The sequence below is a fragment of the Salmo salar genome, chromosome ssa04 (genome assembly GCF_905237065.1).
Source record: "Salmo salar chromosome ssa04, Ssal_v3.1, whole genome shotgun sequence".
Taxonomy (NCBI): Eukaryota; Metazoa; Chordata; class Actinopteri; order Salmoniformes; family Salmonidae; genus Salmo; species Salmo salar.
Genome location: NC_059445.1, coordinates 67,021,724 through 67,147,712, shown reverse-complemented (window position 1 = coordinate 67,147,712; position 125,989 = coordinate 67,021,724). Strand labels below are relative to the sequence as shown.

General features: G+C 43.1%; 5 protein-coding genes and 1 long non-coding RNA gene across 10 annotated transcripts; 2 read left to right on the top strand and 4 right to left on the bottom strand.

The window, feature by feature from the left end:
- Nucleotides 1-6,472: 6,472 nt before the first annotated feature.
- Nucleotides 6,473-7,881, bottom strand: LOC106603695 (uncharacterized). The gene is made up of 2 exons (XR_001328472.2): nucleotides 7,649-7,881; nucleotides 6,473-6,599 (listed from the first exon to the last, which is right to left on the bottom strand). It is a non-coding gene; the product is annotated as an uncharacterized lncRNA (long non-coding RNA).
- A 2,468-nt stretch (nucleotides 7,882-10,349) lies between these two features.
- LOC106603694 (creatine kinase M-type-like) lies at nucleotides 10,350-11,005 on the bottom strand. Its single transcript, XM_014197685.2, has 2 exons — nucleotides 10,719-11,005; nucleotides 10,350-10,594 (listed from the first exon to the last, which is right to left on the bottom strand). Exons 1-2 carry the CDS (start codon nucleotides 10,909-10,911, stop codon nucleotides 10,365-10,367), a joined length of 423 nt encoding a protein of 140 aa, XP_014053160.2. The 5' UTR covers nucleotides 10,912-11,005; the 3' UTR covers nucleotides 10,350-10,364.
- A 7,783-nt stretch (nucleotides 11,006-18,788) lies between these two features.
- ckm2 (creatine kinase-2) lies at nucleotides 18,789-26,817 on the bottom strand. The gene is given in 8 exon segments (NM_001139716.1): nucleotides 18,789-19,307; nucleotides 19,602-19,791; nucleotides 20,350-20,473; nucleotides 20,600-20,771; nucleotides 21,476-21,608; nucleotides 21,800-21,954; nucleotides 25,137-25,345; nucleotides 26,749-26,817. Coding segments are annotated over 7 exon segments (1,146 nt in total). The 5' UTR covers nucleotides 25,330-25,345; nucleotides 26,749-26,817; the 3' UTR covers nucleotides 18,789-19,128.
- A 23,069-nt stretch (nucleotides 26,818-49,886) lies between these two features.
- On the bottom strand, nucleotides 49,887-54,347 carry LOC106603755 (uncharacterized). The gene is made up of 5 exons (XM_014197810.2): nucleotides 54,039-54,347; nucleotides 53,184-53,844; nucleotides 52,798-52,995; nucleotides 50,924-51,066; nucleotides 49,887-50,644 (listed from the first exon to the last, which is right to left on the bottom strand). Exons 1-5 carry the CDS (start codon nucleotides 54,123-54,125, stop codon nucleotides 50,528-50,530), a joined length of 1,206 nt encoding a protein of 401 aa, XP_014053285.2. The 5' UTR covers nucleotides 54,126-54,347; the 3' UTR covers nucleotides 49,887-50,527.
- A 1,511-nt stretch (nucleotides 54,348-55,858) lies between these two features.
- nccrp1 (P1, F-box associated domain containing) lies at nucleotides 55,859-58,526 on the top strand. The gene is given in 7 exon segments (NM_001166257.1): nucleotides 55,859-55,926; nucleotides 55,928-56,004; nucleotides 56,672-56,752; nucleotides 56,893-56,989; nucleotides 57,620-57,715; nucleotides 57,966-58,104; nucleotides 58,222-58,526. Coding segments are annotated over 7 exon segments (687 nt in total). The 5' UTR covers nucleotides 55,859-55,876; the 3' UTR covers nucleotides 58,369-58,526.
- Nucleotides 58,527-58,816: 290 nt separating this feature from the next.
- slc8a2a (solute carrier family 8 member 2a) lies at nucleotides 58,817-119,623 on the top strand. 5 transcript variants are annotated; one of them, XM_045717262.1, is made up of 15 exons: nucleotides 58,817-59,405; nucleotides 80,329-80,423; nucleotides 96,741-96,803; nucleotides 97,547-97,971; nucleotides 98,285-98,422; nucleotides 99,087-99,314; nucleotides 99,439-99,720; nucleotides 100,000-100,455; nucleotides 101,244-101,608; nucleotides 106,413-106,516; nucleotides 111,693-111,710; nucleotides 111,955-112,067; nucleotides 115,224-115,326; nucleotides 116,971-117,237; nucleotides 117,559-119,623. In XM_045717262.1, the coding sequence occupies exons 4-15, from the start codon at nucleotides 97,609-97,611 to the stop codon at nucleotides 117,933-117,935; spliced, it is 2,814 nt and encodes a 937-aa protein (XP_045573218.1). In that variant the 5' UTR covers nucleotides 58,817-59,405; nucleotides 80,329-80,423; nucleotides 96,741-96,803; nucleotides 97,547-97,608; the 3' UTR covers nucleotides 117,936-119,623. The 5 variants fall into 5 exon arrangements, with proteins under 5 accessions (XP_045573218.1, XP_014053149.1, XP_045573220.1 ...); XM_014197674.2 differs by lacking the exon at nucleotides 80,329-80,423; XM_045717264.1 differs by lacking the exon at nucleotides 80,329-80,423 and having other exon boundaries at nucleotides 96,741-96,983.
- The last annotated feature ends 6,366 nt before the right edge of the window (nucleotides 119,624-125,989 follow it).

The window sequence follows — 125,989 nt, the reverse complement described above, 5'->3', positions numbered from 1 at the left end:
CTCAACCTAACCACCCAAACCCCCCCTCCACACCAGTCTCAACCTAACCACCCAAACCCCCCCTCCACACCAGTCTCAACCTAACCACCCAAACCCCCCCTCCACACCAGTCTCAACCTAACCACCCAAACCCCCCCCTCCGCACCAGTCTCAACCTAACCACCCAAACCCCCCCTCCACACCAGTCTCAACCTAACCACCCAAACCCCCCCTCCACACCAGTCTCAACCTAACCACCCAAACCCCCCCCTCCACACCAGTCTCAACCTAACCACCCAAACTCCCCCCTCCACACCAGTCTCAACCTAACCACCCAAACCCCCCACGCCACACAGACTCAAGCATACCCTCCCCCCAACTTCATCCACTGGATCCGGACCAGAGAGAAATCCAGCTTCATATTTTTTATCGTTAACTCTAGCCATAATGACTATTATTTTTATGATTGGTATCATTGTGGTTTTTAACCATCACCACCTCCGAATCGACACTATCGAAAACATTCTCGAAAACATTTCTTGTGTCTCGCCGTCTTTGATCGTCTTATGCGTGTCACTGTATGTGTTTTTGGTCATTCTTCTCCCATTTGAACATTAATATGGATTAAGTGATTATCCAAGGACTTGTCGCCAGTGGACAACATGCACAAATAGGGAGACAGTTAACTCAATGATTTGACAAGTGGCCTGAAAAGTTGCTCTGTTTTTCATTGTGTGCATGGTATGGGCGGGATTAAATTATTGGCAATGACAGAAGAGTTGACAGACACTTTGAACCAGCCAATGGTAACCTTCACATCCATTTTCCACTTACAATATCATCAACTGAATAAAGTAGCAGATGGGGATGTTTTCTTGGACACACCATGAATCTTTCTCAGTAAGTCTTATTGCACATGACAAATATAAACTGGACGGATATAGGTTTCAGTTTTGTAGTATTGTACAACCCACACCGTAATAAGCTGTTTTGTTAATGTATAAGATCAGGTAGTATACACTTTGGTACACATCATGCTCCATCAGCGGCAATATGAAAACGTAATCTATGTAGATCAAAACTGTGGTTCACAGTGCTATTTTTTCACCTTCATACCTCTTTAGCTACCTGTACATTTGGTTTCCTGCACACACCCTTGCAAAGTAATTCCATTGGCACATTCCTTTTCCTGAGAAACTATTTTAACCCTCTGATTGGCTGGGATCAATGTCTGTGTTGGAACTGGTCATTACCAATAATCATATCAAGCTGTTTTTAAGCATTTCATCCCCTACTTCTCACGATATGATCTATCCCTTTTACCTTTCTTCAGCAAAGTTGAATTCAAGTCATGAAAGAGGTACACAGTTCCTCTGCATAAAATAGCCTAACTCAATGTATTATGGCTGAAAGGGTGGCTGGGAAGGAAAAAAATGCAACCGCGGTTCACTGCAGAACATTGCGCCCTTGAATGCCACATGGCTTTGCCAAAATGAAAAGCTGTCAGACATACTAGTGAACCAAATTTGGAACAGACAATGTTTGAAGTACATGATTATTTAAGTATTTATATTTCAAATACTTTATTTCTGTGTATTTGAGTAAGTCATATATATATATATATATATATATATATATATATATATATATATATATGACATATTGCTTTCAGTGCAATGCGATGCAATGCAATTTCGTTTGATTTCTATTCCGTGCCATGCCGATTTATCTTCAGCCATCTCACTACATTGAAGGTGAACATCAAAATCTGTTTTTTTCTGAGGCAACTGAAACCACCCAATCCCATTCCCACTGTTACACACACACTGGTGCCTCTACTCTGACACCCTTCAGCATTTTGACATTGGTGAACTTCAGATCAAACTAGTTTTGTCTACTGCTGATGACTGTCCCACATGACAAAATGCTACAGTTTACTATATAATACTATAGTACTTACTATAGAATTATGTAGTTAACTGCAGTATACTGTTGAATACTATAGTCCACACTGTAGTATCCCTCGATCGTGTAGTGCTTACTATAGAATTTTGTAGAATACTAAACTCCACATTGTAGTATCCATTGATCATGTGTAGTACGTACTATAGCATGTTGTAGTATACTGTAGAATACTATAGTAAATACTACAGTCATTTCCGCAAAAATACTACAGTATCCGCAAAAACACTACAGTGTTTTAACTATAGTAATTCTACAATATTCATTTGCATATACCTCACCCATTCCCATACCCCGTACCCCAATTTGTGCCACCCATGAATGAGAAACCTACATGCCAAGTATAGACCATATATATTGTGGTCCCTACAGGTTATATAAAAGAGCAGAAGCTCTAAAGTATCCGTTCAGACTCCATTCCTACGTACCTACAGGTTATGGAAAATTAGCTCTTTTAGTGTTTGTCCTGTTGGTTTCCTACAGGGTGGCAAGTAGCCTAGCAGTTAGAGCGTTGTGCCAGTAATCGAAAGGTTGCTGGTTCGAATGCATGACCTGACAAGGTGAAAAATCTGTCCAATGTGCCCTTGAGCAAGGTACTTAACCCTAATTTGCTAAAGGGGCCCCATACTACTATGGCTGACCCTGTAAAACAACACATTTCACTGCACCTATCCGGTGTATGTAACAATAGTAAACTCTATAGTAAATCATCTCCGCAAAAACACTACAGTACACTACAGTCATGTCTGCAAAAATACTACAGTATATACTACAGTACATTACACTGATGTCTGCAAAAACACTACAGTATATACTACAGTACATTACAGTCATGTCTGCAAAAACACTACAGTATATACTACAGTACATTACAGTCATGTCTGCAAAAACACTACAGTATATACTACAGTACATTACAGTCATGTCTGCAAAAACACTACAGTTGAATACTATAGTAAAGTCTGCAAAACACTACAGTGAATACTATAGTATATAAATATAGTAATACTACAGTATTTTTACCATAGTATATTAATGTATTTTTTCATGTGGGGTCGGCTACTGTGGGTTGTAGGGGAAGTGCATAAACACGCAGAGGAGTCATTTAGAGAGACAGAGGGAGAGAGACAGAGACAGAGAGAGAGAGAGAGAGAGAGACATAAAGACAATGTGACTGGGATGCTGTGTTTTCCCTGTTGCTCCTCTTACAGTATGCCTACATACAGTAAAAGTTCAATGTTGGAAAATAAGAAGCTCAAAAAGCTCACCCTCCTCCTGATTAGAATAAAGGATGTACTGTGATGTTCATGTAGGCTACAGAGACCAAGATGTCTGCCTGGTTATTTACTGTTAATGCTCTGTCTCAGTTGTGGCTTTTTGCTCATGGTGATTTAACCAGTCAGACCAAAGTGATCATGTAGGGTTTGATGTTCATCACAAGCGTTTTTGCTGTCTGTATGTCAGTTTGTTTTTGCAATCCTCCTCCTGTCGTATATATTTTTTAAAACACTCACAACTGTCATCTGCTTCACAGACACGTTGTTGAATCATCTCTTCTGAATCTCCTTGTGCTGTTTTGTCTGCCCCATGACAGGATCCCCTATATAGGAGAACAATACTAGTCCACTACATTTCACCGCCCTTTACAGTACAGACGACACACTTATTGACCTGAAGAGGGTCAGTCCTATAACATTGTGGTGTATATTAGCATTAGGTAATATAGACCTCAATGCACTTTGCTTTGACTTGAATCAGCTCCTTCCAGTGGACCCTAGGGCAATGTCCATAATGAGCCACTGGAGGGCGCCAATGTCTTAAATGTGAACACTTCAATTTGTGGATATTTGCACAGGTACTTTTATTTATTTTTTAGATGAATATCGTAATAAAAAAAACTGGATTTATATCAGCCAGTTAATGGCTGTATATAAAATATATGAATATAGTATATATCTTAGCGGTCAAGGTTTATTTATAGCTAGAACAAGGGAAGTGCTTCTAGTTTAAAGCAGTTTCTGTCAATGACAATAGGGAACAATACCATCCTGCATGACTTCAGAGTTTGGGTTTTGGGGGTAAAAAATGTAATGATTCACACCCATAGGTGGAAGCTTTATGAAATAAAGATGCAGTCAGTGTTTCGACATGATTATGGACACAGAGAAAATGTACTGGGTATTGTACCAGCTCTTCCCCCCCCCCTATCACAAGTACAGATGGCAGATTTGGGGTAAATTCCAATGATTTGACTTCTTCTATTACTTACAGGGAAATTGGTTCACTTGATATTCCAAAATGTAATTCACAAATCTCTGAATTTCTCTACTGTATAACAAAATGTAAAATAACAGAAACATTGTTTTAAATTCCAATGTGTTGTTACAAATTCTGCAATTTTACAAATGTTTAAATTGACGTTTGAATTCAGACCATCTCTGATGGTCAGGCACATCTGGGGTTGGGTTGGGTTGCGTTCAAGCCATAGAAACGTCCATTTATGTTTTTACAGGACGAAAGGGAAGCATCTGGTTGAACATATCCACAGTGGTTGCTAAGGTGACGGAAAAAAAATTTCCAGGTGGAATACAAACCTATGAAATGCATTTAGAAAAAGATAGTACAATGTGTGCTGGTATGCCTATAAGAGACTGTCAGTGGTACAGATGGTTGTTGGAAACAGTATTATGGCCCCAGGGGCTCAGTATTTAAGTAATGTGCATTGTCATGCTGGAACTGTTTATTTGTTTTAACCGTTGATGTAATATGCAATAGAGGCCAATGAGATGGATGAAGAGACACGTTTTGACCTGGACGCCTAATTCTGTTCACCCATTGACCCCTTCAGAAACAAACAATGTGAGGTTGTGTTGCCCAAAGGCCCTGGTGCTTTTGGTCTACAGCGAAAGTGAGAAACATGGAGCTGACGAGAAATAAAATTCACAAATGTTATCTTTTCCCTTTTAGTTTTTTCTTCCAATGGATCTCTCAGTTTGCTGCGTGAGTGATCATCACTTGATTCTTGCTATTGCTCTTACTGCTAATAATAACTTTGTTCCTCCTTCATTGTTGGACGGTTAGGCTTTGAATATTATCTTTACCTTACTACCCAGCAAACACACAAGCACCACACAATGTTGTCTCAGTGTTTACTCCAGGTTGTGAGCTTCAACTTGCCCTTGAAAAACATGTAAGTGCTGCCATGTCTTAACAGCACTTTTAATAACTGTTAGTCTATTCCATTATTGGAAAAAGTACCCAATTGTCATACTTGAGTAAAAGATACCTTAATAGACAATGACTCAAGTGAAAGTTACCCAGTAAAATATTACTTGAGTAAAAGTCAAAGTATTTGGATTTAAATATACTTAAGTGTGAAAAGTAAATGTAATTGCTTTAAGTATCAAAAGTAAAAGTATAAATCGTTTCAAATTCCTTTATATTAAGCAAACCAGATGGCATAATTTTCTTGTTTTTTAATTTATTTACTGATAGCCACAATCCAACACTGACATAATTTACAAACAAAGTATTTGTCCGTCAGATCAGAGGCAGTAGGGATGACCAGGGATGTTCTCTTGATAAGTTTGTGAATTTGACAATTTTCCTGTCCTGCTAAGGCCTCCCCGAGGACTGGAGTTGCCCACCCCTGTAAGCATTCCAAATGTAATGAGTACTTTTGGGTGTCAGGGAAATGTATGGAGTAAAAAGTACATTATTTTTTTTGGAATGTAGTGGAGTAAAAGTAAAAGTTGTAAAAAATATAAATAGTCAAATAAAGTACAGATACCCCCAAAAAACAACTTATGTAGTACTTTAAAGTATTTTTACTTCAACGTACTTACACCACTGGTCTAGTCTACACCTTACTGTGGTAAAAGGTAGTCAACTCTGTTAGTGGCCAAACATTTGCACAGAGCTGATTTTGTGTAACAATTCATGTTTACACTATACTGTTCAAATGTAGTCACTATTAAAGTTCAAATTTACTCTGATGGAGTTTAATTTTAACACTTGACACCAGTGAAGAGTAAATACAACAAGCAGTGTTACTATATGTTAAATTTCATCTATTCACAGAGTAACAAACTGTGAAATTGTTAGAAAGCTAGTGTAGTGTGGGACAATACAAGAACAGTGTTAACTTCAAGTTGATTTAACACTTGTTGTGCTCTTACCTTGAGTGCATGACCAAGAAAGACCAAACTACATCGACATCTGTATTGGTTCATGGTAATAGGTTTATTGGACCACAGTTTCAATGATAACTTTCAATGATAACTTCTTACAACCAATGTAATGTTCACGTCTGTCAGGTAAGCCCGACTTTGGTGGATGTTACCGACTGAACAGGAAAGAAGTGGAAAAGAATGGCAGGAGGAAAGAAGAAAAAGAGCTCCACTACACGCAGGTTGGTTGGCGTCATTGTACCGCTTGACAATAGAAAAACAAAAGACGACCAGTGACGTCAACAACTCTTTACCTCTGTGCAGGGATCATGCCGTCAATGGCCTCTCCCTTCTCCAGCTTCTTCTCCATCTCCACCATGAGCTTGACACCATCCACCACCATCTGGACCTGATCTACCTCAGAGGATCCCAGACGGTCAGCGTTGGAGATGTCGAATACTCCACCCACGGAGGCGGTGTCCACGCCACCTGTAGAGAGCAGGGAAAAGGGAGAGAGAAGTGCGTTTAAGTGTATGTCTCAGACAATCTCTGCAAAATTACTCATACTGTAAAATATCCAAATGTCCCCAAAAATCTGTGGTGTAAAGTACTTTTTAAGTAAATATACTTTAAAGTACTACCTAAGTAGTTTTTGGGGTTATCTGTACTTCACTATTTATATTTTTGCCAACATTTACCTTTACTTCACTACATTCCTAAAGAAAATAATGTACTTTTTACTCCATACATTTTCCCTGACACCCAAAATTACTCGTTAGTTTGACAGGAAAATGGTCCAATTCACACACTTATCAAGAGAACATCCCTGGTCATCCCTACTGACTCTGATCTGGCGGACTCACTAAACACAAATGCTTCATTTGTAAATGATGTCTGAGTGTTGGAGTGTGCCCCTGGCTATCTTTAAAAAATATATATAAAACATATTTGTGCCATCTGGTTTGCTTAATATAAGGAATATGAAATGGTTTATACTTTTACTTGTACTTTGATACTTAAGTATATTTAAAACCAAATACTTTGACTTTAACTCAAGTAATATTTTACTGGGTGACTTTTACTTGAGTCATTTTCTATTAAGGTATCTTCACTTTTTTTTATTTTAAGTATGACAATTGAATACTTTTTCCACCACTGCCAAAAATAACAGACTCAATGAACAATGTTTTACGATGATGTGTTTTCCATTATATGATGCATTTTTCTTCATCATGATGATGTGGCAAGTGACACTTTGCTTCTTAAAATTCCAATATCTTGAAAACTTGACTGCTGGCATGCAAAATATGTTGGGACTGTACCAACAGTGAGTTAATTAAAAAAAACACCAAAATATAGTTTTTTTGTGGATTTTTCCTTTAACCGCTGTGGTCATGGCTATTTCATAATAGCTTTTGCTCATTTTAATTTAATTTTTACTTGTTGTGTTGTAAAAGGGAAGACTCGTGATCTGTGACGATTTAGAGTTGAATATATCAGCAGCTGCTCTGGATGTTTTTTGTTGTGTGTGTGCGTACCTGTGCCACGCTTCTGCAGATGCAGCCTGGTGGTAGTAGTAGTGTTGATCTGTCATGATACAACGGGATGCGTGAGATAACAAGCAGCATTAGTTCCGGTGCTTTGAACAAATCACGATTTCGCGATTTGATTTTTGTTAGAGTCTTTCGAATTCCGAAAGGGGAGGGGACATTTGACACATAGAATTGCCTGTAACTTGAAAAGCACGAGGGGTGGAGCTCTTTGTTCTGTTTCCGATCCTTGTTCTATCGCTTCTTTAAGGATAGGCGTCCCGTCAATGGGACAGTTGTAAATCATACAGCGCCTTGTCACGATTGCAGATTTTAGAGAAACAACAAATGTCGGTACATATAAGTGTCTTATATCGGCTGAAAGCTTAAATTCTTGTTAATATAATTGCACTGTCCAATTTACAAGAGCTATTACGGCAAAAAAATGCCATACTATTATTTGAGGAGAGCTCCTAACAACAAAACACTTCTTTCACTGCGATAGGTTTGATAAATTCACCTCTGAAGGTGAAATGTGCACCTACATTTTGAAGTCTTGCTCTGATTTTTCATCCAAAGGGTCCCAGAGATAACATGAAGTGTCGTTTTGTTAGATAAAAATCATTTTTCATATCCTAAAATGGTCCACATAGCATGCACGATCGATTTTGTATTTCCACTCGTTCAATTTGCAAAGAAAGGAATCTGTGAAAATCTAACCCTAAACGTTGTTTCAACCAGTCAAATCACATTAGTATGTATTCCTCAGAGATCCTAGAACATAACCAGACTTCACTATATCACTAGGGGTGTAGTATATCCTATATGACACCATATTTGGTCAGAGAGCGATGCCTTCATGGCACACCGATGACGCGGACGCTCTTCACTTGAACGACTCTAACTTTGTCAAATAAGCACCGATCGGGGTCAAAGCCTGCTAGATAGCCAATGATCTGGGCTTTACGGGAGTATCCGGAAACCATGTATCTGTCGTAAAATGTAGCTACTAACCTTGTACGACAGCATGCCTTTTCCTTTTGGACAAAAATTATAAGAATATTCAGAGTTATGAAGTTATGAAAACTGGTTGTTTTGCAAATGTTGAACTTATAATATGGCTACTAATACTGGAAAAGCTAAATCAAAGTCCAAGTATACAGATTTGATGATATTCAGAAAAATGTAATATGAATGCAAATGTCTCCTTCACAATTTGTCCAAATGTACCTGGGTGACTTCACACTAAATGCCATGTAGTTCGCTCATACTTCAAGTTATCCATCTGAAACTTTGTACATACACTGCTGCCATCTTGTGGACATAATCGGAATTACAACCAGAGTGATGACTGGAACATTGACCTTTCTGTTGCATTTCAAAGACTCTGGCAGAAAAAAAAGTTCAGGGCCTGAGCTACAGGCAGTTAGATTTGGGTATGTCATTTAGGCGAAAATTTTAAAAAAGGGGAGCTATCCCTGGACTGAAATCTTAATTGAGCATCGGATCAGTTACGCAAGACTTTAGTTCTGGGTTAACATCAATTAATATTCTAGTAATTGTCTCCCTGCACTTCCATTGTGTTAGGGGTGTTTTTGTGCCATGTCAAAATGGTTTGAGTACCAGTACATACCCTTTTCAGACCAACGCAGAAGCGTCTGAAGAACTCCTTCATGTTGCCGCCCTTCTCCATGGAGATGACACGCAGGTGATCCTCCTCATTCACCCAAACCAAGAAGCTCTTGGCATCGTTATGCCTTCAGAAAGGAGGGATGAGGTTTCACATGATACATCACTATGATACATTGTGGGATATTCTGTACAGTACAATACAGTATTGTTTTGGTTTACTATTGGTATGGGTCTGTGTTCTGGGTACATACCAGATTCCTCTTGCATCGGGCCAGTCAGGGGCCATACCAGCGCCCAGCAGCAGGGGGGAGATGGGCTTGTCAAACAAGAAATGGTCAGCGATAAGCTGCTCCTGCTCGGCATCGGTCATCTTATTCAAGGGGTAGTACTTTCCCTTGAATTCACCGTCCAGGGTGTTCAGAGCTGGAGGGACAGAAAGCCCCTCAGTACTCGTAACATGGTATCTCCCTACCTGGAGTTATCTGACACCATGCACTAGTCATTGCAGCTAAGGATTCACTTTTGATCTCTATTTCCAATTAATCTGAGGAGTGGCTAAGAATTCAGATCTCCATTTCCCTTTTGTGTGTTTTACTGCCTAGCTTCATGCATAATCCTGTGTATGCATATGTCTTGTAGCTATTGATAGCTGGGAGGCTCTCCCTCGACGGACAGTTTCTCCATTGCTTTGCGCTCGCCACAGCTGAGGGGGGGCAGGGTGTATCCCTTGATGCTGCAGCCAGTACGCACACGGCTGGAGAGGAAATAGTTGGGGTTCAGGTCATTTTTTTATAAATGTTTTTATTTAACCAGGCATGTCAGTTAAGAACAAATTCTTATTTACAATGACAGAACAGTGGGTTGTTCAAGGGCAGAAGGACAGATTTTTACCTTGTCAGTACAGGGATTTGATCTTGCAACCTTTTGGTTACTGGCCCAATGCTCTAACCACTTGGCTACCTGCCATAATTACAACCCTACTCAGAGAGAAGGTCACAACAGAGTTTCAGACCAGAACATTTAAAGTGTCTCAAAGAAGTTTGTGATTCACAACCTCCTATGTAGAGATTATTCAAACATTTTCACACTGCTTTTACTCAGCAGTACTCTTTGGCATTTCATATAGGAAATGAAACCCATAAAACATGTCAGAAGAATTAGACTCTACCTTCAGGTTCTCAAAGTTCAGGTCAGTCTTGTGCTTGTTTGTGGGCTTGTATCCACTATGATGGTCTGAGATGATGGGGTCCAACAGGTCCTTGAAGATTTCGTAGGACTCCTCATCACCATCCACGCAGCCAACGGTCATGATGAAGGGGTGACCTGAGGAAAGGAGGGGGAGGACGGTAAAAAGGCAGCACATCTACATAGTAGGCTAACTGACATTAATATACCACTGTTGTTTGAAAAATACTCAGGGGGTGTTTGGGAGATATGTGGCACTCACCAGGGTTGTCGACACCGGTCTGGATGACGTCATCCAAAGTGAAGCCAGAGGGGGTCTGCTTGTCCCTCAGCTTGGCGTACATGTCCTTGGTCAGCACCTTGGCCATGTGGTTGTTGTGCTTGGTGAGGTCAGGGTACTCCTCCTCAACTTTGAAGTTGAGTTTGAAGTTGTTGTGGGTGTTACCGAAAGGCATGATTGCGTTTCTAACACTGCAGGGGGGTAAATTATAGAATAGCTTTGATCTTTAGAGTCCATAATTTGCATGGAAAACAGCACAGTATAGAGACATTAGGAACCCATGGAAAACGTTTAAACCACCAAACCTAATAGTAACCTATCAAGGACGTTCCCAGACACTGACAGTGGAAGATAGTCAAAAGAACAGCTGCAAACGTCAGTCAATGTCCCCATCCACTGGGTCAAGTTTCTGTTTGGAATAGATAAGGGGGAGGAGCACTTGTGCGTTGAATATTTTTAACATCCTTATCCCAAACCTCACACAACAAGATCGCATAGGTTCCCTTCGAAATTCGCCGTTTATGGATAAACGTCTATTTTTTTGTGTACGGGATGAATGTGGACAAAGGGAATAAACGGAAGGGCCATTCAAGAGAGGGGTTGAGTGTGAGATATGGGTAAGAGGGCTGAAGAGAGGATTATATATGGTGGCTGGAATGTTGATGAGGTTGTGAGGTCAGCCTGATCACTAGAAATTGCCCACTAGGTAGAAACTGGTTGCATCAATGTTGTTTCCACGTCATTTCAAAAACAAAAAATTACATCTGATGACTTTGAATGAACTTTGAAAACTGATTGGATTTGCAAAAAGTCATCAATGTAATGGAATTTTTTATTGTTTTCACCCAATTTATAACCTAAATCAAATTATGTGAAATCCTTTGTTGATTTCACGTTAATTCATGTTAGTTGACATCTCAACCAAAAATATATCAAAACTAAATGTTGAAATGACATCTGTGCCCAGTTGGAGACTTCGATTTAGGATGTTTGAAGATCCTGAGGACATCAATATATACTGCTCAAAAAAATAAAGGGAACACTTAAATAACACATCCTAGATCTGAATGAATGAAATAATCTTATTAAATACTTTCTTCTTTACATAGTTGAATGTGCTGACAACAAAATCACACAAAAATAATCAATGGAAATCCAATTTATTAACCCATGGAGGTCTGGATTTGGAGTCACACTCAAAATTAAAGTGGAAAAACACACTGGCGGGCCAGTCCATAGCATCAATGCCTTCCTCTTGCAGGAACTGCTGACACACTCCAGCCACATGAGGTCTAGCATTGTCTTGCATTAGGAGGAACCCAGGGCCAACCGCACCAGCATATGGTCTCACAAGGGGTCTGAGGATCTCATCTCGGTACCTAATGGCAGTCAGGCTACCTCTGGCGAGCACATGGAGGGCTGTGCGGGCCCCCAAAGAAATGCCACCCCACACCATGACTGACCCTCTGCCAAACCGGTCATGCTGGAGGATGTTGCAGGCAGTAGAACGTTCTCCACGGCGTCTCCAGACTCTGTCACGTCTGTCACATGTGCTCAGTGTGAACCTGCTTTCATCTGTGAAGAGCACAGGGCGCCAGTGGCGAATTTGCCAATCTTGGTGTTCTCTGGCAAATGCCAAACGTCCTGCACGGTGTTGGGCTGTAAGCACAACCCCCACCTGTGGACGTCGGGCCCTCATACCACTCTCATGGAGTCTGTTTCAGACCGTTTGAGCAGACACATGCACATTTGTGGCCTGCTGGAGGTCATTTTGCAGGGCTCTGTCAGTGCTTCTCCTGCTCCTCCTTGCACAAAGGCGGAGGTAGCGGTCCTGCTGCTGGGTTGTTGCCCTCCTACGGCCTCCTCCACATCTCCTGATGTACTGGCCTGTCTCCTGGTAGCGCCTCCATGCTCTGGACACTACGCTGACAGACACAGCAACCTTCTTGCCACAGCTCGCATTGATGTGCCATCCTGAATGAGCTGCACTACCTGAGCCACTTGTGTGGGTTGTAGACTCCGTCTCATGCTACCACTAGAGTGAAAGCACCGCCAGCATTCAAAAGTGACCAAAACATCAGCCAGGAAGCATAGGAACTGAGAAGTGGTCTGTGGTCTCCACCTGCAGAACCACTCCTTTATTGGGGGTGTCTTGCTAATTGCCTATAATTTCCACCTGTTGTCTATTCCATTTGCACAACAGCATGTGAAATTTATTGTCAATCAGTGTTGCTTCCTAAGTGGACAGTTTGATTTCACAGAAGTGTGATTTATTTTTTTGAGCAGTGTATAAACTCGGCAAAAAAAGAAACGTCCTCTCACTGTCAACTGCATTTATTTTCAGCAAACTTAACATGTGTAAATATTTGTATGAACATAACAAGATTCAACAACTGAGACATAAACTGAAGAAGTTCCACAGACATGTGACTAACAGAAATTGAATAATGTGTCCTTGAACAAAGGGGGGGTCAAAATCAAAAGTAACAGTCAGTATCTGGTACGGCTACCAGCTGCATTAAGTACTGCAGTGTATCTCCTCCTCATGGACTGCACCAGATTTGCCAGTTTTTTCTGTGAGATCTTACCCCACTCTTCCACCAAGGCACCTGCAAGTTCCCAGACATTTCTGGGGGGAATGGCCCTAGCCTTCACCCTCCGATCCAACAGGTCCCAGACGTGCTAAATGGGATTGAGATCCGGGCTCTTCGCTGGCCATGGCAGAACACTGACATTCCTGTCTTGCAGGAAATCGCGCACAGAACGAGCAGTATGGCTGGTGGCATTGTCATGCTGGAGGGTCATGTCAGGATGAGCCTGCAGGAAGGGTACCACATGAGGGAGGAGGATGTCTTCCCTGTAACGCACAGCGTTGAGATTGCCTGCAATGACAACAAGCTCAGTCCAATGATGCTGTGACACACCGCCGCAGACCATGATGGACCCTCCACCTCCAAATCGATCCCGCGTCAGAGTACAGGCCTCGGTGTAATGCTCATTCCTTCGACGATAAACGCAAATCCGACCATCACTCCTGGTGAGATAAAACTGCGACTCATCAGTGAAGAACACTTTTTGCCAGTCCTGTCTAGTCCAGCGATGGTGGGTTTGTGCCCATAGGCGTCATTGTTGCCGGTGATGTCTGGTGAGGACCTGCCAAACAACAGGCCTACAAGCCCTCAGTCCAGCCTCTCTCAGCCTTTTGCGGACATTCTGAGCACTGATGGAGGGATTGTGCGTTCCTGGTGTAACTCGAGCAGTTGTTGTTGCCATCCTGTACCTGTCCAGCAGGTGTGATGTTCAGATGTACCGATCCTGTGCAGGTGTTGTTACACATGGTCTGCCACTGCGAGGACGATCAGCTGTCCTTCCTGTCGCCCTGTAGCGCTGTCTATGTGTCTTACAGTACAGACATTGCAGTTTATTGCCCTGGCCACATCTACAGTCCTCATGCCTCCTTGCAGCATGCCCATGGCACGTCCACGCAGATGAGCAGGGACCCTGGGCATCTTTCTTTTGGTGCTTTTCAGAGTCAGTAGAAAGGCTTCTTTAGTGTCCTAAGTTTTCATAACTGTGACCTTAATTGCCTACCGTCTGTAAGCTGTTAGTGTCTTAACGACCGTTCCACAGGTGCATGTTCATTAATTGTTTATGGTTCATTGGACAAGCATGGGAAACAGTGTTTAAACCCTTTACAATGAAGATCTGTGAAGTTATTTGGATTTTTATGAATTATCTTTGAAAGACAGGGTCCTGAAAAAGGGCTGTTTATTTTTTTGCTGAGTTTATTTGCACCTTGATAAGCTAGCTAGTTAACGGCCGTGATGTCTGTAAAGTTAGCTAGTGGTGGGCAAGTTAGCAGTAAGTTAGCAGTGCATTTACTCGCCTCAGCGCTGTTTCTAACCTTTGTCATTTTGTGTACGTTTTATATTAACCGAAATAGCTATGTTACCAAAAAATGCATCGTCAGCAAACATTACAGTAGAACTGAACACATGGTGTCCCTGCAGTTTAATGTTTGACTGCTAGGCAAGCTAGCCAGGCATAGAGGAATGAACAATATGTAACTAGCTAGCTAACTAAACCTAGCTATCTAGCGACACCTGTCCTTGCCGAAACCTTTGTGTTGTTCACGTATTCACAACATGTTAGGCAGCACTGCAAATGTTGACCTTATGCAATAGTTATCTAACCAATAATCTAACAGCCAAACTAGCTAAATTAAATAACTGGGCTGGCTAGTAAGATAGATAACAAGCAGCTCTTCCAAGTCCGATAGGATTGCGATGTTTCCGTTTTATTTTCCTGACATTGTCATAGATTTTAATACAAGTCTTCTTTTAGGTATAGGTATTCAGAGGTTCCTGAGTACTGATACAGAGCTCATTCTTGAGGCAGCTAATGAAGCACACACGAAGAATGGAACACTACTCAACAATCTGTCTGTGAAATCAGACATCCTGGAAACTGTCTGAAAGGATCTTCCAGTTTACAGCCTATCCGCCAAGTCTACAAATTTGCTAAGTTGCAGTAGCTTTGGTAAAAAAGTAGCCATGCCTTAAAGAGTCTGGGTCCTTCTCAGGCCTGTACGGATGGCAAACCAGCCTGAAGTACAAGATGGGCAATTACAGATCGAAACTGAGAGGAATTGGATTGTCCAGAACTGAAAGTGAACACTGTCAAGAGAAAACAAAGAATGCAGAGGTAAATTACCTCCCACCCTGCTGGAGAAACCCTGGAGAGGGAGCGAGTGGAGCTACTGGGAGAAGTACAAGTACATGACAATGTTTGTATGCCCAATAATGTTTGTACCATGTTTTTGTGCTGCTACTATGTTGTTGTCATGTTGTCTTGCTACCATTGCTGTGTTGTCATGTTTTGCTGCCTTGTTATGTTGTTGTCTTAGCTCTCTTTATGTAGTGTTGTGTCTCTCTTGTTGTGATTGTCCTATATTTATATTGTATATATATTTTTTTATCACAGGCACCCGTCCCCGCAGGAGGCCTTTTGCCTTTTGGTAGGCCGTCATTGTAAATAAGAATTTGTTCTTAACTGACTTGCCTAGTTAAATAAAGGTTAAATAAAAATAAATAAATAAAAAACTACAACATTGTGAGTTCCAAAATATAATTCAGGCCCTTCCTGTGAAGGACTTCAAAGAAAGATGGCTAGCCCTGTTTGAGCCCACTCAGGTACAAAATACAGCTGAATTAAAATAGTCATTGTAGGTAAAAAGTGTATATTGATTTAAATATTTTGTGTTGTCTTGACCTAATATTCTAATCTACAATTAAATATACATTAAAGATTAGTCTGAACATTCTCACTTTGCACATGCTTTGGAAGGGGTTTCCCAATAGCATTATGGCTCTCAGATCATCTGTTCAGAAGATCTCTCTCATTAAGGAAGAGTTCAGAAGAATTACAACTGTTGCTCGAGTCCACCTTTATGCAGAATCTGGACGAATGTACACCAAAACTATTGGACTTGTTTAAGTCAAAAGGAGGTGCTGTGAAGGCGGACATGCAGAAAATCTTTGAAGTTCTGTACCGGGTACAGTATGCACAGTAACACCTTCACAATAGTATGTATATAGGTTATACTGTATGTATTCAGTTGCCAGTAGTAAAATGCAATTATTTGTATAACTTACTTACTTACTGACTTTATTGTCCCCATGGGGAAATTTTGTTGCAGTGTCATGTACACGTTAAAGTGGCGTTTAAATACAAAACAAAATTGACAATACAACTTTCATAACAGTTACATACCAATAAAAAAAAATTGTTTTTAAAGACTAGCCTGCTGGCCTTACTGAGTCGATAGGAATATTAGCCCGAGCTATTTAGGAGGGATATCACACCTGGCACAAATTACTGTTTAGTTCTGTTTTTCCTGCTGAGGGGTGCCCTATACCTGCACCCAGAGGGGAGTAGTTCAACGTCCGGGTACAGGGGGTGGCTTGGATCTAAAATGATTTTGTGAGCCTTGCGGAGGGCCCTGACCTTAAAGATCTCATCCAGGCCTGTCTGTTTGACTCCAAGTACATTGCTTGCTGTGGTGATAATCCTTCTCAGCATATTTCTCTGGCTGACATCATCTTACAGTGCAACACCATCCAGGAAAGAAGCGACAGTGTGGTCCGTGGCCTGATCATATCCCCCAGCGAGAGGGTTGAAGACCTTATCACAGAATAAAAGGTAGTTTTTATTTTTGTATCCTTATTTATCTCTAAATGAGCTATCTTCCTTTCTTTCCCCTTCTCTCCTCTCAAATTGCACAGTTAATCTAGTAGCCTAGTCTGTTATTTCTTCATTTTTTCACTCAGGATGCTGATGACACCGTGATCTGAGAGGACCTCGTTCAGCATGTGATGAATGTGTTCACTGTGAAGCATCTGCACCAAAATATAGAGCACGTGATCTGCATCAAAGGAGCAGAGGTCCTGACTGGTATTCCAGTGTTAGTCATGTACCTTGTTTATGGGCCTCATCTATGGCTGAAATCTAAGGAGATATCAGAGATATCTATGAGAACTCTCAAAGGGCCACTCACAAACTGTGGTCTAAACCCTACTCAGTAAGCTGAAAAGATAGTTGCTAGGTGATATAGGAGCTACAGTTTAGATTATGGTCTTTGTCGGGTGAAGTCATAAGAGACATTGTCAATTCCTGTTTAAAAAACATCTTTGTATGTGAAACTTGTATGTGAAAACTTTGGAATTACCTGGATTTCTGCATAAATTCGTCATAAAATTTGATCTGATCTTCATCTAAGTCACAACAATAGACAAACAGCTTAAACTAATAACACAAACAATTATACATTTTCATGTCTTATTGAACACACTGTGTAAACATTCACAGTGCAGGGTGGAAAAAGTATGTGAACCCTTGGATTTAATAACTGGTTGAACCTCCTTTGGCAGCAATAAACTCCTGTCGTTGCGGATTAGACCTGCACAATGGTCAGGAGGAATTTTGGACCAGTCATCTTTACAAAACTGTTTCAGTTCAGCAATATTCTTAGGATGTCTGGTGTGAACCGTTCTCGAGCTCATGCCACAACATTTTAAATCGGGTTGAGGTCAGGAATCTGACTGGACCACTCCAGAAGGCGTATTTTCTTCTGTTGAAGCCATTCTGGTGTTGATTTACTTCTGTGTTATGGGTCGTTGTCCTGTTGCATCACCCAACTTCTGTTGAGCTTCAATTGGCGGACAAATAGTCTTACATTCTCCTGCAAAATGTCATGATAAACTTGGGAATTCATTTTTATGTTGACGATAGAAAGCTTTCCAGGCCCTGAGGCAGCAAAGCAGCTCCAAACCATGATGCTCCCTCCACCATACTTTACAGTTGGGATGAGGTTTTGATGTTGGGTGCTGTGCTGTGCCTTTTCTTCTCCACACATAGTGTTGTGTGTTCCTTCCAAACAACTCAACTTCAGTTTCATCTGACCACAGAATATTTTGCAAGAAGCGCTGTGGAACATCCAGGTGCTCTTTTGCGAACTTTAGACGTGCAGCAATGTTTTTTTTGGACAGCAGTGGCTTCTTCCTTTGGTTGAAAACGAATTTCTATGGGGGTAAACATAGGAAAAACGGCACAGCACTGCATCCAGAAAAACTTTGCTTTCAAACTAGGGATTTTGTGTAATTGAGGTAAACAGTAATTCTGCTCATAGATTATGCATGTATGAACTACACATTGACACATCCAGACCAAAGTGGGAGGTTTAAAAATACTTAGTAGTTGCCAAAAGTTCAGGAGCATGTCTTTAAGAAGTTTCTCAGATGGATTATATATATATTTTTTACATTTTACACCAAAGTAGAGTAATTCCAACAAAAACCAGTGATGCCAGTGTTATCTTAATTTGCAACCATTTACTGAGTTACAGAATACATGTGAAATTTACACTTTTGAACCTGTACCATTAACTCTGTGTAGTGTGGGACCATATAGAGACTTTTCGGTTGAACACTATTAGACTTGATTTAACATTTGCAGTGACTTATCATGAGTGCATGACCAAGGAAGACCAATCTGTTTTGGTTCATGAAGCCAAGTTTATTTAATCACAGTTTCAAATATCATTTTTCTAAAACCAAATTTCAAATGTACGTGATGCCACATCTGTCAGGCAAGCTGACTTCAGTGGAAACTGATCCAGGATGTTGCAAACTGAACAAGAGAGAAGTGGAAAAAATGGCGCAAGGAAGAAAAGGAAAGGAAAAAAACAAAAGGCTGAAGGAAAGAAGAAAAATAGGTGAGCAGTGAAGAGTCTCTAGAGCGAGCATCAGTTTACTCTAAGCGCCGGTTGGTTGGCTCAATGGCACATAACTTGACAATAGAAAAACAAAATACGACCAGCGACGTCAACAACTCTTTACTTCTGGGCGGGGATCATGCCGTCAATGGCCTCTCCCTTCTCCAGCTTCTTCTCCATCTCCACCATGAGCTTGACACCATCCACCACCATCTGGACCTGATCTACCTCAGAGGATCCCAGACGGTCAGCGTTGGAGATGTCGAACACTCCACCCACGGAGGCGGTGTCCACGCCACCTGTAGAGAGCAGGGAAAAGGGAGAGAGAAGCGGGTTTAAGTGTATGACTCAGACAATCTCTGCAAAATTACTCATACAGTAAATTATCCAAATATCACCAAAAATAACAGACTCAATGAACAGACGTCCTAACCGCTGTGGACATGGCTATTTCAGAATAGCTTTTGCTCATCTTAATCTCTGTTCCTTTTTACATGTTTTATTGTAAAAGGGAAGACTGCCGTGATCTGTGACAATTTAGAGTTGAATATATCAGCAGCTGCTCTGGATGTTTTTGTTGTGCGTGTGTGTACCTGTGCCACGCTTCTGCAGACGCAGCCTGGTCAGGATCTCCTCAAACTTGGGGTGTGTGCTCAGCTTAGGCAGCTTGACGTGCACGCCACCACGCAGACCAGTTCCCAAGTTGGAGGGGCAGGTCAGCACGTAGCCAAGATGCTCGTTCCACATGAAGCCGTGGTTGTGCTTCTTGAAAGTCTCCTCAATCTGTCAGGTGAAATAAACAACCCTGTATCAACATTCTTGTAATTGTCTCTCTGCGTTTTTATGTCTTTTCATTGTGTTAGGGGTGTTTTTCTACCATGTCAAAATGGCAGCCAGGTTACCCGTGATACAAGTCAGTATTCAACGTCCATCCATGTCTGAGAACGTCAGGCGATGATGTGGAAACTGACCACTAGGGGGCAACAGTGAGCACACCTACTTGTTACCTTCAAGTAGGTGTCAGTTTTGCTAGGTTGTTGTGGACGGGGCTTGGGGATGGGCGTAAGCATCTGCCTCCGATTCCAAAGTTTTTGAGATTTTTGTTTTACGCCAATCCTTAATAAACTTAACCCTTACCTTAACCATTCAGAGTTAATGCCTAAATTTAAGATTTCGGAGCCAAAACTTAACCCTAACCTTGAAAATGTAACCTTAAACATTTCGAAATGTGATGTTTGCAACAACTTCAAAATTTGACGTTTGAGAAACATGGATGAATGTCTAATTCTGACGTGAGACTGTGAGAGCTAGTTGTAAAATGGTTTGAGTACCAGTACATACCCTTTTCAGACCAACGCAGAAGCGTCTGAAGACCTCCTTCATGTTGCCGCCCTTCTCCATGGAGATGACACGCAGGTGATCCTCCTCATTCACCCAAACCAAGAAGCTCTTGGCATCGTTATGCCTTCAGAAAGGAGGGATGAGGTTTCACATGATACATCACTATGATACATTGTGGGATATTCTGTACAGTACAATACAGTATTGTTTTGGTTTACTATTGGTATGGGTCTGTGTTCTGGGTACATACCAGATTCCTCTTGCATCGGGCCAGTCACGGGCCATACCAGCGCCCAGCAGCAGGGGGGAGACGGGCTTGTCAAACAAGAAATGGTCAGCGATAAGCTGCTCCTGCTCGGCATCGGTCATCTTATTCAGGGGGTAGTACTTTCCCTTGAATTCACCGTCCAGGGTGTTCAGAGCTGGAGGGACAGAAAACCCCTCAGTACTCTTAACATGGTATCTCCCTGCCTGGAGTTATCTGACACCATGCACTAGTCATTGCAGCTAAGGATACACTTTTGATCTCTATTTCCAATTAATCTAAGGGGTTCCTAAGAATTGGATCTCCGGCCTCCCGAGTGGCGGTATTGCGGCATCACTACTGCCTGGGGTTCGATCCCAAGCTGTGTCACAACCAGCCGTTACCGGGGGTCCCATAGGGCGGTGCACAATTGGCCCAGTGTCCTCTGGGTTAGGGGAGAGTTTGGCCGGGGGGGCTTTACTTGGCTCATTGCGCTCTAACGACTCCTTGTGGTGGGCCGAGCACCTGCAAGCTGACGTCGGTCGTCAGTTGAATAGTGTTTCCTCCGACACATTGGTGCAGCTGGCTTCCGGGATAAGCGAGCGGGTGTTAAGAAGCACGGCTTGGCACGTCATGTTTCTGAGTACACATGATTCGACCATCGGCTCTCCTGAGACCGTTGGGGAGTTGCAGCGATAAGACAAGATCATTATTGTATCGCAATTGGATCTCACGAAATTGGAAAGAAAAAGGGTGTAAATGTTTTTAAATAAATAAATACATTTGGATCTCCATTTCCCTTTTGTTTGTTTTATTGCCTAGCTTCATGCATAATCCTGTGTATGCATATGTCCTGTAGCTATTGATAGCTGGGAGGCTCACCCTCGACGGACAGTTTCTCCACTGCTCTGCGCTCGCCACGGCTGTTGTGGGGGGGCAGGGTGTATCCCTTGATGCTGCGGCCGGTACGCACACGGCTGGACAGGACGTAGTTGGGGTCCAGGTCATCACCTCCCTATACAGAGAGAAGGTCACAACAGAGTTTCAGACCAGAACATTTAAAGTGTCTCAAAGAAGGTTGTGATTCACAACCTCCTATGTAGAGATTATTCAAACATTTTTACACTGCTTTTACTCAGCAGTACTCTTTGGCATTTCATATAGGAAATGAAACCCATAAAACATGTCAGAAGAATTAGACTCTACCTTCAGGTTCTCAAAGTTCAGGTCGGTCTTGTGCTTGTCTGTGGGCTTGTATCCACTATGACGGTCTGAGATGATGGGGTCCAACAGATCCTTGAAGATCTCGTAGGACTCCTCATCACCAGCCACGCAGCCAACAGTCATGATGAAGGGGTGACCTGAGGACAGAGATAGAGGAGTGGAGGAGGAGGGTAAGAAGGCAGCACATTACATAGCACATCTACATTAGTAGAATAACTGACATTAATATACCACTCTGTGGTATGAAAAATATGCAATAAATATCTGCTGCATATTTAATAAGGTAACCTGCATTTCTATACTATAAATGGCACCGGAGAAGAAGGCTGACGATCTACGTGTCCCCAACCAATTGTGTTTTTTTGTTTGTTTATTTGTGTTGCTTGTAACTTATTTCGTACATAATGTTGCCCCTATCGTCTCTTATGACCGAAAACAACTTCGAATAAACCCCCACTTCCTTCCATTCTGCTAGCAAACGTGCAATCTTTGGAGAATAAAATTGATGACCTACAGAGAAGATTAAACTACCAACGGGACATTCAAAACTGTAATATCTTATGCTTCACGGAGTCGTGGCTGAACGACGACACTATCAACATACAGCTGGCTGGTTATACGCTGTACCGGCAGGACAGAACAGCGCCGTCTGGTAAGACAAGGGGTGGCGGACTATGTATTGTTGTAAATAACAGCTGGTGCACGATATCTAAGGAAGTCTTGAGCTATTGCTCGCCTGAGGTAGAGTATCTCATGATAAGTTGTAGACCACACTATCTACCTATAGAGTTTTCATCTGTATTTTTCGTAGCTGTTTACATACCACCACAGACTGAGGCTGGCACTAAGACAGCATTGAATGAGCTGTGTTCCACCATAAGCAAACAAGAAAATGCTCACCCAGAGGTGGTGCTCCTAGTAGCCGGGGACTTTAATGCAGGGAAACTTAAATCCGTTTTACCAAATTTTTTATCAGCATGTTAAATGTGCAACCAGAGGGAAAAATCTCTGGACCACCTATACTCCACACACAGAGATGCATACAAAGCTCTCCCTTGCCCTCCATTTGGCAAATCTGACCATAATTCTATCGTCCTGATTCCTGCGTACAAACAAAAATAAAGTAGGAAGCACCAGTGACAAGATCAATAAAAAAGTGGTCAGATGAAGCAGATGCTAAGCTACAGGACTGTTCTGCTAGCACAGACTGGAATATGTTCTGGGATTCCTCCGATGGCATTGAGGAGTACACCACATCAGTCAATGGCTTCATCTATAAGTGCATCGATGATGTCGCCCCCACAGTGACCGTACGTACATACCCCAACCAGAAGCCATGGATTACAGGCAATATCCGCACTGAGCTAAAGGCTAGAGCTGCCGCTTTCAAGGAGCAAGACTCTAACCCGGAAGCTTATAAGAAATCCTGCTATGCCCTCCGACGAACCATCAAACAGGCAAAGCGTCAATACAGGACTAAGATTGAATCGCACTACACCGTCGCTGACGCTCGTCGGATGTGGCAGGGCTTGCAAACCATTACAGACTACAAAGGGAAGCACAGCCGAGAGCTGCCCAGCAACACAAGCCTACTAGACAAGCTAAACTACTTCTACGCTCGCTCAAGGCAAATAACACTGAAACATGCATGAGAGCACCAGCTGTTCCGGACGACTGTGTGATCACGCTCTCCGCAGCCGATATGAGTAAGACCTTTAAACAGGTCAACATTCACAAGGCCGTAGGGCCAGACGGATTATCAGGACGTGTACTGCAAGCATGCGCTGACCAACTGGCAAGTGTCTTCCCTGACATTTTCAACCTCTCCCTGTCCGAGTCTGTAATACCAACATATTTTAAGCAGACCACCATAGTGTCTGTGTCCAAGAACACTAAGGTAACCTGCGTAAATGACTATCGACCCGTATCACTCACATCTGTGGCCATGAAGTGCTTTGAAAGGCTGGTCATGGCTCACATCAACACCATTATCCCAGAAACCCTAGACCCACTCCAATTTGCATACCGCCCCAACAGATCCACAGGTTACGATGAGACAGTCTATAGGGAAGATGTCAGAGACCTGGCCGTGTGGTTCCAGGACAACAATCTCTCTCTCAACGTGATCAAGACAAAGGAGACAATTGTGGACTACAGGAAAAAGAGGACTGAGCACGCCCCCATTCTCATCGACGGGGCTGCAGTGGAGCAGGTTGAGAGCTTCAAGTTCCTTGGTGTCCACATCACCAAGCACACCAAGACAGTCATGAAGAGGGCACGACAAAACCTTTTCCCCTCAGGAGACTGAAAAGATTTGGCATGGGTCCTCAGATCCTCAAAAGGTTCTACAGCTGCACCATCAAGAACATCCTGACTGGTTGCATCACTGCCTGTTATGGCAACTGCTTGGCCTCCGTTCGCAAGGCACTACAGAGGGCCATCTATGCATAGTCACTTTAATAACTCTACCTACATGTACATATTACCTCAACTAACCGGTGCCCCCGCACATTGACTCTGTACCGGTACACTCCTGTATATAGTCTCGCTATTATTATTTTACTGCTGCTCTTTAATTACTTGTTACTTTTATTTCTAATTCTTAGCTGTATTTTTTAACTGCATTGTTGGTTAGGGGCTCATAAGTAAGCATTTCACAGTAAGGTCTACACCTGCTGTATTTGGCGCGTGTGACTAATAAAATTTGATTTGATTTGAGTTATATGGTTGTGGTATTAGTATGTCTTGAGCTAGCTGAGGATTTAAAAACAATCTAAGTATGCATTTCAGCATCCCGGTGCTGAAATACACAACCATATAAATCAAATCATCCCGGTGCTGAAATACACAACCATATAAATCAAATCATCCCGGTGCTGAAATACACAACCATATAAATCAAATCATCCCGGTGCTGAAATACATACTGAGATTATTTTTTTTAATCCTCAGCTAGCTCAAGACATAGTAATACCACAACCATATAATATACTATACCACAACCATATAACATAACATTTCAGAATTGACATTATTAGAAGTAAGTTAACTGATGGTGACTCAGTGTTGTTGCTAGCAAGTAGCGTGAACAGGTCTTGAGCAATGTATGTACAGCTCTGTAAGTCACTTTGGATATAAGCGTCTGCTAAATGGCATATATTATTTTCATATGTAATTATTGCAATGGTATTAGGATCTATCAATCCCTAGAGCGCTAACTTGGTTGTGCAGACCGTCTCAGTTCTACTTTTGACAGTTGTGTGTTTGTGGTGGTTGGTGGCTATCCTCAGGGGGTGTTTTGGAGATATGTGGCACTCACCAGGGTTGTCGACACCGGTCTGGATGACGTCATCCAAAGTGAAACCAGAGGGGGTCTGCTTGTCCCTCAGCTTGGCGTACATGTCCTTGGTCAGCACCTTGGCCATGTGGTTGTTGTGCTTGGTGAGGTCAGGGTACTCCTCCTCAACTTTGAAGTTGAGTTTGAAGTTGTTGTGGGTGTTACCGAAAGGCATGATTGCGTTTCTAACACTGCAGGAGGGAAAGAAAATAAGAAATCTTCAGATATTTATTGTCTAGTTGCACAGAAAACAATCCACAAATCGTAATAGTAACCGATTTGAAAGGAAGTTCCCTGACACTGACAGCTGAGTAAAGTCTACAAGGAGTGCTCTATCTCAGGGCAAGAGAAACTTCCTTAGCCCAACATTTAAAAGATTACTGCGGGATACTCGATAGAACAGCTGCAAAAACTCCTAGTGGTGTGGATACCCCGTATCCTAGTTACAAATGTCAGTCAACGTCCCCGTCCATTGGGTCATGTTTCTGTTCGGAATAGATAAGGGGGAGGAGCACTTGTGTGTTGGGTATTTTTAACACCCTCAACCCAAACCTCACATCCTCTTCAACATTCCACCCTTATCCTATATTCCCTTTGCCCTCTTACATATGCAACATATTTCCAACCCCTCCTCTCCACTCATGCAAAAGCCCCCCTCTTCATGTCATTACCCTTTGAATTCAACTCATGAATTCAATTGTATTCATTATACTTGATAGACCATTCTCAAATTCATAAATTGTATTTAATTTATTTTCCTTAAATGCATTTGGTCGGCATGGAATTTACCTCAACTTTTCTTGAAATATTTATTTTAAAAATGATCACATGATCTCGACTTAACTATTGACGCACTTGTTGCATCACATGCCCATGTCCAAAAGCAATGAAAAGGGTGTGACTTACAGTAACTGTCCGAAAGCAATTGCTGGACATTCTAGACCAGCTATCTTTTTACACCTGTTCCACAGCTGTGTATAGCCCTCATACTGTACTGATTGTGAGACACTTACTTATTTATCTCAGTATCCGCACCAGAGAACCATTTGCTGACACAAAGCTTATGAAACTTTGCAACAGTTCACAACTTTACAATTCACATCTTCATTTCCAGAAAAAAAATTATCATCAAATGAGCCAAGAGAATCAGACTCCTATTAAGATATGCTGTTCATTATCCCACTGATCTGAAACCCTTCCAGATTGCCCACATATGTACATTTACTGACCCAGGACTTATTTTTGCATCATTAAGTATATGCCTCATTTAAGTATATTGTTATTTGAATTAATTATTTGCACAGAAGAAAAATACAAAATTATATGATTAAAACTGAAAAACTAAAGAAAAGTGTGTAGGAGAGGTAAGAAAAACCTGAGGAGCTTTAAAAGCACCTCTCCCTTTCAAATAGGGACACGCCAAAATAACAGAACTCAGCTAACTCAAAAATGTGCACCATTCAATTTTTCAAACCTTGTCTCCCAAAAATGATTTAGCTCAGAAGCCTTTCCGAGTCCAACTAATCCAAACCGCCACACTGCCCTTATCCCAAAGCGTTCGCTATTCATACAAAGCACAGCGTTGCATTTTTACCTGCACACCAGACAAGAAAAAAAGTAACAGTCCTTGGGATCAGATCCTGTTCACCAGAGCCAAAATATAGAGGTCACCCAACTCTGAAGATTCTTGAGCTCTTCTTATATACCGGGCAGACACGCAGCCATTGGCTGCCCATTTTACAGCATGCTGGTCTCTCATTGGCCCAATCCTGTCTCTGATACCCAGTTTAGTTTACGGAAGGACTGGATTTACATCTGTCATCCAAGGCGGGGCTGCAGCTGTACCCTCACCCCTCCCTGCTCTACCCTCCCTGTCCGCCGCCATAGTGCCTGTGGTAGGGGATCTAGTGTTTTTGTGGAGTCGATCCAGGATTTTTGCAGTCGACTCTTGACTCTAGCTATAATTGAGAGTGTGTGTATACGCACTCATGAACTGTGTGATTGACTAGCGATGCATCTGACAATCTACTAACCAAAATAATCAAGGCTAATCAATACATCAGCCTAGCTGCCTAAACCTTAATTCATTAATTCAAAACTCCATAAACAGACAGCTTCAAGCTGCTCTTTAGTCTAAGAACAAGCTATTGTATTGCAGATATGTGTTACTTACGTTATCCTAAAATAATCGATATTAGTAGCAATAAATTATTTTTGTAATAAAATGAGTGTAGACTCGCGGAGTCGATGGTCAAGGAGTTGAGGAATCGAGTATTTTGGAGTCGACTCTCCACGGGGTCATCAGGATGGTGGGAGGGGTTGTGCGATGGGGTGGGAGTAGTAAGTAGCACGCTCCAAAAAAGCTGAGCAATGCTTTTGCCAAACATGCCATGGATAGCAGGGGTCCTTATGTCAGTAGCACAGGTTGGGAAAAGCTGGAATTCTTTTCCCTTATACATGGATTCTTATTCCCCACGAACGCTACTCAGTTTAGCCTATAGTAGGTTTGTCTTTTAATGTGTTTTGTATATTACAGATTAATTAGTAATGCATGTGTAATGCATGTTATTTACATGTGAAGTGAATGATATGAACGTTATCTATAATGTCACCTTAGATCAATGCAGGCCATATTAGATCAACGATCTGGCATTAATGATCACATGTACTCTTAAATCTCTACCCGGTACAGCCAGAAGAGGACTGGCCAATCTTCTGAGCTTGGTTCCTCTCTAGGTTTCTTTCTTCCTAGGTTCCTGCCATCTAGGGAGTTTTTTCTATGCACTGTGCTTCTGCAATTGCATTGCTTTCTCTTTGGGGTTTTAGGCTTGGTAAAGCACTTTGTGACAACTGCAGATGTAAAAAGGGCTTTATAAAATGCATTTTATTGATTTATTGAACAGCAGGTCTAGTTTGCTCATCATTATGTTTTTATCCAGACAGAATATTTGCAAGAAGGACATTTTAGCAGCGTTGGAAGCCCATCATGTGGGGGGGGCCATGTATCTGTTGGCGGATGAGGACAGGCCCATTGCTGATGATCTACGTTTGACAGATTTACATTTACATTTACATTTAAGTCATTTAGCAGACGCTCTTATCCAGAGCGACTTACAAATTGAAAAGAAACGTCCCTTTTTCAGGACCCTGTCTTTCAAAGATGATTCATAACATTTCTACATTTTAGTCATTTAGCAGACACTCTTATCCAGAGTGACTTACAGCAGTGAATGCATACATTTCATAATTGTTTTTCTCTGTACTGGTCCCCTGTGGGAATCAAACCCACAACCCTGGCGTTGCAAACACCATGCTCTACCAACTGAGCCACACGGGACCAGATGCGTCCGTGATGGAGCATAATGTCATTTCTTCACCACGGCAGCCCCGGAATAAAGATGGAACATGCCACTGCAGTAGATCAACAACATCAACAACAAAGCAATGAAAAATAAAGCAAAGGAACAATTACAACTTCAAAAAAAGTATACTCCGACCAATCCTGTCTAGTGCAAATTCATCCATGCATCTGCCACTATCATTTTAATATAATCAAATGACCCCCAGTATTCAATCACATTACTTTGCACGCATAATGGACACTACAGACCCCTTCTCTAATTAAATTAATTCATTCATTCTTATGATGTCGTGCTGCTCTCAAATGCTCCTCTGTGTGTTATATTTCCTAGTTATTGAGGTCATAAATATGACATGATGGCGTTCAAGTGTTTTTTATTCAGAACAATTCTTCAACCAATTTAGCAGGCTAGATAAGCTAGCTAACGTTGCTGATAATAAAGTTGTCTAACTTGCTAATCTTGACAATATCGTCTTGGTTGAAAAGGTGAAAGGTCAGTGAAGAAACATCACAACTCATTAACTTGGGTACTAAAATGATCGTATTCCAGAATTTTCGGACAGCACTTGAAGGCAGCATCATTGTCATCCTCCTGTCAGAATGTACTGCTTGGTCTATTTGCAGCAGAGCCTGGACAAAGTGAGAGGAGACCAACACTGATGCAGAGAAAGTCCAATGAGCGAGCCATTGTGACGGGTGAAGTGCCTTGAGATAGCCCCAGGGGAGACGGGCATCCTGCCAATGCTGCAAGTCTATGGTGTGATCTGGCTAACAGGCAACGGCAACAGCTTGCACCCCTGGTTCGTCCCACCACAACACTTGCCTTACCCAATCACACCTGTCACCCACCACGCCACCTTGTTCCTAACCCTAACCGAACACACAGTCCCACACACTATGTCTTCACTCTTTCTTTCTTGACCCCTGATAACTCCCTCGGTCACTCTGCCTTCCCTCACCCCAATTGCAACCTTACCTAGTAAACCCCAACCCATTAGTCTACTCCCTCCCTCCTCTACCACTGTGAGGGGATACAGAGGGGTGGAGTGTGGGCTGTCACGCTGCCCTTGCCCTGAATTGACACTCTGTCTCTTGTTACACAGCTGTCTGCGGCATGTCCACCTTCAACAGGGGGCTGACCAAATTAGTCTCTCTCCCAGCTCCTGCCACCCACCCCTCTCCCTATGCCCAATCCCCCACACCTCAAGACTCATCAGCAATCTTAACTGTCAGACTTTAAAAAAATGAAAAAATATTTTACCTTTATTTAACTAGGCAAGTCAGGTAAGAACAAATTCTTATTTACAATGACGGCCTACCAAAAGGCAAAAGGCCTCCTGCGGGGACGGGGATTAAAAATATATAAATATAGGACATAACACACATCATGACAAGAGAGACAGCACTACATAAAGAGAGACCTAAGACAACAACACAGCAAGGCAGCAACACATGACAGCACAGCATGGTAGCAACACAACATGGTAGCAACACAAAACATGGTACAAACTTTATTGGGCACAGACAACAGCACAAAGGGCAAGAAGGTAGAGACAACAATACATCACGCAAAGCAGACACATCTGTCAGTAAGTGTCCATAATTGAGTATTTGAATGAAGAGATTGAGATAAAACTGTCCAGTTTAAGTGTTTGTTGCATCTTGTTCCAGTCGCTAGCTGCAGCCAACTGAAAAGAGGAGCGACCCAGCCCTGATTAAAGCTGACCATCCAACATTTTGCAATGGATACACGTTGTAAATTAAAGATTGCGTTGTTTTTGCATTATGAAATTGGAATGAGTCTACTGGGCTGGAATGGGTTGACAACACTGTTAACTCACAACTTGATAATGGTAACCTCAGCAGTGCAGTAATTGGCCTGTGTGTTTTGGGTGTGTTTCTTCCGTACCGATCATTAGTCGAGCTGTAGGTTGAGAGACAGTCAAGTAATAGCGTCTAAGAATGGCTCTCTCAGTCTCCTGATATAGCAGCTGCAAAGTGCAAACGTCACACACTACAGCCGCCCAGATCCGAGCTAGAACAGTTATGCAACGGAGGACCGTTATACGATGCGTGTGAACCAACAGACCACACTACAGAAGCTATGGAATCACTGCCACTTCACAAGATATGGAATCCTTTACTCCGACCTCAAAAATGAGCTCACAGTCTGTCCACCTCACTACATACAGATGTAGGATCTTAATTTGACCTGTATTGTCACAGCAAAATAATACTGCAGCAACAGGATTTGAACGTTTAGTCCATAATGTCGCTTGATCGGTGGTTAAGCTATTAGCTGGACAAAATGAGGCTACATGAAAAGTGGAATACTGTTAATATACAGGTGTGTTAATGCAGGTTTTCAGTGAATTTCTGTAAATCACAAAGCTCATCTGCATTTCCTGCGGCAGAGAAATTCTCAGCAACGAAAGAGTGATCGAATTAAGATCCTACATCTGTAGACTACAGATGTTTTTTATACTGTCTTGTTGTCAATGGTCAATATTTCCTAATGCAAAGAGTTGGTTAATCTTTTTTGGGTTATGCAGGGATGACGAGTTCAGGAACCACCGTCCAAGGCTATGGCTAGAAACCTAAATGCCAGTGCCTTCTCACCCCATAGACTACAGACTACAGACACATTTTTTGGGGCATACACTATCCTTTCAAACACACACTCTCCTAGCGCACTGCACACTGATCAACGGATGTTTGAGCCAAATTTGGTTAGAAATGTTGTTTCATGTAATGTTGTAGCTATAAATGATGAACTTAATGATGTATGGATTACTTATTTATCCGGCACTTTAATGACTTAAATACATTGGTCGATGTCTACATTGAGGTTTCATGATTTATATTGATTGAATTGATTTATTGATGGATTGATACATTTTTGGGGGGTAAATCAATTTGTACAGTTTAAAAACTAAAAGCCCAGAGGATGACACATGAACAGACCTGGGTTTACATACATGTGTATTAGAGTATTTATTATTTAAATACCTTTTTCTGTGAATTTTAGTATTTTCAAATGCACAGCCCAAAACAAGTACATTTGTTTGAGTATTTGAACGGTTATTTTTTTTAAACCAAATAGTGTAATTGAGTCAGTGTATTTGAATCAGTGTACTTGGGTATTTTCAAATACTTTCCAAGTGTATTTCCAAATACATCAACATTTTAAACTAAAAGATATCTGAATACTTACGTCGAATGTATGTGAAAGTAATTGACCACTTATGTCGATTATTCCCAGAGCTGGCCCTGCATTTCACTGCTGCTGGCATGTCATTCACATATATCAGGAACAGTAGACGCCCAAGTATGGACCTGAGTTCCATTGATGAGTTCCATCAATGTCACAGACCTGAATTCTCTCTGTAAGACCTGAACCATTTCACTGTCATCTCGTTAAGATAAATATATATTTAAATGTATTATATGATGAAATGCACGTTTATGTTTGATAAAAAAGTTTTTGACACCAACTCCATTCACCACACTCAACAGATGTAGGTAGAGTCTACTAAAGGGTGAAACAAAACATATCACCGAAGCTCTGATGAAGGCCGAGTGGCAGATACGTAAGCTTAGTAAACCAAAGTGATACTGGCAAAAGCAGTGTGTGACTTTTTGTAAAATGTTGGACTTTTGTTGTTGTAGAGCACTAATAGTACTGGATCAAAAAACAAAAGGATAATCACACTGTAAGGTTTCCTGAAGGTTACAAGGATGGCATTTTAAGGAAAGTGATATGTTGGGAACATAAAAACATTGTACATGGAGATATTGTCACTTGTAGCCTACTCTGGATACGTGTTGGTAGAGGTGAGAATTGAAGCCCCTGAGGGCGCCTTGCTTGGAATCCATACAACTTGACCCTTTGGAGGAGCTAGCCATGTCAACTGTACATCCCATGTCAGAATATCATGGTGGCAAGCTGCAGCTGCCCAAAATACTTGTAGCCTTTTGAAATCTGATTCTGAACACTACATACATAACATGTTCCTCTACAGGATCGCCCTGGACGAGGTACTGTTGCCGGACACTCTGGACGAGGTACTGTTGCCGGACACTCTGGACGGGGTACTGTTGCCGGACACTCTGGACGAGGTACTGTTGCCGGACACTCTGGACGAGGTACTGTTGCCGGACACTCTGGACGAGGTACTGTTGCCGGACACTCTGGACGAGGTACTGTTGCCGGACACTCTGGACGAGGTACTGTTGCCGGACACTCTGGACGAGGTACTGTTGCCGGACACTCTGGACGAGGTACTGTTGCCGGACACTCTGGACGTGGTACTGTTGCCGGACACTCTGGACGAGGTACTGTTGTCGGACACTCTGGACGAGGTACTGTTGCCGGACATTCTGGACGACGTACTGTTGCCGGACACTCTGGACTGGGCTGACGCACTGGAAGCCTAATGCGTGGAGCTGGTAGTGGAGGTACCAGACTGGGGACACGCACCTCAGGGCTAGTGCGGGGAGCAGGAACAGGATGAGTTGGACTGGGCTGACGCACTGGAAGCCTGGTGCGTGGTGCTGGTTTAGGAGAGGCCAGACTACACACCTCAGAGTCAGCACGAGAAGCAGGAACTGGATACACCGGGACATGGGTAAGCACTGGAGGTCTGGAGCGCACCTCTTGCACAACCCGTCCTGGCTGGATGGAAATAGCAGCCCTGCACAAGCGGAGTGCTGGTACAGGGCGAACTGGGCTGTGCAGAGGCCTGATGGTTGCCGTGCGTAGAGCAGGCGTAGGGTAGCCTGGGCCTAGGAGGCGCACTGGTGGCCAGATGCGTTGTGCAGGCATTCTCCTTCCAGGCTGGATGCCTACTCTAGCACGGCACTTGCGAGGGGCTGGGATCGCTCACACCGGACTGTGCGTGCACATAGGCAAGATCGTGCGCACTTCCGCATACTCCGGCGCTCTCCCCTCCAGTTGCTTCCCATAATAAGCACGGGGAGTTGGCTTGCGGCTCAATCCTGGCCTCGCCAAACTACCCGTGTGCCCCCCCCAAAAAAAAATTATTGGGGGTGCCTCTCGTGCTTCCCCGTCGGCGTGTACAAGGCTTCATACCAGCGCCTCTTCGCCTTGGCTGCCTCTATCTCCTCCGGTGGGCGACGATATTCCCCAGCCTGGTGCCAAGGTCCAGCCCCGTCCAGAATTTCCTCCCATGTCCATGATTCTACTGGGCACTGTTGCTGCTCCCTTCTCCGCTGCTTGGTCCGTGGTTGGTGGGAGATTCTGTCACGGGTGTAGTAGGGTAAAGACCAAGATTCAGCGGGAAAATGTACACTCATCTTCTTTTATTATGTGAAGAAGGAAAACCCAAAACAAACACGTATACGAAAACACAACAACGAATAAAAGGCCGGTAAGGCACAAAGCTATACACAGCACAATCTCCCACAAACTAACAGGTGAAAACAGGCGACCTAAGTATGACTCTCAATCAGCAACAACGATGTACAGCTGTTCCTGATTGAGAGCCACACCAGGCCAACACAGAAATACAACACTAGACCAGCCCCCTAGAAATACATTACAAGAACATACCCAACAACCCGGAACACCTAAATCAAACACCCCATCTTACATAAATACATATCTAATAAACCCCGAACCACTTAAATCAAATACCCTTTCTACATAGATACACCACTAAACCCAGAAACACTCTACACAAAATAACCCTCTATATAAACACATAACCAAAAACATGTACAACAAATAACCTCTGCCACGTCCTGACCAAACTACAATAACAAATAGGCCCTTTACTGGTCAGGACGTGACACTTTGTATTATCTTTTACCAGATCTAATGTCTTATATTCTCCTACATTCATTTCACATTTCCACAAACTTCAGTGTTTCCTTTCAAATGGTATCAAGAATATGCATATCCTTGCTTCTGGTCCTGAGCTACAGGCAGTTAGATTTGGGAATGTCATTTTAGGCGAAAATTGAAAAAAGGGTTGGATCTTTAAGAGGTTGGGGTTTCAACTGGTGGCTCAGTGCTTAAGGTGGGAGATGAAGGATCAAGGTTGTGGAGGGGGTTACTCATCCAAAGCAGGGGGCTCCATTAGAATTCCACATAGTCTTTCCTAGACCGTTATCTTACCCTGATCCATAGTCTTGTGGAATTACTTAAAAAACATGACATAGAAATAAGATTTCAAAATTGTTCTTCACCTCTTGTCCTGAACAGCAAATCAAGTTGTTTCAGCTTTTTAAAAGCCCCCAATAAATATAATCTTAATGGTGACAATTGTTTTCACCACCATGTTAGCTTTGTTCACCTGTCCAACTGCTATGACATTTTAGAGAAAATATGTGTAAATCCCACAAAGCGTTGTCCACCTGTCTTTTGAAGACAGACTAAGAAACATTAAGAAAGCTAGTGAACGCAGATTGTGTTTATTTAATTTTCTATTTGAAGATCAGTGCTGTTATATGGTTGTCAGTGAGAAGAGGAGTGCTTGTTTGCGTGGTACCGAGCCTGCAGGGTCACGTGTACTGAGGTCAAGAGGAGGCTATATTTATCACACCCCAAACACTGCCCCCCACCCCACCACCTACCGAAAGTGGTGATTACATTTCATTGAGTCAGTTGCTTGTCTGTCCACCATCCCAAAGATCTAGTCCAGGCAAACTGTTCCCAGAAAGCCTGTAGGTTCAGCAAAAATGTAATGCAATTGACCACAGTATACTGTATCATGTAGGTGCTAATGGGCATAAAAATGCATGCTACAAAGCCAACAGCCCAGCATATGTGGAACATATATGTACAGGATGTACTCTTTTATGTCATCATGTTTGTTTGAATGTGCAAAGGACATGTATTTATGTACAGTGTGTGACCATAGATGACACGTACTTATGTATATTATACCACTGGGTTGGCACATTTGTAGTTGCTGTGACAGAATATTTTTCTATCCCATCTGAGCACCAGACAGCCTGCGTCCTTACATACCCCGAAATCCCCCAGCACCGAGGATGCACGGTCGTGTGATGAGTAACATCCGGGTAAATCCGTTTGAATTCAATCACTTTTTCACAGCATCCCTTTGATTAAAAAATACACTTTCCATACATGTTTGCCGATGGAAGAAGTGGTCAGAAAGTTACTTTTTGTACCTGAATGCCAAGACATTCAGGAGATAAAGGTACTCAAAGTTGACCCATTTGCACAGGAACAGACACGTGGTGTTTGCCAGCTGTCCCGTGGGCATCACCTGGTGTGGGTGCACTGATCCCGGCATAAACAGCCTCTAGCACAGTCATTCCCAAAACTAAGCACAGGCTCAGACAGTACATAGGCCTTCACCCAGTGCAGTGGAAAACATCCTATGCCAGCACCACTCCCTTCTGTTGGGGCCTGCCTGACACATGCTGCTACATACTGTGCATATATGAACACACAAAATACACATACGCACTTGTTCATGTCATTGCAAAATATGTTATTGCGTAATTATTGCCAATCCCAACCCCACCGATCCCCACCCTTAAAACACATCAAGTACAAAGCAACAAAACATCAAGCAAATGCCGATCGTTTTCACTGATCTCAGTACAGTTCTGTTCAATAAGCACACAGTGTTTTCTTGTACCCCGTTTCACAGAGCGTTGAAATGTGTATTGTGAAATACAGTCTTGGCACTTCACTTTGAAACGTATTCAATTTGTTGGTTAATAAGTGTCTTGGCTCAACGAGAGAATTCGGGTACATTTCACTGTGTCATTCCCCAGTATGATGCCAGGCCCTGTGCTGCCCCCTGCCAGATTTTGCCAGCCCATATAGGGTGTGGTTGTCTCTCTATGTCACTAGCAGCTGAACCATAAATTAGCTTGTATAAAACTCTAGCCCTAGTTACACACACACACACACACACACACACACACACACACACACACACACACACACACACACACACATAGTGACAGACAAACACCCTTTCAATAATTCTTGCACTTAACATGCTCTACTAAAGGGCTTAGTACATTGCATGTCCATATAGCTCAGGGCCGACCAAACTGTGGCCCGACAATGTTTGGTTTAGACCGTCAAGGGAGGGGGAGGTGACAATTTAAGGCTCCATTCAAGCATTACAGATTCCGCATTAGAAGTTTAAAAGTAATGTCCGATTGAGCTGACTTAAGCATTGTTTTTGTGGAAGCAGTCTCCGTTAAGTAGAAGGTAGCCTAGTGGTTAAGTGCTTGGGCCATTAACCGAAAGGTCGCTGGTTTGAATCCCCTGAGCTGAGTAGGTGAAAAATCTGTCAGTGTGCCCTTGAGCAAGGCACTTAACCCTAGATGCACTGGATAAGAGTGTCTACTAAAATGTACAATGTCAATCATGCTGTAAAGCTGAACTTCTGCAATGCGGAACGAATATAGCCCTTAGTTGGGCTCTCAATTTACTGTTTGGAGTTAGAAAATTAGAATACACAGGTGCAAAATTGAAATTCAGTAGTGCATAAGCATCTTTTCACTTTTCAGCACTCCACTCACAGTGTGCACAGCCCCGTTGCTGTGCGAAGAATGTGAGGATGGATTTTACCCTCTGCAGCAGGGCTGTGCGTACTGTTAGTGAAGTACTGAAACTGAAATATTCCTTTTTAGAGCTGAAACTGAAATATTCCTTATTAGGAGCGCGCAGGGATAGAAGTTGTTCCTTGTGTTTCTTGGCTATTTACATCGTTTTGTTCACACGCAGGTTATATTTCAATGTTAGTTTGAGCTTTCTCAACTGCGAGCGATTGGAGAAGAGACATCGGGGTATCTCATCTCTGACATGCCAGTGCAACCAACTACCCGCCCTTAAAGGCGGCAGCTGAACCTTTTTGTCTCACCTAAGTGACTCAAATATTTGAGGGTACATTGTGCTTGATTGAGCATGGACATTTTCAATACCGTTTTGATGCATTTCAGTCACTTACTGATGCAAATACAAATTGTTACACCTTTCCCTCAAGTAATTTGACACATATCCTAGTTATTATTCTTAGGAACTGAGGCGTACAGCAGGTCAGCCACCAGAGGGAGACTTGTCGAGGCCTGGTGACAGACGGAGTATACATCACGAGGCGATGGCTCCCTCTCCTTTAGCCGGGTGGGCATCCCAAACGAGATCCTGACAGACCAAGGTACTGAGTTTGTCTCGTCAAATGAGAGATTTGTGTGCTCTCCTGCAGATCAAGCAGATCCGGACCTCCGTCTTTCATTTGCAAACGGATGGGCTCGTCGATCGGTTCAATAGAACGCTCAAACAAATGCTGCGGAAGGTCATCAAGCAGGATGGGAAGAACTGGGACCAGCTACTACCCCACCTAATGTTCTCAATCTGAGAAGTACCCCAGTCCTCCACTGGGTTTTCCCCTTTCGAACTCCTCTACGGGTACGGGAGGAGGCCATGCGGCCTACTGGACCTCGCCAAGGAGGTGTGGGAAGCCCAATTGACCCCCTTACGCAGCGTGGTAGTGCACGTGGAGACGATGAGGGAGCGGATGACAGCCATACAGCCAGTCGTGAGGGAACATATGGAGAAGGCCCAACGTGCCCAAGCCCAGGTCTACAATTGGGGAGCTCAGCCCCGAGAATTCCAGGTGGGAGACAGGGTGTTGGTCTTAATCCCCACGGCCGAAAGGAAGTTCCTGGCAACATGGCACGGGCCATACAAGGTGATCGAAAAGCTGGGACCTGTCAATTACCGCGTACGGCAACCGGGGAGACGGAAACCACAACCACCGGATTTACCACGTGAACCTGTTGAAGTGGCACGAGAGGACAGCCTTGGCTGTGTTATGGTCGGGACCCTGGACGCCAACGGTACCAGTGGTGGTCCCGAGCAATGAGGACCTCGACCCGGCCCAGAAGCAAGAGCTCAGGGAGCTCGTCGATCGGAACACAGCGTGTTCTCAGAGATGCCGGGCCACACGACCCTCATTGAACACCACAGCCGTGAAACAGGAACTGGAGGCTATGCTGAGGATGGGGGTCATTGAAGAGTCCCACAGTGCATGGTGCAGCCCCATCGTGTTGGTACCCAAACCGGACAGTAGCCTACGCTTCTGTAATGATTTCCAGGGTGTGAATGACATAAGCTTGTTCGACGCCTACTCTATGCCGAGGGTGGACGAGCTCATCGACCAATTGGGAAAGGCCCGGTACATCAGCACCCTTGACCTGACCAAAGTATATTGGCAGGTACCGTTGGCAGCCTCCTCCCGGGAGAAGACGATGTTTTCAACATGAGACGGATTGTATCAGTACCGGGTGCTCCCGTTCGGTCTCCAAGGAGCCCCACCCACATTCCAGCGACTGATGAACAAAGTACTTCGACCCCACCAGCAGTACGCAGTGGCCTATTTGGATGATATCATCATCCACAGCCAAGGTTGAGAAGAGCACCTGACGCGCCTGCAGGCGGTGCTGGATGCACTCAGACAAGCCGGGTTGACCGCGAACCCCAAGAAATGCAAACTAGCGTTCGAGGAGGTGGAGTACCTGGGATATTTGATCGGACGGGGGAACGTCAAGCCCCAGGAGAGGAAGGTTCACACGGTATCTGACTGGCCCGTTCCACGCACCAAGACACAGGTCAAGTCCTTCCTGGGACTGGCAGGATACTATAGCCGGTTTATCCCCAACTTCCCCAGCTTCCCTCCTCACCGATCTAACCAGGGCCCGCCTCCCGAAAACAGTGAAATGGACGGACGAGACAGAAGCGGCGTTCAGGCGAGCAGCACCCCATCATGTACATCAGCCGAAAGCTGATACCCAGAGAGAAAAAGTACTCTATTGTTGAGAAAGAGTGTCTGGCGGTGAAGTGGGCACTAGACACACAAGTATTACCTGTTAGGTACCCACTTCACCCTGGTCATGGACCATGCTCCCCTGGTCTTGATGGCCAGGGGAAGGGACACAAACGATCGGGTCACCAGGTGTTCTTGTCCCTTCGACGCTTTTCTTTTTCTGTTGTGCACAGGTCAGGGGCGAAGCATGGAAACGCGGATGCCTTATCAAGAAGGGCGACATACGTCGCACTGATGACAGTCCCCTCCCCGACAGAGCTAAGGGGGGATGTGTGGCGTACAGCAGGTCAGCCTGGGGGGAGACTCGTCGAGGCCTGGTGACAGATGGAGTATACATCACGAGGCGATGGCTCCCTCTGCTGGACGTGCCAGGTCTCAACGGGATCTCCGGCCAGAACTAATTGGGGTTGGTGAGTAATCAAGGGCTGATTGCTCACCAGCTGTACGAGTCCCATAAAGCTGCAAGAAGGGCAGCACACAGGGGAGAGACTGAGGGAAGAAAGGACTCCCGTATAGTTGGGGACGGTTCCAGATGTAACAGGAGGGAGATTCGTTTTTGATCCCCACAGGACACAGCAAAACCTGGAGAGGGTCTCATGGGGGAGACCTGTTCTTTTCTTTTGAACTATTATTTTAATAAACACCTTTGAAACTGAGCTAATCCTACTCTGTCCGTGTCTGATCTGTGTAAACGTTTTGACCCAACCCCCTGGTCTGCCACAGAACATAGACACTTGGTTGCAGTTTAAAAATATATATACCATGCTCAAAAAATAAAGGGAATACTTTAACAACACAATGTAACTCCAAGTCAATCACACTTCTGTGAAATCAAACTGTCCACTTAGGAAGCAACACTGATTGACAATAAATTTCACATGCTGTTGTGAAAATGGAATAGACAACAGGTGGAAATTATAGGCAATTAGCAAGACACCCCCAATAAAGGAGTGGTTCTTCAGGTGGGGACCACAGACCACTTCTCAGTTCCTATGCTTCCTGGCTGATGTTTTGGTCACGTTTGAATGCTGGCGGTGCTTTCACTCTAGTGGTAGCATGAGACGGAGTCTTCAACCCACACAAGTGGCTCAGGTAGTGCAGCTCATCCAGGATGGCACATCAATGCGAGCTGTGGCAAGAAGGTTTGCTGTGTCTGTCAGCGTAGTGTCCAGAGCATGGAGGTGCTACCAGAAGACAGGCCAGTACATCAGGAGACGTGGAGGAGGCCGTAGGAGGGCAACAACCCAGCAGCAGGACCGCTACCTCCGCCTTTGTGCAAGGAGGAGCAGGAGAAGCACTACCAGAGCCCTGCAAAATGACCTCCAGCAGGCCACAAATGTGCATGTGTCTGCTCAAACGGTCAGAAACAGACTCCATAAGGGTGGTATGAGGGCCCGACGTCCACAGGTGGGGGTTGTGCTTACAGCCCAACACCGTGCAGGACGTTTGGCATTTGCCAGAGAACACCAAGATTGGCAAATTCGCCACTGGCGCCCTGTGCTCTTCACAGATGAAAGCAGGTTCACACTGAGCACATGTGACAGACGTGACAGAGTCTGGAGACGCCGTGGAGAACGTTCTGCTGCCTGCAACATCCTCCAGCATGACCGGTTTGGCGGTGGGTCAGTCATGGTGTGGGGTGGCATTTCTTTGGGGGGCCGCACAGCCCTCCATGTGCTCGCCAGTGGTAGCCTGACTGCAATTAGGTACCGAGATGAGATCCTCAGACCCCTTGTGAGACCATATGCTGGTGCGGTTGGCCCTGGGTTCCTCCTAATGCAAGACAATGCTAGACCTCAAGTGGCTGGAGTGTGTCAGCAGTTCCTGCAAGAGGAAGGCATTGATGCTATGGACCGGCCCGCCCGTTCCCCAGCCCTGAATCCAATTGAGCACATCTGGGACATCATGTCTCGCTCCATCCACCAACGCCACGTTGCACCACAGACTGTCCAGGAGTTGGCGGATGCTTTAGTCCAGATCTGGGAGGAGATCCCTCAGGAGACCATCCGCCACCTCATCAGGAGCATGCCCAGGCGTTGTAGGGAGGTCATACAGGCACGTGGAGGTCACACACACTACTGAGCCTCATTTTGACTTGTTTTAAGGACATTACATCAAAGTTGGATCAGCCTGTAGTGTGGTTTTCCACTTTAATTTTGAGTGTGACTCCAAATCCAGACCTCCGTGGGTTGATAAATTGGATTTCCATTGATTATTTTTGTGTGATTTTGTTGTCAGCACATTCAACTATGTAAAGAAAAAAGAATTTAATAAGATTATTTCTTTCATTCAGATCTAGGATGTGTTGTTTAAGTGTTCCCTTTATTTTTTGAGCAGTATATATATATATCTTTAATACAGGTAATCAGAATGTGTTAGGTGTCAAGTTATATGGCTACAATTGTATTAATGATTGAAGTGTGATTTTTAGGATTGCTTACTAAAGACCTATTGTTTAAAGACCATAAATAGCTATTGTTTACCTTCTATGTGTCTAAATACATAGGCCTAATGTGTATTCGTTTGGCCCGCAGCCCAACATGCAGGGCCAAAGATTTGAGCACCCCTGCTACAGCTCATCTAAGCACATACAGTCACATCCTAAATGATTGCCACCCTTCATTAAGATGAGCAAAATACTGTATAAAATAAATAATATAAATACTGAGCTATATAATTTTTTTTAAATTATATTATTTTGTACTAATGCATTTGCTCAGAGAAAGATAATTTGTTTAACAAGTAAAAAAAATAATCTCAAACAGATAGCTGTCAAAATTATTGTCACCCCTTATGATTCTTATCAATAAAATCAAACAAAATGTAATCTGCATTACAATCCACTTTTTTTAACTTAATCTCAGTTTAAGGAACTGTATTGTGGCCTTTCACAGCTTTGGGTTTCACTGAGCTATAAAAATGAGGTAACCCGCATGTAAAATCCATTTGTCATCCATCACCATGGAGGAAGTCGGATGGCGCCGGAGAAGAAGGCAGACATTTTACGTGCCCCCAGCCGATTGTGTTTTCTTATTTGTTTATTTGCGTTGTTGTAACATATTTTGTACATAATGTTGCTGCTACCGTCTCTTATGACCGGAAATAACTTCTAGACATCAGGACTACAATTACTCACCATGGACTAGCAAAATATTTTTTTTCCTTTCATGACTCTGACGAGCCCGACGCAAAGTAACAGGCCCAGATACCAGTGAACAGGCCCAGATACCAGTGGGAACAGGCCAAGATACCAGTGATCTGTGTGAAGAGGAGGCGGAGAAAGAGGGGCCGAAGGTCGGCTGAGAATTTGTAGGCAATCGAATAAACCCCCACTTCCTTCCATTCTGCTAGCAAATGTGCAATCTTTGGAGATAAAATCGATGAGTTATGCGGAAGATTAAACTACCAATGGAACATTAAAAACTGTAACATCTTATGCTTCACGGAGTCGTGGCTGAACGACGACAATATCAACATACAGCTGCCTGGTTATACGATGTACCGGCAGGATAGAACAGCGCCGTCTGGTGGTCTATGTATTTTTGTAAACAACAGCTGGTGCACAATATCTAAGGAAGTCTCGAGCTATTGCTCGCCTGAGGTAGAGTATCTCATGATAAGCTGTAGACCACACTACCTACCGAGAGAGTTTTCATCTGTATTCTTTGTAGCTGTTTTACATACCACCACAGACTGAGGCTGGCACTAAGACAGCATTGAATGAGCTGTATTCCACCATAAGCAAACAAGAAAACGCTCACCCAGAGGCGGCGCTCCTAGTAGCCGGGGACTTTAATGCAGGGAAACTTAAATCTGTTTTAACAAATTTCTATCAGCATGTTAAATGTGCAACCAGAGGAAAAATAACTCTGGACCACCTATACTCCACACACAGAGACGCATACAAAGCTCTCCATCACCCTCCATTTGGCAAATCTGACCATAATTCTATCCTCCCGATTCCTGCTTACAAGCAAAAATTAAAGCAGGAAGCACCAGTGACAAGATCAATAAAAAAGTGGTCAGAGGAAGCAGATGCTAAGCTACAGGACCGTTTTGCTAGCACAGACTGGAATATGTTCCGGGATTCCTCCGATGGCATTGAGGAGTACACCACATCAGTCATTGGCTTCATCAATAAGTGCATCGATGACGTTGTCCTCACAGTGACCGTACGTACATACCCCAAACAGAAGCCATGGATTACAGTCAACATCCGCACTGAGCTAAAGGCTAGAGCTGCCGCTTTCAAGGAGCAGGACTCTAACCCGGAAGCTTATAAGAAATCCCGCTATGCCCTCCGACGAACCATCAAACAGGCAAAGCGTCAATACAGAACTAAGATCGAGTCGTACTACACTGGCTCTGATGCTCGTCAGATGTGGCAGGGCTTGCAAACCATTACAAACTACAACTGGAAGCACAGCCGAGAGCTGCCCAGACGAGCTAAACTATTTCTACGCTCGCTTCGAGGCAAATAACACTGAAACATGCATGAGAGCACCAGCTGTTCCGGACGACTGTGTAATCACGCTCTCCGCAGCCGATGTAAGTAAGACCTTTAACCTCTCTAGGCTTGGGGGCGCTATTTTCACGTCCGGATGAAAAGTGTGGCCAAAGTAAACTGCCTGCCACTCAGGCCCAGAAGCTAGGATATGCATATAATTGGTAGATTTGGATAGAAAACACTGTAAAGTTTCTACAACTGTTTGAATAATGTCTGTGAGTATAACAGAACTGATTTGGCAGGCGAAACCCCCGAGCACAATCCATCCAGGGAAAATTTGTTTTGAGGTCAATCTGTTTTCCATTGGCTTTCTATGGTAAGAACGTTTTAATAGAAATATGTTTGCAGTTCCTATAGCTTCCACTAGATGTCAACAGTCTTTAGAAATTGGTTGATGTTTTTCTTTAGAGAAATGAAGAAGTACGGCTGTCCAGAACGAGGGTCCAGCCTAGGGCTTTCTAATGTTTTGATGCGCGCGACCTGGAACGCGCTTTCTTTGTTTTCCTCCGGTATTGAACACAGTTTATCCCGTCTTAAATGACTCGTAGCACTCACGTCTGTAGCCATGAAGTGCTTTAAAAGGCTGGTCATGGCTCACATCAACACATCACCCCAGAAACCCTAGACCCACACCAATTTGTATATTGCCCCAACAGATCCACAGATGATGCATTCTCTATTGCGCTCTACACTGCCCTTTCCCACCTGGACAAAAGGAACACCTATATGAGAATGCTATTTATTGACTACAGCTCAGCGTTCAACACCATGGTGCCCTCAAAGCTCATCACTAAGCTAAGGACCCTGGGACTAAACACCTCCCTCTGCAACTGGATCCTGGACTTCCTGATGGGCCACCCCCAGGTGGTAAGGGTAGGTAACAACACATCCTCCACGCTGATCCTCAACACAGGGGTCCCTCAGGGGTGCGTGCTCAGTCCCCTCCTGTACTCCCTGGTCCCTCTTGATTGCACGGCCAGGCGCGACTCCAACACCATCATTAAATTAGCCGGTGACACAACAGTGGTAGGCCTGATCACCGACAACGACGGGACAGCCTATAGGGAGGAGGTTAGAGTGGTGCCAGGACAACAATCTCTCTCTCAACATGATCAAGACAAAGGAGATGATTGTGGATTACAGAAAAAAGAGGACCGAGCATGCCCCCATTCTCATTGACGGGGCTGCAGAGGAGCAGGTTGAGTGCTTCAAGTCCCTTGGTGTCCACATCACCAACAAACTAACATGTTCCAAGCACACCAAGACAGTCGTGAAGAGGGCACGACAAAACCTACTCCCCCTCAGGAGAATGAAAAGATTTGGCATGGGTCCTCAGATCCTCAAAAGGTTCTACAGCTGCACCATCGAGAGCATCCTGACTTGTTGCATCACTGCCTGGTATGGGAACTGTTCGGTCTCTGACCGCAAGGCACTACAGAGAGTAGTGTGAATGGCCCAGTACATCACTAGGGCCAAGCTTCCTGCCATCCAGAACCTCTATACCAGGTGGTGTCAGAGGAAGGCCCAAAAAATTGTCAAAAACTCCAGCCACCCTAGTTATCCTCTCTAGGGTATGTGGGACGAAATCGTCCCACCTACTCAACAGCCAGTGGAATCCCGTGGCGCGATATTCAAATACCTTAGAAATGCTATTACTTCAATTTCTCAAACATATGACTATTTTACACCATTTTAAAGACAAGACTCTCGTTAATCTAACCACACTGTCCGATTTCAAAAAGGCTTTACAACGAAAGCAAAACATTAGATTATGTCAGCAGAGTACCCAGCCAGAAATAATCAGACACCCATTTTTCAAGCTAGCATATAATGTCACATAAACCCAAACCACAGCTAAATTCAGCACTAACCTTTGATGATCTTCATCAGATGACACTCCTAGGACATTGTGTTATACAATACATGCATGTTTTGTTCAATCAAGTTCATATTTATATCAAAAAACAGCTTTTTACATTAGCATGTGACGTTCAGAACTAGCATACCCACCGCAAACTTCCGGTGAATTTACTAAATTACTCACGATAAACGTTCAAGAAAAACCTAAATTATTTTAAGAATTATAGATACAGAACTCGTTTATGCAATCGCTATGTCCGATTTTAAAATCGCTTTTCGGCAAAAGCACATTTTGCAATATTCTGAGTAGATAGCTCGCCATCACGGGCTAGCTATTTTGACACCCACCAAGTTTGGCACTCACCAAACTCAGATTTACTATAAGAAAAATTGGATTACCTTTGCTGTTCTTCGTCAGAATGCACTCCCAGGACTTCTACTTCAATAACAAATGTTGGTTTGATTCAAAATAATCCATAGTTATGTTCAAATATTCTCTGTTTTGTTTGTGCGTTCAAGACACTATCCAAAGGGTGACGAAGGGTGATGCGCCCGGCGCGTTTCGTGACAAAACATTTCTAAATATTCCATTACCGTACTTCGAAGCATGTCAACCGCTGTTTAAAAATCAATTTTTATGCGATTTTTCTCGTAAAAAAGCGATAATATTCCGACCGGGAAACCCTGTTTTCGTTCAAAGACTAAAAATCTAAAATGGACTCTTCTCGTCCACGCGCGCCCCAGTCTCATTGTTCTCTGATCGACCACTATCCAAATGCGCTACTGTTTTTCAGCCATGGCCTGCAAAGTCATCATTCAACATTCTGCCGCCTTCTGAGAGCCTATGGGAGCCGTAGGAAGTGTCACATTACAGCAGAGATCCTCAGTTTTCAATAAAGAGAGTGTAGAAGGCCAAGAAATGGTCAGAGAGGGCACTTCCTGTAAGGAATCTTCTCAGGTTTTTGCCTGCCATATGAGTTCTGTTATAGTCACAGACACCATTCAAACAGTTTTAGAAACTTGAGGGTGTTTTCTATCCAAATCAAACAATTATATGCATATTCTAGTTTCTGGGCAGTAGTAATAACCAGATTAAATCGGTACGTTTTTTATCCGGCCGTGCAAATACTGCCCCCTATCCTAGAGAGGTTAAAGACTGTTCTCTCTGCTACCGCACGGCAGCGGTACTGGAGTGCCAAGTCTAGGTACAAGAGGCTTCTAAACAGCTTCTACCCCCAAGCCATACGACTCCTGAACAGCTAGTCAAATGGCTACATCTAGTCACTTTTATAACTCTTCCTACATGTACATACTACTTCAACTAACTGGTGCCCCCGCACATTGACTCTGTATCGGTACCCCCCTGTATATTGTCTCGCTATTGTTATTTTACTGCTGCTCTTTAATTACTTGTTACTTTTATCTCTTATTCTTATCTGTATTTTTTTAACTGCATTGTTGTTTAGGGGCTCGTAAGTAAACATTTCACTGTAAGGTCTACACCTGCTGTATTCGGCGCATGTGACTAATAAAATTTGATTTGATTTGAAAGGCAAAGAACTCACAAGAGTTTGCTAAATGGCATTGGCACTTGGATTAGAACAAGGTGCTATGGTCAGATGAGTTGAAAATTGAGCACTTTGGACACTCAGACCAGTGGTGGGTTTGGCCTTGAAAGAAGGATGCATATGCAGAAAAGAACCTCATACCTACTGTAAAATATGGTGGTGGTGGATCTTTGATGTTATGGAGCGGTTTTGCTTCCACTGGTCCTGGGGCCCTTGTTAAGGTCAACAGCATCATGAACTCTACCAAGCACCAGGACATTTTAGCCAAAAACCTGGTTGCCTCTGCTAGGAGGCTGAAACTTAGCTGCAAGTTTTTATTTTTGTACTTTTCTTTATTCAGTGTAATCCAATTGAGACCAGTGTCTCATTTACAATGGTGCCATTAGGACAAAAAGTTACATCAATACAGAAACAACAAAAATATAAAAAAAATAACAAGACATCGATAAATTCATTACATCAGGTTATTACAAGTTATAATAATCAACTGAAACAATTGCACACCTCAGTGAACTCATCTGACAACAGAGTTTTAATCTTTCCTATTGCTACCAGGGAATACAGATGTAATTTGTTTTGTGAGGTATTCCATAACTGTGGTGCATTGAAACTAAAGGCGGATTTACCAAACTTTGTGGAGACAGGTGAGACCTCAAGAGTTAACCTACACCGTGAATGACTTTTGTATCTCCAATTTTTATAGTAAATCTTCCAGTAAAACAATAACTCCAGTTATACAGTGCATTCGGAAAGTATTCAGACCCCTTCCTTTTTCCACATTGTGACATTACAGCCTTATTCTAAAATGGATTAAATATTTTTTCCCCCCTCACACAATACCTCATAATGACAAAGCAAAAACAGATTTTTTGAAATTGTTGCAAATGTATAACAAATAAAAAACATAAATACCTTATTTACATAAGTATTCAGACCCTTTGCAATGAGACTCAAAATTGAGTTCAGGTGCATCCTGTTTCCATTGATCATCCTTGAGATGTTTCTACAACTTGATTGGAGTCCACCTGTGGTAAATTCAATTGATTGGACATGAATTGGAAAGGCACACACCTGTCTATATAAAAGGTCCTACAGTTGACAGTGAATGGACATGATATGGTGAAGCCCCAAAATTGCCCTCCCTGGTAGCCTGTGTTTTAGGCATAAGGAAGTGGATGGCGGCAAATGTTTTACTTTTAAACTCAGGCAAAACTGATTTCAAGGTTTTACTGCTAAGCTACAAAGCATTACATGGGCTTGCTCCTACCTACCTTTTTGATTTGGTCCTGCTGTACATACCTACACGTACGCTACGGTCACCAGACGCAGGCCTCCTTATTGTCCCTAGAATTTCTAAGCAAACAGCTGGAGGCAGGGCTTTCTCCTATAGAGCTCATTTTTTATGGAATGGTCTGCCTATCTATGTGAGAGAGACAGACTCTGTCTTGATCTTTAAGTCTTTATTGAAGACTCATCTCTTCAGTAGGTCCTATGACTGAGTGTAGTCTGGCCCAGGGGTGTGAAGGTGAGCCCTCAGAGCCTGGTTCCTCTCTAGGTTTCTTCCTAGGTTCCTGCCTTTCTAGGGAGTTTTTACTAGCCACCGTGCTTCTACATCTGCATTGCTTGCTGTTTGGGGTATTAGGCTGGGTTTCTGTATAGCACTTTGTGACATCGGCTGATGTAAAAAGGGCTTCATAAATAGATTTGATTTGAAATTCGATTGATGTCAGAGCAAAAACCAAGCCACGAGGTCGAAGGAACTGTCCAAAGAGCTCCGAGACAGGATTGTGTCGAGGCACAGATCTGGGGAAGGTTACCAAAACATTTCGGCAGCATTGAAGGTCCCCAATAACACAGTGGCCTCCATCATTCTTAAATGGAAGAAGTTTGGAACCATCAAGACTCTTCCGAGAGCTGGCCGCCCCGGCCAAACTGAGAAATCGGTGGAGAAGGGCCTTGGTCAGGGAGGTGACCAAGATCCCGATGGTCACTCTGACAGAGCTCCAGAGTTCCTCTGTGGAGACGGGAGAACCTTCCAGAAAGACAAACTTCTCTGCAGTACTCCACCAATCCGGCCTTTATGGTAGAGTGGCCAGACGGAAACCACTTCTCAATAAAAAGCATATGACAGCCCGCTTGGAGTTTGCCAAAAGGCACCTAAAGGACTCTCAGACCATGAGAAACAAAATACTCTGGTCTGATGAAACCAAGATTGAACTATTTTTCCTGAATGCCAAGCGTCACGTCTGGAGGAAACCTGGCACCATCCCTACGGTGGAGCATGTTGGTGGCAGCATCATGCTGTGGGGATGTTTTTCAACGGCAGGGACTGGGAGACTAGTCAGGATCAAGGGAAGGATGAAAACTTGCTTGATGAAAACCTGCTCCAGAGTGCTCAGTAACTCAGACTGGGGTAAAGGTTCAGCTTCCAACAGGACAACGACCCTAAGCACACAGGCAAGACAACACAAGAGTGGCTTCAGGACAAGTCTCTGAATGTCCTTGAGTTGCCCAGCCAGAGCCCAGACTTGAACATGATCGAACATCTCTGGAGAGACCTGAAAATAGCTGTGCAGCGACGCTCCCCATCCAACCTGACAGCACTTGAGAGGATCTACAGAGAAGGATGGGAGAAACTCACCAAATACAGGTGTGCCAAGATTGTATTACTTTTTCTTTTAGCAATTGTGCATGTATAAACAAATATACATTTTTGTATTTTCTTTTTGCATACAATATAGCTTAGTGTTTGTATTTATTTTATATCGTCTTTATCAAGGGTCCAAATAATTTTGGATGTGACAAATCACAGTATGATTGAAGTAAATTATTAAAGAGTTAAACAATTGCGTAATCTCGTGGATTTTGATGGTGTCTAAAACTACCAAAATCCTGAGTGGAGATACAGCACACATTTCTCTACAGCACTCTATGATTTTGCCGCTATTAAATAAGTAGCGTCAGACACCATCAAAACCCACTAGGTGGAGCCATTTCCACAGTAAGCACTGTCAACTAGCCCCTCAAAATAGTCAGCCTACATTGTCAAGTAAAGGAACAGAAAGTGCAAATATTCTACTCTATATGACATATTGTGCAATGTCAACTAAATCAATAAACAATCAAATAAATAAAATCATAAATGCCTTATGACATTCTGTAGGAATGGATAGAAATGTATTAAGAAAGGTCAAAGGTCAAAGCTCAAGTGCGGTGTGACTCCGTGCGTCAGTGGGTCTCTATGGCGTCCTGAGGTTTCTGTACTGGAGCAGGTAGAGAGATCCAAGGCCACCGAGGACAGTGAACAGGCACGTGATGATTCCACCCCTCCAGGTCTGCCACTGTGTGGACCCCACCTAATACACACACACACAAACACACACACAAACACACACACACATGCGAACACACACAGAACATCAGGTGTGAATGAATGACGGATTGTATTAGGAATCTCTATGAAGGAATACATCAAGCAATCAAATGTATAAAGGCCTTTTTACATCAGCAGGTCTCTCAAAGTCCTTTAACAGTATCCTGGCCTAGTATGACACATTCTCTTCCTTCTTGATTGTTATCCCTCTATTAACCTATTGTTCTCTTCTCTCCCCTCCTACCCCATTGAACTTACACACCTTTCCCTTGGAGAACATGCCGTTCACCTCATCCCCAATCACCCTCAGCTGGCCCCTAGAATGCTCAGAGGATTCCTCTACAGGACACAGTCTATGGAGTCGAATGGGCTGTCCTATTGCTCTTATCACAACGGCCCTCTTCACTGGTACAAACATGAATAGAAGGGGAAGAACACTTTTATCCATATCTCACAATATATGAAAATCTAGAATTGTTTGGGTATCACCTATCACAAATGTTAACACAGAATTGAGTAATTACACTACTAAAGGGACATGACTAAATTGTCATATCACATAAATAGAAATGCAATAATATATGCACGAACTGTTTAGGTTGGGAAGCATGCGGCCGCCCTAAAGGCATCAGCATGCTTCAGTTCGGCTGTGCTCGCATACTTTAAAAGATCGTTTAAAAAACGACCAAAAAAATCGGAAATAGTACTGTTTGTCCATTTTGAGACGCCACAGGCAGTATACACTTCCTCAAAATAGTCAGAATTAATCTATGATAACTCAAGAAATCTGTCATACATTTTGACATTTTTGCATTTTGGCAGAGGAGATGTAATCTAAAGGCGTCTGCATGCTTCCCAGCCGAAACTGTTCCTGCATATATTATGACGTGGGTTTGTGACGTTTTGTTGGTTTTGGAGATCTGTGAGGATTTTGTCCGCTGTTCGGGCACACGAAATGTTTTCTAGAGGCAAGCCAAAATTCGGAGCCGAAGTCTACATTCCTTCGTCGCACACAAAATGAATGACAGATTTCTTGAGATATTTTAGATTCATTCGGACTATTTTGAGGAAGCGTATACTGTTTAAGGTTTCTGAAAATGGACAAACAGCACTATTGCAGCTTTTTTTCTCGTATTTCAAGCGAATGTATTTTAAGGGAGTATGCAAGCACACTCGTTCGATTCAGCTAGCCGAGTTCGCCTAGGCGCTAGCCCAACTGGAGCATGCTTACGCCTTTAGTCGAGCAATTTTACATCTAAGATGTTTGGTGCAGTATTTCGCAATGAATTTGTTCAATGAATATCAACTAATACTTTATTGAAGAATCCCTACAGCTGTTGACCAATCACGTACACTTCAGAGCTGCCGAATTTAGGCTGGCCTTGAGCAAAAATGTAGTGTGCCCAAACACCCGAAAAACACGAAAGACACAAAATACGATCATAATATATGCATGCACTCTTCCGAAATGTTTCGGCTGGGAGGCATGCGGACCCTTGCCTATGCTAATAGAATATACAGGCAGTCTATGCCGCATTATAAACAGATTACACGGTTCATAGACATTATTATAATTTCCTACTCCTAGCACTCAAACAAAAAATGCAAGGCTGGTTGGAATATGATCCTTATTAATTAACAGTGCACCCGCTGTTTTCCGAGTAAGTAACTCTGCTTAAAAGTAATAAGGACTGGCACACTGACAATAAACAGGTATACTGCTAGCTGGTTTACTGCCAAACATACAGTAATCTACACAGTTAAGATAGTAAAACAATCTCCATGACCAATCGACAAGCCAATCAGACTTCCACTCCCTCGCCATTCTCTGTAGGTAAGAGGCCTCTGATTTGACCTCTGATGACCGATGCACTATTGTAAAGTGGTTGTTCCACTGGATATTATAGGTGAATGCACCAATTTGTAAGTCGCTCTGGATAAGAGCGTCTGCTAAATGACTAAAATGAATGTAATGTAATGTAAGACAGACCTACTGTGTGGGATCAATGTTTCGTCTTGTATGAAGACACAGGATAATAAAAGGCTCACACACCCTCAATTGAGGACAAATCAACCTTCTAACTTGTATTTCATCTCATTGAAATGTAAAGTGTACCCCTGATGTTTGCCACCCACCTGCCTCCCCTGTGTTCAGTGCAGGTGTGTGGGTAAGGGCACAGATATAGGTCTGAGTGGCGGCATCAGGGGAGGAGCAGTAAGGCCCTATGTCTTTCTGCAGGACCACCTGATGTGAAGTGGCAATGGGTTGGTACTGCTGCTGAATGCTGCTCTGCTGGTTCCTTTTCATCGCACTTTCCCTCTGGGCCCTGAACACTACAGGCCAAGGTTATAATAGACAATGGAAAATAATCAAACCATGAAAAAAAACTAATTAGTCAAATTAAATAATGTACCTTTTTGAGCTACAACAACTGATCTGAATCTAACATTTTTTTTCTCTCTCTCTCTCTTTCCTGTTGCACTTGTGTTCTGATGCTTCCTGATGACCGATGATAACTTACCCATGATAGGTTCAGTGTCAGGGCCTGGGATGGAGTGAGGACTCTGGGCTAGGGCAGTCAGGTATGTCTGTGTGCCAACATCACAGAGCAAGGACCTCGACTGATATCTGGCACCTCCGTCCCAAACCTGCCACGGGTGCAAAACATTGGACTGGGATGGTGATGTCCTAATGATGTTGGTCTCCAGGGCCTTTGACCTCTGGTAGTCTGAGACTCCAGAGTGATGATCTGCAATGTCTGTCCTATGGAGGTCTCTACCCAGATCTATCCCAATGCTGTCTGCTTTGGGGTGGACTGTCTGAAGTTGGTCCATTCTGAGCTGCTTACAATCATTTCTAAATTGAGTGTCTTCTCTTAGGGCCTCTGCCCTGTAGCTTAGGTGGCCCAACTTGTCTGTGCTAATGTTGTCTCTCACAGAGATGCCAGTCCTGATGTCTGTTCTGTCACTTTGGCAGTTGTCTATTCGGACTGTTTTGACGTTTTTCCTTCTCTCTGTGCTGAGAATGTTGTCTTTGCTGAAGTTGTCTGGCTGTAGTGCTCTACGGTATTCTTCTATGGTAGTGTTCTCTGTTCTGTGGCTGCCTATACCAGGGCTCTTGGTTCGACCAGCCACTGGAAGCACTGTTACAACTGGTGTCTCAGGAGACAGCTGTCCAGGAGACTAAAGGGAATAATGTCTGTATGAGGGCAGGCCATTTTTGTTTTTGACACATTTTTAGCAATAGTGGGCCAACCCCTTCTTATTAATTTCCATGGCTTGTGTTTGAACAGAGGACTAGTGTTTCCCATCAAACATTTTCGTAGGCAACCAGATAATTAAACATGTTCATTTCATGTGCTACAGGTGAAATTTACCTTCAACTGGTGGCAATGGTCCTTTTCAGTTTTCAGCACAGCTTCCCTCCACACATGTTGTAGCGTTTTATCTGTCTGGAAACTCATAATTGAAGGGCGGCCGGCGTATGCTATGTTCCTGAAGATTCAGACCCTACATAGTGTCATTCCTAGACCTTGTTTGCCTGCTATTTTGTGCTTTTATCCTATTGATTGTGCTTCGTTAGAACGTTGGTTTAGAATCCTATTTGAGGTCATAATTAAAAACGAAAACCTTTATTGTGATGCCCATAGAGAAGCCACCAAACATCAGATAGGCCTAAATAACCCCTGGCATAGTCTGTAAAGCAATATGTAACCTATAATAAAGTCTAAATTAGCTCTAATGAAAGTGTAGTCACAATTTTTTTTTTTTTAATCCCATCCCCTGTCCCACAGGTCTTTTGACTTTTGGTAGGCCGTCATTGTAAATAAGAATTTGTTCTTAACTGACTTGCCTAGTTAAATAAAGGTTAAATTAAATAAATAAATAAAATTGTGAATAATAGCCTAGGCTACTCCTTAGTTATTGGACAGATATGCCCTATTCAATCTCTATTTTCCCCAATGTTATTAGTGTTTTCTAATAATGAAATGGGTTGATGCTTCAAGTTGACCAAATTAATGTAAACTAAATGAATGAATGAATGAATGAATATCCTTTATACATTACTCTGAAGTAGTTCTGCTGCATTCATAACCAAGTGGGAAGGTGTTGTGAAGTCACCAGTCAGATGCATTCAAGTGCTTTTAACTAGTTGAGAAATGCTAATTGGCTAATGGCCAACAAGCTGCATCAGCCATAAAAAAACAGGTAGGTTACAGCTATCATGCTTATAAAACAAATGTTAGTGTTAAAAAATATATATTAATAGATTGCCTTTTATAAATAATATTTTGTTATTACCGAAAAAGCTGTTATCAAGGTAATTTCCTTAGTAGGTCATTTATTTAGTAGGTGAGGTCATAGGTCAGCATGTGGGTGAGTCTGAGCCAGGGATAATAGATGAGTTTCCCACTAATGGCCTAATTACGAGTTGGATGGGAGTTCTTATGGATTTTTCCCAGTCCTATATGGTAAATACCACTTTCCCAATTGATTATGAATGCGGCATTACTTGGGCATCTATGACAACTGCAACTTTAAGAAGTAGTAAATAAGAGCAAATGTCGCAATCTTCTCCAGAGGTGGAGCTTGCCTTGAAACCCGAAGTTGAATTGCATTGACTTCTCTGTCGGTCAGAAATGAGCGTTTGATTTACAAAAGTTTCCTCAACTGACCTCTCAAAGACAATGTTGAATAAAATTAATTTTTTATGTACTTTACCGTAAATCTGAACGCACTATCAGGGCTTTAAACAGTTGATGTAGACTAATTGCACTTTACTGTGGATATGTCTCACATTCCTGTCGCCAAAAGGACCAATTTTATATTTAACCAGGCAAGTCAGTTAAGAACAAATTCTTATTTACAATGACGGCCTACACCGGCCAAACCCGGGCCAATTGTACGCCGCCCTATGGGACTCCCAATCACGACCGGTTGTGCCTTAGACCGCTGTGTCACTCTGGAGCCAATCACACAGACAACCAGTAAAGTAGGTTAAAATATCATTTTATTTAACATTCTTGCTTGTGGAGGTCGCGAGAGCAAACTTTCCTTATTCAAACGCTCATTTCTGCGCGACGTATCTTCGGGTTTCCAGGTAGGCTAAGGGTGGGGCATAAACTACTACTATTATCAATTCCAGCTTTCGACTTTACACTTCCTGTTTCACTGTACGCTGGATACGAACACATCACACAATGGCGACCAATGAATGGAAAAAAAGATGCGAGACAGAGTGGAATATCAAAGGCATTTCGATGCCTGATGGAGTGGATTGGAAGTTCGTCTACGAAGCGAAGCCGTTCGGTCGAAATTTGTTGAGGAATCCTGCGCCTCACGGTAGCTACGTCACAATATGTCGAATTGTATTGAAAGTGGTGTATGTTTACTGCAGCTGTCGTGTTAGGTTTCACTGGAATAAAAAGTATATAAGTAGTAAAGCTTGATCTGACATAGACTACGGTACTATGTGAGATATGTAGGAGGCAAGGGTTTGAATAACTAAATGGTACAAATTGAGGAACACTACGACGTAGAGAAATAGTGTAGAGTTTGAACATCAATCGTTGGTTTGCTTTTATTTAAGACCGGGTTGGACTACTAGAGGGTAGGTCAGTGGTGTTCAAACTTCTTCAGCGGGGACCCCATTTTTTTCTGCAATAATTGCTCGCGACCGCTCCAAATCTAATGACACTATTTTCAAATCCGTGAATTGCCGATTTTTTACATCAACAAATAACCTTAAATTCATTGAATTTTCATATCTTATCAAAATTTAAAAGAAACCAATAAATACATTTACTAGGGAAATTGTGTTTTTAAAAGTATTTCTCAAAAACGTTTGTATATTGGCCCATACAATAATATGTACTCTTAATCTTTTGTTACATTTTCAGAAATATCTGTGTAAATGTTGTTGACTCACGACCCCGACTTTGAATACCACTGCTGTAGGTTAAAGTCCTTTGTTGTTATATTGACTCAGTCTTCCTCCTTCCCCACCCAGGTGTGAGTCAGGACTCCCCTCCTCCTGAGCGTGAACTGACAGAGTTTCCACCAGAAGGACCTCCTCGCTCTGAACCAGAGGGTACATAGTTATAGTATACAAGAAGAAAATGTTGACTATTATTTCCATTTATAAGACCATAAAGCAATAGAGGGGTAGGCCTAATTGATTTTTAACATTAAGAGAAATTCCTTTCATGATTCATATCTTTCAATCTATAGGTGACTATACCGGCTGGACCACCAGCAGAGAGGACCTTGGTTATGATGCCAGCGGCGTACCACCAGGGGTCACCATCTGTTACCTGCCTAACTACAGGTGACATAAGCGACAAACAACTGTCACCTTTGTTCAAATGAGCTACCCCTCTTTACCTTGTCACAGGCCTCACTATCAGTCAAGCTAGTCGCATAACCACTCCCTCTAAAGGCACATTTCCTGGACCCAGATTCATGGAATATGTCTAAAATGTTCTACTTCACATTCATCATCTCCAGCACCACCCTAACATCAACATATGAGAAATGGTGTGTTTGTGTGTTTTGTAGTAAAAAATATAGAGGAATGACATCATCAAGCAATTAGTAGGCAATGCCTACTCATAATTAGTTAGAATCACACTATGTACACTGATTATTTAATTGGAAACACTTATCTTCCTCTATCTTTTTTTACTACAAAACATAGAAATGTGCAATTTCATACATGTTGGGGTGGTGCTGGAGATGATGATAATGAAGTTGAAAAATTGTGACATTTCTCTATAAGCCTTCCCTGAATTTAAAACATTCTCATTGGAGATTCTTCATTGAAAGTGCTTTTTGTCCAAGACTAGTCTTAATCTGGGTGTGGCCGTTAAACCAGACCAAATGCTTTAAGTCTTATCAGAGACGGTGGTAGATAGTTCAGTATCTATCTCTGACTGGTGCTGTGTTTCTGTGTTCTCAGCTGGTTTACCTTGGAGCAGAGAGTGGACCTAAAGGCTGAGGGAGTATGGGACGAGCTTTTGGATGGTTTCCAACCTGACATCGTCATCAAAGACTGGTGGGTTTCAACCTGACAGCCTAAGCATGCATTCATGACTCATGGTACATTACGATGTGTCTATGTCAACATCACAACCTGGGACTCAATCGCTTGAAGTCAGATGGCAATAGGCAATTGCAAAACAGCGGTCTCCAATAATGTTGCAATCAGTGTAGAGTTTCACTTCCCCTATCCAGAACCTTGCCTCCTTGTATTCATATTTTGGTTTTTAAAACATAGGAACTGTTTTGACCTTTGACCCCTGTAGGTATGAGGAGAGCCAACTGCACGAGTCCATCTACCAGCTGCGGGTGAGGTTGCTGGGAACAGATGGACAGACGGTCATCTCCGAATACACCATGAGCCCTACTGAGCAGCTTAGTGAATACTCCCACAACTGGAAAGAGGTGGGGCCTAGACATGTTTTGTTATGAGTTTGTATTATACATATTAGCTTGAAAGACTGATTGTGTTTGATCACATACTTATTTGTGCAGTAAGTCATTTTCTGTCTGTCCATGTAGGTGTCCCATGTGTTCTCAGGCTACGGGCCTGGGGTGAGGTATGTCCACTTCCTCCATAGACTGAAGAACAAGTTCATGGTGGAGTTCTTCCCCACCCTGGTTACAGGAAGTACTGTCCTTGTCAAGCCAAGCAAATCCAGCCAATAGAAAACCTTCTAAAGGACCACAGTGGACACTTTGGAAGTGATATCCACCATGGACCATGTGTCCAATGTCCATATTGTCAGTCATTGGTAGTGGAAATGTAGATCATATTCTACATTACAAAGCACTTTTTGAAAATAAAAAACATCTTTAATTAAAAACTTTGATATTCTTGTTGAGAACCAAGCATTTGGATTACACATTTGACATATTTCAGTCTGCTATTTACAAATAGACATACAAGAGCAGCGAGGACCAATCTTCATACCGCTGTAAATAGCCCTAATAGGCTCAAATGCAACTAGAAATGTGTAGACTAATATTCCATTTAAGTAGGATATAAACATGTAGGGCTGAACGAAGGTCTGCTATCAACCCAAATATTTTTTCTGAATATATTCTTAAATGCAAGTCTTTTTTTCAGAAATTAAATGTAAGTTCTCTAGTACTTCATATTTGTTATAAGTAGCCTAGCCTACTTAATGTTAAACTTAATACTTTGATTCAGAGGGGTTGGGTTAAATGTGGAAGACACGTTTCAGTTGAATGCATTCAGTTGTACAACTGACCAGGTATCCCCTTTTCCCTTTAATTTGCTTCTTTAAACAGTCATACTTTTGTACTTACATTTTTTTATTTCAGAGGCCTTCTATATATGCCGCATTCACGTGCTAGTCGGAACTAAACTTGGTAATGTCCGACATGCTAACTGATTGAACGCGGTACATGTACAACCAGAACCAGTAAGGAATTCGGAAATATGCAAGTTCCAACTAGGGCGTGAACGCGGCAATATTCTCTGCTATATAGAGACGGGTTCGTTGTAGGACCAATGATCGTGTCGGTTTCGCGGTTGCGCAGTTTACGCTGTGTGTGATCACCCGCATGGATTCCAGCATCAGTAGGGGATTGTGAGTAAACGGGAAAGTGCGTCTGTGAGTCCACCTGTTTGGGAAGAAGGGGACAGTTTTACCGGGGACTTGTTCTGATTGTTTCGAAGCAATGTCAGCATTACGGCGAAACGTGCCATAGGCGACGAGGTAAGAATGAATGGTTAGAGTAAATGACAGGTGGAGGCAAATACTTTTTCATAGTTGACCGTTATACTTTTCTCGGTTATTCACAATATATTTGTTTTAACATTGTGCGTGTGTACACAGATTGTTTAAAGTAAATAATTTAATGTAAATCAGCTATTTTGATCAACTGTTCAGCAGATCAACTAGTGCGCATCTCTCTGTTGATTCTCGTCGCTGCGTAGCCTACGTTCATTCTAGACAATTGTAATTGTCATGACTGGAAATGTACAATGCTTGAGCATGTTTATTAATGTAATGCAGGTGTTCATGTTATCCATGCTGTTTGAGTTTATATAGAATATAACGTTTCAATATAAGACACATTTTGTCATGTCAACCCATAGAACATAGTTGCTTACTAAATTGTTGGCTACATTTCCCATTTACATCTTAAACTTTCAGTTTTATTCAATGGAATACAAAGCATCTTATTCGCATAGGCCATGTTTATTAGTCTATTATAAGTGAATAATGTCCGTGATGTGAACTCAATTTCCAACTTTATCGCCTAAATTGTGTTCTGTTGCGTCCTATTTATAGACAGTCAGTCGTTAAAATCTGTTGTAAGACAAAAACTCCCAGCTCAGAGTAGGTTTTAGGATGGTGCATGCATGTTACAGTTTTTCACAATCGCGTATAGCAGAACAGAAATTATCAAATGTTTAAATACATTAATAACTTCTGATAATTTTCTTCCCTTTGTACCTGACTTGCATATCTTAGACCACCCTTTGCTAAATGATACACTGATACAAATGTGTATCAGTGAATACAAAATTCACTGTTAAGGGTTTTGTTCACCGAATATTATCACATTGTTTTCATCAGAAGATAAATGTGTGCAATTGTGTTCACTGTTTTCGGCAAACAGTAAATACTATTAAATACTACTGCACAAAGTTCTAAATCACCCCATCAGTGTCATACCATGTACAATATAGGGAAATATCTAGGCAATGGCGACTGTAATTGAATGTGTTTGCTTTTTAAAAAAACAATATTGCACAGAGGCAGAAAATGTAGTTGGGTTACTTTCAAGTAACTCTGGGTTACTTATAAGTAATCTCCAACATTGTGACATTTTCATTTTAGAGCTTTGCTTTGGTGTGGGTTGTGGCCTAAACAATCATATCAATTGTGTTCCTTTATTTTTTTCACCTTTCCTTATTTCTACTGCGGATTGTGTTTCTGTACGCCAATGTAAAGTCTACAAAACTATGAGAAAAAACCCTATGTATTGATTTGGATTGTGATTATACCAGTGAATGAATCTTGCACACAATGTGCTTTTGCCCATAATTCTGAACCTTTGCATAGTTGCACTTCCAATTTTGATCATCATGATTTTGTGACAGCAAAGAATATGCATTGATCTACTTGGATTTTTTCTGTTTTGTTTGCTTGGACTCGAGAGATAAGTATGGTTGCATTTCTCTTTTTGCTGGTAGTCATGATCTTTTGACGAATGTATTTGCAATTTTGAATGTATAATACAGTTTTGATTAATTGATTTGTTTTGAGAAGGCAACTACATTTTTAAAAAAGCATTTACTGTTTTGCAAAAGGCCACGGAGTTCTGTGGCTTGTGGACTCTGTTTTGTAAATCGACATTGTTACGAAATATGCTTGTACACGGTTGATTAAAACTGTAAGACACTGCCTCGCTAGAAGTAAAATCGACTCATAAAAGTTTTTCAGCTGGTAATCACGACAGTTTGATGTACCGCAAAGGAAAGATAGTGATGACGCTTATTGACGTTATTGCAAATTGTGGGGAATAACCAATCACGATGAGGCATTGCCAGCTGTGAACTAATAGCGCGCTTCAAACAACCACGGTGAATATGACTGTACATCAAATGTTGCAATGGTAAAGCGTCTGATCTAATTTTCGGCTGACATATACTGTATGTTGACATGCATAACCCCCTTTTCTTACAAATTCTGATGTTTTGAATAATGTGATATTGCACTGAATCAGACAAAGCTGGTTAAAAGTGGAATTTTGTTAATATTACAGTTATATCAACACACCCGTTCAGCAACCCTAAATCACTTTTGTCACAGTAGGCATCAAGTCACTTGTGATGATGTTACATAAAACGTTTGAAAACATTATGGGTATATACACTAGATTACATAGGGGGCGCTGTGTTGAAGCCACCATGTCGCCATCTTGACACTCTCCCACCATTGTAAAAAATATTTTGAACGCGAAAGAAATGCATTTATCAGTGTCGTGTATTCATGGATGCCAAGGCTTCCCCCAAAAATTGACAAAGAAAAAATGCAATAACAATAATACATGTTTGTTTCTGTGTTTCATAATTTCCCTTCATGTCACAAGAGGCTGAATGTATCTCACAGGAGAAAGCATCCGAGCGAGTGAAACAGCACCCCTCTGTCTCTCTACGTGTAGTCCATCTATCTGATGCTGTCTGGACCAAACCACTATGACGTTGCCGCCCATAGCATTGAAGGCAAGGGAAGCCAGCGAGCATCTGGCCTCCCTTGACAACAAAAAGTATACAAAATGTGTCAATCAGCGTGAGTGAAACTGAGCGAGCTCAACTGTGAATGGTCCAGGCGCACCAACAAAAAAAAGTGAAAGTGATCGTGGAGGCCAGGTCATCTGATGCAGCACTCCATCACTCTCCTTCTTGGTCAAATAGCCCTTACACAGCCTGGAGGTGTGTTTTGGGTCATTGTCCTGTTGAAAAACAAATGATAGTCCCACCAGATGGGATGGCGTATCGCTGCAGAATGCTGTGGTAGCCATACTGGTTAAGTGTCCCTTGAATTCCAAATAAATCACTTACAGTGTCACCAGTAAAGCACCATCACACCTCCTCCTCCATGCTTCACGGTGGGAACCACACATGCAGAGATCATCCATTCACCTACTCTGCATCTCACAAAGACACGGCAGATGGAACCAAAAATCTCCAATTTGGACTCATCAGACCAGTCTAATGTCCATTGCTCGTGTTTCTTAGCCCAAGTAAATCTCTTCTTCTTGGTTTCCTTTAGCAGTCGTTTTTTTTCAGCAATTCGACCATGAAGGCCTGATTCACACAGTCTCCTCTGAACAGTTGATGTTGAGATGTGTCTGTTACTTGAACTCTGAAGGATTTATTTGGGCTGCAATCTGAGGTGCAGTTAACTCTAACTTATCCTCTGCAGCAGAGGTAACTCTGCGTCTTCCTTTCCTAAGGCGATCCTCATGAGAGCCAGTTTCATCATAGCGCTTGATGGTTTTTGCGACTGCACTTGAAGAAACTGTCAAAGTTCTTGAAATTTTCAGAATTGACTGACCTTCATGTCTTAAAGTAATGATGGGACTGTCGTTTCTCTTTGCTTATTTGAGCTGTTCTTGCCATAATATGGACTTGGTATTTTACCAAATAGGGCTATCTTCTGTATACCACCCCTACCTTGTCACAACACAACTGATTGGCTCAAACACATTTAGAAGGAAAGAAATTCCACAAATTAACTTTTAACAAGGCACACCTGTTAATTGAAATGCATTCCAGGTGACTATCTCATGAAGCTGGTTGAGAGAATGCCAAGAGTGTGCAAAGCTGTCATCAGGCAAAGGGTGGCTACTTTGAAGAATCTCAAATATTTAACACTTTTTTGGTTACTACATGATTCCAAATGTGTTATTTCGTAGTTTTAATGTCTTCACTATTATTCTACAATGTAGAAAATAGTGAAAATAAAGAAAAACCCTTGAATGAGTAGGTGTGTCCAAACTTTTGACTGGTACTGTATATACACTTGTCACGTCCTGACCAGTATAAGGGTTATTTGTTATTATAGTTTGGTCAGGACGTGGCAGAGGGTATTTTGTTTATGTGGTTCGGGGTGGTGATTTATGTAGTAGGGTTTGATTTATTATGTCTGGGTTTTAGTCTATGTTCTGTTCTGTTTTTGTATTTCTATGTTCTTTCTGGTTTGTGGTATTTCTATGTGTAGGTTAATGGGGTGTTGGACTCTCAATTGGAGGCAGGTGCTTTCTCGTTGCCTCTGATTGAGAGTCCTATATATGGGTAATTGTTTGGTGTAGTGTTGTGGGAGATTGTTTCTTGTGTTGCCTGTGTGAGCATGACAAGACTGGTTTGTTTTTCGGGTTGTTATTTTGGTGTTCTTTTTATTAAAAAATAAATAACAAGATGAGCATCCACATTCCTGCTGCGTTTTGGTCCTCTATTCCCGACGACAACCGTTACAGAATCTCCCACCACAAAAGGACCAAGCAGCGGAGAGGGGAGCGATGGGAATATGATATGGACTGTTGGGTAAAGGAGACATGGGCAGAGTTGAGGAGAGGCATTTCCAGGGCTGTGGAGAATTTAAGGGAGCCCGAGAGGCAGCCCCAAGATTGTTTTTGGGGGGGGCAGACGGGTAGTTTGGCTGGGCGAGGAGTGAGCCCCAGGCCAAATCCCCGTACCTTTTTTGGGCAACCAGTGACTGGACAGGTCCTGTGCTTCGGGGTAATGGGTACTGTGGCGAGGCCAAGTATTTTTAGGCCGGTACGCGCAGTACCAGCTCCCCGCATTTGCCAGGGGGAAGTGGGCATCCAGCCAGTAAGAGCGATGCCAGTTCTGCGCTCGAGACCGCCAGTACGCCTCTATGGTCCAGTGCGTCAGCCCAGTCCGACTCGTCCTGTTCCCGCTCCCCGCACTAGCCCTGAGGTGCGTGTCCCCAGACTGGCACATCCAGTACCACGCATCAGGCTTCCAGTGTGTCAGCCCAGCCTCGAGAGTTCGGCAACAGTGTGCAGTCCAGAGTATCCGGCAACAGTGTGCAGTCCAGAGTATCCGGCAACAGTGTGCAGTCCAGAGTATCCGGCAACAGTGTGCAGTCCAGAGTATCCGGCAACAGTGTGCAGTCCAGAGTATCCGGCAACAGTGTCTAGCCCGGAACCGAAGGGGTCTGCCTATGACCCGGAACCGAAGGGAGTCGATCAGCAACCCGGAACTGAGTAAGTCTGTTGACAATCCGGAGCTAAAGATGATTAACTGTGTATCAAATGAGTCTGCCTACAGTGTGGAACGGAAGAGGTCTGCCTACGATCCGGAACGATGGGAGTCTGCCTACGGCCCGAAACTGAGCAAGTCTGTCTGCATTCTGGAGGACAGTAGGCCGGAGCCAGAACCACCTCCTGTATAGGTGGGTTGGGGAGGGGGGGGTGTAGCACAAGTGCCGTCGGTGACGGCAGCCACCCTCCCTTCCCTCCCTTTAGTTTAGGGGGATTTTTTATTATTATTTTTTTTTTTAATTTATTTATTTATGAGGTGCATCCGGGGTCTGCACCTTTGGGGGGGGGGTACTGTCACGTCCTGACCAGTATAAGGGTTATTTGTTATTATAGTTTGGTCAGGACGTGGCAGAGGGAATTTTGTTTGTGGTTCGGGGTGGTGATTTATGTAGTAGGGTTTGATTTATTATGTCTGGGTTTTGGTCTATGTTCTGTTCTGTTTTTGTATTTCTATGTTCTTTCTGGTTTGTGGTATTTCTATGTGTAGGTTAATGGGGGTTGGACTCTCAATTGGAGGCAGGTGCTTTCTCGTTGCCTCTGAGAGTCCTATATATGGGTAATTGTTTGTAGTGTTGTGGGAGATTGTTTCTTGTGTTGCCTGTGTGAGCATGACAAGACTGTTTTTGTTTTTCAGTTTGTTATTTTGGTGTTCTTTTTATTAAAAAATAAATAACAAGCTGAGCATCCACATTCCTGCTGCGTTTTGGTCCTCTATTCCCGACGACAACCATTACAACACTGAACAGAAATATAAGCGCAACATGTAAAGTGTTGGTCCCATGTTTCATGAGCTGAAATAAAAGATCCCCAAAATGTTCCATACGCACAAAATGTATTTCTCACAAATTTGTTTAGATCCCTGTTAGTGAGGATTTTATCCTTTGTCAAGAGGAGTATTTCTGTCTGTAATATCATTTTGTGGGGAAAAGAATATTCTGATTGGCTGGACCTGGCTCTACAGTGGGTGGACCTGACTCCCAAGTGGGTGGGCCCAGTCCCACCCATGGCTGTGCCCCTGCCCAGTTATGTGAAATCCCTAGATTAGGGCCTAATTGATTTATTTAAATTGACTGATTTCCTTATGCACTGTAATTCAGCAAAATCTTAGAAATTATTGCATTTTGCATTTATATCTTTGTTCAGTGTGTATGTATATATATATATAAAAAACATTTTCCTTGACGTATAATTTTGATAGATTACTAATGTTACTTAAATGCCACTGAAGCTAAGCAGGGTTGGTCCTGGTTGGTCCCTGGTTGTGAGACCTGATGCTGGAAATGGTGTTAGAGGGCCAGAAGGAGGCACTCTTTCCTCTGGTCCCCCCAAAAACATCCCAATACCCCAGGGCAGTAATTGGGGACATTGCCCTGTGCAGGGTGCCGTCTTTTGAATGGGACATTAAACGGGTGTCCTGACTCTCTGTGGTCACTAAAGATCCCATGGCACTTATCGTAAGAGTTGGGGTGTTAAACCCAGTGTCCTGGCTAAATTCCCCATCTGGCCAGCTTCCAACTGGATTCCCCTGGTCAGTCTGTCAAGGAAAGTGCCGGTGTTCTTAATGTTTTGTATATGTGACCCTCTTTCTTCAGGCAGGTTTTTTCTGACTAACTAGGCTAGTACTGATAGAGAGATAAGACCTGGGTTCTATCAGGTGGGGCCTATACTGTATATAGGTGAGGCAATAGTCGACAAGGGGGGTGTATATGGTAGCCTACATGACACTGTATGTGTATTACCATGAGTTAGTATGCCCATGGATGATACAGGGGTAAAATATACCATAAGAATGTATGTGTACCATGTATAGAATAATGCGGTGCCTCCACCTAATAACCATAAACACTTCATAGGTTATTACTAGCTTATTAAGAAACTACAATACATACTGTAATGACCTCCCAGGGTCGTTACAAAACTATGATACACCCACAGAAACGATGATACACCCACACAATGGAATACAATTACCTTTTTCCTCCACGTTAGTGGAATTCATTAAAACAAAAGATAATGGTCAAAAATAGATTAAAATGTAAAGGTAAAAAATTGAAGGACATTTATCGCAAAGGACACACAAGAGGTCAACATAATAATCCTGGACCTAATTAAACCCTGAGATGAATTGTTAACAGGAAAAATATTAAAACTTAAAAATGTGCAAATGATTTGAATAAGACAATTAAATAATCAACGGTATTGCAATTGTACAATCGTGGCTAAAAGTTTTGAGTGTCAAAGGCTTTTATTGACAATTACATGAAGTTGATGCAAAGAGTCAATATTTGCAGACCTCTGCAATCCGCCCTGGCATGCTGTCAATTAACTTCTGGGCCACATCCTGACTGATGGCAGCCCATTCTTGCATAATCAATGCTTGGAGTTTGTCAGAATGTTTGGCTTTTTGTTCGTCCACCCGCCTCTTGAGGATTGACCACAAGTTCTCAATGGGATTAAGGTCTGGAGAGTTTCCTGGCCATGGACCCAAAATATCAATGTTTTGTTCCCAGAGCCACTTAGTTATCACTTTTGCCTTATGGCAAGGTGCTCCATCATGCTGGAAAAAGCATTGTTCGTCACCAAACTGTTCCTGGATGGTTGGGAGAAGTTGCTCTCGGAGGATGTGTTGGTACCATTCTTTAGGAGACAGTCCTGGTGCTTGCTTGACTTTCTTGGGCGCCCTGAAGCCTTCTTCACAACAATTGAACCGCTCTCCTTGAAGTTCTTGATGATCCGATAAATGGTTGATTTAGGTGCAATCTTACTGGCAGCAATATCCTTGCCTGTGAAGCCCTTTTTGTGCAAAGCAATGATGACGGCACATGTTTCCTTGCAGGTAACCCTGATTGGCAGAGGAAGAATAATGATTCCAAGCACCACCCTCCTTTTGAAGCTTCCAGTCGGTTATTCGAACTCAATCAGCATGACAGAGTGATCTCCAGCCTTGTAGTCGTCAACACTCACACCCGTGTTAACGGGAGAATCACTGACATGATGTCCTTTTGTGGCAGGGCTGAAATGCAGTGGAAATGTTTTTTGGGGATTCAGTTCATTTGCATGGCAAAGAGGGACTTTGCAATTAATTGCAATTCATCTGATCACTCTTCATAACATTCTGGAGTATATGCAAATTGCCATCATACAACCTGGGGCAGCAGACTTTGTGAAAATTAATATTTGTGTCATTCTCAAAACTTTTTGGCCACGACTGTACAACCATATATAAAATATGGATCAAACCTTGTAGACAGGTGCATAACTGCAGGAAGTAGTTTGGGGGTTGGTGTGCTGCAACTTTTTTTGTCGCCGGGGGTGGGGGGGGGTAATGTTTTGCCCACAGGATTTTTTGTTGTTGCCAGTGCTGCAGTCTGTCCACTAATACAGGACTATTAAAGGCCCAGTGCACAACATTGAATTTTTTTTGTTATATACATTTTTTAAATATTCCGTTCTTTCAGGGGGTGCTTTCCCAACCTTGAACCCTGGAAAGCTGAAGCTAGTTTGAAACTGGTACAATAACGTTATACACTACCTGACCAAAATTATGTGGGCACCTGCTCGTCGAACATCTCATTCCAAAATCAGGGGCAATAATATGGAGTTGGTTCCCCCTTTGCTGCTAAAACAGCCTTCACTCTTCTGGGAAGGTATTCCACTAGATGATGGAACATTGCTGCGGGAACTTGTGTCCATTCAGCCAGAAGAGCATTAGTGAGATCGGTCACTAATATTGGGCGATTAGGCCTGGCTCGCAGTCTGCGTTCCAGTTCATCTCAAAGGTGTTTGATGGGGTTGATGTCAGGGCTCTGTGCAGGCCAGTCAAGTTCTACCATACCGATCTCGGCAAACCATTGCTGTATAGACTTGCTTTGTGCACGGGTGCATTGTCATGCAGAAACAGGAAAGGGCAGTTGCCACAAAGTTGGAAAAACAGAATCGTCTAGAATGTAATTGTATGCAGTAGCATTAAGATTTCCCTTCACTTGAAGTAAGGGGCCTATCCCAAACTATGAAAAACAGCCCCAGACCATTATTCCCCCTCCACCAAACTTTACAGTTGGCACCATGCATTGTGGCACGTAGCATTCTCCTGGTATCCGCCAAACCCAGATTCGTCCATCAGACTGCCAGATGGTGAAGCGTAATTAATCACTTCAGAGAATGTGTTTCCACTGCTCCTGCGTCCAATGGTGGAGAGCTTTACACTACTCCAGCCGACGCTTGGCATTGCTTATGGTGATCTTAGGCTTATGTGCGGCTTCTTGGCCATTGAAACCCATTTCATGTAGCTCCCGACGAACAGCTATTGTGCTAATGTTGCTTTCGAGGCAGTTGGGAACTCAGTAGTGAGTGTTGCAACCGAGAACAGACGGTTTTTACACACTTCAGCACTCGGCTTTCCCGTTCTGTGAACTTGTGTGGCCTAACACTTTGCGGCTGAGCTATTGTTGCTCCTAGACGTTTCCACTTCACAATAACAGCACTTACAGTTGGGAAGCTCTAGCAGGGCAGAAAATTGACAAACTGACTTGTTGGAAAGGTGGTATCCTATGACGATACCACTTTGAAAGTTACTGAGCTGTTCAGTATGGGCCATTCTACTGCCAATGTTGATAGCATGGCTGTGTGCTCAATTTTATACACCTGTCAGCAACGGGTGTGGCTGAAATAGCTGAATCCATTCATTTGAAGGGGTGTCCACATACATTTGTATATAAAGTGTTTATACCTAAAAGCCAGCCGATACTAAAGTTTTACAAACAATAAAAACCTTAGGGCTCCCCCGAAAAGAATCTAAAAAAGTTTGGTACTTGTCCTTGGACACGGAGGGGTTAAACACTAATGTTACCGTCTATCCAGTGAAGAGAGGAGAACCGGACAGAGGGAGCGTAGGTAGCCAGCATCTGTCTACGAGAGGGCCAAGGATTCCATGGGATTTAACAGGTGGAAGAAACAACTGGAGAACTCCATCGGTGCCAAGAGGTTACTTGAAGAAGAACTGCAGGCAGCCGGTGATGATGTAGTGGTAGGATGCGCCTGGTAGGCTAGCTAGCTTATCTAGCTGTACCGACTAGCTTGGCTAGCCAGCAGTTTGTTTGTCGGTCCCTCGAGGATGATGACGACTCGGTGAACCACAAAATTAAAAGAGAATAGCGAGTGAAAAGGACCTGGCTAAACTCATACTGTCCCTGACTATTCAACGAAAAGCTAATCGAACAATACACTTTGGTGTCTCACTCTCAATAGCGAAAGCTGTCGTTGTTCCTCAAGATCACCTCAGTCCAAATCTGCACATACCCGGCCAAAGACTTGGTGCCACACCGTACGTGGACGCGGTCATTTCCAGAACGCGGACATGAGTATTGCCACACATAATAAATTAAATCCAGTCTTTACAGGGGGTTACAAATAAAAAAGCTTATAGATATAACTTCATTAGATTTTATATATAACTTTTTCTAAATTACAAAATATTATATCAAATTTACTCAAAATTGTTTTGTTGACTTAAAAATGTTGAGATGAGACAGATTACATTTTTAGTTCAGAAAGAGTAGTGGCAGCCAGGTAAAGTGTGACAGAATGTGGTTTCTGTGAGAATTCAGGCAGGGGGTGTTTTACCCCAAGACACCCAAGGCCAGCAGTTCCCAAACTAGAGTTCACGACCCCATGTGAGGTCGCAGGAGGAATTTCCAAAATCCTGAAGAACAAAATGTAATATGTAATATACACTGCTCAAAAAAATAAAGGGAACACTAAAATAACACATCCTAGATCTGAATGAATGAAATACTCTTAATAAATACTTTTTTCTTTACATAGTTGAATGTGCTGACAACAAAATCACACAAAAATAATCAATGGAAATCCAATTTATCAACCCATGGAGGTCTGGATTTGGAGTCACACTCAAAATTAAAGTGGAAAACCACACTACAGGCTGATCCAACTTTGATGTAATGTTCTTAAAACAAGTCAAAATGAGGCTCAGTAGTGTGTGTGGCCTCCACGTGCCTGTATGACCTCCCTACAATGCCTTGGCATGCTCCTGATGAGGTGGCGGATGGTCTCCTGAGGGATCTCCTCCCAGACCTGGACTAAAGCATCCGCCAACTCCTGGACAGTCTGTGGTGCAACGTGGCGTTGGTGGATGGAGCGAGACATGATGTCCCAGATGTGCTCAATTGGATTCAGGTCTGGGGAACGGGCGGGCCAGTCCATAGCATCAATGCCTTCCTCTTGCAGGAACTGCTGACACACTCCAGCCACATGAGGTCTAGCATTGTCTTGCATTAGGAGGAACCCAGGGCCAACCGTACCAGCATATGGTCTCACAAGGGGTCTGAGGATCTCATCTCGGTACCTAATGGCAGTCAGGCTACCTCTGGCGAGCACATGGAGGGCTGTGCGGCCCCCCAAAGAAATGCCACCCCACACCATGACTGACCCACCACCAAACCGGTCATGCTGGAGGATGTTGCAGGCAGCAGAACGTTCTCCACGGGCGTCTCCAGACTCTGTCACGTCTGTCACATGTGCTCAGTGTGAACCTGCTTTCATCTGTGAAGAGCACAGGGCGCCAGTGGCGAATTTGCCAATCTTGGTGTTCTCTGGCAAATGCCAAACGTCCTGCACGGTGTTGGGCTGTAAGCACAACCCCCACCTGTGGACGTCGGGCCCTCATACCACCCTCATGGAGTCTGTTTCTGACCGTTTGAGCAGACACATGCACATTTGTGGCCTGCTGGAGGTCATTTTGCAGGGCTCTGGCAGTGCTCCTCCTGCTCCTCCTTGCACAAAGGCGGAGGTAGCGGTCCTGCTGCTGGGTTGTTGCCCTCCTACGGCCTCCTCCACGTCTCCTGATGTACTGGCCTGTCTCCTGGTAGCGCCTCCATGCTCTGGACACTATGCTGACAGACACAGCAAACCTTCTTGCCACAGCTCGCATTGATGTGCCATCCTGGATGAGCTGCACTACCTGAGCCACTTGTGTGGGTTGTAGACTCCGTCTCATGCTACCACTAGAGTGAAAGCACCGCCAGCATTCAAAAGTGACCAAAACATCAGCCAGAAAGCATAGGAACTGAGAAGTGGTCTGTGGTACCCACCTGCAGAACCACTCCTTTATTGGGGGTGTCTTGCTAATTGCCTATAATTTCCACCTGTTGTCTATTCCATTTGCACAACAGCATGTGAAATGTATTGTCAATCAGTGTTGCTTCCTAAGTGGACAGTTTGATTTCACAGAAGTGTGATGGACTTGAAGTTACATTGTGTTGTTTAAGTGTTCCCTTTATTTTTTTGAGCAGTATATATCTATATATATATATGTAACTCGCATCAGTACTGTTAGAATGTTTTTCATTTGACTGCCATAGCTACAAATAAAAAAGTTAACATTGGCTGTTAATTACGTATTTTTTTTCACATGGTTGTGGTCGTGGGCAAAAAGGTTTGGGGACAGTCCCCTAGGTCATAGATGCTGTCAATTGCATGCCCAATTTAGGGATCTTTTTTAACAATGTGAGATTGCACTCCAAAGGGATAACTTGAAATAACATGATGTAGGTTAATTAAATAATCAAAAGAAAATTGTGATTATTTATTAGGCTAGTGGTTATAAGTATTTAGGCATATCATTTGAATTAGGCCTCATGTAAGATAATTGTTAAAAGCACAAAAGATACTGTTACATGTATGGGTCTAGGTTAGGGTTGCAAAGCTACCGGTAATTTACCAAAGTTACTGGAATCTTCAGTAATTTCTTTGTAATTAACAGAAAATCTATGGCAAACTATCGTAAATTTGGTCATTTATACTTTAATGTATTCCTATATAGTATTAATTTATTATATCTGTGTCCATATCTTCAATGAGTTTCTAGTAGATAGACTATATGGTTCAAGAGAAAATGGCCTAATTAATAAAAAAAAAACATCTAATCAACAATGACATTATTTTCACTCTGAAACCTTTTTTCAGGACTGCCACCAGTTTGACGCAAAAACATTGACAGCAAATGCATATTGACATAGTTTAAGTAAATAAATGTTTGTAAAAAAAATACAAAGAATATTTCATGCTGAAACCCACATATTAAACACAAATGGTATTCACTAAGTTGATGGTATTTATCTAGGATGACGTTTTACTGCTTTGTCATTCTATGTTTTATGTAATCATCGTATTCAGTTATTTCAAAAATTTTGAATGAGAAGAGACTGTCACTGGCAAACAGGGTTACAGACCCAACAACATTATATAGCATCCCCTCCTTGTGGAGAAAAGCACATGAGCTAATTATAGTACTTGGCAGTTGAAAACAATATCCTCAGCTAAACCCCATGCAATATACCACTAAAGCTCACTGAAACACGACCCTCCCCCTTCGCAGGCATGAGCACAGATTGGGGTCTACCTGTGCCCGAGCACCTGCCCATTTGCCGTCCCACTCGCCAAGTGCCCTTTTTGGGTGGTGGTATAATTGTTATTTTTTTGTATACAGTTTTTGTCGTTATTGTTCTGAGGCCACTGCCCCCAAGTCGTTGTGAAGTTTGTGTTTCGACCTATCCCCAAATTAATATAGTTGGTTCACGGTTGGTTTTAGTATTTTACCTGCGTGTCATGAACATGTATGCATAGTCACTTTACCCCTACCTAAATGTACAAATTACCTCGACTAACCTGTACCCCCTCACATTGACTCGGCCTATTCGTTCAGCACTTTCGAAATGGACAGCAACAGAAATTCAGATAGTTCCCTCATCTATCTGAATGAGAGAACTTGGGAAGGTTGAACACCAGACGCCGCAGCCCGTCTGGTGTTCAACCTTCCCAAGTTCTCTCACGTCACCCCGCTCCTCCGCACACTCCACTGGCTTCCAGTTGAAGCTCGCATCTGCTACAAGACCATGGTGCTTGCCTACGGAGCTGTGAGGGGAACGGCACCTCCCTACCTTCAGGCTCTGATCAGGCCCTACACCCAAACAAGGCACTGCGTTCATCCACCTCTGGCCTGCTGGCCCCCCTACCTCTGCGGAAGCACAGTTCCCGCTCAGCACAGTCAAAACTGTTCGCTGCCCTGGCACCCCAATGGTGGAACAAGCTCCCTCACGACGCCAGGACAGCGGAGTCAATCACCACCTTCCGTAGACACCTGAAACCCCACCTCTTTAAGGAATACCTGGGATAGGATATAGTAATCCTTCTAACCCCCCCCCCCCCCCCAAAAAAAAAAATATATAGATGTACTATTGTAAAGTGGTTGTTCCACTGGATATCATAAGGTGAATGCACCAATTTGTAAGTCGCTCTGGATAAGAGCGTCTGCTAAATGACGTAAATGTAAATGTTAGTTCAGATAAATTCAAGCAACATGTTGAGTCCTTTAATGTTATTCTTCTTTAGTCTTCTTTAAGTCACAGACAGGGTGGTTAGCCTACCATTTGAAGTATTTTATTTTGTGGTCTAAAAAGGACGGAAAATACAATCACAAGGATCCACTTTTATAGACAATATACCAACACACAGACAGTGCATTGCGCAAACAAAGCGACCCTCGCAATATGAACTGGAATTACGTGGGTCTATTACTGAAATTTTTGTTGAACAAAAATATTTGAATGGGAAGAGATTGTCACTGGTAAACATGGTTATAGACCTAACAACATTATATAGTATTCCCTCCTTGTGGAGAAAAGCACATGAGATAATTATAATACACAAAGTAAGCAAAACAATGACATGCATCATTATAACATTGCCTAAATTCTAACATTGTCAAAGTTGGACACACCTACTCATTCAAGGGTTTTTCTTTATTTTTAATATTTTGTACATTGTAGAATAATAGTGAAGACATCAAACTATGAAATAACACATATGGAATCATGTAGTAACCTGTTTTTTTCAACAAATCAAAAGCATATTCAAAGTAGCCACGTCGCAGTAGACCTCGGACTGTCGGGCGACTCTGGCTGCGCCGGACTGTCGGGCGACTCTGGCTGCGCCGGACTGTCGGGCGACTCTGGCTGCGCCGGACTGTCGGGCGACTCTGGCTGCGCCGGACTGTCGGGCGACTCTGGCTGCGCCGGACTGTCGGGCGACTCTGGCTGCGCCGGACTGTCGGGCGACTCTGGCTGCGCCGGACTGTCGGGCGACTCTGGCTGCGCGGCCCGGACTGTCGGGCGACTCTGGCTGCGCCGGACTGTCGGGCGACTCTGGCTGCGCCGGACTGTCGGGCGACTCTGGCTGCGCCGGACTGTCGGGCGACTCTGGCTGCGCCGGACTGTGGGGCGTCTCTGCAGGCTCCGGACTGTGGGCCGTCTCTGCAGGCTCCGGACTGTGGGCCGTCTCTGCAGGCTCCGGACTGTGGGCCGTCTCTGCAGGCTCCGGACTGCGGGCCGTCTCTGCAGGCTCCGGACTGCGGGCCGTCTCTGCAGGCTCCGGACTGCGGGCCGTCTCTGCAGGCTCCGGACTGCGGGCCGTCTCTGCAGGCTCCGGACTGCGGGCCGTCTCTGCAGGCTCCGGACTGTGGGCCGTCTCTGCAGGCTCCGGACTGTGGGCCGTCTCTGCCGGCTCCGGACTGTGGGCCGTCTCTGCCGGCTCCGGACTGTGGGCCGTCTCTGCCGGCTCCGGACTGTGGGCCGTCTCTGCCGGCTCCGGACTGCGGGCCGTCTTTGCAGGCTCCGGACTGTGGGACGTCGCCGGAAGCACTGGACGGGGAACTGTCGCCGGAAGCTCTAGATGGGACACTGTCGCCGGAAGCTCTGGACAGGGTACTGTCGCCGGAAGCTCTGGACGGGGAACTGTCTCCGGAAGCTTTGGACTGGACAGGCGCACTACAGGCCTGGTGCGTGGGGCTGGCTTTGGAGGCGCCAGACTGGTAACACGCACCTCAAGGCCAGTGCGAGGAGCAGGAGCAGGATGAACGGGACTGGGCTGACGCACTGGAGGCCTAGTGCGTGGGGCTGGTACTGGAGGTACCAGACTGGAGACACGCACCTCAAGGCTAGTGCGAGGAGCAGGAACAGGACGTACTGGACTGGGCTGACGCACTGGAGGCCTGGTGCGTGGTGCTGGCTTTGAAGGCGCCAGACTAGGGACGCGCACCTTAAGGCTAGTACGAGGAGCAGGAACTGGATACACCGGGCCATGAACAAGCACTGGAGGTCTGGAGCGCACAGCCTGCACCACCCGTCCTGGCTGGCTAGTCACATTAGCCCTGCACGGGCGGAGTGCTGGCACAGGGTGAACTGGCCTGTGCAGAGGCCTGATGGCTGCCATGCGTAAAGCAGGCGCAGGGTAGCCTGGGCCTAGGAGACGCACTGGTGGCCAGATGTGCTGCGCAGGCATACTCCTACCTGGCTGGATGCCCAATCTAGCACGGCACTTGCGAGGGGCTGGGATCGCTCGCACCGGACTGTGCATGCGTATGGGCGAGATCGTGCGCACTTCTGCATAGACCGGCGCTCTCATGATCCGCTGCTCCCCATAATAAGCATGGGGAGTTGGCTTAGGTCTATTGCCTGACCTAGCCATACTCCCCGTGTGCCCCCCCCAAACATTTCTTGGGGGTGCCTCTCGTGCTTCCGTCATTGGGCTCGCTCTTCGTACTGTCACCGTTCCTCCCTCGCTGTCTCCACCTGTTTCCATGGCAGGGTCTTGTCCCCTGCCATTACCTCCTCCCATGTCCATGAAATCCTCCACTCCCTTCTTTCCCTGGCCCAGGATCCTCCTGGGCCCGCTGCTTGGTCCATTGGTGGTGGGTAGTTCTGTCACGTACATCGTATGGAGTAGACCAAGGCACAGCGGGAATGTGTATACTCATCTTCTTTATTATGAAGAAAAACCAAAACAAACACTTAATCAAAACAACGACGAGAAAACAGTCCTGTGAGGCACACAGCTACACTTACGGAACAACTACCCACAAAAACCCATGGAAAAACACCCCTACTAAATAGGACCTTCAATTAGAGGCAACGAGGAACAGCTGCCTCCAATTGAAGGTCAACCCAATAAACTAAACATAGAAATAGAAAAACTAGAACGAACATAGAAATATACTAACATAACCCAAAAACATTAACCCCCAAAAAACGAAACACATAAAACAAACACCCCCTGCCATGTCCTGACCAAACTACAATAACAAATAACCCCTTTACTGGTCAGGACGTGACATGTATCTCTGCTTATTTGCGCTGTTCTTGTGTAAATATGGACTTGGGCTTCACCAAATAGGGCTATCTTCTGTATACCACCCCTACCTTGTCACAACACAACTGATTGGCTCAACCACATTTAGAAGGAAATAAATTCCACAAATTAACTTTTAAGAAGGCACACCTGTTAATTGAAATGCATTCCAGGTGACTACCTCATGAAGCTGGTTGAGAGAATGCTAAGAGTGTGCAAAGCTGTCATCAGGTAAAGGGTGGCTACTTTGAAGAATCTCAAATATTTAACACTTTTTTTGGTTACTATATGATTGCAAATGTGTTATTTCATAGTTTTAATGTCTTCACTATTATTCTACAATGTATAAAATAGTAAAAATAAAGAAAAACCTTGGAATCAGTAGCTGTGTCCAAACTTTTGACTGGTAATTTAAGTAATTTAAAAACTACGGCATAAGAAGGGAACGATGAGCGTATAAGAAGCAAGCCGTGATTTCGATTCAGACCTGAGCGAGCTGACGGACGTAGCCTATATGCCTATCTGTTCAGCACTTTAGAAATGGACAATGACAGAATTCAGAACATGGGACGTTCTTACAGTATTCTTCCTGTACACCAAGTCAGTAGGCTAAATAACGTGGGCACATAAACAGACAATGAAAGCTCTTACAATATTTCTCTAAAACAGGCTATAGGCAACATGTGCACCACCAAGTCAGAACATTAGGCTAAGTTCTGAGGCAGAGAGGGACCATAGCTAATAACAGATTACTACACATGCTGGATTGACAGCATGGCCAATGCATTCAACCTTTTTTGGCCCATGGTGTTGCGTGTTAAGGTTTTTATCCTTAAGGCTGGAAAAGTTCCTCTCTGACTCGGTGGTTGTCATCGGAGTGGTTATGATTATTTTGAGACAAGGCCTCCTGCAGGTTGTCTCAGACAAGGCCTCCTGCAGGTTGTTCTTGTAGAGTGATTTCAATAAAGAAAGTGCCATCTTCCCAATGTGCAGCTCAAGATGCCGGTAAAAAGTGGACATCTCCAGTTTCAACTTTGCCTTGTTGCCCACTGGCCATAACTTGGTAGCACACTGCAATTCTGCGGTCAGAAAACAAGCTGTCCACCAACTTTGCTGCAATTAAGTGGTTAATTTCAGAAAAACTTTCTTGCACATGAGCGAACTGGCTCTACCCAGAATAGAAAGAGGAGTGGGAGGCCCCGGTGCACAACTGAGCAAGAGGACAAGTACATTAGTGTGTCTAGTTTGAGAAACAGACGCCTCACAAGTCTTCAACTGGCAGCTTCATTAAATAGTACCTGCAAAACACCAGTCTCAACGTCAACAGTGAAGAGGCGACCCCGGGATGCTGGCCTTCTAGACAGTGTCTGTGTTCTTTTGCCCATCTTAATCTTTTCTTTTTATTGGCCAGTCTGAGATATGGCTTTTTCTTTGCAACTCTGCCTAGAAGACCAGCATCCCCGAGTTGCCTCTTCAAACTTCATTAGCCTTTTAAAATGATAAACTTGGATTAGCTAACACAATGTGCCATTGGAACACAGGAGTGATGGTTGCTGATAATGGCCTCTGTACGCCTATGTAGATATTCCATAAAAAGTCTGCAGTTTACAGCTACAATAGTCATTTACAACATTAACAATGTCTACACTGTATTTCTGATCAATTTGATGTAATTTTAATGGACAAGAAATGTGCTTTTCTTTCAAAAACAAGGACATTTCTAAGTGACCTTTTGAATGGTAGTGTATATAGAAATTTCAACAACAAAAAAACGGTGGATTTTTCTCCAATACATCATTTTAATAGTCAGGCACGCTTGGTTCAAAAGCTATTGACGAGAGAAAAATGTATATCAAATATTTTTTTAAATCCCTCGGTAGTTAACCACCATGTACAGTGGTAAAATATCTACACATGGACTGGTCAGCCAGCCATATATCAAGAGTTGGAAGATTATGGGTATTAGGCTATATTATGAAGTTATTATTAAAGAGCATTGAAGATAAATAAATTATCGAGCTGGCTTTACATCAGTCATCAACATCAATTATCAGCTGATAGGCTACCCTCTTTTCCCATTGTCAATCATGTATTTACGAGGCACTGTAACTAGCTTGCTTAGAATTTTTGCTACAGAGGCAGTTAATGTTATACATTTTGAGATATTAATTATGAAATATAAATTTTCAGCACCTGCCCACTGAAAGGTCTGTGCACGTCCCTGCCCCTTCGCATGTGTCGTCAGAAGTAAACCAATGCTTCAGTATTGTAGCACGTCCCACTTGGGTAAAGGGGAGGAAGAGGAAGAAGGGGCCATACGGTTCTCTAACACACATACCGGATACCGGATCAATCATTAGATGGGCCTTATAGGCCATCAGACACACTGTCTAACAGACTGTTTCATCCCGACCATTCAAACATGCACAGGTGGATTGATGATTGATGGATTATTGATGGATTCCCTTGATGATTGATGTACTCCCTATCTATCTCCTAACTATGAGATCTTCTTCCACTTTCACCGTCTCCCTATGTTCGCTTATAATGAGGGTGGAGAAATCGCAGCATATCCAATAACAAAAAAGGCATTCATTGCTTTGTTTCTATGAACAGTTAGTATTACCATGGTTTAGAATATTGATTATGATGGAAAAGTATTGAAGGTTGGCTTTACTGGCTACAAATGTGAATTGGGCATGCTTTAAGGCTGTCCTACGTAGCAGGACAAAGTGGTGTGTTTCCTATTGGGAAGTTAGCAGCGGTAGTGGCACAGAGTAGCGCGGTCATGGGGGGTACTCTCTCTGGTACTGGGAATGAAGTGCTTATTGTTGGGTATTATTAGCCTGGTCCCAAACAGCAACTGTGTGTGTGTGTTAGGGTGCCTGTTTTGTTTTCATTCAGTGTCTATAGCTTTGTCTGTGAGGGCCCACTGGCTGCCTCTGTGCTTTTTGTTTAACACTTTGTTGTTCTGACTAAATTGTTGCCCTGAATTCAAAGAGCGGCTTGGAATGGCTTCAAAAGGCACTGCTATGTATTCATCTCTGATATAATCTGGCTTGTTTAATCTGACTTGTTTTGTTTAAAATATTTAATTCCCTCATTTGTAACTAGTAACTCATAAATTAAATTGTAAACTGTTACCTATTTTCCACACACAACATGATTATGGCTTGAATCCGTATGAATTAACACTGGCCATCCGGATGAATTGTTTTTACAGTGTAATGACATCACTTTGTGCCTAAACCAGTTTTGCGTCATAACGGTCTCTTCTACTGTGTCAAAGGCTTTATTTCACTTTAATGTATAACAAATGGTATGTCATGTTCTGTCAAATTTCTAAAAATAGTTTTAGGCTTTTAGACTCAGTGATCTGAAGAAGATGTTTCTGTGAGATTTCTACGAAGTATGGCGTGAAAACACTAAAGTCCTGTTTTTGGCACTAGCAGGCTACAATGTCACTCTCCCAGTCCCGGCCAGTGTGTGTACGTACGTATAGTAAGGGAGGCACAGGCCCTGGCTTTCATGCTGTATGTGTCTGTTTTTCGCTGCCTCATTGTTTCTTGCTCGGCCCTGAATATTGCATAACCAGTGTTTCTCTCTGGGTCCGTGCTGAATGCTGCTCCTTCTAAGGTGACAGGACCGCAGGACGATTGCTGGGCTGGGCGGGGTGTCATGGCAGTAATAGAAACCTCAGGAGCGGAGTCGCTGTCTGCTGGCTGTCACTGGTTCGTCTAGCGTCCTCTTTATGTTCACCTCTCCTCTTTTGGCGTGTACCCATGGAGCCTCTTTCTTTCTTTCTTTCTCTTTTTTTCACTCTCTCTCATAATTTTTTCTATCTTTCTGTCTTTCATCCTTTTTGTCTTTCTCTCTTTCTTTGGTATTACTTATATGGATAGTTCCAAGTAGATGGTTTGTAGCTGTTCAGCAAATGTTAAATAACTGTCAATAACATTTCAAATAACTATCCACTAACCCTAACCTTAACCCTAATCCTAACCCTAACCCTTATCCTAACCTCAACTCGTACCCTAATCCTAACCCTAACCCTAATCCTAACCCTTAACCTAACCCTTATTCTAAACCTAACCTTTACCGTAACCTTGGCAAGGAGTTGTATATTAACTGATTTTTTGACCATCTGTAGATCGTCTATAGGAACTATCCAAATAAAGTGACTTTCTTTCTTTCTTTCTTTCTTTCTTTCTGTGTCTGTGTCTCTCTCTCCTGTTACGTATTCCCAAGGCACATGTAGGGGAAACTCTAGTGGTGGAGGGCAACATTTTGATACAAAGAGGAGATATCCAGAGAGTGTGTGTGAAAATTTCTAAAGAGCGATGAAACAGGTACCAAAGAGAAACTAGAGAGATGAGGACAGAAGAGGGCGATATGCTCAATTCCAAATTGACCCCCCCTCTTCAGCCCTCTTCAGCACTTCGATCTAACATTGGGCCCTTTGAAAGGTGGGAATGTTGACCAATGGGGTAATATTATTTAGAGTCAGACAGTAGAAAAGGAGTCTGACTTGGTCTGACAGAGTAAGGGAGATTTTGGAGCGACGACAAAATTTTATCCTGAACCATCAGAGACGGATGAGGAAAACAGACTGTTCATAACTTGAGTTGTCTTTTCAATCCACTTAACTCTACAGTGCCTTCGGAAAGTACATTTTAGTCATTTAGCAGACGCTCTTATCCAGAGCGACTAACAGTACTGAATGCTTACATTTCATACATTTTTTTCCTCCATACTGGTCCCCCGTGGGAATCGAACCCACAACCCTGGTGTTGCAAACACTATGCTCTACCAACTGAGCCACACGGGTATTCATACCCCTTGACTTATTCCACATTTTGTTGTGTTACAGCCGGAATTGAAAATATATTTGTTTTTATCAACCATCTACACACAATACCCCACAAAGACAAGTGAAAACATGTTTTTATACTTTTTTTGCAAATTTATTGAAAATGAAATTGAACCTTTATTTAACTAGGCAAGTCAGTTAAGAACAAATTCTTATTTACAATGATGGCTTAGGAACAGTGGGTTAACTGCCTTGTTCAGGGGTAGAATGGCAGATTTTGGCCTTGCCAGCTCGGGGATTCAATCCACCAACCTTTCGGTTACTGGCCCAATGCTCTAACCACTAGGCTACCTGCCGCCCCACAATACAGAAATATCTAATAACATAAGTATTCACACCCCTGAGTCAATACTTTGTAGAAGCCCTTTTGGCAGCGATTACAGCTGTGAGTCTTTCACGTCTCTAAGAGCTTTCCACACCTGGATTGTGCAACATTTGGCCATTATTCTTTAAAAAATTCTTCAAACTCTGTCACATTGGTTGTTGATCATTGCTAAACAACCATTTTCAGGTCTTGCCATAGATTTTCAAGTAGATTTAAGGTAAAACTGTAAGTCGGCCACTCAGGAACATTCACTATCTTCTTGGTAAGTAATTACAGTATAGATTTGGCCTTGTATTTTAGGTTATTGTCCTGCTGAAAGGTGAATTAATCTCCCAGTGTCTGGTGGAAAGCAGACTGAACCAGGTTTTCCTGTAGGATTTTGCCTGTGCTTAGCTACATTCCGTTTCTTTTTTATCCTGAAAAACTCCCCACTCCCCAGATTACAAGCATACAGTACCCATAACATGATGCAGCCACCACTATGCTTGAAATAAGGAGAGGTGTACTCAGTAATGTGTTGTATTGGATTTGCCCCAGACATAACACTTTGTATTCAGGACAAAAAGTTAATTGCTTTGCCACATTCTTTTGCAGTATTACTTTAGTACCTTGTTGCAAACATGATGCATTCTTTGGAATATTTGTATTCTTTACAAGGCTTCCTTCTTTTCCCTGTTGTTGATCCATCCTCAATTTTCTCCTATCACAAACTCAGAGCGGTTTCCTTCCTCTCCAGGCAACTGAGTTAGGAAGGACACCTGCGTCTTTGTAGTTACTGGGTGTATTGATACACCATCCAAAGTGTAATTAATAACTTCACCATGCTCAAAGGGATAGTCAATGTCTGCCTTTTCTTTTACACATCTACCAATAGGTGCCCTTCTTCGCGAGGCATTGGAAAACCTCCCTGGTCTTTGTGGTTAAATCTGTGTTTGAAATGTCAATTAAGGCAACCCTGCGCACCTCTCTGATTCACATTTTAGTTGAATGTTTTCAGTTGTACAACTGACTCGGTGTCCCTTATTGACTCAAGACATTTCTGCTTTTCATTTTTTATTAATTTGTAAAACATTCTAAAAACATAATTCCAGTTTGACATTATGGGGTATTGTGTGTAGGCCAGTGACACAAAATCTTTTCAAGGAGTGTGAATACTTTCTGAAGGTGCCGTATGTCTGTCCGATACTGATTTGGTAGTGGTAATACATTTACAGCACTGACTAACCCAGTTCACAGGTTCACACTACACTCTCAGAAAAGGGTACAGTTAGGTTACAGTATTGTTCCCTGGGGTACAAAAATATCAAAATACACAATGTACTTTCAGAGGTACACATATGCTTTAACATGGTACTCTTCAGTACCCTTTTGTATGTAAAAGTAAATCCTCACACACTCTCCAAAAAAGGGGTACAGTGAAGGTACATCTCTGTTTCCAGGGGGGGGGCATGGATTTCAGTTTGTTATTTTTGGCTACCCGTGAGTGGAAGCGTTGTACCAGTTGAAGTGGTCTATGGTTATGTTAATTAAAGTTTGAACATGTCTGATGACAGTTCTGAATTCTTTATAAAGGCTTACATAAGAGCATGTGACAGAAAGAGCTGTAATTAATATTGTAGAGACCTTCACCTACCTTGTTAAGCGGTACGGACCTCTTGCCGTAATGGTTAAGGTGTTGGCGTTGACAGTCGTGAGACCCAGTTGGGCCTACTCCCTGAAGTGGGATGTCAGGGCCTCCCGAGTGGCGCAGCAGGGTTGCGGCGTCACTACAGCCTGGGGTTTGATCCCAGGCTGTGTCACAACCGGCCGTGACCGGGAGTCCCATATGACTGGGCACAATTGGCCCAGCATCGGCTTGGTTAGGGGAGGGTTTGGCCGGGGGTTTTTACTTGGCTCATCGCACTCTAGCGACTCCTTGTGGCGGGCCGGGCGCCTGCAGGCTGACCTCGGTCGTCAGTTGAATGGTATAGCTGGCGTCTGGGTTAAGCAAGCGGGTGTTAAGAAGCGCGGCTTGGCAGGTCATGTTTCGGAGGATGCATGACTTGACCTTCGCCTCTCCCGTGGCTGTTGGGGAGTTGCAGCGATGAGACAAGATCTTAGTCACGAAATTGGTGAGAAAAAGCAGGTAAAAAAAAGAAGTGGGATGGCAGAGAGGCGTTTACATGCGAGTTACTTGATCTAGAGAGGAGCCGCTTACAAGGAACAGATGCTTTGTCAATGTGGTGGTACCCTAAAAAGGCAAAATGTTACCTTTTTGTAAAGGCACACTTTTGTATCTGTGTCGACAATATGGTACACTATTGGCACTTTTAAGGTATGAACTGCAAGGGTAGAACTATGTACCTACAACTAACGGTACAATGGACGTATCTTACAGGGTACCACTACAGTGACAAGCATTTGTACCCCTTTAAGTACAATTCGGTACAATTTATTCTTAGAGTGTAGTTGTTGTAGATGGTGTTGTAGAGTTGTACCAGTATGGCAAAGTGCTGAGTCATAAATTTGTTTTACTACAATGCACTGAGTCACCCCATGGCACGAAACAACATTTAGGCTGCCATATTGGATGGGGCAAATCTGATACTGTATAAAAGCTTAGGCTACTCAAAAGCTCACTACGAATTCCAGTAGCCAACATTACATGCTAGACATGCACTACCGTCTGAAAGGTTTCAAATTATGTCCCCCCCACTGCAATGTTTCTTGGGAAGCTTTTTTATTTAATTAACATGTCTGTTGTGTAGTACAATACATTAATAGATTTGTGCCACAGATTAAAGTTTCATAGTAAATATTTTCACTTTGAAAATTGTAACATTTTATTTTACAATTATCTTTCATATGACATACAGGTAACTGCCCAAATAAAGGAAACACTTGAGTAAACAAGGGATACAAAGTATATTGAAAGAAAGTGCTTCCACACAGGTGTGGTTCCTGAGTTTATTAAGCAATTAACATCCAATCATGCTTAGGATTATGTATAAAAATGCTCAGTTGACCATTATATTGGCTATCATGGTTAGAAGAAGAGATGTCAATGACATTGAAAGATGGGTCTCAAAGGAGCACATGGGGTTTAAAGAGTGTGTTTGTGTGTTTGTCTCAGTCACCAGATCTCAACCCAATTGAACACTTATGGGAGATTCTGTAGCAGCACCTGAGACAGCGTTTTCCAACACCAAATTATGAAATTTTGCGTGGAAGAATTGTGTTCCATCCCTCTGGTAGAGTTCCAGACACTTGTAGAATCTATGTCAAGGCGCATTGAATGTGTTCTAATGGCTCTTGGTGGCCCAACACACTATTAAGACACTATGTTGCCGTTTCCTTTATTTTGGCACTTACCTGTATACTGTCACGGCTGTCTTCGTCTTCTGACGATATAGCGAAATCGTCGTCTGAACATGTAGACCAATACGCAGCGGATGTCGTGTTCATCTTTGAATTTAATTAATCGCTCACATGAACACTATACAAAACAATAAACAATGACAGTGCAACAGTTTTGCAGGCTATCCTAACGCAGTGCAAAAACAATCTCCCACAACAGACAAACACAAACACACCCTCATATATGGGACTCTCAATCAAAGGCAAATAGACAACACCTGCCTTCAATTGAGAGTCAAAACCCCAATGAACCCAAACATAGAAACAGACACACTAGACTCAACATAGAATTACATAAACATAGATCATAAATCAAAACCCGGAAATACTAAATCAAACACCTTTTACCAAAACACCACCCCGAACCACATAAAACAAATACCCTCTGCCACGTCCTGACCAAACTAAAATGACAATTAACCCTTATACTGGCCAGGACGTGACATATACAGAGCTTTCGGAAATGATTAAGACCCCTTGACTTTTTCCATATTTTGTTACGTTACAGTCTTATTCTAAAATGGATAGTTTTTTTTCTCCTCATCAATCTACACACAATACCCCATGATGACAAAGCAAAAACAGGTTTTTAGAAATATCACATTTACATAAGTATTATGTAATGGGGTATTGTGTGTAGATTGATGAGTGGAAAAATATAAGTGAATCCATTTTAGAGTAAGGCTGTAACATAACAAAATGTGGGAAAAGGGAAGGGGTCTGAATACTTTCCGAATGCCCTGTATCTACTATGTACACTCTTAGAAGAAAAGGTGTTATCTAGAAAAGGGTTCTTTGGCTATGCTCATAGGAGACCCTTTTATTAGAACCCTTTTTGGTTCCAGGTAGAACCTTTTTGAGTTCGATGTAGAACCCTTTACACAGAGGGTTCTACATGTATACCCAAAAGAGTTCTACCAGGAACCAAAAAGGGTTCTACAGTACATGGAACCAAAAAGGGTTATCCTATGGGGAACCCTTTTTTTTCTAAGAGTGTAGTAAGAAACATTTGGCTCAATTCTAGTACTTCAACATTTTAACATCCTCCAGTTCGCATTAACATTTCCACAGAGATACGTTTTAACTCGTTTCATTGTTACATACCTAGTTATATAGGTCAACATATTTACATTTCAACACAGTAACTACCTGGTTCCAATTGGTACATAGTCACAACATAGCAATACTTGTTTTAATGAATCTCACTCGTACAGAGACCCATATGTATTTTTCATGTAATAACAGTAACATGCTATTACCATTTTACCTTTAATCTTGTAGGATAAAGTTGAACTGGAATTAAATTGTTGTTAAAGGGACATTACACTCCCCCCAAAAAAAATTGTCAGATGTTCAGACCTCCAAAGTAATCTAATGTCAATACAAGTACACATTTTATATCATCGGTTGTGTAGATCCATCTACATGCCTCAACCCCAAATGAATGGAAAAGATAAGTGCTGCAAATATGGAAATTACATGGTGCTTCTTTTTTCCATTCGTTTTAGATTAATTTGTGTAGTTGTGATTATGTCATATTTTCTTGTATGTTGTTTTTATGTATTTGCACTCCTACCTTGTTGGATAGATAAACTATTTTGATTTGAAAAATATATATAAATATTGCCAAATCACTTTTAAAGACATGCTCCAGAACTTTGGCGACTACTAAGTCTTTTTTAAACCTCCCACTTTGGTCTGGATGTGTTAATGTGTAGTTCATACATGCATAATCTATGAGCAGAATTTCTTTACCTCAATTAGCCACAAACTCCTTAGTTTGAAAGCAACTGTTTTTCTGGAAGCTGTGCTGAGCCATTTTCTTTACATTTTCTACCACATGGGCCAGCCCCCTAGCAATTTGAGTTCAACCAATGAGCTTCAGCCCCTCGCCATATGAGTGACAGCTAGCAAGAGGCACATCATGCACTCATAGCAGAGTGAGAGAGCAATGTATGGTGCACATATCTGCACATATGTGACGTTGTATGCATGTTACGGGGACCACTTTTGGTTCGTGAGCTCTACTTTCAGAAATACTACCTAAGGTATACAAAAGTACCAGAGAATCTCTAACTGATGTCAAGCAAATGAATTAAGTTAATTTCAGTCGATTTGGCCATGACATTTTGTAAATTGCCCCTATTACTCCCATTGACTTTTAGCTTGCAGTGGCGAAAGTTCACTGAAGTTTATAATGACTGTTTGAAGAAATCTGAACCATGGATTACAGTTTATCCTGGCCCATAGACTACCCTCAGGCTGAGTAACCATCTAACATTAAGTTGTGAAATACTCTTCCCTTTAAGTCAGACATTTGCATCCCTATTATCATCCCTTTGTTAATGGAAAGTTTCAAAACTGAAAAGGTTCACATATATCTGGACATTCATTATGTGTGGAAAAAAATGAATATGGAAAACAACCTAACCGGGAGATTGTTTAACAAATCCTAGGTTAGGCCTAACTTTGAACCAAAGGTCCAGGATCCAATTTATTTTCAAGTGGTAATTATTACCTCTGTCTTAACAGATGCAATGTGTTGGCCGTAAATTGCTCTTCAAAAAGGCGTTTTTCAGTGAAGTCACAATTGTAACATTATGGAAGTTGCTTTGGATAAAGCGTCTGCTAAATACTGGTAACCATAATTGACTGTGTCCGGCAATCCTATTCTTAATAATCTTGAACATCTGCATGTACACAACCCTCGCTTATATCAGAATTGTACGTTTTATGATAGTAGATCTAATTGTAACAGTGCTAAGATAGTCTTGTCTGTCTGTCTGTCTGTGTGGCCTGGGGCCAGAGGTAGATTCGTTTACACTCTGACTCATCTGGTTCTTACAGGTTCCATGGACAGCCCTCGCTTTACTTATTAAAGGGATGGATCACTTTCCTTTCTTTCGTTTAACGGCAAACAGGGTGACTGTCTAACTGCCATGATTTGTGGGTAACACAAACTAGCATTACCATTACGGCATAATGGATCAGTTGCTTTATTGCGAGCAGCTACATTTTGCTATCACATTTGTGGTTTTGCTTTGGCATATTTTCAAGGGCATTGAATAATAAAGTGTGTTCCGTGAAAAGACCAAAAGGGTTATTTCTAAGCTGTCCTTGTTAGGAGTAATGCTGTATACAGGCCTCTGAGTGCTCACAGAACCAAGGCAGACTTTGGCATGCTAACCCTCCTGAAACACATTCACTTTAGGAACAAAACACAGTGAAAGACTTGAAACAGGGTTGTCTTTGAGCCAAAACAGAGTCACTGTAGAGAGTCCAGTGTTTTGTGTTTGAACCAGAATGAGCCAGCATGCAAATGGAGTATACTGCCGCCTGCACCATGATGGTTACAGTTCACTTGAGGGAAGGTTTGTGGTCTTCTTTACTCCTGTTAAGTGCCATAAAATGTCAACACAGGCATTCTATTAAAGGAACAGTTCAGATAAATGGCATATTTAGACATTTGTTTCCTTACCTTGAAAGAGCTTTATGTACAAGAAGTGACTGCAATCCACACTTTGGTATTTTTAAACTAGCCATTGCCAACATACGCATTGGTAATATAAGCATTTTTGGACCTAATAACAATGTAGCATGTTTAGGCTAATACTGTACTGTACTGTATATTGTTTGATTATGAAATAAAACAACAACAAAAAACATTTTGATAGTGACTTTTTTTCTCCATCTAATTTTAAAAACCATTCTTGGCCCATTTGAGTGTATTCTCTTATATTATTCCTTCAGCAGTGGGGTCCATTTACATAGAAAGACCTCACTTTGCTTAAGTGTAAAACACTCATCTCTGTCTCTTCCTCTCTCACTTTCTCTCGCTTTCTCTTTCACTCTCTCCCTCACCTGAACCTAGAGAGACAGTATCCCTTACCTTACCTGACGCTTCCCCTCCGTCACCATGTGGGGAGAGAAAATATGAAACGGTAAAAGGTGCTAACTCCTATTTTGTTGACGCTGCTATCTGTGTAAATTAATCCCAGGCAATCACTTATCGGCTTCGCTGATAGACAGCAGCCGTGTTGCTGGGGTTAACGGGAGAAGAGCTGTCACACAGCTCAGTGTCCTGTACAGGAACAGAACAGGCGACGGACGAGACGGTTTACGGTACTGACACCTCAGAGAGGACAGGGGAAAGGAGCTTCTCCATCAAAGAATAGCTTGCTTGGAAGGCGTGTGGAATGCTTAAATCTCATTATTGGTCATTGTTAGAGAGTTAGAAAGTAGTTAAATACTTTCAAATATTAAATTATTAAAATATTTACATCCATTATCATTTCTACATACTTTCTGGTTTTAGTCAACAAGCACATAAAAAAACTGTGACAAATGCAAGAATTGACCAGCGGGTATGGAGTGATTTCTGTGCAAACAGACATTTACATTTTTTACATTTAGCAGACACTCTTATCCAGAGCGACTTACAGTAGTGAATGCATACATTTCATACAATTTTTTATTTTTCGTACTGGTCCCCCATGGGAATCGAACCCACAACCCTGGCGTTGCAAACACCATGCTCTACCAACTGAGCCACACAGGACCTGTTGTATTTGAATTTAATAATGTTTAATTTGTATTAAGCTATTGAATTTGAATGTAATTTTTTTCATGTTTAATGCACAAATTGAATCATTCAATTAATAAATTGAACTTGTATTTGATTTTAAACTGAATTTAATTAACATTGCATTCAGTTTTTATGTTATTTAAATTACATTTTATATTCAATATTTATATATTCAGTTTCAATATTGTAGATACTGCATTCACTGTTTGTGTATCAAGTTTATAAACCATAATTTCAGTCAGGAAAGGTAAAGGAGAACAGATGGAATCAAATCAAGTTCAATTTATGAATTCAATTATTCAATTTGTGCATTACAAATGCTATAATATTTCATTCAAATTCAATATCCTAACACAAATGCAATATTTCCTCCATAAGTGGGCCGCATTTGACCACATAAGACTATTACAACACAGTCAGGGTCTAACAGATCTAAATAAGGAGGCGCAAACAGCTGAGCGGCAGCCACAATCCCAACAGTTTGCCCTCTGCAGATCGGAGGCCACATCTGCTGAGCAGAGAGACTGAAACACAACGGAAGTCATAAACCCATCAAGCTCTCACCCATTGTGAACTGAATTAAAATACACTCTAGCCCGGGAACTACAGTGCATTTGGAAAGTATTCAGACCCCTTGACATTTTCCACATTTTGTTGCATTACAGCCTTATTCTAAAACTGATGAAATTGTTTTTTTCCCCTCATCAATCTACACACAATATCCCATAATGACAAAGCAAAAACAGGTTTTATTTTTTTTGCAAATGTATTCAAAATAAAAACAGATATCACATTTACATAAGTATTCAGACCCTTTACTCAGTACTTTGTTGAAGCACCTTTGGCAGCGATTACAGCCTCAGGTCTTTTGGGGTATATGACACTACAAGCTTGGCACACCTACAGTGGGGGAAAAAAGTATTTGATCCCCTGCTGATTTTGTACGTTTGCCCACTTACAAAGAAATGATCAGTCTATAATTTTAATGGTAGGTTTATTTGAACAGTGAGAGACAGAATAACAACAAAAAAATCCAGAAAAACGCATGTCAAAAATGTTATAAAATGATTTGCATTTTAATGAGGGAAATAAGTATTTGACCCCTCTGCAAAACATTACTTAGTACTTGGTGGCAAAACCCTTGTTGGCAATCACAGAGGTCAGACTTTTCTTGTAGTTGGCCACCAGGTTTGCACACATCTCAGGAGGGATTTTGGCCCACTCCTCTTTGCAGATCTTCTCCAAGTCATTAAGGTTTCGAGGCTGATGTTTGGCAACTCGAACCTTCAGCCCCCTCCACAGATTTTCTATGGGATTAAGGTCTGGAGACTGGCTAGGCCACTCCAGGGCCTTAATGTGCTTCTTCTTGAGCCACTCCTTTGTTGCCTTGGCCGTGTGTTTTGGGTCATTGTCATGCTGGAATACCCATCCACGACCCATTTTCAATGCCCTGGCTGAGGGAAGGAGGTTCTCACCCAAGATTTGACTGTACATGGCCCCACCCATCGACCCTTTGATGCGGTGAAGTTGTCCTGTCCCCTTAGCAGAAAAAAACCCCCAAAGCATAATGTTTCCACCTCCATGTTTGACGGTGGAGATGGTGTTCTTGGGGTCATTGGCAGCATTCCTCCTCCTCCAAACACGGCGAGTTGAGTTGATGTCAAAGAGCTCCATTTTGGTCTCATCTGACCACAACACTTTCACCAGTTGTCCTCTGAGTCAATTGGATGTTCATTGGCAAACTTCCGACGGGCATGTATATGTATTCTTGAGCAGGGGGACCTTGCGGGCACCGCAGGATTTCAGTCCTTCACGGCATAGTGTGTTACCAATTGTTTTCTTGGTGACTATGGTCCCAACTGCCTTGAGATCATTGACAAGATCCTCCCGTGTAGTTCTGGACTGATTCCTCACCATTCTCATGATCATTGCAACTCCACGAGGTGAAATCTTGCATGGAGCCCCAGGCCGAGGGATATTGCCAAGCTGCTTGGCGATGGTCTTGTAGCCCATTCCAGCCTTGTGTAGGTCTACAATCTTGTCCCTGACATCCTTGGAGAGCTCTTTGGTCTTGGCCATGGTGGAGAGTTTGGAATCTGATTGATTGATTGCTTCTGTGGACAGGTGTCATTTTTACAGGTAACAAGCTGCGGTTAGGAGCACTCCCTGAGTGTGCTCCTAATCTCAGCTCGTTACCTGTATAAAAGACACCTGGGAGCCAGAAATCTTTATGATTGAAAGGGGCTCAAATACTTATTTCCCTCATTAAAATGCAAATCAATTTATAACAATTTTGACATGCGTTTTCCTGGATTTTTTTGTTGTTATTCTGTCTCTCACTGTTCATATAAACCTACCATTAAAATTATAGACTGATCCTTTCTTTGTCAGTGGGCAAACGTACAAAATCAGCAGGGGATCAAATACTTTTTTCCCCCACTGTATATTTGGGGAGTTTCTCCCATTCTTCTCTGCAGATCCCTCAAGCTCTGTCAGGTTGGATGGGGAGCATTGCTGCACAGCTATTTTCAGGCTCCTCCTGTGATGTTCGATCGGGTTCAAGTCCGGGCTCTGGCTGGGCAGCTCAAGTACATTCAGAGACTTGTCCCGAAGCCACTCCTGCGTTGTCTTGGCTGTGTGTTTAGGGTCGTTGTCCTGTTGGGAGGTGAACCTTCGCCCCAGTCTCAGTTACTGAGCGCTCTGGAGCAGGTTTTCATCAAGAATCTCTCTGTACTTTGCTCCGTTCATCTTTCCCTCGACCCTGACTAGTCTCCCAGTCCCTGCCGCTGAAAAACATTACCACAGCATGATGCTGCCACCACCATGCGTCACCATAGGGATGGTGCCAGGTTTCCTCCAGACGTGACGCCTGGCATTCAGGCCAAAGAGTTCAATCTTGGTTTCATCACACCAGAGAATCTTATTTCTTATGGTCTGAGAGTCCTTTTGGTGCCTTTTGGCAAACTCCAAGCGGGCTGTCATGTGCCTTTTACTGAGGAGATACTTCCATCTGGGCCTGATTGGTGGAGTGCTGCAGAGATGGTTGTTCTTCTGGAAGGTTCTCCCATCTCCACAGAGGATCTCTGGAGCTCTGTCAGAGTGACCATCAGGTTCTTGGTCATCCCCTGACCAAGGCCCTGGCCGGGCGGCCAGCTCTAGGAAGAGTCTTGGTGGTTCCAAACTTATTCCATTTAAGAATAATGGAGGCCACTGTTCTTGGGAACCTTCAATGCTGTATAAATGTTTTGGTAACCTTCCCCAGATCTGTGCCTCAACACAATCCTGTCTCGGAGCTCTACTGACAATTCCTTCAACCTCATGGCTTGGTATTTGCTCTGACATGCACTGTCAACTGTGGGACCTTATATAGACGTGTGTGCCTTTCCAAATCATCTCCAGTCAATTGAATTTACCAAAGGTGGACACCAATCAAGTTGTAGAAACATCTCAAGGATGATCAATGGAAACAGGATGCACTTGAGCTCAATTTGTAGTCTCATAGCAAAGGGTCTGAATACTTGTATAAATAAGGTATTTCTGTTTTTTATTTTTAATACATTTGCAAAAAAAATATAAACTGTTTTCCCTTTGTCATTATGGAATATTGTGTGTATATTGATGAGGATTTTTTTTTTTTAAATCCATTTTAGAAATACCTTATTTATACAAGTATTCAAAACTAAATTTGTAAAAAAGTCAAAAAGTAAAGGGATCTGAATACTTTCAGAATGCATTGTAAGTCTATTATGGGACTTATGGGAGTGATAAATATTCTCTACACCTCTGTTATCCTAATGAGTCTATCGATTGACTTTTCTTATAAACGGGTTTCATCTGCAGTGTTGCCTGATGGTGGTCCAGAGGGAGAACCTAAAGGCCATTGATCTCAATATGGATTGTAAACCCAGAGTGAGTGCACCACTTAGTAGTAGTGCCTTCACCCAATCAGAATCACAATGCAAACACATTTGAACTGCCACAGATGGGTCTGGGTTCCGACCAGAAAATGCCTCAATAACGGACAATGCAGCACCCGTAAGCACTTGTGGAGATCTGAAATAATTTGACAGATAGAAGCAATATGGTGAAAGTTCTACCAAGCCTATCAGATGAAGTTAATACACTGAGTGTACAAAACATTACGAACACCTGCTCTATCCATGACAGACTGACTAGGTGAATTCAGGTGAAAGCTATGATCCATTATTGATGTAATTTGTTAAACCCACTGCAATCAGTGTAGATGAAGTAGAGGAGACAGGTTAAATAATACTTTTTAAGGCTTGAGACAATTGAGACATGGATTGTGTATGTGTGCCATTCAGAGGGTGAATGGGCAAGACAAAATATTTAAGTGCCTTTGAACAGGGTATGGTAGTAGGTGCCAGGCACACCGGTTTGTGTCAAGAACTGAAATGTTGCTGGGTGCGCAACTCAATATTAGGACAGTGTTCCAAATGTTTGGTATACCCAGTGTATATTGCTCATATCTATTCAGTCCTCTCAGATCTACATGAAGTGTATAGGTTGGGCTCCCGAGTGGTGCAGTGGTTTAAAGCACTGCATCTCAGTGCAAGAGGCGTCACTACAGACCCTCGTTTGATTCCAGGCTGTATCTCAACCGTCCATGATTGGGAGTCCCACAGGGCGGCGCACAATTGTCCCAGCGTCGTCCGGGTTCGAGTTTGGCCAGGGTAGGCCGTCATTGTAAATAATAATTTGTTCTTAACTGACTTGCCTAGTTAAATAAAAGATAAATAAAAATAAAAAAAGGTTTACCGGTGAGGGGTTGTTTCTGGACCAGGCCTCAGAGTGTGAGTTTACAGGCAGCTGTCTGTCGATAAGGTTTATTTTCTGGTATGGTGTGTTAGCGGTGTCCTATGAGTGCCTGTATGAAAATATGTACGTATTTGTGTGGCTCCCTCCTCTATTTGTGTGTATGGTGTCTATATTAGGACAGCCTAAGGGTCACAAGGAGTGTTTATGTATTTTGTAAATCTGTTGATTAGTATTACTACAGCATCTCTCTTTGCTGTGCTCTGTCACTTGTTCAGTATTCCTGTCCAGGTGTGAACAGTCGGTGGGTTATTTTTAGTTCGGGTCCCTTGGCCCCACTGCCCGGTGTAAGGTGGCCCTCAGTCTGAGGCCATGGTAACCATAGCAGGCCTTGGAAAGTGAAATGTGATGCGGTGCATGGTGCTCGGGGCCACATTTCTCAATCACAACCTAATAATGAGCTTGCCAAGGCACAGGCGGCATCAATGATGCAGCACTGCGGTGTCTGTTACCGTGGGCAACGCACACCTGCCAGCACGCTTCCATTTCCGTCACTCACTCTCACTCACTCACTTACACCCCCCCCACAAACACACACACACACAAGCTCATGCTCTACACATCCTTTCAAGTCCATAGATGACCCATCCCCATTATTTTCACTCACACATGCATATATGATCCTTGTTACATGCTTGCATGCACGCACAACCTCGCATGCACTGACTTACACAAACATACACTCAAGCATGCATGCACATTTTTTATGCAGTAATGTGTGTGTGTGTGTGTGTGTGTGTGTGTGTGTGTGTGTGTGTGTGTGTGTGTGTGTGTGTGTGTGTGTGTGTGTGTGTGTGTTCCTAGATCCGGTGTTCCCAAACGTTCTGCTTCCTGACCCACCAATTTAGGTGTCTGTTCAGTTGCAAAAGGGTTGAGTGGTGAAAAAATATACCCAGACAAGACAAAAATAAAAAATTATTATAAAATCATCCTCTTTAAAATATTTAACTCTATGTAGATTTGACTATGAGCGCTTGTGCCCAATTCTAATGAACTGAATTGTAACAATGCACAAAACAAGTTTCACCTAGACCCCTGCCGTGACCCACAGTTTGGGAACCACTGCCCTAGATGACATACATGGGGTTTTAAAGTTCTTACCTATTAACAGTTCAAATTAGCATAAGCCTAAAGCATAGGTCTTGTTTGTGCTAGCACTGAAAATGTACCCCGTATTTAGTAGTGTAGATAAATATAAATGTATTTGTAGCTAGTTACAGAAAAGTATCATCAAGAACCATTAAGAAGTCTGCCTCCATTCTGTTTTTCAAAGTTATCATGGCAGCATACTTGACCTGCTAATAGACAGATTCTTTCCATTGTAAGAACCATTTTTTCATAATGCATGTTTATTGGGGACCAGTCACAGCCAGGCTTGGGCCCGTCATAACTAATTGAACAAGTAATGACCTTAAGTTCTCAATGAATAAGACATGGTGCCACACACACCACCCTAGGGTTACCTGTGCAGGGGGGGGGTTGGTGACAGGTGACCCTATAGGTGGCCTCACACTGTGACATAAACCCCCATGGCCAGTGGGCAGGTCCACTCCAGGGTAAGGATGGGTTTAAGTCAGATTGGGTGTTTAGTGTTACCCCACCTGCATCTGATCTCCACCTTCAAAGGTGCTCTGGTAAGACTTTACATTAAGGTTCTGTTTGAGGGGGTGGTAAAGGGTTTTCCCTTTTAAAATAAGTTTAGATATTTAGTTATTAGTTCATGATTTATAAACATATTAAAGCTATAATTAACTGTCTATAACCTACATGCAAAACCTTCCCTTAAATGGTACCTACATGTAGTGTTACCGCTGCACCACCTTTAGTACTATACAGGCCTCACATCGTTCTGTGTTTGAATGTTCTTTCATGTTTCTGTTTATGTCATTGTAACTCTTTACCTCCTGCAGTGGTCTTATATCAGTGTCTTTATACCTTCTCTCTCAGTTTGTGTTTGTTTGCACCTCTACTCTCTCTCCCCCTCCTCACTCTCTCTCCCCCACTCTCTTGTTTCTGTCTCCTCTCCTCTCTATTAGATCGCTGCTGACTGATAGCACTCTGCATTTGTCTAGACTGGCATTTGATACAGCCAGAGTGAGGTAACATGCATATTCACTCACACACTCATTAGTCCTTGTTCTTTTCATTTTGACGTCTATATTTCCTTACCTTGAGAATGGTCTGTGTGCCAGAAGAGACTGCAATCCACGCTTTGGGTTTTGTTTACTAAGCTCCAGTGCCCAACCACTAGCATTGGCATCGATGACTGTAAAACAATGGTACGTTTCTAGAGAACTCGGGTTTGAAGTAACTAAGGTGATGTTGGACAATGTAGAGCATGCTAACTCGGGTCCCTTTACTTCCATTGTGTATTAGTCCTAGCTGCTAATATTAACAGTTGGTGACTGTAGCTAAGTAAACAGATATGAAACATCCCCAGTCCTTAATCCCCACCAAGGCACATACAAGAAACAGATAAACAGTTAAAAACAAACAAACAATAGCAATAAATATTATACTAATAGTAATAAAATGGTAATTATAGCAGCATTGCTGACATTCAGAATGTTAAAATAAACTACTTTAAAGTAGGTAGGTTAGGAACCATTTATTTGTTTTTTATTTTTGGGTGAACTATCCCTTTAATTCATCTCGGAAGTACCCCTATGGCATTCATGTATGTGGGGAGTGGCACAGTTGAATGTATTGTAGACCTTATTAATATACCCTAGTGAACATTTTAGAGAGCCACATCCTCAACCCCTGTTGTTCTTTTTGACTCTTTTCTCTCTCTCTCTCTCTCTCTCTCTCTCTCTCTCTCTCTCTCTCAATGTTCTCTCAGGAGAGTGTTCCTACCCAGCTGCTCCTCCGGTGACCCCAGGCACCACCTAACTCAGGGATAGCATGGGACCCCACCCTGTGTATCCCTCACTCCCATCCTTTCTACTCCTCCTCTCCATCCTCCTCCTCCTGCCCCACACGGCCACCTCTTCCTTCCACTCCAAGCCTCAGGTGGTGGAGCGGGAATCTGTATCAGGCACCCCATCTTCCCCATCTGGTAACACCACAGGGGGCAAGCGGACGTGCACGGACAAGGTGATGTGTAGACCTGGCATTGTGCTGCCTGTGTGGCTACCACTCAGCCCTCCACTGGCGGAGCAGACAGGGAGGGCGATAGTCTACTTTGCCTGCCTCATGTACATGTTCCTGGGTGTGTCCATCATCGCCGACCGCTTCATGGCCTCCATCGAGGTCATCACCTCCCAGGTGACCAGTGACCACTTCTCTCTTTGTTTTGTCCTTCAGTCATTCTCATGCTGTGGTGATTCTGAACACTTTCCCCAAAGTTCCCAGGTTTTTCAGAAATTTAGCAGAAATGATTCTGGGAATTGTCAGCCTGGGATTTCTGAAAAACCTGGGAACTTTGGTGAAAGTTCTTTTGAAATACTGTCCTCTAGCATCAGCTCATATGCAATATCACTGAATTGTAATGTTGGACAATGTGTTTTACCAATTGTTGGATTGGTAAAACACTAGCTGCATGTTCCCCTAACTGTGATGTGTGTCCTTGTCTTTGTAGGAGAAAGAGGTGACTATCACCAAACCCAACGGGGAGACGTCAGTGACCACTGTGCGGATCTGGAACGAGACTGTGTCTAACCTCACGCTCATGGCCCTGGGCTCCTCTGCACCAGAGATCCTTCTCTCTGTCATCGAGGTATGCTGGTGACCCCACAAAACCTTCATCACTACACACCACCCCAGAGTATATACGACACACCACCCCAGGGTATATACGACACACTACCTCAGTGTCCCCACTCCCAACAAACCCCAAACCCATCAGGTTAGGGCTGGGTAGGTTGTATATTTCATCAATAACTAGGGTACGGGCAGGGCTCAGGTATCACAAATTGATCACTAACATTTTGAAGCTGAGCCATTTGCGCGTGCTCCCCTGCGCAGTACAGTCATATCTGAGTAAGATCATAACATGATGTCAGAAGTGCTTCAACCTGCACGCAGGGAGCGAGTGACAGACAGAGAGGAGCGGCTAATGCATTTACTAATGGAGGAAGTTATTTCTGATCTTGGGTTTCGGGCAGGGCCTTCAATTTGGCAGAAGCAATCGGCCTAGGTAGGGTAGGGCCTGAACGTTGCAGGCATGGGTAGGGATCGGGCTTAAAATTCATGCCAGTGCAGGGCTCTACACACTACCCCTGAGTGTCCCCACAATCCCTTTGTACTACATGCTACACCTGACAGACTCTTGATTTGCTTGAATTAGACTGGGTTCCCCATTGACAGATACCGTAATGGAGGTAGCATAACCCTAGCTTATTTTGTTATTCAACTTGATTTCTTTGCTGTCTTGTTGGCAGGTGTGTGGTCACAACTTTGACGCGGGTGAGCTTGGACCGGGCACCATCGTGGGCAGCGCTGCCTTCAACATGTTTGTGATCATCGGAGTGTGTGTGTGGGTCATCCCCAACGGGGAGTCGCGAAAGATCAAACATCTGCGAGTGTTCTTCATCACAGCCTTCTGGAGCATCTTCGCTTACATCTGGCTCTACCTCATCCTGGCTGTTATCTCCCCGGGAGTAGTGGAGGTCTGTATTATTTGCGTGTGTGTGTGTCTGTGTGTTTGTGTGTCAGCGGGGGTTTATAGACAGATTTTGTATGCTTTTCTGTGTTTTTTTTATTATATAGAAACGTTGTGTGTTGATTCTGCAGGTGTGGGAGGCTCTGGTCACTCTGCTCTACTTCCCAGTGTGTGTGATCTTGGCTTGGATCGCCGACCGCCGCCTGCTCTTCTACAAGTACATGCACAAGCGTTACCGTGCCGACAAGCGGCATGGCATCGTTGTGGAAACGGAAGGTGACCTGGCGCCCAAGGGGATTGATGTAATCATGGACGCTAAGTTCTCGGATAGCAATTCCACGGCTGGAAACTCCTCCAGTGTCTGCACAGTCTCTGTTCAGACAGGCAAGGAGCTGGACCAGAACAGAGATGAGGTAGGCTGAGCCAGGAGATCAGGAAAGAGAATGGTCAGGACGAGTCAGAAGAGTTTAGCAATATAGGAGAGTGGAGTGGGCAGGGAGATGGTGCTGTTCCTTTTCGTGTCTTTAACATTTTTGTTATTCCAGCAGCTGTTTTTTCAAACATTGTGTTAACGTTGTATTTCAAACATTGTGTTAACATTGTGTTTACATTGCGGTATCATTTTGTTAGCCTTGTTTAAGCCTGGTATTAACATTTAGTCAATATTGTGTTTACGTTGTGACCTCACCTAGGTGGTACGCATCCTGAAGGACCTGAAGCAGAAGCACCCGGACAAAGACCTGGAGCAGCTTATCGAGATGGCCAACTACTCAGCTCTGGTGCAGCAGAGGAAGAGCCGCGCCTTTTACCGCATCCAAGCCACACGCATGATGATCGGTGCCGGCAACGTGCTCAAGAAGCATGCCGCCGAGCACACGCGACGCAAAGCCACCGCTACGGAGGGCGGAGCCCTGGAGAAAGACGACAGGGCCACGTGCACCCACCTGTCCTTTGAGCGTGCCCAGTACCAGTGCACGGAGAACTGTGGTACCCTAAGCCTAGCAGTGATCTGTGAGGGTGGCATGGGGCAGCACACCTTCTATGTGGACTACCACACGGAGAATGGCTCGGCAAACGCCGGGGCGGACTATGAGTTTAGCGAGGGGACGCTGGTGTTCAAACCAGGGGAGAGTCGGAAGGAGATTAAGGTTAGATGGAGATGAGAGAGGAAGGAAGGAGAGGGGAAAAGAGGGTGGGAAATTATGAGAGGAGGAGGGAGGTGAATAGTCGTTGTTTACTGTAGTTTTGAGTAATACTTCAATCAACCAAACAATCAATCAATTAACTCATTGACTAGTATTTGTTTACTAGTCAATTTACTAGTTTACTAATACAGTACTTGTCAGCAACTTGTCATGGCCTGCACCTCCAAAGAGCGAAAAGAGGCGACAGTGGCAAGGGAAAACTTACTCTTGGATGGATTAGAGATTAGTTTAAATAATTTCAGATGAGATTAGATTAAAGGCACAATGCAGCTGTTTTTACTTCAATATCAAATCATTTCTGGGTAACAATTAAGTACCTTACTGTGATTGTTCTCCATCAAAATGCTCTAAAAGGAAGAAAAAATAACTTCTTAGCAAGAGCAATTTCTCAAGGAAGAATTTTGCTAGGACTGTCTGGGAGTGGTCTGAGTGGGGAGGGGAAAACTAGCTGTTATTGGCAGAAAGGTTTGGAACTCTCTTTCTTATTGGAGTGATGTCAACAGGCAGGCTAAAACTCCATCCCACCAAAACAGCATGACATTTCCAACAGCTCTTACACTAAAAGTGCATTATCATCATGTTCACAATTTCACAGTATTATTCCTACATGGAAATATATATAAAACCCAGGAAAGTCAAATTTTTGACTGCACTGGGCATTTAAATAAGATTGACTCAATGCATACAGTAATTCCCATCACAACTTTTTGTGTGTCCCCTGTCCTTTTCAGGTGGGCATCTTGGACGACGACGTCTTCGAGGAAGACGAGCACTTCTTTGTGCGGCTGCAGAATCTCCGTCTGGATGAGGGCGGCAACGAGGTTTCACTGGGAACGCCGCCCAAGGGCCGGATGGTGGAGCCATTAGTTGCCATGGTTACCATCCTGGACGACGACCACGCTGGCATCTTCACGTTCGGCGAGCGCGTGCTGCGAGTGAGCGAGAGCTCGGGTACGATGGTGGTGACGGTGGTGCGGAACTCTGGCTCGCGGGGCACCGTGATGTTGCCCTACCGCACTGAGGACGGCAGCGCCCGTGCCGGCGTGGACTACGAGGAGACCAAGGGCGAGCTTGAGTTCTCCAACGAACAGACCAGGTGAGGCCTGCTCTATGCCAGCCCTAAAGTACGGGGACAGTACCCAGCCAGAAAAACTGTTTGAAATGGCGTCATTACAACCAAATTACAACCTATTGGTTGTAAACCGATTGTAATGATGTCATTTCATTTGGTTGTAAACTAGTTGTGATCTGGTTGTAATTACATCATTTCAACCAGATGTCAATGCTTGGTAATCAAGAGCCTATAGCCTGGTACATGAGGTTAGACCAGGGAAGGGTTACTCTGGATTTTGCTAGCCACAGTATACTGATTGCCGCTCTTTCCTTTTAACTGGTGTCTGATTACACCTGGAAAACCAGCTGTATGCACCTAGTTACACAAACAAATCAATGAAGTGCAGACAGGAAGCTGAGAAACCCAGTAGACACTGTGGCTCCAAAACAAGATTGCCTAATGCCTACTCTCTCTGCTAAAGCATCAGATGGAAGGTTTGTTAGCAGCAGTGCTGTTATTGGCCAGAGTACAGATGAGGGTTGAGGTCTAGAGGGAACTGTCAAACAGTTCTGTGTAAATGCATCGTTTTATGTTGGTAAATGTGTTTTTCCATCAGTTTGTGTCCACATTTGTCTATGTACAGTATGTGTCCACATATACTGAATGTTATACGTATCCCTCCCATTAAGCAAATGGGATCAAAATTATATTCATGTACAGTATGTGTTTGTGTCTGTGTAGGTGTCCACATGTACAGTCGTGGCCAAAAGTTTTGAGAATTAAACAAATATTAATTTTCACAAAGTCTGCTGCCTCAGGTTGTATGATGGCAATTTGCATATACTCCAGAATGTTATGAAGAGTGATCAGATGAATTGCAATTAATTGCAAAGTCCCTCTTTGCCATGCAAATGAACTGAATCCCCCAAAAACATTTCCACTGCATTTCAGCCCTGCCACAAAAGGACCAGCTGACATCATGTCAGTGATTCTCTCGTTAACACAGGTGTGAGTGTTGACGAGGACAAGGCTGGAGATCACTCTGTCATGCTGATTGAGTTCGAATAACAGACTGGAAGCTTCAAAAGGAAGGTGGTGCTTGGAATCATTGTTCTTCCTCTGTTAAGCATGGTTACCTGCAAGGAAACATGTGCCGTCATCATTGCTTTGCACAAAAAGGGCTTCACAGGCAAGGATATTGCTGCCAGTAAGATTGCACCTAAATCAACCATTTATCGGATCATCAAGAACTTCAAGGAGAGCGGTTCAATTGTTGTGAAGAAGGCTTCAGTGTGCCCAAGAAAGTCCAGCAAGCGCCAGGACCGTCTCCTAAAGTTGATTCAGCTGCGAGATCGGGGCACCACCAGAACAGAGCTTGCTCAGGAATGGCAGCAGGCAGGTGTGAGTGCATCTGCACGCACAGTGAGGCAAAGACTTTTGGAGGATGGCCTGGTGTCAAGAAGGGCAGTAAAGAAGCCACTTCTCTCCAGGAAAAACATCAGGGGCAGACTGATATTCTGCAGAAGGTACAGGGATTGGACTGCTGAGGACTGGGGTAAAGTCATTTTCTCTGATGAATCCCCTTTCCAATTGTTTGGGTCATCCGGAAAAAAGAGAAGACAAGGTGAGCGCCACCATCAGTCCTGTGTCATGCCAACAGTAAAGCATCCTGAGACCATTCATGTGTAGGGTTGCTTCTCAGCCAAGGGAGTGGGCTCACTCACAATTTTGCTTAAGAACACAGCCATGAATAAAAAATGGTACCAACACATCCTCCGAAAGCAACTTCTCCCAACCATCCAGGAACAGTTTGGTGATGAACAATGCCTTTTCCAGCATGATGGAGCACCTTGCCATAAGGCAAAAGTGATAACTAAGTGGCTCGGGGGAACAAAACATTGATATTTTGGGTCCATGGCCAGGAAACTCCCCAGACCTTAATCCCATTGAGAAATTGTGTTCAATTCTCAAGAGGCGGGTGGACAAACAAAACCCCACAAATTCTGACAAAGTCCAAGCATTGATTATGCAAGAATGGTCTGCCATCAGTCAGGATGTGGCCCAGAAGTTAATTGACAGCATGCCAGGGCGGATTGCAGAGGTCTTGAAAAAGAAGGGTCAACACTGCAAATATTGACTCTTTGCATCAACTTCATGTAATTGTCAATAAAAGCCTTTGACACTTATGAAATGCTTGTAATTATACTTCAGTATTCCATAGAAACATCTGACAAAAATATCTAAAGACACTGAAGCAGCAAACTTTGTGAAAATGTATATTTGTGTCATTCTCAAAACTTTTGGCCACGACTGTACTGTTATATTGATGGAAATGTATCCTAAGGCTACAGTAACTGGGGTGATGGGGATTATTATGGGTTGTCACTGTGTCAGTCAGTGACTCCCATGTGGAGCAGCGTCCATTAGTTGATGATTGACAGCCTCTTGCTAATGTTAGCGGACAGATCCTTTCCCCATTAAACTTTCAGACGATATAAGCTGTGCTTGCACGTTGGACTAATTGTGCACTTACAGGTAGTACTCATATTGTAAAGTGATGTCATTTCAGGTCATATATTGTAGGTATTACTGTAATGGTGCACTAACACCTCAATCACACCTCCAGCGTCAATGCGCAAAATGGTACGCAGCATCATCTGGATATGTGTGCAACAAAAGTTCAACATTCACCGTCTGCTACCATTTCTGTCAAGCCGTCTATGCATACAGTTTGATGCATACGTTCGATAAATCCAAATGAATATACTTCTGGTGTACCAAAACGCAATGATGCTGTCGGTGTGATCTAGGCGTAAGTGGTAGTAGTCATACTGTGCAGTGACATCATTTTGGGTAATTTACTGTAGGTTTATGGTAATGGATAGATGGAGAACAGCTATGATGCAGTGGCAGTGTAAGTGATTCGGAGTGAGGGGAAATTGCTCTGTTGTGATCAGGAGTTAGCATACTATTTTTACGCCCAGGGCCTTTGTCTAATTTATCGTCCATACTTACTACCACACTTAGTAGTCAACATTTAAGCTAAATACATTGTATTTTACATAGTGTTACTTATGTAAGTTAGCCAACGGCACATGTATCCCATGTTCTCATGCCTATATCAGGGTTTAGGGTTCTGTTTATCTGTTGTTTAGTTCATGTTTGTATTTCTGTGTGTGTGTACAGTACCGTGTGTGTGTGAGTGTTGTGTATGTGATGCACTGTGAATTATTTAGCCTCCACTATGTGTTCAATTCTTTATTGCACCTCAGCTACTGATGTGATTTAAATGACAGGGTGTTTGTTAATGTTTCAGAGGGTAGGAAATTATTGTTTGCTTGCTTCACGGGACTGTTGCGAGACCGTTCCATCACGTTTGACAACTCCAGGAGTTCACCTTCCAGAGTTCAAAGAACCTTGTCGTGATCCTGGACAACACCCTGTCACTCTCCACAAACATCAAAGCAGTGAGTGACTCGCTCCTGCAGGTTCATGCTCTACAACATCCATAGAGTACGACCCTACCTCACACAGGAAGTGGCGCAGGTTCTAATTCAGGTCATCTCCCGTCTGGACTACTGCAACTCTCTGTTGGCTGGGTTCCCCGCTTGTGCAATCAAACCCCTGCAACTTGTCCAAAACACTGCAACCCGCCTGGTGCGCAACATTCCCATGCTCTACCATGTCAACCTGCTCCTTTGCACATTCCACTGGTTCCAGTCAAAGCCCGTGTCCACTACATGGTGCTTTCCTATGGAGCAGCAGACATTAAACCCTTGCATTTCGTGAACTAACAGTCACACTTATTGAGGAACAATTGAAGAGTTTCATTCCAAAACGCTATATATCCATTTTCAGAAATGTTTGAAAATTAGCTTTTATTTTTTCAAGAAATTATGAAAGAGATTGGTGTTTTTTTACTGTCTAATCATGGCATAGGGTTGTTCAATGACAGACATGTATTTGTTTAAAATCTGTTACTCATTTCAAAGACAAATAATCATGTTTTTTTTATGCTATATATCCACGTCGCTCTGAGAAATAAGTAGTACTGCTGGGTTTTACACAGTTAACTGTAACAAATAACTACATTTTTAATAAAGAACTGTACAAATGATACATTTGTGACAAAAATAAATAAATAATAATTCAATCCAGTTATGAGATCTGTATGTAAAACATTTACATTTTACATTTTTGTCAGATGCTCTTATTCAGAGGGACTTACAGTTAGTGCATTCATCTTCAGATAGCTAGGTGAGACAAACACAAATCACAGTCAAATATACAAGATACGAACCATTCCAGCTAAACAATGGATATACTGTTTAGTGCTTTTGCAAAATAACACATCTAAACTCTATGTATAAAAACATGAAGGTACCCATAAGCAATCATTTCTGATGAAAAAACAAGTGAAAAATGTGTGGATACAGTGTTTTATAAATACTCTTCAGTTGTACTTGCTATTACTGAGATGTGGTTGTCTCACCTAGCTATCTGAAGATGAATGCACTAACTGTAAGTCGCTCTGTGTGTGTGTGTGTGTGTGTGTGTGTGTGTGTGTGTGTGTGTGTGTGTGTGTGTGTGTGTGTGTGTGTGTGTGTGTGTGTGTGTGTGTGTGTGTGTGTGTATTATTCAACAAAATATTTATCTTTGGTGTCCTGTGATTGTGATCATAACATGTTTTCCTTTTATCCTCATCAAATGTGTTTAAAACGTCTACAAATATAACAATGTGTATTGACGACAACCCTCTTCTCTCTCTCCCTGTGTGAGTGTGGGTGTGTATATGTATGTACGTGTGTGTGTGTGGGTGGGTGCATGCTTGCATGTCTCTCCACAGTCAGACTCTACAGGTACGCATTGTAAATGTGGAGGAATATGAGAAGCAGGAAAACTTCTTCATTGTGCTGGATGAGCCCAAATGGCTAAAGCGAGGAATCTCAGGTCAGTGGGGTGTGTTGTGTGTGAGGGTTAGTGTTAGTGAATAAAATGGCCATCTCAAAAGGTTTGCTCAACCTACTATCCACTGTTACACACAGCAAAAATTGCCATTTGGCACATATTGTGAGAAACCTTTTCCCCACTGCAGTTTAATAAGATAAGATAATATAAGATTAAAGGGATACTTCGGGATTTGCAGTATCTACTTCCCCAGAATCAGATGAACTGTCTCTGCAGCCAATATTCAGGAAGTTAGAGGTAGTTTGGCAAGCCAATGCTAACTAACATGCTAGCACTTACCCTAGATGTCCAGTCATTGCGCTAATGCTAGTTACATTAGCAACTTCCAGCAAACTGCACGCAGAGACATACAAATGGTATCCATGAGTTCATCGGACTCTGGGGAAGTAGATAAAGGGCTTTATTGGCAAAATCCTGAAGTATCCCTTTAATTTTATTGTCCCTCGGGGAAAATCATCCTGGACTTACAGCGTATACACTGCTTTATAAAAAACGACACTGCGCATTTTCTTGCGATCCGTTTAAGATCTACGTCGGCCCTGCCAAACATTTCCCATATTAGGGAGACCACCCGGGGTGTAGCCTCCACTCCTGAGAGAGAGGGCCCCACCTGGATAAAAGATCTGCACCAGAGTTGAGTCAACCGGGGACATGCGTAGCCCGAAGCGAGAGCATGTGCTCACTGCTCCCCAACAATAGGGAGTGAGCCAAGATTAGAGTCTCCCAGTGTCCATGAGAACAAGTACAAACTTCAGCCCCCAACGTCCAGGGGCTGAGCACGCTCTACCTCTATAGGACAGTTTAGTTGGCGCAATGTTAGACAGTCTCGTTTTCCAATTGTTTGTTTTAGTAGTGTGAATTGTTCCTGATCACACCGAGGTGAAGAGCGGAATAATTGAAGGAATGAAGCCGAGCCTCATGCTTATCACCTGGGGAAGGCGGGACTTCCAGCTAGGCGCGGATTTCATTGGCCTTATCACGCGTGATTGTATATCCTTCATCCGAAGTTGTGAGAGTGCAACTCCCCCATAGTATCTTGTAGCAAAGTTGACTGACTGAAAGGTAAGTCAATGTGCCAAGGAGGTGGTGTGGGAATCAGAAAAAAAGGATTGAGGGTTGGAGGATGTTTATTTGAAAGGAGGGAATTAAAGAAGAGCTGAACTTAAAAAACAACTTATCTGATTGAAAACGGCCTATATATCATCGGTACTAGTCGTAAAAAATTGTAGTAGTTGCAAAATGGACTAAGGGTAAGTGGTAGAACTTTGGTCATCATGTAGTATTTTCCAAAACCAATCTTCCAAAATGTAGGGAATCTAGGGTACACAACAGCTTTCCTTGGGTTTGGTTTAGATTTCAATCCTGCCCACATGCTCATGGTTGGCAGTGCCAAAATAATCAGTTATTCGGAGCTCAGCAGCAAGCGACCCGATCTCCCTGCAGACTCAACCTAAAGTACAGCTGCATGCTATCCAATCGTAGCTGTAGAAATAAACCTACAGCCCGCCCTTTTCTTTATTGACACCAATTGAGGCATTAGCGCACAGCGTCTCTGGACTAAGAACGAGACGTACATCATCGCCAATGTTATGTTGACAGAACGAGACTTGTTCGTCATAAACATCTTGGGTTTTTCCAACTCAAACATCTTCACATTTTTGAGTTAATGTTAGCATCACAAACACAACTGTCATCAAAGATACTACTCTTCTTCTTCTATTGTATAATTTTTAATTTGATAAAAAAATTATTTCACCTTTATTTAACCAGGTAGGCCAGTTGAGAACATATTCTCATTTACAACTGTGACCTGGCCAAGATAAAGCAAAGCAGTGCGACAAAAAACAACAACACAGAGTTACACATGGAATAAACAAATGTACAGTCAATAACACAATAGAAAAGTCAATATACTGTGTGCAAATGGAGTAAGGAGGTAAGGCAATAAATAGGCCATAGTAGCGAAGTAATTACAATTTAGAAAATTAAGACTGGAGTGATAGATTTGCAGATGATGATGTGCAAGTAGAAATACTGGTGTGCAAAAGAGCAAAAAAAGTTAATAAAAACAATATGGGGATGAGGTAGGTAGTTGGATGGACTATTTACAGATAGGCTGTGTACAGCTGCAGCGATCGATGAGCTGCTCAGATAGCTGATGCTTAAAGTTAGTGAGGGAGATATAAGTCTCCAACTTCAGCGATTTTTGCAATTTGTTACAGTCATTGGCAGCAGAGAACTGGAAGGAAAGGCGGCCAAAGGGGGTGTTTGTCACGACTTCCGCCGAAGTCGGTTCCTCTCCTTTTTCGGGCGGCGTTCAGCGGTCGACGTCACCAGTTTTCTAGCCATCGCTGATCCACCTTTCATTTTTCCATTTGTCTTGTCTTGTTTTCCTACACACCTGGTTTCAATTCCCTCAGTATTAGACGTGTATATAACCCTCTGTTCCCCCCATGTCTGTGTGTGGAATTGTTTGTTGTTTCGTATATGTACACACTAGACTGGTTTGCGCTGGGTTATGTTAACCCATATTGTGTTTAGTGTTCTTAGTGCCGTGTGTTTTGTTCGCCGAAATAAAAGGCTCCTTTGGCTACCCAACCTCTGCTCTCCTGCGCCTGACTCCCTTACAGCCAGTTACGCATACCTACCAGTGTTGGCTTTGGGGATGACCAGTGAGATATACCTGCTGGAGCGCGTGCTATGGGTGGGTGTTGTTATGGTGACCAGTGAGCTGAGATAAGGCGGAGCTTTACCTAGCAAAGACTTATAGATGACCTGGAGCCAGTGGGTCTGGCGACGAATATGTAGCGAGGGCCAGCCGACGAGAGCATACAGGTCACAGTGGTGGGTGGTATATGGGGCTTTGGTGACAAAACAGATGGCACTGTGATAGACTGCATCCAGTTTGCTGAGTAGAGTGTTGGAGGCTATTTTGTAAATGACATTGCCGAAGTCAAGGATCAGTAGGATAGTCAGTTTTACGAAGGTATGTTTGGCAGCGTGAGTGAAGGAGGCTTTGTTGCGAAATAGGAAGCCGATTCTAAATTGAATTTTAGATTGGAGATGCTTAATATGAGTCTGGAAGGAGAGTTTACTGTCTAGCCAGACACCTAGGTAATTACTAAACCAAATCAATCTGCTTTTCTGTAAAATAATTTTCTGACTATATTCAACGAGACTCCAGCTATAAGGCCTTCTGCAGGCGCCCTGCTCCGAAGATCAATATGTTACTTCTGACGTGGACAATTTTGCCAGATCCAGTGCAGCTCCTGCTGTTCTTCATCGACACAATAAACCAAAACAAGGCCGCTTCTAGTCACCTTGATTGAATGCACCTTTCCCACTGCTTTCTTCACAGTCCTCGATATTACAAATGGATTTCCCAAATAAATATCCTTGTCCAAAAAACACAGTCCAATAAGAAATGCATTATTGGACCGGTCCTTGTCTTCTACTACAACTTTTGCTTGGTTTGTTCCATTCTTTTGATTTCACAATTTTCGATTCATTGTCACACACTTCACTTGCCACACTTTCAGACTTAAACACATTCAAAGATACTACTCTAGAGATGAGGACATTTTAACACTCGGAGCTTGGGATTCTTGACCAATTACGTTCACGTTGTCATGCTGCGTCACGCAGTTGGTACGGTCGCTGTTTGGGATATCACACCCACATCAAACCACACCCTCAAAACGAATGGCTTCTTGCATTTTTTTGTGAGCAGGCTAAAATACTAGGCCTAATCAATGAGTTCAGCCCCTCTTTAAAGGGAGAATATAGTGAGGCTGGTAGATGTGCCAAAGACTTTTAACTATACTGACAAGATAATGGACTTGGCATGGGAATCGTTGTCCATGAAGTCGGAGGAAAGGCTGGAACTCTTAGCCAATAAGATGCCAGAGAGATTTGTCACTAGGCAGAACAAGACCTGAAATAAAGTTGTTTTCCTCAAATTCGTTGTGATTGTTAGATCTAGCTTAGCTGTAGAACGCACGTTTGCACGATTTCACATTGTAAATCACTCTGACGTTTAATGTACATTCTACCTCAATTGGGCCGACCAACCAGTGCTCCCGCACATTGGCTAACCGGGCTATCTGTATTGTGTCCCGCCACCCTCCCACCACCCACCAACCCCTCTTTTACGCTACTGCTACTCTCTGTTCATCATATATGCATAGTCACTTTAACCATATCTACATGTACATACTACCTCAATCAGCCTGACTAACCGGTGTCTGTATGTAGCCTCGCTACTTTTATAGTCTCGCTACTGTATATAGCCTGTCTTTTTACTGTTGTTTTATTTCTTTACTTACCTATTGTTCACTAAGTACCTTTTTTGCACTATTGGTTAGAGCCTGTAAGTAAGCATTTCACTGTAAGGTCTACACCTGTTGTATTCGGCACACGTGACAAATAAACTTTGATTTGATTTGACATGTGCCACTCATTCTGACATTCCATTCATATATAAAGCAGCACACTGTCGTAAACCATAAAAACCGCACAGTACGACATACAGTGCATAACAGTGATGTCAAGCTTGTCCACTCATACCAGTACCTTCGTAACAACGGAAACATTGTGCACCTCCTAGTCGATCAAATAGGCCTCACGTAGTGAATTAGCTTTCTTTTTTTAATGTTAATCGAACTCGATCGACCCTCTCCCATTGCATCTCATTGAAAAAAGCACTTCCACATTTTTTTTCACATGGATGGAAGTCAAGCCTATACCTGTTTGGATGACCTCACTGGACTATTGCATTTAGTAGAGGATGGAGACGCAGGAATATTTGAATTTGGTGTCTGTTAATTTGTACTGATCCTTTCCTCACTGCATGGTTACTTTCAGAATGCACATTGTGATCTGATGAATCTGTCATTCATTTATTGTTTGTACATTGTCCCAAGTATAATGTTTCTCAGTTGATCAATTCCTTGCATGTGTACTGTGAATTAAGGTGTGTCACTTCTGTCTTTTGTCGACTGCTGCTATTTTGACAAGGTCTTTCTTGCAAAATACATTTGATTTCAATGAGACTAACATGAATAAATAAAGGTTCAATACAAAAATCACTTTAGCTTGAATAGCATAATAAGTAATCACATCTCAAAATCACGCATTTATTTTTCTCTTCCTATTGCAGCTCTGCTGCTCAACCAGGGTAAGATCTCATACGTTTTGCACACAATTGAAAGGCCCACTGTGATTTTTACAGACGTTTTTGAACATTAAAACGATATATACCCATTGATTATTTTACAATATCGCTTATAAATGCATCATGAGCTTAGTTCAACTGTCTAACCCCATCATAACTACAAAATATGTATTTGTTTAACTCCATTTATATTAGTCCCATCATGTATTGTAGTAAGAGAACGTTCCCCTTTCCTCTCCCCCTTTAGGGAACCCTACTCCAGAAGAGGAGGACGCCAGACGTATCTCAGAGATGGGGAAGCCCATTCTAGGGGAGCACAGCAGGCTAGAGGTCATCATAGAGGAGTCCTACGAGTTTAAGGTGTGTGTGTGTGTGTGTGTGTGTGTGTGTGTGTGTGTGTGTGTGTGTGTGTGTGTCTGTGTGTGTGTGTGTGTGTGTGTGTGTGTGTGTGTGTGTGTGTGTGTGTGTGTGTGTGTGTGTGTGTGTGTGTGTGTGTGTGTGTGTGTGGTGTTATGTTTGATTAACCCCTCTCACTGTGGCACCCTCTCACCCAACAGATCCGACAGGGAATGACTCCAAATGGGATACTAGACCCGGTATTGTAGCCACTAGCATGCAGTGTGCTCTGGGATTTATTAGACAGGACTGAGGTGTCTCTTAACTGAGAGCCTCTAGAACTGGAGGATCTCTACTTCCATCTGCACTTTCTCATCTTTCAGAATAGAACAGAGCTGTTGCTCAACCTAGTTCTGCCCCCTCCCAGCCATTACACATTTGGTCTATTCAACCACCAGAACACCTGATTCAACTTCTTAAGGGCTTGGTAATTAGATTACTAATTGAATCAGGTGAGCTAGTTCTAAAAATGTATTTTAAACTAATGTGGAATCGCTGGGGTAATCTCTCGGGGGGGATGTCCGAGGACCAGGTCAGGAAACAGTGGAATAGATACAGTATATTGTGATGTTGATAGAATGTATATCAAAGCCAAGAAAACTTTTCACACAAACTGTCCTGTAAGTGACAAGACAGGAAATGTATGTAATGTAATTGAAAAATAGGGGTAGGGTTGTAGAGAATCGAAGGACCGTGAATATAATAAGAAACCTTAGGTGCTGGCTTAAGCCTGGTAGCAACCACTACAGAATGTCCGGTCAGAACAAGGATGAGGCGGATGTCCAGGTTAAGGGGAGTTTAATGGAAGATGTCCACACTCACATCACACATCTGACCACCCATGGTTCAGATAACTTAGAATCATGTCCAGTGATAACTGACATTAACTATGTGGTCCTGAAAGGAAAGAGGAGAAAGAAAAAATATCACATATGGCATCATGTAGTAACCAAAAAAGTGTTAAACAAATCAAAATATATTTTAGATTTTAGATTCTTCAAAGTAGCCACCCTTTGCCTCGATGACAGCTTTGCACACTCTTGGCATTCCCTCAACCAGCTTCACCTGGAATGCTTTCCCAACAGTCTTGAAGGAGTTCCCACATATGCGGAGCACTTGTTGGCTGCTTTTCCTTCACTCTGCGGTCCAACTCATCTCAAACCATCTCAATTGGGTTGACGTCGGGTGATTGTGGAGGTCAGACTATCTGATGCATTACTCCATCACTCTATTTATTGGTCAAATAGCCCGTACACAGCCTGGAAGTGTGTTGGGTCATTGTCCTGTTGAAAAATAAGTGATAGTCCCACTATGCGCCAACCAGATGGGATGGCATATCGCTGCAGAATGCTGTGGTAGCCATGCTGGTTAAGTGTGCTTTGAATTCTCAGTAAATTACTGGCAGTGTCATCAGCAAAGCACCCCCACACCATCACACCTCCTCCTCCATGCTTCACGGTGGGAACTACACATGCAGAGATCATCTGTTCACCTTGTCTGCATCTCACAAAGACACGGCGGTTGGAACCAAAAATCTCAAATTTGGACTCATCAGACCAAAGGACAGATTTCCATCGGTCTAATGTCCATTGCTTGTGTTTCTTGGCCCAAGCAAGTCTCTTCTTATTGGTGTCCTTTAGTAGTGGTTTCCTTGCAGAAATTCGACCATGAAGGCCTGATTAACGCAGTCTCCCCTGAACAGTTGATGTTGAGATGAGTCTGTTACGTGAACTTTGTGAAGCATTTATTTGGGCTACAATTTCTGAGGCTGGTAACTAATGAACTCGTCCTCTGCAGCAGAGGTAACTCTGGGTCTTCCTTTCCTGTGGCGGTCATGAGAGGCAGTTTCATCATAGCGCTTGATGGTTTTTGTGAGTGCACTTGAAGAAACTTTCAAAGTTTTTGAAATGTTCCCCATTGACTGACCTTCATGTCTTGAACTGTCATTTCTCTTTGCTTATTTGAGCTGTTCTTGCCATAACATGAACTTGGTCTTTTACCAAATAGGGCTATCTTCTGTATACCACCCCTACCTTGTCACAACGAAACTGATTGGCTCAAACGCATTATGAAAGGAAAGAAATTCCACAAATTAACTTTTAACAAGGTAAACCTGTTAATTGAAATGCATTCCAGGTGACTACCTCATGAAGCTGGTTGAGAGAATGCCAAGAGTGTGCAAAGCTGTCATCAAGGCAAATGGTGGCTACTTTGTAGAATCTCAAACATAAGATATATTTTGATTTGTTTAACACTTTTTTGTTACTACATGATTCCATATGTGTTATTTAATAGTTTTGATGTCTTCACTATTATTCTACAATGTATAAAATAGTAAAAATAAAGAAAAACCTTTGAATGAGTAGGTGTGTCTAAACTTTTGACTGGTACTGTATATAGAATAGAAAATAGCTTAGCACAATAAATGAGTAATGCTAATAAATGCTAATCACTAACAGTTATGCTGAAATGCGCATGCATTCCAATACAAAATGCTAATGGTAGTGCTAACGCGAGCGGGAGCGCGAGCTAGCTAACAAGCTCAACACACATAATTGTACACAATAAACCACAAAACTTAGCTCCACATAATATGACACAGAGCTCAAGGCACTTACGTTTAGATGCACGCACAATTAAACATCAGACATACAGGGATTCAGTCCACAGCAGGAAAAGTTCAGCAGGAGGTAAAACTGTGGAAGTGCTCATCAGGATGGGGATAGCACGTTTCTGACCACACAGAGTGCTGGGGTCATAGACTAACTGAAACTGAAGTCCTGGGAATCAAGGCCAGTGATAGGCTGAAGGAGATGTGGGGATAATTATTTGGACTGACCTTGACCAATAAGACACTAACAAAAGTGGGGGTCCTCTGAATGGGAGACTAAGCTGCCGAAGGGATGGCTAGAATCAGCTGACTGAAGCTGGCTGTTTTCCCAGTAATGATACTTCTCTTCTACCCTCATGTCTATCCTGACTCCAGTTTGATAAGAACAGAAGTCATGAGACAGAATGTGTGTGACATTTTATGTGTTTGCGCTTCAGAGCATGCCGTGTCAGCTTTTGTTGTTGAATACTTGCCCACTCTCATTGCTAATCTTTTTTGTGTTTTGATAGAGCACCGTGGACAAACTCTTGAAGGACACCAATCTGGCTGTGGTGATTGGAACTCATTCCTGGAGAGAACAGTTCATTGAGGCGGTCACAGTCAGTTCAGGAGGTCAGACATAACCTGAGTTATGTCATGTAAATAATTCACGAATATGTTATGATACATACAGTGCATTCGGGAAAGTATTCAGACCCCTTGACCTTTTCCACATTTTGTTACGTTACAGCCTTATTCTAAAATGGATTAAAAAACACATTTTATTAATCAATCTACACACAATACCCCATAATGACAAAGCGAAAACAGAAATACCTTATTTACATAAGTATTCAGACCCTTCGCTATGAGACTCGAAATTGAGTTCAGGTACATCTTGTTTCCATTGATCATCCCTGAGATGTTTCTACAACTTGATTGGAGTCCACCTGTGGTAAATAAAATTGATTGGACATGATTTGAAAAAGCACATACCTGTCTATATAAGGTCCCACAGTTGACATTGCATGTCAGAGCAAAAACCAATCCATGAGGTCGAAGGAATTGTCCAGCCTCCATCATTCTTAAATAAAATATGTGTAGAACCACCAAGACTCTTCCTAGAGCTGGCCGCCCGGCCAAACTGAGCAATCAGGGGAGAAGGACATTGGTCAGGGAGATGACCAAGAACCCGATGGTCACTCTGACAGAGCTCCAGATTTCCTCTGTGGAGATGGGAGAACCTTCCAGAAGGACAACCTTCTCTGCAGCACTCCACCAATCAGGCCTTTATGGTAGAATGGCCAGATGGAAGCCACTCCTCAGTAAAGGAACATGACAGTCCACTTGAAGTTTGCCAAAAGGCACCTAAAGGACTCTTAGACCATGAGAAACAAGATTCTCTGGTCTGATGAAAACAAGATTGAACTCTTGGGCCTGAATGCCCAGCGTCACATCTGGAGAAAACCTGGCACCATCCCTACTGTGAAGCATGGTGGTGGCCGCATCATGCTGTGGGGATGTTTTTCAGGGCCAGGGACTGGTAGACTAGTCAGGATCAAGGGAAATATGAACGGAGCAACGAACAGAGAGATCATTGATGAAAACCTGCTACAACGCAGGAGTGGCTTCGGGATCGGTCTATGAATGTTCTTGAGTGGCCCAGCCAGAGCCCAGACTTAAACCTGATCGAACATCTCTGGAGAGACCTGAAAATAGCTGTGCAGCGACGCTCCTCATCCAACCTGACCAAGTTTGAGAGGATCTGCAGAAAACAATGGGAGAAACTCCCCAAATAAAGGTGTGTCATGCTTGTAGCGTCATGTACCCAAGAAGACTCAAGGCTGTAATCGCTGCCAAAGGTGCTTCAACAAAGTACTGGGTAAAGAGTCTGAATACTTATGTAAATGTGATATTTTGTTTTTTTATTTGTAATAAATTTACAAAAATGTCTAAACCTGTTTTTGCTTTGTCATTATGGGTTATTGGGTCATTATGGGGTATTGTATTGATGAGGGATTAAAAAAATAAATCTATTTTACAATAAGCCAGTAATGCAACAAAATGTGGAAAAATCAAGGGGTCTGAATACTTTCCGAATGCACTGTACATGTATATTATACAGTATATTGGGTGTGTGTGCATGCGTGTTCATTTGTCTGTATGGTTTGTATCATGGTTTTGTCTTTTCTCCGGCAAATGTATACTATCGATAAATACTAAATGCTCATCGATAACACTGTTTGTCACTGTCCTCTACCTGCCTCATTATGCCAGGTGACGAGGAAGAGGGAGTGGAGCGGCGAATGCCCAACTGCTTCGACTACTTCATGCACATTGTGACAGTTTTCTGGAAGATTCTGTTTGCCTGCGTGCCACCTACCGAGTACTGGAATGGCTGGGCCTGCTTTGTGGTGTCCATCATTGTCATTGGCTTACTAACCACCGTCATCGGGGACCTGGCCTCCCACTTTGGCTGCACCGTAGGCCTCAAAGACAGTGTCACTGCTGTGGTGTTTGTGGCTCTGGGCACCTCCATCCCTGGTGAGTGTGTGTGTGTTGGACAAGTGTGTGTGTGTGTGTGTGTGTGTGTGTGTGTGTGTGTGTGTGTGTGTGTGTGTGTGTGTGTGTGTGTGTGTGTGTGTGTGTGTGTGTGTGTGTCTGTGTGTGTGATTGAGTGTCTGCTTTAAGTTACTTTATCTTCAATCCAAGCTAGCTATTTACCCTAAACCTAACTCTTGAACCATCTATAACCCAAAACCATACCTCCCTACCTCTATTTAAACCTCTCCCAGCCTTAGTCATACAAGTCCTAACCTTATTCTAACCATATTCTAAACTCTTAACCCCAACCTCTTTCCATAGACACCTTTGCCAGTAAAGTCGCTGCCACCCAGGACCAGTATGCTGACGCGTCGGTGGGCAACGTGACGGGTAGCAATGCGGTCAACGTTTTCTTGGGCATCGGGGTGGCGTGGTCCATCGCTGCCATCTACTGGGAGACCAAAGGTCAAGCTTTCCACGTGGACCCCGGCTCACTGGCCTTCTCGGTCACGCTCTTCACCATCTTCGCCTTCATCAACATGGGGGTGCTGATGCTCCGCCGCCGGCCGTCTGTAGGGGGTGAGCTGGGGGGGCCCAAGGTCACCAAGGTGCTCACCACCCTATTCTTCTTTGGCCTCTGGTTCATCTACATCCTCTTTTCCAGCCTGGAGGCCTACTGCCATGTAAAGGGCTTCTGAGGGAGCACAGGGCTAAATAGGTAGATGGGTAGATTGAGAAACTCACACATGCACACAGACACACACACATGCGCATACATGCTTGCACGCACACATATACACACACACTATCATCATCATCATCGCCACTGCAACGACACATCTTCGACATCTAGCAGAAGATCCACTACCAGGAGTAATGATGCAAATGTCTATTTTCTGTACTCACTGCCCAGTGCTCACAGAGAGAATGTCAGACACTCTCTCTCTCTCTCACTCACACACACACACACACACACACACACACACACACACACACACACACACACACACACACACACACACACACACACACACACACACAATTTAGGGTGTAGAAGAAAATGTAGAAGGAAAAGCTGGTTATTTGTAGAGGAATGTGGTGGTGATGGACTATGTGATGATCACAATCACAGGATGCTAATATGCCTGGTATAGAAAGTGGAGGGGACACCGTGCAAAGACACTCTTTAAAACAGGCTGCTCAGGTTAAGAGGAAAGACATGGATGGAGTGTGAAGTCTGGATCTTGACACCACTGGAGACCACATCAACATGATTCTGGTCTGAGTCTGTCTGGGCCTCAGCTCCTGAGGCCTGGGTATAGTTTTACAGTTTTGGACCAGGCCATGATCTTTGGTAGTCTCTCAATTCACGTGGTCAAGATCTGTCACTGAATACCGTCTCTTGTCAGAGTTATTTGGCCACGTAGCTCTGGTCCATCGTGCAACGACAACAACGAGTTACCTCTTCAGAGGCAACTCGTTGTTGTCATCATGCGATGGACCAGAGCTAGTGGCCAAGTAGGACTGACACAACACTGAGGGGACACCTTGTTCTGCATGCCTTGCCGGCGGCAAAGTATCAGCACCCCAATGTTAATTCCCTAATGTGGGAGCCGGGTAGGAATGCAATGGCTAACACTTAGGTGGACCCATTTGGCAAAACTGTTTGAAATTATATAATTTCAATCAGTGTTGCCCACTGGGGAAGATGCCTTATTTGACTATAAGGTGAAATAAGAGTCTTGGTTTGAGTCTAGGTCTTCATCTTGCTGCTTATGGCCTACCTACGTTAGTTGAACGAGGGCACAACGGTGGCTGATCCAGATAAACTTGATGAACAGAACAATGCAAACTACACATGGCAGATAAGCATCTCCCTTTCTCCCTTTTTGTCCTGTATGGCTCAATGGATACAGCTGCCTCCGACACCCACAACAACCTCTTCCCCAGCTTTTGTATTATACATTTCTCTTGGAAACAGTTGTATCTCTATTCCCTATTATGTCATCTTGTGGCAAGAGGTGAAATGCTAATATAATGCACCTATCCCCTTTCATTTGGGCTCACCCCATTCTTCATAGCAACAACAACCAAAGACTATGGGCTCAATGCTGTTTGGTAGCATGCTATTGCATGCTGTTTAAAATGCTGAGAAGCTGCTATGACATTAAAAACTGTAAATTATAGAGAAATAACTGAGTATCTGCCATTTAGAGTGACAATGTGACAGAGATAATTCATCCAACTCAAAACGAGTAGTCTTATCAATTTATTTATGAATTTTGTCATTAAATGTACGTATATTTTAATGTAAGAACTTACATTCACAAGAAATGACATTGTAATTTATTTCAAGTTGTAACAATTACATTGAAAATGTATCACAGTTCTCAGTCTCTGTTTGATCAATCTCATATTTTATTGTAATATTTTAATTATTTTTTTGCCTAAGATGTGAGAAGTGTCTCAGTGTCTGGAGCCTAAGGAAGTATCTGCTGGAGCCAATGTCTATGGCTGGAGCGAGCTCAATATTGGACTAAAGGAGCGTAACGCTACACCTTAAGTCCTAGGACCTTACATGTTCTGGTTAAAGGGCAAATTGGCTCTGGAAGCCAAAACAACCAAATACTCCATCTAAATGTGAATCGATTCTCAATTGCGGTATAGTCCTAGAAACATAAATCCCTCTACTTTCATATCACATCAAAATAATTTCACAAATGCAAAATACACACTTACTGTACACTGTTTTAATCCATTTTTAACACAGTTGCAGCTGACAGTATTTTTCAGTGACAACATGTTTGTGGTGTCTGTCTTCTGTTTACACACAGGTGTTCAGAGAATCAGATAGCTAATTAGCACAGGTAGTCCACACCAATGTTCCCTCTAAACTGCGTGCGTGCGCGGGACTGCCATGCAGAAGAAATATAAGCCCACACAGAGAAGCACAAGATTGAACTTCACTCAACGTTCTAGTTTTCCCCCTTAGTTAGCACTATCAATGTTTCCCTTTACTGTTGGAATTGTTATCGAATAAACACAATTTATTTATTTATTTTATTTCACCTTTATTTAACCAGGTAGGCAAGTTGAGAACAAGTTCTCATTTACAATTGCGACCTGGCCAAGATAACGCAAAGCAGTTCGACAACATACAAAAACACAGAGTTACACATGGAGTAAAACAACATACAATCAATGATGCAGTAGAAAAAAAAAGAACAAAAAAAAGATTATATACAATGTGAGCAAATGATGTGAGATAAGGGAGGTAAAGGCAAAAAAATGCCATGGTGGCAAAGTAAAAAAAGTATAGCAAGAAAAACACTGGAATGGTAGATTTGTAGTTTGAAGAAAGTTCAGAGATAAAATATAAATAATATGGTGCAAAGGAGCAAAATAAATAAAATAAATAAATACAGTAGGGGAAGAGGTAGTAGTTTGGGCTAAATTATAGATGGGCTATGTACAGGTGCAGTGATCTGTGAGCTGCTCTGACAGCTGGTGCTTAAAGCTAGTGAGGGAGATAAGTGTTTCCAGTTTCAGAGATTTTTGTAGTTCGTTCCAGTCATTGGCAGCAGAGAACTGGAAGGAGAGACGACCAAAGGAGTTGGCTTTAGGGGTGACCAGAGAGATATACCTGCTGGAGCGCGTGCTACAGGTGGGTGCTGCTATGGTGACCAGTGAGCGGAGATAAGGGGGGACTTTACCTAGCAGGGTCTTGTAGATGACCTGGAGCCAATGTGTTTGGCGACGATTATGAAGCGAAGGCCAGCCAACGAGAGCGTACAGGTCGCAGTGGTGGGTAGTATATGGGGCTTTGGTGACAAAATGGATGGCACTGTGATAGACTGCATCCAGCTTGTTGAGTAGGGTATTGGAAGCTATTTTGTAAATGACATCGCCGAAGTCGAGGATTGGTAGGATGGTCAGTTTTACGAGGGTATGTTTGGCAGCATGAGTGAAGGATGCTTTGTTGCGAAATAGGAAGCCAATTCGAGATTTCACTTTGGATTGGAGATGATTGATGTGAGTCTGGAAGGAGAGTTTACAGTCTAACCAGACACCTAGGTATTTGTAGTTGTCCACAAATTCTAAGTTAGAACCGTCCAGAGAAGTGATGCTGGACAGGCGGGCAGGTGCAGGCAGCGATCGGTTGAAGAGCATGCATTTAGTTTTACTTGTGTTTAGGAGCAGTTGGAGACCACGGAAGGAGAGTTGAATGGCATTGAAGCTCGTCTGGAGGGTTGTTAACACAGTGTCCAAAGAAGGGCCAGAAGTGTACAGAATGGTGTCGTCTGCGTAGAGGTGGATCAGAGATTCACCAGCAGAAAGAGCGACATCATTTATGTATACAGAGAAAAGAGTTGGCCCAAGAATTGAACCCTGTGGTACCCCCATAGAGACTGCCAGAGGTCCAGACAGTAGGCCCTCCGATTTGACACACTGAACTCTGTCAGAGAAGTAGTTGGTGAACCAGGCGACGCAATCGTTTGAGAAACCAAGGCTACTGAGTCTGCCGATGAGGATGTGGTGATTAACAGAGTCAAAAGCTTTGGCCAGGTCAATGAATACGGCAGCACAGTATTGTTTCTTATCGATGGCGGTTACGATGTCGTTTAGGACCTTGAGCGTGGCTGAGGTGCACCCATGACCAGCTCTGAAACCAGATTGCATAGCGGAGAGGGTGCGGTGGGATTCGAAATGGTCAGTAATCTGTTTGTTAACTTGGCTTTCGAAGACCTTAGAAAGGTAGGGTAGGATGGATATAGGTCTGTAGCAATTTGGGTCAAGAGTGTCACCTCCTTTGAAGAGGGGGATGACAGCAGCTGCTTTCCAATCTATGGGAATCTCAGACGACACGAAAGAGAGGTTGAACAGGCTAGTAATAGGGGTTGCAATAATTTCGGCAGATAATTTTAGAAAGAAAGGGTCCAGATTGTCAAGCCCAGCTGATTTGTATAGGTCCAGATTTTGCAGCTCTTTCAGAACATCAGCTGAATGGATTTGGGAGAAGGAGAAATGGGGGAGGCTTGGGCGAGTAGCTGTGGGGGGTGCAGTGCTGTTGAATGCAGTAGGGGTAGTTAGGTGGAAAGCATGGCCAGCCGTAGAAAAATGCTTGTTGAAATTCTCAATTATAGTGGGCTTATCGGTGGTGACAGAGTTTCCTATCCTCAGTGCAGTGGGCAGTTGGGAGGAGGTGTTCTTATTCTCCATGGACTTTACAATGTCCCAGAACTTTTTAGAGTTGGAGTTGCACGAAGCGAATTTCTGTTTGAAAAAGCTAGCCTTGGCGTTTCTAACTGCCTGTGTGTATTGGTTTCTAACTTCCCTAAAAAGTTGCATATCGCGGGGGCAGTTCGATGCTAATGCAGAACGCCACAGGATATTTTTGTGTTGGTTAAGGGCAGTCAGGTCTGGGGAGAACCAAGGGCTATATCTGTTCCTGGTTCTAAATTTCTTGAAAGGGGCATGCTTATTTAAGATGGAGAGGAAGGCATTTAAAAAAAATAACCAGGCATCCTCTACTGACGGGATGAGGTCAATATCCTTCCAGGATACCAGGGCCAGGTCGATTAGAAAGGCTTGCTCGTTGAAATGTTTCAGGGAGCGTTTGACAGTGATGAGTGGAGGTCGTTTGACCGCTGACCCATTACGGGTGCAGGCAATGAGGCAGTGATCGCTGAGATCTTGGTTGAAAACAGCAGAGGTGTATTTAGAGGGCACATTGGTTAGGATGATATCTATGAGGGTGCCAGTGTTTGCGGCTTTGGGGTTGTACCTGGTGGGTTCATTAATAATTTGTGTGAGATTGAGGGCATCAAGCTTGGATTGTAGGATGGCTGGGGTGTTAAGCATGTCCCAGTTTAGGTCACCTAGTAGCACGAGCTCTGAAGATAGATGGGGGGCAATCAGTTCACATATGGTGTCCAGAGCACAACTAGGGGCCGAGGGGGGTCTATAGCAGGCGGCAACGGTGAGAGACTTGTTTTTGGAGAGGTGGATTTTTAAAAGTAGAAGTTCAAATTGTTTGGGTACAGACCTGGATAGCAGGACAGAACTCTGCAGGCTATCTCTGCAGTAGATTGCAACACCGCCCCCTTTGGTCGTTCCCTCTTGTCTGAAAACGTTGTAGTTAGGGATGAAGATTTCAGAGTTTTTGGTGGACTTCCTAAGCCAAGATTCAGACACAGCTAGGACATCTGGGTTGGCAGAGTGTGCTAAAGCAGTGAATAAAACAAACTTAGGGAGGAGGCTTCTAATGTTAACATGCATGAAACCAAGGTTATTACGGTTACAGAAGTCATCAAAAGAGAGCGCCTGGGGAGTAGGAGTGGAGCCAGGCACTGCAGGGCCTGGATTTACCTCTACATCCCCAGAGGAGCAGAGAAGAATAAGTATGAGGGTACGGCTAAAAGCTATAAGAATTGGTCGTCTGTGACGTCCAGAATAGAGAGAAAAAGGAGCAGGTTTCTGGGGGCGATAAAATAGCTTCAAGGTATAATGTACAGACAAAGGTATGGTGGGATGTGAGTACAGAGGAGGTAAACCTAGGCATTTAGTGATTATGAGAGAGATATTGTCTCTAGAAACATCATTGAAACCAGAAGATGTCATAGCATGTGTGGGTGGAGGAACTGAGAGGTTGGATAAGGTATAATGAGCAGGGCTAGAGGCTCTACAGTGAAATAAGCCAATAAACACTAACCAGAACAGCAATGGAGAAGGCATATTGACATTAAGGAGAGGCATGCTTAGCCGCGTGATCAAAGGGTCCAGTGAGATTCAGACAGCTAGCCGGGCCATAGGTAGCAAGCTGGTGGAAGATGGGAGGGAGGTCTGTTTATAGCCACCTCGTGCGTTTCCGTCTGTGGGTTAGTGGGGTTCCGTGTGGAAGGGGGGACCAGTCCAAGTTGGCAAAATAGTTAGTTATAGTGGTCCAAGAAAAGTGTCTGATAGACCTATTCAGATCGCAGCCGAAAAGACAGCTAACGATTAGCGGGCCGCAGATGGGCGATCAGGTTACGTCGCGACGGAGGGGCCAGTTGGATAACTCCCTCGGGCAGATAACGTCGGTGGTCCAGTCGTGAAGACCCGATGGGGCTCCGCATCGGCAGTAAAACGGGTCAGGATAGGTGAGTTGTAGCCCAGGAGACACTTCAGCTGGCTAGCTCAGGAATAGCCCAGGAGTGGCTGATGGAACTCTTCAGCTGGCTAGCTGGCTAGCTCCGTAATAATGTGTGTTAATTCCGTGACCGACGTTGCCAATAGTCACTCAGGTAGCAGCTAGTTAGCTGCAAGATCCAGGTGTAAATGTCCAGAGCCTGCGGTAGAAATCGGGGAAAGGAGAGAGAATAGGTCCGGTATGCTCTGGTCTGAGTCGCGCTGTACAAAAACTGGCGATAGCTTTTCGAGCTAATGGATAGCTGAGGACAGCTAACCGTGGCTAGCTGAACTTCAACGTTAGCCAGTGAAAATGGCTAACCTCTTGCTAGCTTCTGTTGTGGAATTCAGATGAGGTAAATAATACTTTCTTTTTTAAATTGGTGAGGCGGGTTGCAGGAGAGTGCTTTGAGGTTGAGTTTTTAGAATTAAAAAAAATATATATATAAAAAGATAAGTGAAGAAAAAATATGTAAATATATATATACACGGGACACGACAAGAGGAGGGTAGAGGACGTCTGAACTGCTACGCCATCTTGGAAAAAAAATAAAAAATATTAACCATCAAATGGAGCATACTGAAACAAAACCAACTATGCAAGAATAAGTATGCAAAATGAATTATGCAAGTGGCAGACTTGTTGGCAGAACGTATTGTAGTAGGATTCTATTGCATTGACATGCACGACACTGTACTCTACACAGACCTGTGCGGCATAACCAGTCAGAACTCTAGTAAGTCTAGTTCAATCAATCAATCAAATTTATTTTTATATAGCCCTTTGTACATCAGCTGATATCTCAAAGTGCTGTACAGAAACCCAGCCTAAAACCCCAAACAGCAAGCAAAGCATGTGAAAGAAGCACGGTGGTTAGGAAAAACTCCCTAGGAAAAACTCCCTAGAAAGGCCAAAAACCTAGGAATAAACCTAGAGAGGAACCAGGCTATGAGGGGTGGCCAGTCCTCTTCTGGCTGTGCAGGGTGGATATTATAACAGAACATGGTCAAGATGTTAAAATGTTAAAATGTTCATAAATGACCAGCATGGTCAAATAATAATAATCATAGTAGTTGTCGAGGGTGCAACAAGCACGTCCGGTGAACAGTTGAAGTTGAAGACAGAAGTTTACATACACCTTAGCCAAATATATTTAAACTCAGTTTTTCACAATTCCTGACATTTAATCCTAGTAAAATTCCCTGTCTTAGGTCAGTTAGGATCACCACTTTATTTTAAGAATGTGAAATGTCTGAATAATACTAGAGAGAATGATTTATTTCAGCTTTTATTTCTTTCATCACATTCCCAGTGGGTCAGAAGTTTACATACACTCAATTAGTATTTGGTAGCATTGCCTTTAAATTGTTTAATTTGGGTCAAACGTTTCAGGTAGCCTTCCACAAGCTTCCCACAATAAGTTGGGTGAATTTTGATCCATTCCTCTTGACAGAGCTGGTGTAACTGAGTCAGGTTGTAGGCCTCCTTGCTCGCACACACTTTTTCAGTTCTGCCCACCAATTGTCTATAGGATTGAGGTCAGGGCTTTGTAATGGCCACTCCAATACCTTGACTTTGTTGTCC

Coding starts and splice junctions, on each gene's coding strand:
- LOC106603694 (XM_014197685.2), bottom strand. CDS start 10,911: ATGCCTTTCGGTAACACCCACAACAACTTCAAACTCAACTTCAAAGTT. Junction 10,595..10,718: donor GACCGGTGTCGACAACCCTG/GTGAGTGCCACA, acceptor TCCTTTCCTCAG/GTCACCCCTTCATCATGACC.
- LOC106603755 (XM_014197810.2), bottom strand. CDS start 54,125: ATGAGTTTCCAGACAGATAAAACGCTACAACATGTGTGGAGGGAAGCT. Junction 53,845..54,038: donor ACCATTGCCACCAGTTGAAG/GTAAATTTCACC, acceptor TATTCCCTTTAG/TCTCCTGGACAGCTGTCTCC. Junction 51,067..52,797: donor ACTGAACACAGGGGAGGCAG/GTGGGTGGCAAA, acceptor TGTTTGTACCAG/TGAAGAGGGCCGTTGTGATA.
- slc8a2a (XM_045717263.1), top strand. CDS start 97,609: ATGGGACCCCACCCTGTGTATCCCTCACTCCCATCCTTTCTACTCCTC. Junction 97,972..98,284: donor TCGAGGTCATCACCTCCCAG/GTGACCAGTGAC, acceptor TTGTCTTTGTAG/GAGAAAGAGGTGACTATCAC. Junction 101,609..106,412: donor TTCTCCAACGAACAGACCAG/GTGAGGCCTGCT, acceptor GTCTCTCCACAG/TCAGACTCTACAGGTACGCA.